The sequence below is a fragment of the Humulus lupulus genome, chromosome 7, assembly GCF_963169125.1.
Source record: "Humulus lupulus chromosome 7, drHumLupu1.1, whole genome shotgun sequence".
Classification (NCBI taxonomy): Eukaryota; Viridiplantae; Streptophyta; class Magnoliopsida; order Rosales; family Cannabaceae; genus Humulus; species Humulus lupulus.
Window position 1 is genome coordinate 7,705,243 of NC_084799.1, and position 144,179 is coordinate 7,849,421.

At 36.7% G+C, this 144,179-nt stretch overlaps 12 protein-coding genes across 13 annotated transcripts; 2 read left to right on the forward strand and 10 right to left on the reverse strand.

Moving 5' to 3' along the window:
• Positions 1 to 20,697: 20,697 nt before the first annotated feature.
• On the reverse strand, positions 20,698 to 21,944 carry LOC133790562 (uncharacterized). The gene is made up of 2 exons (XM_062228232.1): positions 21,165 to 21,944; positions 20,698 to 21,025 (listed from the first exon to the last, which is right to left on the reverse strand). Exons 1-2 carry the CDS (start codon positions 21,759 to 21,761, stop codon positions 20,849 to 20,851), a joined length of 774 nt encoding a protein of 257 aa, XP_062084216.1. The 5' UTR covers positions 21,762 to 21,944; the 3' UTR covers positions 20,698 to 20,848.
• A 13-nt stretch (positions 21,945 to 21,957) lies between these two features.
• LOC133790563 (F-box/FBD/LRR-repeat protein At3g26920-like) lies at positions 21,958 to 23,606 on the reverse strand. The gene is made up of 2 exons (XM_062228233.1): positions 23,468 to 23,606; positions 21,958 to 23,328 (listed from the first exon to the last, which is right to left on the reverse strand). The coding sequence occupies exon 2, from the start codon at positions 23,241 to 23,243 to the stop codon at positions 22,521 to 22,523; it is 723 nt and encodes a 240-aa protein (XP_062084217.1). The 5' UTR covers positions 23,244 to 23,328; positions 23,468 to 23,606; the 3' UTR covers positions 21,958 to 22,520.
• Positions 23,607 to 44,487: 20,881 nt separating this feature from the next.
• On the reverse strand, positions 44,488 to 45,255 carry LOC133791314 (uncharacterized). The gene has a single exon (XM_062229239.1). The coding sequence runs from the start codon at positions 45,253 to 45,255 to the stop codon at positions 44,488 to 44,490; it is 768 nt and encodes a 255-aa protein (XP_062085223.1).
• A 124-nt stretch (positions 45,256 to 45,379) lies between these two features.
• Positions 45,380 to 45,928, reverse strand: LOC133791315 (uncharacterized). The gene has a single exon (XM_062229240.1). The coding sequence runs from the start codon at positions 45,926 to 45,928 to the stop codon at positions 45,380 to 45,382; it is 549 nt and encodes a 182-aa protein (XP_062085224.1).
• A 1,500-nt stretch (positions 45,929 to 47,428) lies between these two features.
• On the reverse strand, positions 47,429 to 48,421 carry LOC133791317 (F-box/FBD/LRR-repeat protein At5g56420-like). The gene has a single exon (XM_062229241.1). It carries the CDS (start codon positions 48,419 to 48,421, stop codon positions 47,429 to 47,431), a length of 993 nt encoding a protein of 330 aa, XP_062085225.1.
• Positions 48,422 to 50,696: 2,275 nt separating this feature from the next.
• On the forward strand, positions 50,697 to 51,454 carry LOC133789407 (uncharacterized). Its single transcript, XM_062227248.1, has 2 exons — positions 50,697 to 50,983; positions 51,074 to 51,454. Exons 1-2 carry the CDS (start codon positions 50,873 to 50,875, stop codon positions 51,422 to 51,424), a joined length of 462 nt encoding a protein of 153 aa, XP_062083232.1. The 5' UTR covers positions 50,697 to 50,872; the 3' UTR covers positions 51,425 to 51,454.
• A 27,292-nt stretch (positions 51,455 to 78,746) lies between these two features.
• On the reverse strand, positions 78,747 to 80,191 carry LOC133790564 (probable carboxylesterase 12). Its single transcript, XM_062228234.1, has one exon. It carries the CDS (start codon positions 80,183 to 80,185, stop codon positions 78,953 to 78,955), a length of 1,233 nt encoding a protein of 410 aa, XP_062084218.1. The 5' UTR covers positions 80,186 to 80,191; the 3' UTR covers positions 78,747 to 78,952.
• A 2,856-nt stretch (positions 80,192 to 83,047) lies between these two features.
• Positions 83,048 to 85,091, reverse strand: LOC133790565 (F-box protein At5g03100-like). Its single transcript, XM_062228235.1, has 3 exons — positions 84,900 to 85,091; positions 83,506 to 84,798; positions 83,048 to 83,386 (listed from the first exon to the last, which is right to left on the reverse strand). The coding sequence occupies exons 2-3, from the start codon at positions 84,763 to 84,765 to the stop codon at positions 83,210 to 83,212; spliced, it is 1,437 nt and encodes a 478-aa protein (XP_062084219.1). The 5' UTR covers positions 84,766 to 84,798; positions 84,900 to 85,091; the 3' UTR covers positions 83,048 to 83,209.
• A 920-nt stretch (positions 85,092 to 86,011) lies between these two features.
• Positions 86,012 to 90,787, reverse strand: LOC133790567 (ALBINO3-like protein 2, chloroplastic). The gene is made up of 14 exons (XM_062228237.1): positions 90,300 to 90,787; positions 90,042 to 90,148; positions 89,738 to 89,865; positions 89,575 to 89,646; positions 89,083 to 89,184; positions 88,781 to 88,840; positions 88,475 to 88,540; positions 87,891 to 87,938; positions 87,489 to 87,719; positions 87,342 to 87,397; positions 87,112 to 87,229; positions 86,749 to 86,838; positions 86,512 to 86,621; positions 86,012 to 86,402 (listed from the first exon to the last, which is right to left on the reverse strand). Exons 1-14 carry the CDS (start codon positions 90,704 to 90,706, stop codon positions 86,246 to 86,248), a joined length of 1,752 nt encoding a protein of 583 aa, XP_062084221.1. The 5' UTR covers positions 90,707 to 90,787; the 3' UTR covers positions 86,012 to 86,245.
• Positions 90,788 to 102,776: 11,989 nt separating this feature from the next.
• On the reverse strand, positions 102,777 to 105,950 carry LOC133790568 (sugar transport protein 10-like). Its single transcript, XM_062228238.1, has 4 exons — positions 105,815 to 105,950; positions 105,179 to 105,504; positions 103,888 to 104,517; positions 102,777 to 103,367 (listed from the first exon to the last, which is right to left on the reverse strand). The coding sequence occupies exons 1-4, from the start codon at positions 105,948 to 105,950 to the stop codon at positions 102,876 to 102,878; spliced, it is 1,584 nt and encodes a 527-aa protein (XP_062084222.1). The 3' UTR covers positions 102,777 to 102,875.
• A 1,263-nt stretch (positions 105,951 to 107,213) lies between these two features.
• Positions 107,214 to 111,533, reverse strand: LOC133790569 (protein PELOTA 1). Its single transcript, XM_062228239.1, has 16 exons — positions 111,376 to 111,533; positions 111,200 to 111,282; positions 110,655 to 110,733; positions 110,307 to 110,381; positions 110,153 to 110,209; positions 109,924 to 109,969; positions 109,658 to 109,733; positions 109,414 to 109,489; positions 109,229 to 109,261; positions 109,058 to 109,126; positions 108,805 to 108,911; positions 108,499 to 108,571; positions 108,277 to 108,315; positions 107,935 to 108,029; positions 107,657 to 107,763; positions 107,214 to 107,554 (listed from the first exon to the last, which is right to left on the reverse strand). Exons 1-16 carry the CDS (start codon positions 111,424 to 111,426, stop codon positions 107,481 to 107,483), a joined length of 1,140 nt encoding a protein of 379 aa, XP_062084223.1. The 5' UTR covers positions 111,427 to 111,533; the 3' UTR covers positions 107,214 to 107,480.
• A 970-nt stretch (positions 111,534 to 112,503) lies between these two features.
• On the forward strand, positions 112,504 to 115,382 carry LOC133790570 (uncharacterized). 2 transcript variants are annotated; one of them, XM_062228241.1, is made up of 5 exons: positions 112,504 to 112,871; positions 113,008 to 113,708; positions 113,827 to 113,936; positions 114,039 to 114,098; positions 114,895 to 115,382. In XM_062228241.1, exons 2-5 carry the CDS (start codon positions 113,009 to 113,011, stop codon positions 115,111 to 115,113), a joined length of 1,089 nt encoding a protein of 362 aa, XP_062084225.1. In that variant the 5' UTR covers positions 112,504 to 112,871; position 113,008; the 3' UTR covers positions 115,114 to 115,382. The 2 variants fall into 2 exon arrangements, with proteins under 2 accessions (XP_062084225.1, XP_062084224.1); XM_062228240.1 differs by having other exon boundaries at positions 112,521 to 112,871; positions 113,809 to 113,936.
• Positions 115,383 to 144,179: the final 28,797 nt, after the last annotated feature.

Here is a 144,179-nt window from a genome sequence, read left to right on the forward strand (position 1 = left end):
TATGATATCTCTTTATATTGAAACCGTATAGATATTTTTGTGTTTAACTGTTTTTTTTTGGGTTAACTTTGAGTATATTATAAATATTTAACCGAATATATTTTTAATATTGATTAAAAATAAATATTTATTAATTATATTAAATTCAATTGCCAAAAAAAAAAGAGAAACTCAAATGGTTACCCAATTCTGATATTCTCTTTTCTTTTCCTTTTTTCCTCTTGGTTAAAATGAAAGAAAAAAATATGGGTTTCGGATAATGTATATATTTTTTTTTTATATATATGTATATATAATTAAGGGCAATAATATCATTTTTGGATCCCTAAAAAAATCAGTTTCGGATATATAATGTCTATATATCTATTTGGATATAATTTAAAGCTATAGAATATAACAGTCTCATTTAAATTCAAGCCTTTTTTTTCCTTTCATATATTGCACTAAAAAGAATATATACGATAAACCGAACCTTTAAGAAAATTAAAAATGATCAATATAGATCCTAATACGTAAATAATAGTGTATTTATATGAATATTTTTAGGTAGTAACATTTTCTACTTTTGGTATTGGAAATATTATAAGCCAATAATATATTTATTTGTGAAGTTGTAAATAGTTGAATTAAATATTTAGAAAAATATTAGTTTACAACTAAATTATCTTTTTACAAAATATCAATTTATTAAACAAAAAAAAATTGTCATAGAATGAGAGAAGTGACAAAATACATAATAATAATAATAATAATTTAAAATTCAATAAGTAACAAAGTCAATTCAATTTCTAAATCCAAAAGAAAAAAATTATTAATTATAAACTATTTGTTTATATTATTATTTATTTTCTTCACCTAAAAGAATTCAAAACAAAAATATATTTATTTTCCAATCAATTTTGTTTTGTGACAATAAGCAAAACACTCAAAAAAAAAAAAAAATAGAATAACAATATTAACGGATTGCTCATAGGCACCCGAACTAGTGTATATATATATATATTATAAGACAGTATAAAGACTACTTTTGAACTACAAAATACGAGATCGTGCAACACGCCATCAGCCATATAGACTTCTTAATATTCATCATAATGGTACCCACTAAAGCAAAAAACAATAAAGGTTTAAATATTTTGTAATACTAACTTTTAGAAAAACTAATTTTATGTTCGTCTATTTATATGTGTTTTTTTTTTTTACAAAATTTATATAAGTATATGGTTTGATAATAAAGAATTTATTTTTGTGACAATTTAGAATGTCCTTAAATCCAATGTTTTGTGTCATTATTATAATATCACTATTTATATATTTTTTTATCAAAATTAAATATCATCAAATTAATAACATTTTTGATAAAATGTCACTAAAATATTATTATTATAACTTACTTCCAACTTCATATTTTAATAATAAAGAATAAGTTTGAGACTCTTTTTTTCTTTTGGTGCTGTTAGGGTTAGGCATGTTTGGTTGACCGGGTTAAATCGGCTTATATAATTCTAACTCTTTTGATGCTTGATAGCTAACAACTTATTGGAACTTTAGTTGAGGTAGTTGTTAGGGTTTTTCTTCATTTTTATTATAGACTACTTTGGTAAGTCTATTATTATTGATCATGTTCTATGAGCCATATCTTCATATAATCGACCTATTAATAGAAATTTCCTCACCATTCAAAAAAAATTCTTATCGTCTACTGTTGGCAAGATCATTGACCAAAGAATCATTGTCGATTACATATTGACCAAGTATTCATAGAAAGCTGGATTATATGCTGCAGCTAATCCAAGATAATATGCAGCTTCTTCTCTGCGATCCACATGGTGATCATGGAACCAAATATCCAACAAGGACAATTTACTCCACTGGAGCACTATATATACTTTGAAACCTTTAATATTCCATCAAAATAGTAAGCTTTGTTTACTGTGTCTTCTGGTTCTTTTTCAACCTTATGATCCTTTGCAAGTGTACACAAATACAAAGAAACTAAAGCACATGGCTTTAAATGTCTACCATATTCATAATTTAATTTCATATACACACATGAATATCAGAACCTGTTGATGTTGTAATATACTAACATATCAAAATTGGTTTTCAATTAAGTTTTGTACAACTGGCATGTAGAAAGAATCCACCGATTGAGATGGGCAGAGTAAATGGCCGATATCCACCACTTCAGTAGGCTCGCTGCCAAGCAAGAACTGATGTGAAGAATAGATCAACGGGGTACAGAGTTCGAAAGAGTTGGTATGAGCCAAATCTCAATAGAAGAAATATAAGAGCAAGTGATGTTCCTAATAACTGTTCAAAAGCAAGTAATAGGTGTATACTTTATGACAGAAGGAATGAAGAATTGTTGTTATATTCCTTGAGAGGAAATGGTCAGTACAGTGCACATATAAGGCCCTATGTAGAGGGCACCAAATAACAGAATAAGGAGACCTGGGCAGCCAGAGAGACTACTCAGTCAAATTGTAAGCAAAGCAATTATTACTCACAAGATTAATCCATTCATACACAATGTGAAACAAGCTTAACTTGCGAAAATGATAAAAATGAATTCAGAGTTCCTTTCTACATTCTGACCCATGACATGAGAACCAAACATTGTGTGTACTCAGGATCCTTGGAAAGTGCCTCTCTGCAGTGAAAAGAATGTGTTTGCCATTGCAGCTAAAGATAAAATTGCTAAGAAGTTTGACTGAAAAATTAAAACTATCAAATTTTTGGCAGAGAAGATCCTCCAAAAATACTCAAGTTTTTCTGGTTTTGTTGGGAGAGATCATCCAAAAATACTTTCAGCAGTTTTTATAGTGAAATTCCGTTTTTTATGATTACCAACTTAATTATATAAATTAAATAATTAATTGTTAAACTGTTACAGAAATGTTTAAACAGATATCAAAACTGTTTGAACAGAAACCAGATATGTTTAAACAGTTTGTGACCAGAAGATAAAAATGAACATAAAGTAAAGAACACACGAATTTTTACGTGGTATCAGCAATCTTTGCAGATTGCTACTAGTCCACGAGGCCACGCCCAGAGAATTAAATTTATTAGAAGAATATCTAAATGATTACAAAACCAAATTGACTTATACAAATAAAGACTCCCTCTTGAATTTGTCGCAGCTGTTGTAATCTAAACTTCTAATCAAATTTCTGAAGTGCTAAGATCTTGAACTCCCTTCAAATCATAACACTTGCACTTTTCCTCCCGAAAAGTGACTCACGAACAAGACTTCTCCCGAAGCTTGATGACCAATGTCCAAGTGTGTTCAACCTACACAATTAACACAAAGAAAAACAATATAGAAGTACACTGTAATAAACCACTAAGAACTTGCTGGACTCAAGTTCTTCACATAATAAAAAGTCTCTCTAAAACTTGAAAAATATTTGGAAAATAATACACCAAGAGAGATAATCAAAAACCAATGACCTAAGGAAGAATATATACATTTTAGAATCCCTTTAGGTCGTGGAAAACAAATCAGAAATCAAACAGCCAATAAATGGAAAATCTTCCAAAACAGGAAAGTCAGAATCTGTTCAAACAGACTGGCAATCCGTTCAAACAGATTCATTGAACCTGGACAGTTTTTCATCCCAGTTTCCTTAAATAAATAAGGAAACAATATATCATTTATGATTGCAAGCTGTACACGATTTTTGGGCAACCAAATCAGATAAATAAAAAATAAATACTAATAATTTCCATTTCAAGAAAAGATATTCTTTTATAGGAAAATATATATATTTATTTTATTAACACATAAATAAAAAAATCTGAATATAGAAAGACATATTTCAACAAAACAAGAAACTACCCATTTTCGAAATTCACCACAAAATATTACAAAAGAGGAAACTACTAATTTCGAAAATATCATTTTAATTAATTTTGTCTTTATTATCAAAAATGACAATAAATTTTTTTACATATAGGTTCACTTGAGGATGTTATAGCAAGAATACTAATGCCTGCAGCTGAGCTAGAAGTAATCTAGTCTGGCAGCCCCAACTTTACTAGTACAGCAGGAGTTTTGAGAGATAATTGCTACAATGTCATCATGATAAGTAGTGGAATGTGAAGCTAGCCAATAACTAAGATTCTTTCGTTTTCTCATCAACCCAACAACAATAAAAAGTAATAATCAGTAGTGGAAAGAGAAAAAATTGCATAGCAAATGCCTGATAATAGGTAAATAATGTCACATGGTTCTTTGGGTTTTAGTGGTTATTATTTCTAATCTCAAGCATCAAAAAACTCGAAAATTAAATCCAACCATAAGCAAAAAGAAGAATAACAAAAACACATCATATTACAAAAAAAAAATGAAAATAATTAATAAGACAAGTGGTATACCTTATCTTGGCATATGCAGCCCAAAAAAAATCAGTTGTCCCAATTTACTATCTCCTTTTATCTCACCAATTATTTTGAGACAACTCAATTATTTATTGAACAGTTAATTACATCACTTGATAACGTTAAAAAAAATTAACAGAACTTTTAATTCTCTCTCCTAAATTAATATTAAATTTAACATTAACATCTGACTTTTCTTATTTCTATTAAGATTAAATAATCAATTTTTTTCCTTCTCCTTTTGTTTTTTGCAGAAGAAAACGTTCTTTCTTTTATTTGTTCCTATTTTATTGCAGAATAATACAAGTAAGTAGCATTTTTTTTTTTTTTTTTTTAAATTATTAAAGATATGCTACTGTTTACTTCTATATTTTTTCTTTTGTGATTCTAAGCAAATATATTTTAAGATCTAATCAAACTATTATTAGATATTTTGTGATTCAATTTTTTTTATTATTATTATATGATATATAAACAGAAGTTGGAATCGTTATATAATAGTAGATAAATTTACACAAAAAGAGTTCTTTTACTTGATTGCTTATTCTATGATATTTTTGCTTTTTGTTAGGCCTGTTGCAAAAATAATTATTGTCTACGGTTTCATCAACTTTTTTTTTTCATTATTTGTCATACATCTATAACATGAATCATGATTACTTGTCATATATCTATAACATGAATCATGATTACTGATATTGAATATTTTTGTTTGATGCAAAATTATGTTTTATTTATTTAGTTATTTATTTATTTCTCATATACTATGCTAGGTTAGTTGATATTTTCTTCAAGAAATATCTTCTTCAAAATGTTGTTTTATTCTTTTCTGTTTACTGTATAATAGCAAAAATAAATTCATTTTTTTTTCTACATATAAGATTGATTTTAGTGTATCTTCTATTTTAAACATATATAAATTAACATTTGTTTTTTTTTTTTTAAGATAATGAATATCAACACAGATGATATGAAAGAACAGTAAAAGTAGATAAAGCAAATACAATCTCAAAAGGACTAAAGTAGCAAATAGCAAAGAAAGCGAATAAAAGATCATTTATGCTCATAATTAGCAGTTACAACCCAAATATGACTTTCTCATCAATAAATAATGTTTCAAGTCTGATTTAGTGCAGCAGGAGTTTTAAGAGATAATTGCTTCAAAGTCAAATTCTCAAGGAATGGAAGAATCTGATACTTTATTGATGGGAGTCTTCAAGACAATAACTAAAACATAGTGTGAGATTTCTGATTGTCTCACATGCAGAAAACGAATCTTTAAAGATTAACCAATCTACTGTCAAAGTTTCAAGATTTATGGCTTCAACTTCAAAAGTTAATAGATCATGAATATTTCTAATTTTCAGGCACACCACTATGAAGATTTAAGTTAGAACATGAAATCCCATTGAACAATAAGTGTCCAAAACTAACCCATTCAACTTCAAAATAGTCGAATCTATTGCGTTGATTACTGATTTTGGTAAGCGGTAACAAGCGTCTGCATTATAATAATCATATAACCAACTACAACGACACATGTTCAATCATCAAAATATCAAGACAAATAATAATTGTTCTAATCTAACAACCTCAGTTTGAATATTACTAAAACCAACAATTCACATAAACCAGATTTTGAACATGCAGAGAAAGAAATAAACCAGAAAACAATAAAGGACACAAGTAAATTTAGAGGGGTTCGAACTTTCCTCTACAATGTGTAGAGAGCCTATTCCCCTTGAACTCCTTCCAAGGAATCCTCATTCACTATGATTAATGGCAGATTACAAGACTTTGTTCAAGGTAACTTGAACTGTTACAATGGTGATCTTCTCCCTTGGCAATATTCACAATGAAGCTTAGAACACTTAAGGAAACTCCCTTGAAGATCTCTGCTTCCCCTTTGGTTTCTCAGTTCTGTTATTCTCTCTTCATCTTCAACCTTCTTGCTTCAAGATACAATAAAACCTCACCATACATTCTATTCTCTCGGTTCTCTCTCTCTTTAATTTCTGTATTTAGTTTTAAAACATAAGACAAGGCATCCTTTTATATACCAAGGATCCAAGTTACAAAAAGAATTTAATAAACTTAACTAATAACAGAAAGAATAACTAATCTTCTAGAGTGACCAATTCGAGCTGGCTTGATCCATGCCATGTCATCATAGTCTTTCAGTGATTGGTTTATTTAGGACTGATATAACAACAATAATAAATGCCTTCAATTGATTTGCATTTCAATGTTATTAGATAGTTTTTCTTTTTTTTTAAAAATTTATAGTATTCCAAGAGAAACAAATGTATATATATATACACGTATACATACAATCATAAAGTGAAAGCGATGTGGGTTTCTTATGAAAAATGAGTCACTATAGAGGGTGGCTCTACAGTTTAAATTCATGCTAATATATATAAATTAAATTTCACTTAAAAATTAAGTGTTTCTTATAAAGTGAAATTTACCTCACATATCTTTTCTATAATCGTATTTTTGTATGGAAAAAAATCTTTCAAAATATGTAAAAAAAAAAAATAAAAAAAATAGGCCTTTTTGAATAAATTTCTTTAAAAAATAGTTTTTCTTTTGTCTTAAATAATAGTTCAAAGAAAATTATTTTGAAATTTATTAACAACTAATTTTTTTTAAGCAATTGTCATGATCTTGTCCTCTACATTGCTCCAAGTTGGATTATATGCATCTTCTTCTCTGCTACTCAAATTGTATAAAGCACACTCATCATCAACTTCAGGATGAACAATAATTATGGTGATGTTGATGGAACCCCTTATCAAATAAGGACATATTATTCCACTGCAGCTCCACACATACCTTGAAAGCTTTAACACAAGAACAAAGAGTTGATGAGAAGAGTAAATCAATGGGGTAGGGTACAGAGATTGAAAGAGTTGGTATGAGCCAAATCTCAGAAGAAGAAATATCAGAGCAAAGTTATGTTCCTATTTATTTTTCAAAAGCAAGTAATAGGTGGTGTATAGTTTACATGGTAGATAGGATATTCTGAACTCTCTCAGTCACATATTGCAAGAAAAGCAATTATTACTCCAACCGGATTCGGTTTCACTTTTCTCAAGCATGGCTAAGGATTTTTCTACATTCAACTTTGAATTTTATGTTGTTGTGCGTCATGGAAATTACATGCAATGTGAACCAAACATGTCTATTTCCAACTGGTCCTCCTTAAACTTTAGTGAGGTCAGAATAACAAAAAAAAAACAGAGTGAATGAATTGAAAAACTTCATTTCTGATCAGAAAATAACCAAATACATAAATGTCTGAAATAAACATAAAGCAAATTAAATACAAACTCCCACTAAATCATGATATCCTCAAACAATACCACACCCATATGAGCAATGTGCACATGAAAGACCTTGGGTGGTAATCCTTTTGTGAGCGGATCCGCTATCATGGAGTGTGTCCCAATGTGCTCTATGGATATTTGTCCACTCTGCACTCTTTCTTTCACAACTAGGAGCTTTATGTCAGTATGCTTTGACTTGGATGAGCTCTTGTTGTTGTTGGAATACAATGCTGCTGAATTATTGTCACAAAATAACTTGAGTGGTCTTTCTACATTCTCCAAAATGTGCAGCCCAGTGACAAAGTTTCGCAGCCATATTCCATGATTCGATGTCTCATAGCATGCTACAAATTCTGCTGCCATAGTGGAAGAAGCTACAAGTGTCTGTTTGACACTTTTCCAAGAAATAGCTCCTCCAGCTAACATGTAAATATAGCCTTATGTAGACTTTCTGCTATCTTGGCACCCATCGAAATCAAAATCAGAATACCCTACGACCTCCAAACGATCTGATTTCTTATATGTGAGCATGTAACCTTTTGTTCTTTGAAGATACCTCATAACCCTCTTGGCTGCTATCCAATGGTCCATACCAGGGTTGCTTAAATATCTGCCTAACATTCCAACAATTTTACGCAATATCTGGACGCGTACAAACTTGGGCATACATCAGACTCCCAACAGCTGATGCATAGGGAATCTTTTGCATTTCCTGAATTTCAAGGTTACTTTTAGGGCACTGACTAAGACTGAATTTGTCTCCTTTAGCAACAGGGGTATCACCTGGTCTACAATCTTGCATGCCAAATCTTTTGAGTACTTTATCGATATAGCTCTTTTGTGATAATCCAAGAATACCTCGAGAACGATCTCGATGTATCTGAATTCCTAATACAAAAGAGGCGTCCCCAAGATCTTTCATCTCAAAATGCTTAGATAGAAATCTCTTGGTTTCGTGCAATAAGCCTATATCATTAGTGGCAAGCAATATTTTATCGACATATAGAACCAGGAAAATATACTTACTCCCACTGAACTTATGATATACACAATCATCAACAACATTCACCTCAAAACTGAATGAGATAATTACTTGGTGAAATTTGTGATACCATTGACGAGAAGCTTGCTTGAGTCCATAGATGAATTTTGTCAATTTGCAAACCATATTATTCGGGTCTCCCGACACAAAGTTTTCTGGTTGCACCATATAAATTGTCTCGTCAATGTCTCCATTGAGAAACGCGATTTTAACATCAATGTAGTTCAAGATCAAGGTGAACAACAAGTGCCATTGTTATTCTGAAAGAGTCTTTCGATGAAACTGGAGAGAAAGTCTCTGTATAATCAATGCCTTCTTTCTGAGTATAGCCTTTAGCTACAAGACGCGCTTTATACCTCTCCGCATTACCATTTGCATCCCTCTTGGTTTTAAATATCCATTTACAACCAATTGGTTTTGCACCGTTTGGTAATGGGACAAGTTCCCAAACTTTATTGTCTTGCATAGACTTATACTCTTCTTTCATGGCATCAATCCACTTTTGAGAGTTAGAACTTTTGATGGCCTGATGAAAATTAATTGGATCATCTTCCATCATTCCATTGTCATCCTCATGTTCTTGAAGAAATACAACATAATCATTTGAAATGGCATTTCTTCTTTCTCTTGTGGATCTTCTTAATGGCTCTGGTTCTTGAGGTTGTTGAGTTTGTTCTTCTGGAACAACTACCTCATCTTGATTTGGGGGTTGTTCAACATTGTCTTGTTGAGGTTCTGGATTCATTTCTTGAACAATGACAGGTGTAGAAGCCTGAACATTGTCAAAAATGATAGTAGGAACTGAGTTTGAACTCAATTCCTCCTCAAAAGCAATGTCTCTAACCTTATTTCTCCCCCCAAACTCAACATCCTCAAAAAATGTTGCAGTTCCCGTCTCAAAAATATTTTTAATTGTGGGATCATAAAATTTATAGCCCCTAGATCGCTCAGAATAGCCAATAAAGTAGCTGCTCACTGTTTTGGAGTCCAATTTTTGTTCATGTGGCTTATAAGGCCTTGCCTCAGCTGGACATCCCCAAATGTGAAAATGTTTTAGACTAGGCTTTCGACCTGTCCAAAGCTCATAAGGTGTTTTTGCAACTGCTTTAGTTGGTACTCTATTCAAAATGTAAGCTGATGTGTTTAATGCTTCTCCCCAGAGGGACTCAGGTAAGGTAGAATGAGCAATCATACTTCTTACCATATCCTTAAGAGTCCTATTGCGTCTTTCAACAACACCATTCATGCTAGGTGATCCTGGCATGGTGTACTGTGGGACAATACCACATTCCTCTAGGAATTTAGCAAATGGTCCTGGACGTTGTTCACCTGAGCCATCATATCTACCGTAGTACTCACCACCACGATCAGATCTGACATTTTTAATCCTTTTGTTGAGTTGATTCTCAACTTCAGCTTTATAAGCTTTGAACACATCCAGAGACTGGGACTTTTCATGAATGAGATATAGGTACCCATAACGTGAGTAATTGTCTATGAATGATATGAAATATTGTTGACCATTCCATGATGCTGTAGGGAATGGTCCACAAATATCTGTATGAATCAATTCTAAGACATCTGAAGATCTGTTGGCACCTAATCTCTTAGTTTTGGTCTGTTTTCCCTTGATACAATTGACACAAACATCAAAGTATGTGAAGTCAAGAGATTCTAAAATGCCATCAGACACAAGGCGCTCAACTCTACCTTTTGAGATATGACCTAAGCGCTTATGCCATAATGACGCTGAATTTTCCTTATTTAATTTGCGTTTAGTACCACGTGATTCCACATGCAAGGTTTCATTATTGGATGCAATTGTTTCTAGCAAATAAAGGTTGTCATAAGCATTCAAGTAACCAGTTCCAATAACATTTGAATATAAAGACAAATTAAACTGATTGTTTCCAAAAGAACAAGAATATCCAAATTTGTCCAACAAAGAAACAGAAATTAAATTCCGTCTAAAAGACGGTACAACAAAAGTGTCTTTCAAATCCAAATAAAAACCAGTTCCTAACAACAACCTAAAATGCCCAATTGCCTCCACTTCCACCGATTTTCCATCGCCCACGAAGATGTGTCTTTCACCATCACTTGGCTTTCGGAAGCTCAGGCAACCCTGCATAGAAACACTTATGTGAGTAGTAGTACCAGAATCTATCCACCAAGTGTTCCTAGGTACTGAAGCTAAATTAACCTCAGAACAAACCAAAGTAAGAATCATACCTTTCTTTGCACGCCATGCATGATACTTGGCACAATCTTTCTTCACATGTCCAGGCTTGGTGCAAAAGTAACAACCTTCTGAATCCTTCTGTTGTTTCTTTTGGGTTGGACCCTTAGCAGCTTCATTCTCATATTTCCTTTTCTTGCCCTTATCCTTAGAGGCAGTGGCCAAGTGATCAATTTCAATTTTGTCCTTTTTTAACCTTTCTTCCTCTTACACACAGTGAGAAATGAGTTCATTGAGAGTCCATTTCTCCTTTTGACAGTTATAACTAATTTTAAATTGGTTACACTGTGCAGGAAGTGTTAACAAAACCATAAACACAAGCACATCATCAGAAAGCTCGATCTTAAGTGTCTTAAGTCTTGAGACAATATGATGCATTTCCATAATGTACTCCCTTACACTTCCTTGACCCTTATACTTCATGGTCATCAAAGAACCTAGAAGTGTTGTCATTTCAACCTTATCGTTTTTAGCAAAACGCTCCTCAATTTATTCAAGGAAATTCTTGGCCTTATTAATCCCTCCGGATTCTGTGCCCCAAAAGGCTTCTGGAATGCTGTGTTTCATAATCATTAAACTCATGCGATTTGAACGATCCCACCTCTCAAAATTTGTTTTCTCATCACGGGTACTTTCCTTAGTGAAAGGTGCAGGTTGTTCATCCCTTAATGCATGGTCTAAATCCATACATCCCAGAACTATAAGTAAGTTTCTTTTCCAATCCTTGAAATTGGTCCCATTAAGCATAGGAATATAATTAATATTAGCAGATATTGAGGCAGCAGAAGATGAACTAGCTGAATATAGAACAAAACAAACAAAACAAGCTCACATCAATATGCATAATCAAACAATAAATTCAAAATTTTGGTTAATCCCATCTCAAGATACCAAGCACAACATTAATATTAAGTCTTTGGACAATAATATTAACTATAAGCGATACTCTTGTTGTAGCAATCAAACATTGACAATAAATTATGTCAAACAATAAGTCAATCTTTGGACTAACATATTGCTCACACAAAATACCTTATAATTGTCACACATTTATTACCACGGGTGTGAATGAAATTCAACGAAATATTCACTTACCTTTGGGTTAGTTAATATATGCATAAATTACAAACACACAAGCATCTTGATATTTTAAATAAATTAATTTACACAAAAGAGGTCACTTTGGCAACATATTGTTTCAATTAATCTATTCAAAATATTAGACATCCTTAAGAAATTTCCAAAACCAAAATTTAAATTTAATCGTTCCTTAAAAAATTATCAATCATTAACCTTTTATCTTTCAATTAAATATATACCAAATTGAAAATCTGTACAAAATTATTTAAATGAAACTGTATATGAATATATATACATATATTTAGTAGCTATTTCATATATATAATATACCAAAAAAAAAATACCAACGCCTGAGTATAAATTTATATCTTCTTTATTATATACAACTTTGAGATATTTTATTATATTCAATAAAATAATAATAATGATAATAAAACAAAATCTAAAGTGATGAAGTTATCATCGTATATGCATCAAATAAAGCAAAAGAAAAAAAAATAACAGCTATGTACAATAGATATGGACTCAAAAGATTGATTTGATTCATGAAGCTTGAAGCCTATGTACATAGATAACCAGAATTTTAAATAGCACATAACAGCCACAAAATTATTCGATCAATTTATATATGCATATATTACATATACCGAAACATAATAATATGCACTTAAATGCAATCAAGAAATAACAGAGGCGGTAATATTATCTTATAATCAAAACCCTAATTTTATAAAATTCCCAAATTTCTTACGAACAAAATCATCAAATCTTCAATAAATTCAGCAAAGGTGGCTCTGATACCACTTGTTAGAATTTCTAATACACTCAAATAACATGAACAAACAATAATCTCCAACACATAATCCAAAAATCATGTCATTATATATGCATATATAAGAAATCCTAAATCATAGTTCTATATATCATTTTGCTAAATTAAAGAAGAAGATTAACACAAGAGCGGAAGCACAAACCTAATGCCATTGTTGGAGATTGCATAGAGGGTTTAGATCTTCCTATTTAATATGTATCTCTATGAGAGAAGAATCTCTCTTTTCTTTTCTGTTAATGGGATGACAGACTGAAGGAATGTAATCCCGTAAGTCTTTTCATTGAACTTTGTCAATATATACAAAATACAAGCTATTAGTTAGGCAACTATTTTGCTAACCATATGTTTGACTATAGCTACTGATTGCTATGAATTAGGAGATTAGTTGTACAAAGATTGATATGAATCGCTTACAATAAGGAGCCTAAATATATACTAGCTATAAATACAAAGATACAGTATAATATAGAATATATTCAAAATATATCATTAAAGGTATAATATATTTTAACATATTCTAACACACCCCCTCAGTCGAAGCGGGAGGTTCACGTATGCTTAGACTGTCCCGGAAATCATTGAATAAAATGCGCGGAAGCCCTTTTGTAAAAATATCAGCAATTTGGTAACGGGACGGCACATGTTGCACACGTACTTCGCCACGAGCCACTTTCTCACGGACGAAGTGAATATCCATCTCAATGTGTTTAGTGCGTTGATGTTGAACTGGGTTGCTGGATAGGTATATCGCACTCACATTGTCACAGTAAACTAGGGTAGCCTTTTGAATAGGACAATGCAACTCTAGTAGCAGGTTTCGGATCCAGCATGAATCAGAAACAACATTAGCAACACCCCTGTACTCCGCCTCTGCACTACTGCGGGAGAGAGTAGGCTGCCGTTTGGAAGACCAAGAGACCAGATTATCCCCAAGAAAAACACAATACCCAGAAGTGGATCGACGGGTGTCAGGACACCCACCCCAATCAGCATCTGTATAAGAGATAAGTCGATCAACTGAGGAGTTGTACAAATGCAAACCGTGGGTTAAAGTACCTTGAAGATAGCGTATAATACGCTTGAGAGCACTCATATGCTCATTAGTTGGAGCATGCATATGAAGACAGATCTGCTGCACGGCATATGAAATGTCTGGCCGAGTGAATGTGAGATACTGGAGTGCACCTGCAAGACTACGATACTTAGTCAGATCACTATACGGAGTATCTGCGGTTGCACTAAGTTTGGACTTAGTGTCAACAGGAGTAGGACAGGGACTGCAGTTAGACATTCTAGCACGTTCAATAATTTTTGCAGCATATTGTGTCTGAGATAAGAAGAGACCATGGGTATTACGGGTGACAGCAACACCCAAGAAGAAACTCAGAGGACCAAGATCTTTCATAGCAAATTCAGAAGACAAGAGAGTCATAATATGCTTACGAAGACGGTCAGAGGAAGCTGTAAGAATGATGTCATCCACATACAACAAAATATAAACAATATCAGAACCATTCTTGTAGATGAATAAAGAGTGATCTGACTTACTGTGAGAGAACCCAATGGTAGCCACAAAATCAGCAAATCTTTGGTACCAAGCCCGAGGAGCCTGTTTTAACCCGTACAAAGACTTCTTCAGAAGGCAAACATAATCTGGATATTGTTTACTACGGAAACCCATGGGTTGATGCATATAAACTGTTTCATTGAGGTGACCATGTAAGAAAGCATTCTTGACATCCATTTGATGAATGGGCCAAGAATTAGAGAGAGCAATGCTTAGAACTGCTCTAATGGTGGCAGGTTTAACCACGGGGCTAAATGTTTCATCACAATCAACGCCCTGCTGTTGAGTTTGTCTGTCACCTACAAGACGAGCTTTGTAACGCTCAAAAGAACCGTCAGAATGATGTTTATGACGAAAAATCCACATAGACCGAATAACATTCACATTAGGTGGTCTAGGCACTAATTCCCAAGTCTTATTTTCAATTAAAGCATTAAATTCATCCAACATTGCACTTTTCCAATTATGGTCACTAAGCGCACTAACAGGATTTTTTGGAACAGGAGAAATATCAGTAGTGGTCGTAGTGTGATAGTGGGAAGAGTATTTGGGGTTGGGTTTAAAAATGCCCTGAGAAGCACGAGTGGTCATGCGGTTTGAAGTGGGGTTAGTAGGCCTAGAAGTAGGGGGGTCAAAACGGCTGGGCTGTTTGTATGAGATGATGGGCCAAGTACATCACCACTTGATGGAGTGGCGCCCAAGAGAGGAAGAGAAGGAGTGGGCTGCTGCACCTGTTGGGTCAAAGGAGAAACAGCACGGGAAGAATTTTGATCTGGGCCCGTGTGAGACTGCGGCCCAGATTGAGGAAGAGAGGAAGCAACTGATATGGGCTGCACAGTTGGGTCTGGATGTTCATGTGGTGTGGGTTGCACAGAGGGTTGAGTGGATTTTTGTGACAAGTGATGTATTAAATGTGGATTAATATTATTGTCACTAAAAATATCATAATCCGAATGTTGTGTTTTGTGAAGTTTGGAAAATGGAAATTCAGTTTCAACAAAACGAACATGACGACAAATTATGATTTTACCACTAGTCATGTCATAGCATTTTGAACCACGATGATTTGGAGCCGGACCTAAATAAGCACAAGGAGTTGACCTTTCCTGTAGTTTGTGAATGGTAGAAGATGGGAATAATGGGAAACATAAGCAACCAAAAACACGCAAACCCGAATAATCCGGATCACTTTGATAGAGGATTTGAGCGGGTGATTGGTAATTCAATACCTTAGTAGGAAGAATGTTAAGAAGATATGTGGCCATGGAGAGTGCATGATGCCAAAAAGAGAGAGGCATAGATGCATGAGCAAGAAGAGTTCGGATGGTATTATTGATGGATTTTATGTGTCTTTCGGCCTTACCGTTTTGAGGAGATGTATGAGGGCATGAGAGACGGAAAATCATGCCATTTTTCTCAAAAAAATCCTTAAAGGTGCCATTTATGTATTCCGTACCATTGTCACACTGAAAGGTCTTAATATTACGTTCGAATTGTGTTTTGACTAAAGCATGAAAAACTAAGAAAAGATGTTTGACCTGAGATTTCTTAGCAATAGGAAATGTCCACAAAAACTTACTATAGTCATCTAGAAAAAGAACATAATAACAGTGGCCGGAAGTACTAACAATGGGAGACGTCCAAAGATCACTATGAATAATATCAAACGGAAGAAAAGTATATGAAACCGAATCATGAAAAGGTAGCTTAGAATGTTTCCCAAGAGGACAAGAAGAACAAAAAGTTTGACAAGCCTTATTACAATCAATAAACTTTTTATTACAAAGAGACTGAAGAATAGCATCGCCAGGGTGACCTAGACGATTGTGCCAAATAGCTGAAGGCAAAGCAGTAAAAGCAGATTGATTTGTGGAAGAAACGGCAGTAGAGTTGGAGAAAAGTGGATATAAGTCCCCGGTGCTATTACATCTCATTAGTCTGTTCCCCGTCTGTAAGTCATTAACAGAGAAACCAAAAGGGTCAAATGATATAGAAACCATATTATCTGTGGTAAACTTACGAACCGAGACTAAATTTTTAATGAGTTTTGGAGCATGTAACACATTGTTTAGGGTAAATGGTGGATAAGGTGGGGGCAAAATAGTGCGACCGTGACCAATAATTGGAATTAAATGACCACTACCAACAACAATGTTATGATGCTTATTGCTTGAATTGAAATAAGAAGAGAGAATACCTGCATCCGCCGTCATGTGAGATGTAGCACCGGTATCCATGTAGTAGTTCCCATCGGGTTGAGAGAACGAAAGGGCTTGCATAGCGGCCTCAATGTCCGTTGGAGTGTAGCTAGGAGCAGAAAGAGGAGCCACTGCATTGTATGCTTGGGGTCTGGGCCCAAGTACACCCGGCCCAGCAGGCCTTGGGGCCGTGTAGTTTGGCCTAGGTTGCCAAGAGTAGGCTGGCATTGGGCATGGGGGTATGGTCCACCCACCCCAAGTAGGCTGCCACTGTGGCCACTGTGGAGGGCCTTGCTGACGTGGCAGCGGATTAGGTCCGGGTCCACTGGAATTATTTGGGGCCTTTTTCTTCCCATTATTCTTTCCAGTGTTTTTACTCTTATAGTTGTTGTTCCTTTTGTTGCTTGAAGACGAATCAGCCGCATGAGACGAGTCAGAAGCAATCAAGGCTGAACTGCTGGCACGACTCCCAGACCCGCCACTTTCACGAGCATTACGGGCTTTAATAGTACGCTCCGCCATCTTCAACCTCGAACGAAAACTTTCAAAAGAAGGCAAAGGGTCTTGATTTTGTATAAAATCAACCGTACCACTATACGCCTCTGGTAGAGAGCCGGTGAGACGTAAAACCAGACGACCATTGGTCACCGGAGCATCAACATCTGCTAACCTGTCGGCAATGGATTGTAGGTAATTACAGTAATTATCAATCGAGTTATGTTCTTCGAAAACAGCATTTGTAAAATCCTCCTCGAGATGGGTAGCCCGAGAGGCTTTGTTATCTTGAAAGAGGGCTTCAAGACGTTTCCATGCTTTCTCTGCCGTATCATTACGCTTGAGAATAGCAGGAAGAAGATCCTTGGAAACGGTGCCGTAAATCCATTGTAAGACAACAACATCCAATCGCTTCCTAAAGGCCGGATCATCTGATTTAGCCTTCTCGAAGTCAGCTTTAGCCTTCTCCTCCGTTGGTGGAACCAAATGATCATAAAGATCATGCACCCTAGCAAGATTGGTAAACAAAGTAGCCCAAGAATGATACATGCTTTGCTCATTGTCTAATGTCACGGGAACAAGAGACTTGATGTTTGTGATGGTGAGAGCGGGATGAAATTTGGGTGAGTCTGCCATGGAGAAGAAAAGATGAAAGAAGAGGAAGATAAGAGAAGATGAAAGTGCAGCTAGGGGTAGGAGAAAAGGATCGTTGACGAGTCTGATACCATGAAGGAATGTAATCCCGTAAGTCTTTTCATTGAACTTTGTCAATATATACAAAATACAAGCTATTAGTTAGGCAACTATTTTGCTAACCATATGTTTGACTATAGCTACTGATTGCTATGAATTAGGAGATTAGCTGTACAAAGATTGATATGAATCGCTTACAATAAGGAGCCTAAATATATACTAGCTATAAATACAAAGATACAGTATAATATAGAATATATTCAAAATATATCATTAAAGGTATAATATATTTTAACATATTCTAACACAGACAGAATAGAATAATACATATATATAGGGGACCACAACCCTAATTTATAATTAGTGTTTTCCAATTTTTCCCATTATAAAATTAAAAATTCACTTTCATGTTTCTACACATTAAATCCATGACACTTTAATACCTAATGATATTCATAACATAATTGGTCACTTAATTTTATATCACACTTTATAATAGCATTATACATTATATATATGTGTCCATAAAATAGGATTTTAATCCAACAACTATTTCTATTTGTGGTTGATTACTTGAAAAACAAGTAACAAAAAAAAAGAACTTTATGATATCTCTTTATATTGAAACCGTATAGATATTTTGTGTTTAACTGTTTTTTTTTTTTTTTGGTTAACTTTGAGTATATTATAAATATTTAACCGAATATATTTTTAATATTGATTAAAAATAAATATTTATTAATTATATTAATATAAATTAAAATATAATTATTATAATAATATTTAATAAAAAACTACATATTTAATAATTATATTAATATAAATTCAAATATTATAAAATATAATTATTATAGTAATATATAATACAAGACTAGATATTTTATAATTATATTAATATAAATTTAAATTTTATAAAATATTATTATGATAATAATATATAATTCTATTTTTTTATTTCAATCGATATGGTCCAAATGAAATATAGCATAATTGTAATGTAAAATATAACAAAATTGTAAAAAAACAAAAATTTAAATCGTGAACATTACATTTAGAAAATACTTAAAATGAAAAAGTAATTTTTTTATTAAAAAAAAACTAAATTGTGAATTTCATATATATATATATTTATATTTACTTGGGTTCGTTGGTTTGAGTTTAAATCAAGGCCGGTGGTGTTGGGAGGGTTAGTTTGGTGTGAAGGGGTTAATGGTTTTTTTATTTCATATGCTTTGTTGTTTATTTTTTTTATTTTCTCTGTGTTAAATTTAATTAATAATGGTGTTGTTCATCCCTAATCGGTCTATTGTTCTTTTAGGAGGATCCATGGTGCTTATGATGAAACTTACTTTGTTTGGTGCATGTTTATTTTCAACATTTGGAAGAATGGTTGTGTGAATTTTTGGGTGGTTGGTGTTTTGTCGCGCTACTCAATTTGCTTATGCAGGACCTTGTGCTTCGTGATCTACCGTTCTCCTGTGATGAGTTTCATGAGTATAGTTGGTCATTGTTATGTTGCCCTTATTTCTTGCTTGAATAATGAGTTTGTTTTTTCTCAATTTTTATTGAAAGACTTTTGGATGATTGTCATTAGTGGAATAAATCTATTATATGCTCATTTGATTTGAAAACCTAATCTACTTCACACTCTTATGATGCTGGATAGCTAGCAACTTATTGGACTTTTAGTTGGGGGTAGCTATTAGGGTTTTCTTCATTTTTATTGTAAATGACTTGGTAAGACTATTATTGTTCATCATGCTCTACGAGCAATATCTTCATGTAATGGATTGGAAAACCCACAGATTGAGATGCCCAGATTAAATGGTCAATGTCCTTCACTTCAGTAGGCTTGCCGCCAAATAAGATTGAGATGCCCAGAATTTGTAAGAGACAAATCTCCAAAAAAGAAAGATTAGAGCCAAAGTGATGTTCTTGATAACTGCTCAAAAGCAATAGGTGTATAGTTTACATGAAGCAGCCAGAGAGACTAACTCTCTCAGTCACATATTGCAAGCAGAGAAATTATTACTCACAAGAGTAGTCCATTCATACACAACATAAGGCAAGCTAAACTTGTGAAAATGATAAAAAATGATTTCAGAGTCCCAGATCTTAGAAATAGCACTCTCCAGCCAGATACTCAATCGCCTCTGTAAGCATTGAAGTATTTTGGGTTCCCTTGCAGGTGTTATAGCAGGATTGTTAATGCCTGAGTCTGCAGCTGAGCTAGAAGTAATTCTTGTCTGATAGCCCAACTTTACAAGTGCAGCCAGATATTTGAGTGATTATTGCTACAATGTCAACATGAAACACTTGATATCAAGGAACTATCACACAGGTCATTGATTGGGATGCATTTACAGCAATGTAAAACTAGACAATAATCATGATTCTTTTATTAAAAAGTTCATTTCCCCAACAATAACAATAATAAAAAAAAAATAGTGGTGCAAAGAGTATAATCGCATAACAAATAGAAGATAATAGGTCAATACTATAAATTGGTTTTTTGGGGTTTTACTGGCATTACTAAGCGTCTCATCATCAGAAACATAAAAGTTAAACTACCAGAAGAAAGAAGGAAAAAGAACAAAAACATATCTAAGATATAATAAATAAGTGAAAACAATTAATAAGACAACTAAATGACATACCTTACCTGAGCAAACAAATATGCAGCCCTCGCTAAATTATAAACCTTCTCAACAGTTGTACTAGTGTGAGTTCAAGATTGCATTGCAGATTAAAAAAATTGCAACAAAATAGAAAAATAAATCGATAATGCTAATAAATAATATCAATATACTCAAACACAAGCAAATATAAGAAATTCTTATGCAAAGTAGTAAAATCCATTCATATTAAACTAAGCTGCTGATAAAGTAATAATTACAATCTCAAAAGAACTAAAGTAACAATTAGCAAAATAGAAAGAAAAAAAAAAAAAGACCATCATTCCGGCTCATAATTACCCTTAACAACTAAAATAGTTCCTTTTCATTAATACATAATGTTTCTAAAGTGGGTGAAATCCACATTAAGGATTCTTTCAACTTTGATTCACTCTCTGGCTTCCTATCAGTTTTAACTCTGAGATGCTTCCAATTAAGCGAAGAAAAAGGACACATCCTCTTCAAATTTTCTGGCACAATGAGAACCTTCATGTATAAACAAATTTCAAAAGACGAACAAACGTATCAAGATGACATATAGATTAATAATATGAACTTGAAATAAAGTCATCAAATCAAACAACATAAATAATTAATTGAAAAGGAAAACATCTAATGAACATACCTTATCTGAGAGAACATGTAGGGTTATTATACTCCAAGAGCAATTGAGATTTAGAAGAAAATTCATCATACTGATAAACTCATTTGCATCACAATTCTCGCGCAGATTATGAATGACGAATTTTCCATCCAACGAATTAAATGACTCCATTGATATGCCAAATTTGATATTACCTTCATAAGAAAAGGATGCTAATTTTGGAGCTGATTCAACTATAACTGTCATTCCATAATCACGATCAGCATACATATTCTTCAAATTTAAACTTTTCAACTGCTGATTCGAGATTTTATTCTGCTTCAAATTCACTCTAGCGCATTCTTCTAGAGTCAGACTCTCAAGGAGTGGGAGGTTTGAAATGACATCTTCTAATGGCAAAGACGGGTCTTCCAATTTTCTAATACTCCAATCAAAAGTTAGCGAGAGATTTCTAATTGCCTTGCATGCAGAAAGATTTGTGCCTTCGAAGATATATCTATGCACTACCAAAGATTCAAGATTTGTGGCTTCAAGTTGAAGCGGTGATGCAAAGTCATCTGTTATCCAGATTTCCGGATAGCGTTTAGATGGATAGCCTCGGGGAAGGAGAATCATCATATCCTTCACGAAGGGTGACCAGGGGTCGCGGATGAATAGAAAGGCTTCGCCTCTTCCGGTTAGTGTCTGGCACACTCTTTACAACAACCGCGACCCGGAAGTTCGTCAGTTCTCCCGCATGGATGCCCTTCGGGGAAGGTCCTTCCAGGAGAAGCACTTCAGGTTATCTTCGCGGATACAGTTCCGTGCCTCGCACGGAAAAAGATCAGGCGGTCGAGTCACGGAGGAGGTATAGTTGGAATGATACCCATCTGACACAGGATCCCGCCTGACAGGTCGAGGCCGCACACATCCCAGCGCGCCTAAAAGTGCCTTTTCGCCCACTGTTCCGCTGACAGCCTGGAAAATACAGCTACCTTTTGACATTCCCCATATTTTCATGTAATTATACCTACGTAGAGTCTGGTAGCCATGCTGCTAGAGTAATTGTATCCCCTATTTACGGCTAGTGTAATTAAGACTCACAAGGGTAGAGTAAAACCCTAATAAAAAACCCTAGCTATAAAAACCTCCTCATTTTACGATAGGGGGGATAGAACAAGAACTCTGTGAAAAAATCTCTTTAGCTTCATCTTCCTCAAGAGAACCCGAGAGAAACATTGTGAGTTTGTGAGGTTCTTGTACACCAGCCATTTTACTGTAACTCTCTACAAGTATAATAACATCGACTCGTGGACTAGGGCTCATTAACGCCTGAACCACGTAAAAAACCTGTTTGTCTATTTATATTTCTACACTTCTACAGTTCTTATCTTTCTATTATTTTGTTTGTGTTCGTTTCCGAAAAACTAGGTAAACATCATCATATTCAACTTCCAAGACCTTGAGGCTTAAACTTTGTAAACGAAATGGCCCATTCATTATATCACACGAATGTAACAACAATTTCTCGAGGGAAGGGCAACCCAACGAAAGCTTGAATAGCACATCATCATTTGTAAATAAAACTGTGTTAACTAACAGAGTTTTCAATGCTGGAAGTCGAATTGAATAAGAACCAGTGCTTAAATCTAAGTTTCCCAACTCCAAAATAGTCAAATGTCTTGAATTGAATACTGATTTAGGTAAGGGGTAAAAGTAAAAATTATCACCATCACAGTCATCATTCAACCAAACATTTAATTTCTTGACTTTATTCTTAACTGCAAAATCTAACCATTTATCTATGCGAGTGGGTTTGTTTGTTTCATAGTAAGACCGCATCTGAAGCTTAAAACTAGTAAGGGCTGAATCGACTGTAAAATTCATACCTCTCTTGCGGTGTTTCAAATAATTGTCAACATAATTGTAGAACTTTTCTTTGTTCGATGGCCATCGAAATCCAGTGTCGGAGAAATAAAGTGTGGGGACTGAGTGCCACATGAGTTTCCAGCGCTTTGAAAGGAGGCATGTCCGAACAACATCCACAGTGGGAAGAAAAGACAGAATGTGTAGGATTACTGCATCAGGTAGTTTCGAAAATCCATCTTCTTCCACATTCATTGATGATGTAGTTTTAGCTGTTTTATCTCTTTTTTTGGCAGGACGACCACTATTTCTTTTCAAGCCATTTTTAGCGATAAGAGTACTGTACCCAAAAAAAAATAAAATTAGAAAGGCTGATTGGTTCGTCCTTAGTTGTGGCTGCAGAAATTGTCTTTCTTGAACCAGAATGTATACGAAACAATCAAAGGATTAGGATCTGAGTGTTGAAGAACAATACATACCTAATCTGTTGCTGCGTAGAAAGCTCGGAAAACCAACTTTTCTTTTTCTTTGAGAAAGAAGTCACTGTAGGCGGTGGTGACGGTGGCTTGGCTTATACAGCGGAACCGAAAGACCATTCGTTCTAAAACTTCTGCTTTGTTTAGCAACTGATTTAATAACGCTAATAAAAATTACATCTTAATTTTTTTTTAAATGGTATTCCTTATTTCAAAAAAAAAAATCTAGAAAAATATGTTTTGAAATTTATTAACACGTGAAATTAAAATGGTAAACAATTAAATTGTTCGTAATTAGTTGCTAAAATTAAAATGAAATGCATATTAATATGATATTTAATACATAATTTCATAATTTATATCTATATGTTATATAAAGGAGAGCATCTCCATAATGTGACACTCTAAAATTGTTAAAAAAAAAATTTAATTTTAAATTTTTTTTACATTTTTTAATTCTTCTCTAAAATTACTCCAAAGTACCTTTTGTATTTTTTAATTTTTTTACTTTTTTAATTCAAAAGGGAAGATTGTGTTGCTGATCTAATTCATTCTCTTAATAATATTCTGCTACAGAAAATAATCACGAGTTAGAAAAAATGAAGGAAAAAGTTATTTAAATTCCAGTGCGTAACGTAAGTTTTACTTTATTCTGTATTTATATTAATTTTATGGGAGTATATTCTAAAAATTTACATATTTGTTTGATAATATGAACTTGAAATAAAAAATAATAATGAAATGGAAAAGAAAACAAGTAATGAATTACCTTTTCTGAGAGAACATGTAGGGTTACCATATTTCAAGAGTAATTCATCTTCATAAAAAAATTCAGCATTTTGATAAACTCATTTTCGTGACAGTTCTCATGTAGATAATGAATCACGAATTTTCCATTCAATAAATTAGACGGTTCCATTAATATGCTAAAGTTAATATTACATTCATAACAAAAAAGATTCTAATTTTGGAGCAAATTCAATTACAACATTCATTCTATTTGAAGCATATTCATTCTTCAAACTGAAACTTTTCCATTGTTGATTTGAGATTTCAATGTACTCAAACTCCGTATAACATAAATCCTTCAAAGTCAAATTCTCAAGCAGTGGAAGGCTTGAAATCTGATATTCTATTGATGATGAGTCTTCAACACAACAACTAAAACATAGTGTGAGATTTCTGATTGTCTCACATGTAGAAAAAGAATCCTTAAAGATTAACCAATTTACTGTCAAAGTTTCAAGATTTATGACTTCAACTTCAAAAGGCAATAGATCATGAACATTTCTAGATCATGAACATTTCTAATTTTCAGGCACTTGAGACTTTGTGAATAGAGCACACCACTATGAAGATTTAAGTTAGAACATGAAATCAAAATAGTCAAATCTATTGCGTTGAGTTAGAACATGAAATACAATAAGTGTTCAAAACTAATCCATTCAACTTCAAAATAGTCAAATCTATTGCGTTGACTACTGATTTTGGTAAGCGGTTGCTACGACGGCAAACGTTCAAGCATCAAAATATCAAGACAAATAATAATAAATGCCTTCAATTGATTTGCATTTCAATGCTATTAGATGCTTCTTCTTTTTTTAAAAATTTACAGTATTTCAAGAGAAACAACTGTATATATATATACATATACATACAATCATAAAGTGAAAGCGATGTGGGTTTCTTGTGAAAAATGAGTCACTATAGAGGGTGGCTCTTCAGTTTAAATTCATGCTAATATATAAATTAAATTTCACTTAAAAATTAAGTGCTTCTTATAAAGTAAAATTTACCTCACATATCTTTTCTATAATCGTATTTTTGTATGGAAAAAAAATCTTTCAAAATATGTAAAAAAAAAAAAAACAAAATAGGCCTTTTTGAATAAATTTCTTAAAAAAATAGTTTTTCTTTTGTCTTAAAAAATAGTTCTAATAAGAAAATTATTTTGAAATTTATTAACAACTAATTTTTTTTTAAGCAATTGTCATGATCTTGTCCTCTACATTGCTCCAAATTGGATTATATGCATCTTCTCTGCTACTCAAATTGTATAAAGCACACTCATCATCAACTTCAGGATCAACAATAATTATGGTGATGTTGATGGAACCACTTATCAAATAAGGACATATTATTCCACTGCAGCACCATATATACCTTGAAAGCTTTAACACAAGAACAAAGCAATTTGTGTACACGACCTTGAATGTCTACCATATTCATTCATATACACATGATACCAAACTGTGTTGATGCTGCAATATATAGAATTGATGAGAAGAGTAAATCAATGGGGTAGGGTACAGAGATTGAAAGAGTTGGTATGAGCCAAATCTCAAAAGAAGAAATATCATAGCCAAAGTTATGTTCCTATTTATTTTTCAAAAGCAAGTAATAGGTGGTGTATAGTGTAATGTTGAAGCGTAAAATAATAGACAGGGTTAAAAAGGGAATTGTGCAATAATGAGAATGTCCATGATACATAGCTTTTATTACAAGAATGCCGTGAAGGAAGCTTGCAGAAATAGACAAGCTTTGGTAGATAACACGTGTAGCATTTTAACCTTTTATTGCAAGCTACGTGTTGCATTCTAGCATTTTCCTGCAAGTTACATTTTAGCTTCTCTAGCAAGCAGCCTTGGCCTATAAAAGGACGGCTAACAGAAGCAATGGGACAGACAGAAGGGAAGATAGCATCCATACTCATCATTAGTGTGCCTCTCCATAAACTAGCTCTTCTTAGCCTAAGCCAGCTTTTCTCAAGCAGACTAGGTTGTTCATCATAACCTACACCACGCCTTCTCACCCTTACACATATAGATATATTTCCAACCCTTGCTCAAGCCTGACTGCAAACTCGATTACCAATATATTTCCAACCTTGCATAACCTAGCTTGCTACAAATTCATATGTGTTTCCAACCTTGCATAATCCAACTTGCTTATATTTCCAACCTTGCATAGCCTAGCTTACTATAAGATCGTATATATTTCTAACCTTGCATAATCTAGCTAGCAAAATAAATATATATATATATATGCATCCTCCAACCTTGCATAACCTAGCTTGTTACAAATTTACTACAGGCTTGCTACATCCAGTAAAATAAACGTCCTAAGATACGAAAAGCAATCTAGACCACAAATCTCTCTAAGCTCTTTAAGCGATAAAGATGATGGGCTATGCTCCCTTGTTGTAATCTACTATTAATAATAAGAAGACAATTCTTGCTACCGTGGATGTAGGCAATAATCACATATATATTGCTGAACCACGTAAATGTGTGTTGTTTTATTTTATTTTTATTTTTATTTATTCATCATGAGAACATATAATCAATAGTTTATTATATTGTTTGCATTATTATTAAATGTTCAGTTAGAACCCCTGAACATTTTGGCGACTCCACTGGGGATATTATTAATCTACTTACATCTAAATCAAGGTAGGGTATTCAAGTTTGTTCTCTTGTTTGAATTCAAATGTCTTCCTCTATGGACATCCGTGAGCAGGAAACTCGAAATCAATTAGAGAACTTACGAAATGACAACAACACCAACAATACTAATGCAACGAATGCAGACAACGTTGTGCTAGCAAGACTCGAAAAACTTCAGAGGGCTCAAGATGGCATGATGCAATTACTAAGTACCCTTTTACCACAAGCACACCAAGAAGCTATTGCCGACAGAATTGGCCTACCAGATGAGCGCGGGACAAATGGCTCTCCAGTGAGGCATATAAACGTTACTGAACAACGTATCCAAACAACACCCGACAATGCAAGAGGCAATAGAACATCTGAAATTGCTGAAAGAATTGGTGAAGAGACACAATCTGTCTCTGAATTTGTTACAAAGGATGAACTAATCGGCCTTCTTAAGGCTGAAAGAGGTAAGTCATCATTGATAGTAACTTCCATTGATTTTCATCCACCATACCCTATGGAAGTAGCGGTGAAACCATATCCACGGGGCTACATGAGCCCAACATTTTGAAAATATAATGGAAAATTTGGCAATGCCAAAGAACATGTTATTCAATTCATTGATGATCTAGGGCTCTATGCACATGATTTTGAGCTAAGGATCCGCGAATTATCAAAGTCTCTCACTGATCGGGCTTATTCCTAGTATGCGAGCCTACCACCAGGAAGTATATGGAGTTGGGATGATTTAGTCTCTCAATTTTGTGCCAAATTCTTTATGATAGAAGATAAGTGGAGTATAGCTGATCTCTCAGGAGAAAGACAAAACATAGGAGAAAGACTTATTGAATACGTGCAAAAATTCCGAGAAAAGGCCCTCGACTGTGCCGAAACCATGCCCGAAAAAGATCTAGTTAAGATGTGCATCAAAGGAATGCTTGATGAGTATCGTTTGCATATTGAGAATCATGCTATCTATAATTTTGCAGAACTTATTGCCAAGTCAAGGAATAGTGAAGCCACAGTATCTCGCCTTGCCAAACCAACAAACACCAACGATCAAGCACACCGTCCATGGAAGGGAGCAAAACGCGGTGTTGACATAGCACTAGCTCAAGGAAGGCAAGATTTTGAGGCACGCAAAAGAACCAGGCAAAATAATAAACCGCCAGAATTTCCTTGCAGCAAAGAAAGAGTTTGTAGTTTGTTAGAATTATGGATTCGAGATGGGGAAGTAACCTTGCCGTTTGTTGCAAATTTTCCTACACCAGAAGAAAAACAACATGACTTATATTGTCATTATCATCGAAAAATTAATCATCCAACAATGAGATGTTACACTCTTAGAAAGATCTTCCATGAGCGACTAGAAAAAGGGGAAATCATCATAGATCCAAATACAGTGGAACAAAGACCATTTCCCCAACACCAAAATGGAGGAACTGTTATGACATGCACAGAGGAATCTCCTCTCATCCTCACAGGAATATCTCAAGACATACTTATCGAAGAAGTCGAAGAAGAGCCTCCTAACATAAGTGAGTACAAAAACATGGTTGAACCATTACTACGAACTAAGTTATTTCAAAATTTCTTTGATTGCTTAGAGTTTGGGCAAGATGCGAAAAAAGAGGCCACAGAAGCATTAGTTCGAATCGCTCAACATCATGGTCCTTCATGTTATGTAGTAGGATACCCGATACAAAATATTGCTAAAAAGTCTGAAGGAGCAATCATTTTTACTAGTGCTGACATACAAACATCTCCATTTCTTCACAATCGTCCACTATATGTTGAGGCCAAGGTTAATGGACTAAAACTCAAACGCGCCTTGGTAGATAATGGGGCTTCAGTGAATCTTATGCCAATAAGGATCTACTCTGCCATGAAAATAGTGAAAGGATGGCTTGTTCCACAAACAATCACACTGACTGGCTTTGCTGCAAAGCCAGTAAAAACAATGGGATATGTTACTGTCGAGCTAGAGGTGGGACCAATAAGAAGTCCCACTCGGTTTCATGTGATAGAAGAAGATACATCATATATCTCTTACTCGGGAGGCAATGGATTCACACACACAATTGTGTGCCATCAACGTTGCACCAATGTATCAAGGCACATATTCGTGGAAAGGACATTCATATCACGGCTACCAAAGCACCATTCGCTAGGGAGGAAGCTTACATGGCCGAAGCAATGTTCTTTGATGAACTCTTAGAAAATAACATGGAAATGGTAACAAGACCACGAGGGGTGCGCTTACCAAAATGGGAAGAATATGATATGATAAGTGAGCCTCCAACTGTTAAACCCAAGAAAGAAAGAAAGGTAGAAAAGGTCATGTTACCCAACGGAAAAAAGGCGTATCGATTATGACGGTGTATGGGGTCAGCATCAATACCTGACCCCACCATTGCTGTAGTAGATAAAATTGAGGGTGGCTTGGCCCCATTACATCTTCAAAATGGCATAAGAATGAAGGACGAGTCAACATTACACAAAGAGCCAAAGTATAAGATCAATAAATTGGAAGAGATTAACTTGGCAGAAAACCCCGAAGAAAAGAAACCTGTGTTCATTTCGACTGACTTACCTGTGGCAATGCGAGGTGAGTTGATAGAGTTATTATACAGATATCGAGATGTTTTTGCATGGACTTATGAAGATATGCTTGGATTAGATCCTAAATTGGTTACACATAATTTAAGTACCCTACCAGAGACTAGGCCAATAAAACAGACCCCAAGGATTTATAGGCCTGAAATTCAGCTTCAGATCAAGACAGAAATTGAAAAATTACTAAAAGCAGGATTCATTCGTACATACAAGCATCCAATATGGTTGGCTAACATTGTCCTAGTAAAGAAGAAGAATGGGAAGATAAGAATTTGTGTCGACTATCGGGATCTTAACAGAGCTTGTCCAAAGGATGACTTTCCTTTGCTGAACCTTGATACTCTAATTGACGCTACATCAAACTGTGAGATGTTCTCTTTTATGGATGGGTTTAGTGGGTACAATCAAATTCAAATGGCTCAAGGAGATGCAGAAAAAACAGCCTTTCGAACACCATTTGGAAACTTTTACTACACTATTATGCCATTTGGCTTGAAAAATGCTGGCGCCACCTATCAAAGAGCAATGACAGCAATATTCCATGATATGATACATGAAAGTATTGAGGTATATGTTGATGACATTGTCGTCAAATCACAGAGCAAGTTCAACCATATTCATGACCTTGAGAAAGCATTCCAAAGATGTAGAAAGTACAAACTCAAGATGAATCCCCTCAAATGTGCCTTTGGCGTAAATGCAGGGAAATTTTTGGGATTCTTCGTACATAAGAATGGTATAAGCATTAACGAAGACAAGACCAAAGCTATATTAGCCATAAGGGTACCACAATCATCCAAAGAATTGAAAAGTTTTCTTGGGAAAGTATCATACCTACGACGTTTCATACCAGCTTTATCTGAACTCACAAGCCCGCTCCAAACATTAATGCAAAAGGGAGTGCCCTTTGGCTGGGGAGAAAAACAGCAAAGCTCATTTGACAAGATAAAAACTGTATTATCGTCCCCTCAGGTTATGATAGCGCCCCTACCAAAAATTCCACTACTATTATATTTGACCGTTACTGAAACATCTATTGGGACGCTATTAGCACAGGAGGTTGATGGGAAAGAGAAACCTGTGTATTACCTCAGCAAGAGAATGAAAGGGGCCGAGATAAATTATCCGTATGTTGAAAAATAGTGTTTGGCCTTGGTGTACACAGCTCAACGATTGCGACACTACCTGGTAGCACATAAAGTAGTGATAATGACTAAAGCAGACCCCATAAAGTTCATGCTGAATAAACCCATACCTTCTAGTAGAATAGCTCGCTGGATACTAATGCTCAGCGAGTTCGATATCAACGTCATGTACCCAAGAGCACAAAAAAGTCAAGCCTTGTCTGATTTGCTAACATGTTCATCCAATAATGACGAAGATTGGACCCCAAAAGAAATCCCAGGAGGGTTACCCGAAGCTATGGTTTGCGATGACGAAATACAAGAGAAATGGGTAATAACATTTGATGGATCATCAACCTCCAATGGGGGAGGTGCAGGAATAGTATTGACCAACCCAGAAGGTAAGAATCATACTCAGGCATACAAATTGTCTTTTGATTGTACTAATAACGAGGCTGAATATGAGGCACTTATTTTGGGTATGACGGCTGCACTAAACATGGAAGTAAAAAGAGTTGTAATTAAAGGAGACTCTAAGCTCGTCATCCAGCAAGTCAAAGGAGAATTTTCTGTGAAGGAACCATCACTGGCGATATATTGAGCAATGGTCCAAGAATTAGCAAAGAATTTTCAGGAATGTCAGTTTGAACACATGCCTCGAATGCAAAACAGATATGTTGATGCTTTAGCTACCATGGCTTCTAAGGTCGAGGTGTCTGAAACTCAAAATTTGGTATGCAAAATAATCAATCAAAAGTGTTCAGTTATCTTGGCATACAAAAGAGGGTTTGAACTCGAGGAATGGCAGCAACAAATAGTGAATAAACTTACCGAACCAAAAATGACCAGTTTCAAAGAAAGACGACATTTCATTATGATTAAAGATACACTTTATCACCGATCCTCGGATGGAGTATTGGCAAGATGTTTAAAGCAAGAAGAAGCTATTGCACGAATGGAGGAAATTCATGATATTACTTGTGGGATGGAGGGCCCTAAATTATCAAGAAGGTTGCAAAGAGCGGGGTACTATTGGGAAAATATGGAGGAAGATGCTGCAAGTTTGCAAAAAGATTGCCCGAACTGTCAACTCATATTTAATAGCACTGAGGCGATCTTAATCACCGAAATCGATGACTGGAGGAGGCCATACCAAGAGTATTTTTGAGATAAAGTGACTCCTTGTGATAAGAAAGAAAAGGAAAAGTTGCTAAGACATATAAGCAAGTATTGTTTAAAAGACAACAATGACCTTTATCGTAAAGGATTCAACGGGAAGTTGTTGCGTTGCATTAGCAATGAAGAAGCAGAGGAAGTTATGAAAGAAATCCACCATGGGGATTGTGGTGAACATCAAGGAGGACGAAATCTGTATGAAGAAGTGGTGCGCATAGGGTACTATTGGCCAACCATGGAGATGGATGCCATGAAGTTTGCAAGAGAATGCCAAAAATGTCAGATTTTCGGGAACAAGATACATGCTCCAGCAATCTCTCTACAATCTGTGACTACTCCTTGGCCATTCCACACTTGGGCCATGGATCTCATAGGACCGATTTCACCACCTTCTCAAGGAAGAATTTGGATCTTAGCAGCAACAGAATGTTTTACAAAATGGGCGGAAGCAATCCCATTGAAAAAGGCCTCTACAGAAACTGTGGCAACTTTTATTCTAGAACACATTATTTGTCAATTTGGAATACCAAAAAGAATTTTGTCAGATAATGGTACACCTTTTACGGGAAAAGCGACGAAGAAGTTATTGGAAGATTATCAAATTTCCCATGGAAAGTCAACTAGGTACTACCCACAAGGGAATGGTATTGCTGAAGCTTTTAACAAGTTACTATTACGAGTTTTGAGTCGTATGGTACATGATAGTCCCGCAATCTGGCATGAATTTGTCCCTCTTGCTCTATAGGCTTATCGCACTTCAAAACGGGGATCGATAGGATTTACACCATTCTCCTTGGTATATGGGTCAGAAGCAGTATTACCTGCAGAGATAGCTGTACCTTCCGCCAAGTTAGCCATGGCAGCAGGAATGGATGTGCATCAAGCAAGGCTAGAAGAATTGGAATTGGTGGATGAACGAAGGGAAAAAGCCAAAGATAATCTGCTACAATATCAACGACGTGTGGCTCGAGCCTATGATAAACTATTGCACCCAAGGATATTTCAAAAGGGAGAGCTAGTCCTAAAAGCTACAGATCATGTGATGAGAGGTATGCACGCAACAAAGTTTGTGCCAAATTGGGAAGGGCCCTATGTTATTGAAGAAATTAAAAATAGTGGCTACTACATTCTCCTAAATCCTAACAGTGGATCGACACTTCCTCCTACAAATATCAAGTATGTGAAAAAAATACTTTTCTTAGTACGATACAAAATCTTAACTACAAGCAATAAAATGGGTGATTCACATAAACTTTGTTTTTTTTATATATCACGAACATGTGAAACAAGATTGTCTTTTTACCAAGTATCCAAATACAAGGTGATTATAAATTGCCAAAAAAAACATACATTCACACTTGTAAAAAGTGTACATACAAAACAAGTAAAGTACAAACATCTATATATATATAGATGCATGTACGCATAAATATATGCATAAGAACAATTTTATTTTTTTTATTTTGCTAGCACATATGTATGCATACAAACATGAAACAAAAAAAAACTATCAATGGCATTAAAATATATATATAGGTATATATAAAGAGCTATCGATAATTAGTGTGCTTAAAATGAACCAATTGACAAATAAGAGTATAAAAAAAAAAAAAAACTAGCATGACATCAAACAGCATATGACCAAATGCTCGAAGAAGGTCCATGTTCTTGGTATTGTTGCGATAAAATTGCTACTTTGCCATCTAGTTCTTCTACCTCTTTAGACAACTGCTCAATCTTCTTGAGCTTGGCATCACGTGCTTCTCGTGCGCTAGCAAGTTCCTCAACTATATGGCGACGGTCGATGGAAGAATGGACGGCCTCACTATAGGACTCCACTAGCTTGCTCAATATAAGAGGTTTAAAAGGGAGAGATAAGCACGCTACCTCCCATTGCTCTAACATTTGAAAATAGTAGACTTCGGAAATTTCATGTTTCATTTGGAGTAACGGCAGTGTAATCAAGGCTAAGGAAATAAAGTGCAATTTTTTAAAGGAAGAGATGTCTTTGAAACAACGCACGAAATCTGTGTCGAAAGCTGAATAAAGTGAATAAAATTGTGATGCTTGAGGTTCAAGATGGCGTAAGCGAAGCGCATCTGCGCCCATCAGTTCCGTTAAAATAAAACTCTGCCCCGATTCTTCTTCGGTAAGGTCTGCAGTGAGGAGGTTGGTGAAAGAAACTGATGAACATGTCTCTTGAATATTTCGGCAAGCATCAGTCCTTGGTGCTATGTTACTTGAAGTAATGGTCTGGAGTTGAGATAAAGGACCAAAAGCTCTAGTAAAATCCGGGAACTCCGTTGACTGCGAAAGAGAACAAAGTAGGGAATTTATAGGCATTTTAGATATAAATATGTGCAACATGGGTATAAAAAGATTCGTACCATCGATGAAGTATGAAAAAAAGCTGAAAAAAAAAAGAGTGGTAAATTGTTAGCAAACTTCAAAGGGATAACGTGAATACTTTTCTCATTTGTAAGAAGGAAAAGTCGACATACCAGGCGCCATAACAGTCCCAACTACGTTGATGTCCTCACTGGAGCTACAATGAAGGGTCGGAGTAATACAGGTCATAGTGGCCTGCAAGAAAATGGAGAGCAAATAAATATATATATGTCATGACTCAAAAACTGATAGGTCAAGAGCACGCACCTGGGTTGTGATGTTATCATTGTCACCACTAATGTGCAGGGGAAGAAGGATCTGTGGTTCATTAAGATTCGATTGAACTCTAGTACTTCTCTCAGTACTTCGACGATCACCCTGAAGTGCGTCATTTAAATTCCCTGCCAAGGCTCTTACGACATCAGTCCGTAAAGACCCATTGGCAAAGCCAGAAGAGACATAATAATAGCGAGCATCAAGTCCTGAAGACAATGCTTCCTGAATAGGGACACGTACATCTGTTGCGCCCATAATATCTCCCTCATCTGGAAGATCTGTCAAACAAAGCAAATTTATATATGAACTGAAGAGCAAACATATATATACATATATTGGCGACATCAAGTTAATGAACATGTACCAGATCTAATAGCTCCTTGAACTTCAGAAGGCCTAACGTCATAAGGGAAAACAGTATTGGATCGATTGATCTCATCTTCACCAGTTGCCTCCTCCAAGTTGTCACGACCTGAAATATTGTGAGCATGTGAGCCAATGCACAAAACAGTGATTAAAATCAATAATGTTGCATTATTCAACCAATATACCAAGATCAATGGACACTGAAGGCACTACTTCTTGAGGGTCCATGGATAATAGAACAATATTCTCGCCAGGAGTAAGCCCTACAGATTGGGTAGGGACATTAGCATGAACTGAGACATGTTCCGACAAACGATTCTCGAGTTCCTTCAGCCATAAATCAACAAATTTTGAAGATACTCCACCATGCCTTGTTTTACAAGGAAGGCAGAACAAGGTACGAGAGCGTTTCGAAGACTTAAGGTAGTTTAACAGGCATGAATTATTAGCTTTTTCTAAGTCCCCCAATTTTCGATGATGAGGGACATGTTGATCAAAACCAAATTGTCTAGCCACACGATCAGGACGATATACAGTAAATGACCAAGATGCTGATTTAGCATTATCAAGGAGATATAATATGTGACGAGGTAGACATATAGCAAACCAGAAGCCTATACCTCCAGGGGAAATATCTAAAGATAAACGAACATCTTTCGTCAATGATACCACACCTCCAGGGTACATGTCCAAAGTGAAATAAATGTCTGTGTTGGTAAGGTATGGACGAAAGGTAAATTCTGAAACATTGTCAATAATGTCACACAATCTTACTGACTTCTTCAGACGAGAACGAGCCCATGACCAAGGACGAGGGTTATCACTATTCAAACACTTACGCGGTGGGGAGAGCTTTGCAAAACGCTCCCAAATAAACATTTGAAGGAAGCATGCATCGACCGTACTAACCATATTTGTACCCTTTGAATTTATTTCAAGAACTAGGGAGTCTAAGTTGTGGTATAATATTCCTAGGTAGAGAGCACCTAAAGGGATTTGTTGCCCACATGCAAGTTTACAAGCTAGAGGGAGTACATCACTGTGAACTGTCCTAGAATTTTTTGGATGAAAAACATACCTACTTAGCCACAAAGCAATGCCTGTTGCCAACTCTACAAGATCCCTACCATCCTCTTTATGAAAGTGTCTTACCCAGTCAGGAAGGTCAAACTGCTTCTTATTCTTTTTTAGAGATTCAACAGACGCCTTCAAAGACGACATCAGAGATTTCTCTTCATCTGATGATGGGGCAATGGTAGAAGCAGTACCACAAATGGGCAAGAAAAGAAGTGCGTAAACATCTTCCAACGTTATAGAAAACTCTCCCCAGTTCGTTAAAAAAGTATGGGTCGCGGGGCACCAGCGCGATACCAATTGATTTAAGCTAGGAATATCGCGATACACTTCGAGGCCAGAAGATAACCACATGGAAGATAAAATCTTAACTGATTTCAAAACAACATAAAAGCGTGTGGAAATAGAAGCATTCCACTCCTTCCACTTAACAAATAACCTTGTACGGGCTCGATATTCAACGTCTAATTCATCCCTCAAGAAACGACGGTGTAATGGAGTATCATTATTAGGCATTATGCGATCATTTGTAGAATCTGGATAAAGGTAAACTCCATTTCCTTCGCAGATATGAGGAAACACTTTATTCCGAAGAGATTCGCATGAGGATTCTGAAAGTAACATATTTTCCTCGCTATTATGATAAGAGGAAATTTTCCTTTTGCAACCCATGAAGCTGACAAACACACACAAGAGAAGGCAAATAGAGGAGGTCTTAGCAACAGGATGAAAATATCAAAGGAGCAACATGCATAAATTACACAAATTGAGACAATCTACATATTGTCCCAAAAAAATATATATATATAATGGAGAATATATAGGACATTCTCAAGCTTGGATACATACCCAGGTAATAATAATATAAGCAATATTTAAATCTTGCATAACACATGTACATACGAGATACATGACATACAATACTTACATATGGGCACCTATATATAAGTTAGATTTGCCCATACTCATCATGCCAACTATGAAAAATCTCATCATTTAGGTATTGATTGTGTTTCGTTAAATATACATATCGTGCTATTACACATCTAACTATATATATAAACATTATCATTGAAAGCATATATACCTATCACATATGTTGCATAAAATAAATGTGTGCACTTAAAATAATATAAGTGTATAGGTCATAAAAAAAATATTACAAAATTTCCACATACACAAATGCAACATGTATATATAATGTATATGCACATGAGAGTAAATGATACCTGAGTTTTTTATTTTCTTTAAAATAGAGTGTGGCCCTATGAAAGAAAAGTAAGAACAAGAAGCATGGTGCTTTTGTCGAAAAAAAAGGCTAAGAAAGTAGATTTATAATAGGGAGGCTATAATTTCTTTAGGAGCAAGAAAATGTGATATTTTTTTGCTTGTATATAAATATACAACTTATGTAGATATTAAAAAAAAATGCATTTTAGATTTTTTTTTCCATGTACACAACCATATGAAATCATATAAGTATATATATTATGAATATATATATTTTTTTTTTAAAAAAAAGAGTCACTGTACGTTTACACACAATTTATGAATATGTAGATTTTTTTTTTTTTTTTGTTATGTAACCTTTTTTTTTTTTCCCTATATATATGCATATATGAGCCAGTTGGTTAGATATGCATATATGAGCCAGTTGGTTAGATATGCATATATTTTTTAATATATATATATACATATATGATTTAGTTGCTTTAATATATATATATATCTCGAGAGAGAGAGAGGAGTCTGACACAGAGGAAAATGTGGAGTTTGATTATATTAAGAGAACTAAAATATCAAAACGTACGTAAGCATTTTTTTCTAATTTGAATACATATATGTTTCATCATATTAATATATATATAGAGGAGTCCGTTACTTTTTTATTGAGACGTAATTTTATTTTTTTTAGATATATTTATATATACATATATATATATTACGTTTATAAATATATATGTATGTATATATATATAGTTTGAATAATTTTTATTTAAGCTATGTAATTTATTTATTTATTTATTTCAAATTATATATGATAAAAGTTATATTTTGAAGATATTTCTTTGTTAGTATCACATATTTAAAATAAATAAATAAAAAGTATTAAAATATTCATATTTTGAAAATAATTCATATATATAGTCCACATACCTATATATATCTGTATACTAAATATATATACTTGCGTTGGAATATATTTAAAAAAAAAAAAAGAGTTGCAAGCTATATATACATATAGCATGCTCATATATATGCATATACTCACCCAACCTATGAATATATATATATATATAAAAAAAAGGGAGGCACCTTGTTTACACATTATATATTTCTAAAAAAAAAAACTATAAATAAAATGCAACCTACCAAATGCATTCCTAAATAAGAAGCAGGCTGCTTATATATGCATAAAAAAAAAACACAATACAGCCAGCCAAATGTCTTAGTTGTATGCTTATGCTACTGACAATATCAATTAATATGGTATTTCAAAATTATTATCAATTGAAAAAAAAAATGAGCGAATGAGAAACATAACAACATAGTTATATTATTTGGAAAAAAAAAAGGAACTACAGTCCTTGTTACAAGTAGCTAAACACCATTCATTTTGCCAAAACATAAATCCCATTCTTCAAAGCCAAATATACCAAGTCTATTTCAAAATATGGTACTAAGTAAGAGTGGGTTGGATCGATCTAAAAAAACAAAAAACAAAGCTAAGAAAAGCTAGGTTCTTCAAGTCTCTCTAACATGCTTGGAGAGAGTATCCTGAAGGTCTTCAAAAATACGAGTGCTTCTCCACTTCTCTGCATCTACAAACTTGTTGCGCCAGTTAGCAGCATCATTCTAATAGATGGTAACCAAGGAACATAAATACTCCACATGGCCTTTAAAAATAGCCATCTCTTTCTTGGTAGTCAAAAGTTCAGCCTGCATCTCATATTGAGATTTCATATTAGGGTCATGGCATGAACGTCTTTTTTTTGGAGGAATGGGAATAGTGGCCCCATTAGTCGGTTGATTTTTCTCTGGAGAAGAAGAAGAAGACATAATAAAAAAGAGAGACAAAAGAGGGAAAGAATTTGGAGAAGCACTGTTGTGGGAATGAAAAAAAAAAAGATACAAGGATACTGTTATGAGCGTACTACTATATGTAGGTATTTAAAGCATGGAAAAAGTATGCATGGCTGCTAAGTTATGATTACAAATCTATAATCGAGGCGAATAACCTAAGAAAATAGGTGGAGCATGCTTGGGGTACTAGTTTGTCTTTTGTTAAATATATATATAAATAAATGAACAAAGTCTCAGAGGCACACATTATTATTTTATTCATAAATATTAAAAGAGCATAGGCTCATTACAAAGGAGCTTGCTAAAAGCTTGTCAGAAGCTTATCATAAGCATAGTACCCATGCAAGGTTATAAACTACGTAGCCATGTGTGCCTCCAAGCAGAACAAAAACTTCAAGGGCGAGGAAGACCAACACCCTGAGAAGACGAAGGAAAATCTAATCCTGACATAGGGACTTCAAACATATTGTTAATAGGAGAATACTGAGAAGGGCTAGGAGTAACGAGTGAGACAGGATGCTTCACATCAAGGTAATGTCGGAACCATACTTGAACTTCATTCTTCAATAATTCTACATCCTTATCAAATTGAGAGCGAAGAAGCTCTATCTCCCTATCACGTTCTGCGTGAATGCATCTCAGTTCAGAATCTTTCCTAGAAAGTGTAGCATAAGCTTGGAGAAGCTTAGTTTTCAGAGAAACCATTCGAAAGGACATTTCTTCTAAGCGATCATTGAAATCATCAAGCTGTCGACAATGGTTACGACATTCAGACTCCCTAACACGAGTAGCATCATTAGTGTTTGCTAAAGAACGTTCTAAGGAATGAACACGCCTACGCAAGTCATTGGTGTAAGACAAGGCATTAGGAGGAAGATCCTTCAAGTCATGAGTGAATTCAAGGTTTGAAGGTTGAGAAGGACTACTTCCCGAAGACATGACCACAACAAGAATTGGGAAATGCTTGAAAGATGTGATTCAAGACTAATACAATGTCCTATTTATAGATAAAAAAATTTTAGGGACATCTAGCAAGGTATAACGTGGTGAGACACTCGGCAAACATGAGCTATCAAGAAGAGTCTTTGCATGTATAAAAATGCTACGAGTATTTTCACACATGCAAGGGGGCTAATGTTGAAGCGTAAAATAATAGACAGGGTTAAAAAGGGAATTGTGCAATAATGAGAATGTCCATGATACAAAGCCTTTATTACAAGAATGCCATGAAGGAAGCTTGCAGAAATAGACAAGCTTTGGTAGATAACACGTGTAGCATTTTAACCTTTTCTTGCAAGTTGCGTGTTGCATTCTAGCCTTTTCCTGCAAGTTACATTTTAGCTTCTCTAGCAAGCAGCCCTGGCCTATAAAAGGACGGCTAACAGAAGCAATGGGACAGACAGAAGGGAAGATAGCATCCATACTCATCATTAGCGTGCCTCTCCATAAACTAGCTCTTCTTAGCCTAAGCCAGCTTTTCTCAAGCAGACTAGGTTGATCATCATAACTTACACCACGCCTTCTCACCCTTACACATATAGATATATTTCCAACCCTTGCTCAAGCCTGACTGCAAACTCGATTACCAATATATTTCCAACCTTGCATAACCTAGCTTGCTACAAATTCATATGTGTTTCCAACCTTGCATAATCCAACTTGCTTATATTTCCAACCTTGCATAGCCTAGCTTACTATAAGATCGTATATATTTCTAACCTTGCATAATCTAGCTAGCAAAATAAATATATATATATATATGCATCCTCCAACCTTGCATAACCTAGCATGTTACAAATTTACTACAGGCTAGCTACATCCAGTAAAATAAACGTCCTAAGATACGAAAAGCAATCTATACCACAAATCTCTCTAAGCTCTTTAAGCGATAAAGATGATGGGCTATGCTCCCTTGTTGTAATCTTCTATTAATAATAAGAAGACAATTCTTGCTACCGTAGATGTAGGCAATAATCACATATATATTGCTGAACCACGTAAATGTGTGTTGTTTTATTTTATTTTTATTTTTATTTTATTTATTCATCATGAGCACATATAATCAATAGTTTATTATATTGTTTGCATTATTATTAAATGTTCAGTTAGAACCCCTGAACAGTTTACAACTCTCCCACTCACATATTGCAAGCAAAGCAATTATTACTCGAACCAGATTTGGTTTCACTTTTCTCCAGCATGGCTAAGGATCTTTCTACATTCAACTTTGAATTTTATGTTGTTGTACGCAGGCAGGTTGGCACTCCAAGAATTGGGCTATACATGGTCAAATTGTCCCTAATGATCATGGGCCTTTATAGTGGTCTGCCAGGTTCTTGGCTGAGTACTATTCAGGCAATAACAGGGATGTCAAAGCTGAACAGAAGATGGCATTGTCCCGATAATGGCTGCATTAAAATCAAAGTTGATGCTGGTGTAGATGGCAAGAATGGCTGAACCAGCTCTGGAGTTGCAGCTAGAAATGCTAATGGAGTTGTTCCCTGTATCGGTCTAAATGCATTGCTTCTCCTCTGACTCAATTGAGCTGAGTTGTTCCCTGAGAGTGAGAGTGAGAGAGAGTGGTGTGGGCTTACTCGTTCTGCTACTCCGTATGAAGTTATTTCTATTTGTGGTTGATTACTTGAAAAACAAGTAACAAAATAAAAAAAAAGGAACTTTATGATATCTCTTTATATTGAAACCGTATAGATATTTTTGGGTTTAACTGTTTTTTTTTTGGGTTAACTTTGAGTATATTATAAATTTTTAACCGAATGTATTTTTAATATTGATTAAAAATAAATATTTATTAATTATATTAATATAAATTAAAATATTATAAAAAATTATTATTATTATAATATTTAATAAAAAACTACATATTTAATAATTATATTAATATAAATTCAAATACTATAAAATATAATTATTATAGTTTTTTGGTAAATCAGCAACTTGTATTAAGCACAACAAAATTACAAACACCAATTAAACAGACTACTAAACAGCATTAATTACAATAAATCTTCCTCACCCAAGCCAAATCCTCCTTACCAAGGTTCCTATCAAGTAACCTCCTCAGTCTAATACAAATATCAGTCTTGATATTTTGAGAAACACAGGGCACTAACGGAACCGACCTATTCCAAAAGGTAGAGTTCCTTGCTTTCCAGATATGGTAAACACAAGCACTTAGAGCACACAAATATACACTTCTTTTACACGCCGACTGCCTACTTCGACGAATCCAATTCATCAAACCTATCATCTCGCAACAGTTGGAACCAATTCTAAGCCACTGCAATATAGAGAGAAGGCAGCTCTTACTAAAGTGGCAATCGAAGAAAAGATGTCTATGGCTTTCATCATGCAGGCCACAAATAACACACAGTGAATCTTGGGTTATTCCAAACTGAAAGAGCCTATCTTTAGAAGGAAGCTGTTGCTTTAACATCAACCAAGAGACAAATTTATGCTTAGGTATACCAAGTCTATTCCAGATAAAAGCATAATTCCATCTGGTTTGGGACTTGTTTATCAACAGCTTATACCAATTAGCTATACTATACTGATCCCTGCTGAGCAAGGATTCTTGAAAAGCAACCTTGAAATCCTCTTTGATCCTAACAATTCTTTTCCAATACCAACTACTAGAACTAGGCGCCTTATAGCTCCACCAGTCCTCTTGCTTTAAGTAAACGACATGGATCCATTTCACCCACAAGTTCTCTTCCTCTTTCGCAATAGCCCAGACATATTTACCAATAGCACACTTGTTCCACAAACCGAAATCTTTAAAACCCAGACCACCTCTCTGCTTAGGACAACTAACTTCAGGCCAGGAAACTCTCCCAGGCCCTTCCAAACGAACTCCACTATGCCATAAGAAGTTCCTGCAAACCTGGTTAATCTTGTTAATCACCGATTTAGGTAAAACAACTATTTGAGGCCAGTAGTTGTTTATGGAGAGCAGAACAGAGTTGATGAGTGTACACCGGCCAGCATAAGATATGTTCCTAGTACTCCAAATTCTTATTCTTTTCACCATCTTTTCCACCAAGCAATCACAATCAGCTATGGAGAGTCTTTTATTACTAATAGTCATCCCTAAGTAATTGAAAGGGAGCCTACCTTTCTGAAAACCAGTAGCCTCAGATAATTGAAACCAAACCTCCTCCTGCATACCAGCTCCAAAAATCGTAGATTTCTGCTTATTAGCCTGCAAACCAGAGGTTTCCGAAAATAATTGAAACCCTCTTAAGAGCATGTACATTGCCTTGAACTCACCCCGACTAAAAAGAAGTAAATCATCTGCAAAGCACAAATGAGTTAAATGCAAACAGTCACATCGAGGGTGATATTTAAAATCGGAATGCAGAGCAACTCTAGCAAGAATTCTGGACAAATATTCCATTCCAATCACAAAGAGAAGAGGGGACATGGGGTCCCCTTGCCTTAATCCTCTTCTAGAATGAATCAAATCTGAAGGGGCTCCATTAAGAATAATCGAGAATCTAGCTGATGTAACACAGACCATGACAAGCCGAATGAATTGAGCTGGAAATTTAAGTGCATACATCATTTCTTGCAAGAAATTCCAATCTAGGGAGTCATAGGCCTTTTGAAGATCAATCTTGATAAGGCAAGTTGCCTTAGCTGTTTTCCTTCCATACTCTCTAACCATGTCCTGACAGAGCATTATGTTATGAGCAATATTTCTACCTTTGATAAAACCACTCTGGTTTTCAGATATTATCAAAGGTAAAACCTCCCTTAATCTATTACAAATAAGCTTCGTAGCAACCTTGTAAACCACATTACAGCAAGCAATAGGTCTAAAGTCACTCACATGTTTAGGGAAATTAGTCTTAGGGATAAGAATTATATTAGTAGTGTTAATCTCTTTCAGGATCCTCCCCGAGTGAAGAAAAGAAAGAACTGCCTGAGTAAAGTCTGTACCAATAATGTTCCAAGATTTTTTAAAGAAAGCACTACTATAACCATCGGGACCAGGGGATTTGTCATTAGGAATTGAGTAAAGTGCTCGTTTGACCTCCTCTGATGTATAATTCCCACATAAAAACGCAGCTTGCTGAGATGAAACAGTTGCTCCCTGCTGCACCACTGAGTCTAAAACAGTCCTTCTCCTTTTCATTTCAGAGCCGAGTAAATCTGTATAGTAATTCTGGAAAGCTTGTTGCACATCTTCCTGCCTGTCTAGCCAATTACCCTTCATATCCCAAATAGAATAAATAGCATTTTGAGTGATCCTAGACCGAATGCTATTATGGAATAACTTGCAATTCTCATCTCCTTGTTTTAGCCAATCTTCTTTAACCTTCTGCCTAAGAAATTGGATCTTATTATTGTAGGCTAATTGAAACCTCTTCCTACAAGAAATCTCCTCATCAACCAAATAGGTGTTACCAGGATCAGCTTGGAGTTGCCCCTGAATATCAAGCAGCATCTTCAGTGTCTTCACCTCCTAAACAAACACATCAGCTTTCCCATCTCTATTAAGGTTTTTCAGTTCCATTCTCAGCCTTTTAAGCTTAGAGACTAGGCAAAACATTGGGGTCCCTTTAACCTCTCTAGTCCAGCTATTAAACACTATCCTCTGAAAACCATCAAGATTACACCAGAAATTAAAAAATTTAAAGGATCTTTTAGTCACAGGAGCAGTACCAAAGTTCACCATAAAAGGACAATGATCCATGAGTCCTTCAGGGAAAAAAATCACTTCAGCTTCCTTAAAATTCTCCAACCAGCTATTATTAGCTAACACTCTGTCAAGCTTAGCATAAACTCGGTCGTTCCCTCCTTGTTTATTATTCCAAGTGTAGTACGAGCCCGAAAACTTCACATCAACCAATCGACAAAACTCCACACAGCTTTGAAAGGGTATTAGTTCTGAACCGTTACCTCTATAAGGGAACCTATCAGATGGGGATAGAACAGCATTGAAATCACCCATGACAATCCAAGGACATCTGATCTCTTGAGCCAAATGATTTAAGTCAAGCCATAACTGCTCCCGACCCTTCATATCATTAAGAGCATAGACCACTGTTAACTCAAAGTTCCTTCCATTCCTGCCTTGCAAACGAAAATGCATCCATTGACTAGAGCCACCTCTAATATCCACCTCATAACTCTGAGGATTCCAAGCCACTACAATTCTACCATTAGGATGGTGCATTAAATTTGAAGAAAAGCACCAACCCTTAAACATGTTGAGGTATAAAGACCCCATTTTAGAAGCCTTTACCCTTGTTTCTAGGAGACTAACAAAACCTACTTTTTTATTTGAAATCATTCGCATGACCTCCTTCTGTTTGCTTGTTTTGTTCAGTCCCCTAACATTCCACCCAAACAGTCTATCCATTTGTGAATGGAGGTTCTCCCCCTCCATTCATATTGGACCTCATTTCCTGTAACACTACCCCAGCCTGAACTTCAGTATCTGAAAATTGACCAAGCAACGAGAAGGAGTTGCTCTCTGTTATCCCCTTATTCTTAGCCATTATGCCCTGCTGTCCTCTGTTCTGCTGCACTACCCCTGAAGTTATCACAGGATCACCCTTATCCGGTATCACCAACTTGCCACTCTGCCTCAAATCTGAATTTAGATCTTCCTTCTTCTTTTCCTGCCAGATTTTTGATGAAGCACCCTGGGGACCTTTCTTTTTACACAATTCCTGTCGATGCCCTATCCCTCTACAATGCATACAAACATCAGGTTTCCATTCATAATGCACTTCCACATAAACGTATTCCCCATTTTCATCCTCAAATTTGATCTGGTTAGGGAGCTCTTTTGTAAAACTGACTTCAATCAAGACCCTAGCATATTGCAACTTCTCCCTGGCCAAGGTTGCTCTGTCTTGCTTCACATATTTCCCAATAGAGCCCACTATCTTAGCCATTGATCTCTCCCCCTAGTATTTTAACTCTAAATTGCTCATTTGAGCCCAAACCGGCACTGTCAATATTGAATCCTTAGAGAATTTGGAGTTAGGATCCCATCTTTTCATGATAAGAGGTTTCCTATCAAAGAACTGATATCCACCATGCAAAATGCCATCTCTAGTTTCCAACGAATTGAATCTAAGTATAAAAACCCCTGGTGCGAGAAGACTAATTTTATCTATACCTTTATCCCTCCAGATTCTCCTAAAGAATCCTTCCATCACCGTTAATGGTGGGTTAGCTCCCAGGACGTAGCAGACAATAGCAGAATTCCAATACTGAACTTCATCTTCAATATCTTCTGCCTCTATTTTAACACAGTCCGACTCAATATGCAGTATAGGATTAGCATGAGAAGTACCTGCTTGCTCTCTTTTGTTAGATCCCCTTTTCAAAACTCCCAACCAGTCATTCAGAGTCTTCTTGATCAGAACTTGACTATCCCGTGCTTCATTCTCCATCTCGATTCGAACCGGGGATTGCTGAGACTGGCTCTTCAAGTCATCAACCTGCACTTCAGATTCAAATTGATTATCCAGCGGTATGTCCTGAGATCGAACTTCCTCATGAGATTTCTGTCGCAATTCGATCGATTCCTCCTCTTCGTCAAAAACCATAGCCTCCACCCCTAAGATACCAGCCATTGATTTCACTTTGAGGACTGGATCCGTAGACGAAGGCCCTTTCTTCTTCTTCCCTGGCGTTTTCTTCTTCAATCTCGGTCTCCCTGCCATGGCTCCAGCTCTAGCTGAAGAGAGAGCGGGAAAAAATTCGAAAACCTTAATTCATCTAATAGTATAATTATTATAGTTATATATAATAGAAAATTAAATATTTTATAATTATATTAATATAAATTCAAATATTATAAAACATTATTATGATAATAATATATAATTCTACTTTTTTATTTCAATCAGATTTGGTCGAAATGAAATGTAGCATAATTGTAATGTAAAATATAACAAAATTGTAAAAAAAAAAAAAATCGTGAACATTACATTTAGAAAATACTTAAAATGCAAAAGTAATTCTTTTATTTAAAAAAAAATGTTCTTTATTTTATTTGCTCCTATTTTATTGCAGAATAATATAACTAAGTAGCAATTTTTTTTTCTGAACTATTATTAGATATTTTGTGTTTATTTGATTGCTTTTTGCTTATTTTAAATTATTGTCTACGGTTTCATCTGATTACTTGTCATATATCTATGCTAGGTTTGATGCAAAATTATGTTTTATTTATTTAGTTATTTATTTCTCATATACTATGCTAGGTTAGTTGATATTTTCTTCAAGAAAATCTTCTTCAAAATGTTGTTTTTCATTCATACTAAGCAGGTGTTAAAGTAAATACAATCTCAAAAAGACTAAAGTAGCAAATAGCAAAGAAAACGAATAAAAAACCATCATTTATGCTCATAATTAGCAGTTACAACCCAAATATGACTTTCTCATCAATAAATAATGTTTCTAAAGAAAGAGAAATCCACATCTTTCAAGTCTGATTCTCTTACTGGCAGCCCCAACTTTACTAGTGCAGCAGGAGTTTTTAGAGATAATTGCTTCAAAGTCCAATTCTCGAGGAGTGAAAGAATCTGATACTTTATTGATGATGACGAGTCTTCATCACAACAACTAAAACATAGTGTCAGATTTCTGATTGTCTTGCATGCAGAAAAGGAATTTTTAAAGATTAGCCAATCTACTATCAAAGTTTCAAGATTTGTGGCTTCAACTTCAAAAGATAATAGATCAACATTTCTAATTTTCAGACACTTGAGACTTTGTGAACAGAGCACACCAAGATTTAAGTTAGAACATGATCTTAGACACAATTTCTCAAGGGATGAGCACCTAGACAAAAGCTTAAATAGTGTATGATCATCCTTATTATGATTTGCATTGCTTACATCTTTCAACGACAATGTTTTCAGTGCAGGAAATCCCATTGAACAAGAAATATCCAAAGCTAACCCATTCAACTTCAAAATAGTCAAATCTCTTGCGTTGACTATTGATTTTGGTAAGCGGTAACGAACGTAGTATGTATAATGACCATATAACCTATTACGAAGACGACAGTTGTTCAAGCAAACACTTATTTCCTTAACTTTACTCTCAACTGCAAAAGCTAACCATTTATCTATGCAAGTATCTTTGTATATTTGATAGCAACTCATCATCTGAAGCTTAAAGCTAGTTATGGTTGAATCGACCATAAAATTCTTACTTGTCTTGCGGTGTTTCAAATAATTGTCAACATACTTGTACAACTTTTCTATGTCCTCCTCCTCCTCAGCATCAGAGAAAGAGAGAGGGACAGAGTACCACATGAGTTTCCACTGCTTTGATAGGAGGCATGTCCGAAAGACATCCTTAGTGGGTAGAAACGACACAATGTGTAGGATGACTTCATCAGGTAGTTTCGAAAGTCTATCCTCCTCCATTGATGATGTCGTATGCTATAGATTCTGAGTTTTTCAGTGTATCATCAGAAACAAAAATAAAAACAAGACAGATTGGTTGATCATCCTACTGCAAAAAAATTCTCCTTCTTGAACCAAACCAGAATGGATGCGAAAAAATATGAAAGGATTGAGGGCTTTGCTTGTAAAGAGAGAATTGGGTTTACGAGGTGAGTATTGAGAGTGAGAGTGAATGGTGTGGGCTTAACTCGAAGAGGAATACTCGTTCTGCTGCTCCGTATGAAGCTATTTATATTTGTGGTTGATTACTTGAAAAACAAGTAACACTTTATGATATCTCTTTATATTGAAACCCTATAGATATTTTTGTGTTTAACTGTTTTTTTTTGTTAACTTTGAGTATATTATAAATATTAAAAATAAATATTTATTAATTATATTAAATTCAATTGCCAAAAAAAAAGGAGAGACTCAAATGGTTCCCCAATTCTGATATTCTCTTTTCTTTTCTTTTTTTCCTCTTGAAATTCTCCTATATTTCTTTACAATAAATTTCAAATTTGTCACGTTGTAATAAACATTCCTACTTTTTGGTTAAAAAGAGAAAAAAATATGGGTTTCGGATAATGTATATATTTTTATATATATATATATGTATGTATGTATAATTAAGGGCAATAATATCATTTTTGGATCCCTAAAAAAAATCAGTTTCGAATATATAATGTCTATATATAACTAAGAGTGATAAATATATGTGTATATTTCTATTTGGATATAATTTACCAACTATAGAATATAACAGTCTCATTTAAATTTAAGTCTTTTTTTTTTTCCTTTCATATATTAATCGCACTAAAAAGAATATATACAATAAACAGTTTAAAAAAATCAAATAACCGAACCTTTAAGAAAATTAAAAATGTCAATATAGATCCTAATAAGTAAGTAATAGTGTATTTATATGAATATTTTTAGGTAGTAACATTTTCTATTTTTGGTATTTGGAAATATTATAAGCCAATAATATTAATAAACTATTTGTGAAGTTGTAAATAGTTGAATTAAATATTTAGAAAAATATTAGTTTACAACAAGTTATATTTTCACAAAATATCAATTTAATAAAAAAAAAATTATCATAGAATAAAAGGAGTGACAAAATATATAATAATAATAATTTTAAATTCAATAAGTACCAGAATCAATTCAATTTCTAAGTTTAAAAAAAAATTATTAATTATGAAACTATTTGTTTATATTATTATTTATTTTTTTCACTTATATGAATTCAAAACAAAAATATACTTATTTATTTATTTATTTTTAAATCAATTTTAATCTTACGACAATAAACAAAATGCTAGAAAAAAAAAACAATATGAAGGGATAGATGATCGTACATTAGGCTAAAGACATTAACTAGTATATATATATATATATATATATATGACCGTATGAAGACTACTTTTGAACTACAAAATACGAGATCGTGCCACACGTCATCACCCATATAGACTTCTTAATATTCATTATAATGGTCCCACTAAAGCAAAAAACAATAAAGGTTTAAATATTTTGTAATACTAACCTTTAGAAAAAACTAATTTTATGTTCGTCTATTTATATCTGTTTTTTTTTTTTTACAAAATTTATATAAGTATATGGTTTGATAATAAAGAATTTATTTCTGTGACAATTTAGAATGTCCATAAATCCAATGTTTTGTGTCATTATTATAATATCACTATTTATAATTTTTTTTATCAAAATTAAATATCACCAAATCAATAACATTTTCGATAAAAATGTCCCTAAAATATTATTATTATTATAACTTACTTCCAACTTTGTATTTTAATAATAAAGGATAAGTTTGAGAATCTTTTTTTCTTTTGGTGCTGCTAGGGTTGGACATAGGTTGAGTTGACCGGGTTGAGGGTGTTTGACCTAGATAATTCTAACTCTTTTAATATTTGATAGTTAGCAACTTATTGAAACTTGGGATATTTGCGGCAATAATGTCTATGTAGTTCAGTTTATTACACTTAAATGCTTATGTAAATTTTTTGGCGGCAATAATACCTACCGTTACGATTTTAAAGCAGCCGTTGGTCCCTGGGCCGTTAGGGGTGTATTTGATACACGTGTCACGACCCGATTGGATTAAATTATTAAAATTTAAAAACAAAAACAATTAATGGTTATGATTTTTAATTAAAAACAAAAAAAGAAAACTAACTGTGATTAATTAATATAACCAAAAAAATTGTTTGTCTAAAACCAGGTTCTAAAACTAATCTAAAACAAAAAAAAACTCAAAACTCCATACCCAGAAAAACGATGAAGATGAAGCTTTCCCCCCGACCACACCCAGACGATCCACCCCCGACAGTATAGCACGTGAACCCAGTAGAAGAAAACTTGTAATTCCTTCGAATTGGGGGTTAGGGCATCTTTTGCATCGGGTTAATGGAGAACGGAAAAAATTGCCATTGTCGACCACCAAGGCCAGTGGTAGAAAGAACGGCTTGGACAAACAAAAATCCTGGGCGAAGATTCAGAACATGCAACAAGTATCGGGTAAGATCTCCATTTGTTTTTGTAATCTGATTCATTGAATAAATGGTTATGGGTGTTCACTAGAAATTTTGTATGTTTTGGTCAACTCAGATTCATGGTGGGTGTAATTTCTTTGAATGGATAGACCCTCCAATGTGCCATCGAGCAAAGGTGGTCATCCCTGGACTACTAAGAAAAATTGGTGACCTTGAAACTGAAATCACATCCCTAAGTACGACAACTGACATTGGAAGTCATCGACAATGCAGTGGTTCTTCAAATGGATTTGAGACACAATCTCACAACCTTCAAAATGTTGGAAGAGAAAGCTGTGAAAGTTGTGTTGAAAGCAGGGGTAGAGTAAATGATGGAGGTCGAATGCAGTGTTACTACTTTTTGAATACTATGTATTTTGCTGTAATTCTATTGGTTGTGGTTATTTGGGCTACAAAATCAAAGTAGAAGTTGTTGGTATTGTTAGTTTATTTTTGGGTAATCTTCATGGGCAGTATTGACAATGACAAAGCTATTGCACCCTAGGCATTGATTTGTAATGAATTTTGTTGTAAAATGAAACCCCAAATCAATGTAATCTATCTTGGTCTATTTTGAATTCAGTGTTCTAGTTTATGTATTTTGTGAAATAAATATGATCAACAACTAGTTACATTCATTACCATAAGAGATAGGTACAAAAATATAAGCCTAAAAAGCCAAATGTATCTGATCTGTACATGACCAATATCATGACCAGCATGACCCTGTCATGACTCAAAAAACAGACACCAAAATACATGACTCTAAAATGGTCAACATAACAGACACCAAAATACAAGATTCGACCACTAGTTCAAAATAAAATCAAAAGATGAAACTCCTTCCAGTCAGACAGTATCGGGTTGAGCATTGGTTGCACCACTAGTTCCTCCTTTAGCATGCTATTTCAGTCTTCTTTCCTTCCTTAAAAGTGTGGATTCAGTTGGGTTCTGCAGTGGTGGACGACCTCGCTTTTTAACCACACGATTCTAAAATAGGTTGAACAAACAAATATTTAGCTCCAAATTCACAAAACAATGATAAAGCAACTAATCAATGATAAAAATTATCTGGACTGAGAAGAAAGCATAAAGTTTATACCTCAACCACCTTAGCAGATTTGCATGTTTCTCTCCTGTGGCCTGTTTTCAGACAATTGCTGCATGTTTTAACTTGTCCAGTTCTTCGAGCTTTCTTTAAAGCAGGTGGAGGTTCATATGTCTCCCTTCTCCTAGCTTTCTTAGGTCTTCTAGGCAGCTTTGTCTCAGGTGGTGGATCAATTGGGTTGAGTCCTGTCTGAGGCCACATATCTGGACTAGGCATAGGATGCACACTCTATTCATATGCTTTTTGCAATGATTCTTTTTTATAGAATCCGTGGACATAATCAAAGACATTACCTCCCATGAACCAGATAGTAGCTAGTGCATGGCCACAAGGAAGCCCAGATAGTTGAAACCTCCTACATGTACAAGTTCTGAATTCCAAATCGACAACCAAGGCACTACCATTGCTGCATTGAACCTGAAACTGAAACTTGTCATACCTAGTAACCAGACAATGCTTTGCAACCTCTTTTTGCTTCTCAATTATCTTCAAAATTCTCTTCCCCACAGGTTGAGTCATCTTCTCCAACTCAGCTTTTTTGTTATAAAACCGAGACATCAACCAAAATCTAATTTTCTCTAGTAAGGTTATAATTGGCTTGTCGCGAGCATCAAGTATGGCTGCATTGAAACTCTCACACAAATTATTCACCAAAATGTCACATTTTGGGTACTCTGAAATATGTGACTTAGTCCATTCTGTGGGGTTCTTCCCTGCCAGCCAATAATAAGCACCATCCGAGACATTCTTGACTTCTTGCATTGCTCGAGCAAACTCAGCTTGTGTTGTAGTATTAGCTGCTGCCCACAAAAGTTGTTTAAGTAAAAGTCCAGGATATTCCTTTTTAAAGTTAGCATGAAGATGTCTAACACAAAACCTCACCTCACACCCACTGAAGATGGCTCCCACTGCATTTTCTAATCCTTTTTGACGATCACTCATCATTGTCACCTTGGTGGGACTCAAACTCCCAATAGCAGCCTTCAATAGCTCCAAGAACCAAGTCCAAACCTCAGTGTTTTCCTTTTCAGCAACACAGTAGGCAATGGGAAACATGGAGTTATTACCGTCAATGCCTACTGCAGCCAATAAAATGCCCTTACAATATCATTTTAAAAAGTAGCCATCAAGACCAATTAGAGGTCTACAACCCCCCAACCATCCATCTCTACATGTCTTAAGACAAATATAAATACGCTGAAATTGCCTTCTCCCATTAACCAAATCAGTTTTCAACTTCACAGTAGAGCCAGGATTGGTAGCCAGCAACCTTTTATAGTAGTCATCAAGAATGGCGTATTGTTCCTTGACAGACCCATCCAACATCTTCCTTGCTTTTGTCTTGGCCCTGTAAAATGTCCAGCTAGACACACGTGAGTACTTGGTCTTTGCAGTTATCTCCCTAAATACATTGTATTCCATACTCGGATTTAGCCTAAATTGCTCCAAAAAGTGATTTGCAAGCCAAGTTGAGGTCAGCTTTTTATTGTCCAAAACAATGCCACAACTATGCTTGTCAACAAGTGTTTTGACCCTCATTGTTTTGCCCCTCATTGTTTTGCCATCTATCTTGTTAACTATTGAAGCAAACAACATCCACTCACAGTTTGCACCCTTGCACTTAACTCTAACTCTATTTGAATCATTGGCAATAAATACATATTCTCGATCACCTTCAATAAAGTACCTTATTGCATTCCTTAAAATTGTAACAGTGGCAAATTCCATGCCAAGAACAAATTGGAAGTTTTGCATTTTGGTTTTCGGGTTGAATTCTTTGGAATTTTTACCAGCATCAAACTCATCATCTGACTTCAATTCGTGTAACTCCTCCTCAGAACATATACCATCTGAGTCTCCTTCATCAAGATTTTGAGTACAAAAATCTGAAACTGATCGCCACCACTTCCTAGGGTCAGATTGTGTACCCATCTCTATCTTAGCTTCAACATCTTGCTCAAACTCTTCCTCCTCCAATATGAAATCTTCATCACTTTGCTTTGCTTTCCCTTTTCTGTCACGCTGAACTTTGTCTTGGCTCTTCTCAGCTGTATTTTCCCTCACATCAGCTTGAACTTTGTCTTGGCTATCCTCAGATGTATTTTCCCTCACATAAGCTTGCTTTCCTTTCCTATTTCTGTCACTTTGAATCGGGTCTTCGTTCTCCTCAATTGTATCCTCCCTCACATCACCAATACCAGCTGTAATTGCAAATTCGTAGAAATTACAACAAAATAGAAAAATAAATCTACAATATTAATAAATAGTATCCAATCTACTCATTCACAAGCATATACATAAGAAAGGAAATATTTCTTATGCAAAGTAGTACAATTTGTTCATACTAAACTAACAATTAGCAACGAAAATAAAGTATCATCATTCCTGCTCATAATCAACATTTACAGCTAAAAATATGTTCTTTTCATTAATCGATAATGTTTTTAAAGATGGTGAAATCTACATCAAGGCATCTTTCAAGTCACTCTCTGCTTTCTTTTAGTAATTATTCTGTGAAACTTCCAATTAAGCAAAGAAGAATAACATATCCATCCTCCTCCACACCCATTAACGATGTCGTTTTAGCTCTTTTCTTTGTCGAAATACCACTATTTCTTTTCTTTTTAGCCATACAAGAGTTAAAATCAAAATGATTCAATTGATTTGCATTTCAATGCTACTAAATGCTTCTTCTTTTTTCAAGGATTTACAGTATATCAAGAAAAACAAATATATACATTTATACATAAAAAAGGCAGAGGTTTTTCCTTACCTTAGTTGTAAGCAGAGAATGTATGCGAAACAATGAAGGGGTTTTTTACGAAAGAGAGGATTGAGAGTGAGTGAGTGAGAACGATGTGGGTTTCTTATGAAAAAGGAGTAGTCAATATAGAGGGTAGCTCTACAGTTTAAATTCATGCTAATATATAAATTAAATTTCACTTAAAAAATAATTGCTTCTTTTAAGGTGAAATTTACCTCACATATTGTTTTCTATAACCGTATTTTTGTATGGAAAAAAACTTTCAAAATATGTAAAAAAAAAAAAATAGGACTTTCTGAATAAATTTCTTAAAAAAATAGTTTTTCTTTTGTCTTAAAAAATAGTTCTAAGAAAATTATTTTGAAATTTATTAACAACTAATTTTTTTAAGCAATTGTCATGATCTTGTCCTCTACATTGCTCCAAGTTGGATTATATGCATCTTCTTCTCTGCTACTCAAATTGTATAAAGCACACTCATCATCATCAACTTCAGGATCAACAATAATTATGGTGATGTTGATGGAACCCCTAATCAAATAAGGACATATTATTCCACTGCAGTACCATATATACCTTGAAAGCTTTAACACAAGAACAAAGCAACTTGTGTACATGACCTTGAATGTCTACCATATTCATTCATATACGCATGAATACCAAACTGTGTTGATGCTGCAATATATTAAATCAGCCGATTGAGACACACAGAATAAATGATCGATGTCCTCCACTTCTGTAAGCTCGTCGGCAAGCAATAGTTGATGAGAAGAGTAAATCAATGGGGTAGGCTACAGAGTTCGAAAGAGTTGGTATGAGCCAAATCTCAAAAGAAGAAATATAAGAGCCAAAGTGATGTTCCTAATAATTGTTCAAAAGAAAGTAATAGGTGCATACTTTATGACAGAAGGAATGAAGAATTGTTGTTATATTCCTTGAGAGGTAAAAGGTCAGTACAGTGCACATATAAGGCCCTATGTAGAGGGGACCAAATAACAGAATAAGGAGACCTGGGCAGCCAGAGAGACTACTCAGTCAAATTGCAAGCAAAGCAATTATTACTCACAAGATTAATCCATTCTTACACAATGTGAAACAAGCTTAACTTGTGAAAATGATAAAAATGAATTCAGAGTTCCTTTCTACGTTCTGACCCATGACATGAGAACCAAACATTGTGTGTACTCAGGATCCTTGGAAAGTGCCTCTCTGCAGTGAAAAGAATGTGTTTGACATTGCAGCTAAAGATAATATTGCTAAGAAGTTTGACTGAAAAATTAAAACAAATAATTTTTTGGCAGAGAAGATGAGCAATTACTGCATTATTGGAATTGCTCTTTCAATATGCTGTTTTGATCATAGCTGGACGAAAAGTTGCCAACAATTCTAGTGGCGAAGTTCAGCAAAAACTTCTACCAACATCTGATGTTTAACATAGTTTACAATATCAAAAATTGAGGTCACTTACGTTAAGCAGTTCCTTGGGAGAGAGGTCCTCCAAAAATACTCAAGTTTTTCTGGTTTTGTTGGAGAGATCATCCAAAAATACTTTCAGAAGTTTTTATACGTTCACTTGAGGATGTTATAGCAGGAATACTAATGCCTGAGTCTGCATCTGAGCTAGAAGTAATGTAGTCTGGCAGCCCCAACTTTACTAGTACAGCAGGAGTTTTGAGAGAGAATTGCTACAATGTCATCATGATAAGTAGTGGAATGTGAAGCAAGCTGTACGCCCTGGTTTTCCCACGGGCTGTTTAGCAGGACGAGCCTCGGACTAAACATGATTTAGCCCGAGGCTCCCACAGACCAGAGGCTCTATTTTCAGGACGGGCCCTTTCTAGCTCGAGGGGGTCCTGTTTCCAGCTCCCTCTTGTTGCACCAAGAGCTGGGAACAACATCCGGCGACCACTGACGGATCAGCTCGGGTTATGGATTGCTCCGGCAGCGAGCTTCTCAGGAAGCTCTGACCCTATGGGAAGTCAACACGCAAGATAAACGTGCATAATCCTGCCATCACGTATCCGATATCCCCCTGACTTCTCGGACACGCAGCAGGAACGTGCGTATTCAGACACCCACGGACGGGTTGGGCCGTGCGGCCCATTGTCTCCTTCCATACTGATTAGATCACACTTGTGTGTCAGGTTTAGGAATTAATCATGAATATCACAGACTTGATATGACAAATGAAAAGGTCACGGGATGACCTCCCTACCAATTTCCAGGTGCCTTCTCCTATAAATATGGAGACCCTGGGAATTGATAGGGGTTGGAAAAAATAGTCTTGGAAGAACTATATATTTTGTAAACCAATTACCCAGAAAAGATGAATAATATTGACTAGTGGAGTAGAAGGATTTTAACCTTCGAACCACTTAAAAACGTGTTTAGGGTCACCTAGTTCTTTCCACAAAGATTTCATATCTGCGACGGTTCTACTTTTAAGTACTAATCTCTTTCTCTTTTTCTCTTAATTATCTGTTGCCGAAGAACCGCGTCAACAGTTTGGTGCTTTCATTGAGAGCAAGTCCAATTAGTACTACCACAAACATACAACTATGGTGACCACTCGATCCAAACATGGCAACGAGACAGAACAGCATGATGGGCAGGAGGCCCGCCATGTTGCCCTCCCCGAGGAGCAAGTTCCTGAAGTCCAGCAAAGGCCAGGAAAGCAGCCGGCCGGCCAAGACGACACTGGTAGTTCGGCGCCCCGGCCGCCTAATCCGAATCCATGTTATTATACTGCGGTGGAGATGGAGAATGCTCAGCTGAGGAGCCAGCTAGCAGCAGCTGGTCAGCAAATCCAGGATATTCTGAGTCGACTACCCTCTCTCACAACCAACGGTAACGTTGGAGAGAGGCAAGGCGAGGCTCCTAAGTCTCGCCGGAGTAATCGATCCAGGCATAGCCGTTCGGGTAGACTCCCTGCAGCCAACTCCACCCCTTCATCACGCCATCAAGAGGCGAACTTCAGGGAAATGCCTCAGACCGAACAGCAGCAGTACAGCCGTTCGGTTAGGACATCAACCCCTAGCTCTCAGCCTTCCTCGAGGATGCCCAGAAGAGATAGGGGAAATTCCCAAAGGAGGGCCGAGGGGATCCGGAGACGTCAGCCCGTCCCCGAAGAACGTCCAGTTCCTCGTCCAGATCGCCCAGCGCGAAACCATCAAGCTGGCAGGGCCGAGAGGCCCCCACCAAATTTAGTCCGTCTGGACGGCACTAGGATCGCCTCTCCGATCAGGCATCCTCCTTCTCCCATCAGATATCCGTCTCCTCAGACCGTCCGAGACATCCCGACCTACGGAAATAGTAGGAGAGACCCGCCATCGGCCGGGCCTTCCCGGCGCAGCAGGGTGCCGGGGGAAGGAGCAGGTCGAAGCCGCCAAAGACGCACATCGAGCCTGTCCAGCAGGAGTCACTGGACCGGTAGTGCACGGAGTGATCTTTCGGGAGGAGACCTGCGACAGCGACTAAGTTCAGCACAAAGTCACCATAATTCCCATGGAGGCGACCTTCGAGATCGCCTCAACTCTCACAGAGAGGGTCCAGTTAGGGATGGTAGCCAGGCCCGCTCAGTTGGGGTCCGATCCGAAGTACGTAATGGCGGGAATGCCCCAAATGACCTATCTCCAGATAGGAGGGGCAATAACCCGCCTAATATGTACAACGGGTCCGGAGCTGTTGAACAGCCCCGGAATAACCCAGGATCTCAGGACAAAACCCTAGAGCGCTTAACTCAAATGGAGGAGCTGATGAAGAAGCTCCTGTCGGAGAAAGAAAAAGACGAATATGATTCAGGGGATGAGATGGAGCTCTTCGCCCCCAACATAGCAGCAACGGCATACCCTTCTGGCTTTCGTATGCCTCACTTGTCAAAGTTCAACGGGGATGGAGACCCATCTGACCACTTAGGGATGTTCAACACCCTAATGATGGCTCATAACATCGGGCCAGAGCTTCGTTGCTTGATCTTTCCTTCCACCCTAACTGGACCTGCCAGGCAGTGGTTCAAACAAAGTAAAAGGCAGTCAATCAGCTCCTGGAAGACCTTTTCGGCTGACTTCAAGAGGGCATTCCGCGCCTCTCAGGCCGCCAGGGTCTAGGCCGACTCCCTAGCTAACGTGAGACAGCAACCTGGAGAAACGCTAAAAGCCTACTTGAGCAGATTTGCAAATGTCGCTGCTCGATCCAGAGACGCCGACGACAGCTCCAAACTCATGGCTATGAGGACCGGGATCCTAGTAGGCGGAGATCTGTGGAAGGATATTCAAAGGAGGGGGGTCAGCTCAGTTAGTGAATTCCTTAACAGAGCCTAAGAGTGGATAAACTTGGAAGAAGCTGAAGCTTCAGCCGCGGGGACCAGCCAGGTCCTCGAGAAGCCCGCTGGGACGGGAACAGAGATCGTAGTAGCGACTCCCGACGTCACGCAGAGTAACCAGCCCGGTGGCGGCAAAAGAAAAGGGAATGGTGAAAACATCCAGCACGGTCAAAAGAAGAATAAGTCCGTGGATAAATTCAAGCCCGTGTTCACAACGTATACCGAGCTCACCCAAACCAGAGAGAATATTTTCCTGGCCAACGCTACGCGAGTCCCCTGGAAAAGACCGGAGCCAATAAAGCACCCTAAGGGAAAGAGAGACGCTTCCAAATTCTGCCGTTTTCATAACGACGTCGGGCACAATACCGACGACTGCAGGAACCTCAAAGATGAAATCAAGACTCTCATCCGAGCAGGTCCGTTGGCGCAATACTCGCGGAACAGGGTCCCGACAGGTCGACCCGCTCTGGAGATCCCAGCCAATCAACCTGGACCTCGAGTAGATCAGGACGTCCCTCCCCCCGTGGTCGAGGGAGAGATTTCCACCATCTCTGGAGGGTCACACATGGCTGGCACGAGCAGAGGCGCCCAGAAGAGGTACATAAATGAGTTGAAGGCCCACAATGGAGGGGAGTTCGTCCCGGAACAGCGTCAATCAAAACAACAAAGATTAGAGAAACAACTAGTCACTTTCACGGAGGAAGACGCGGGCCATGTCCAATTCCCTCATAACGATCCCTTGGTCGTAGCAGTCCAGCTCGCCAACCGGAGAGTAAGGAGGGTGTTAGTGGACAATGGGAGCTCAGTGAATCTCCTATTCCGTTCCACCTTAGAAAAAATGGGTCTGACCGTCTCCGAGCTGAAGGCAACCTCGATGATGCTATATGGTTTTTCAGGAGAAGGGTCAGCAGCGATCGGAACGATTGAGCTGGTGATCACCCTAGGTGACGAGTCCCGAACAGTGTCCAAACTGCTCGAATTCGTAGTCATTGACTGCTCCGCTGCCTACAATGCAATTTTGGGTCGACCAACGCTCGTTGCTTTCGAAGCTATCACGCCCGTCCGGCACCTCGCCATGAAGTTCCCTACTTCGACAGGGGTCTGCACTATCAAGGGCGATCAGCTCGCTGCCAGGGAGTGCTACAGCATTTCCATGAAGGGAAAATCTAAACCCGGGCAGGTGACGATGGCCATTCAGGATGAAGAGGAATCGCAGGGACCCAAGGCGGCCCCTGAGATTGAAAAACCCAGGGTCTCCAAAGACGAAAAGCTCGCCTTAAGCGAGGACATTGACCCCCGAGTAGGCGAGGACAGGTCCGAGCTCCAAGCTATTGAAGATCTCGAGGAGGTAGGCATCGATGAACAAAACCCGGCACGGACGGTTAAGCTCGGAAAGAACCTCTGCGATAGAAGAAAGGCGGAACTGACTGCGTTTCTGAAAAAGAACCTGGACGTATTCGCATGGTCGCACGAGGACATGATAGGGATCAGTCCGAGCGTAATCATGCACACGCTCCACCTAGACAAAAGCGTCCCTGCAAAGTCTCAAAAGCAGAGGTGTTTAGGGACAACCCGAGCCGAAGCCCTTGAAGAAGAAGTGGCCCGGCTCAAAAAATGTGGCTTTATCCGCGAAGCCAGATTTCCCATTTGGGTTGCCAATCCCGTGTTAGTTCCGAAGCCCAATGGGAAGTGGCGGACCTGTATCGACTTTTCCGACCTGAATAAAGCCTGCCCCAAGGATTGCTTTCCGTTGCCAAGGATCGATCAACTGGTGGATGCCACGGCGGGGCACGAGCTCATGTCCTTCATGGACGCGTACTCGGGCTACAATCAGATCGCGATGAATCCAGCAGACCAGGATCATACTAGCTTTATGACCCCGACTAATGTCTATTGCTATAAGGTCATGCCGTTCGGTCTTAAGAATGCCGGGGCTACCTACCAAAGGCTGGTAAATAGAATGTTCGCGGATCAGATCGGGAAAAACATGGAAGTGTACGTCGATGATATGCTTGTCAAGTCAAAGACTGCCACCAACCACGTTGCCGACCTGGAAGAATGTTTTAACATACTGCGAGAATATGGCATGAGGCTCAATCCTCATAAATGCACTTTCGGTGTTGCATCGGGGAAGTTCTTGGGTTTCATAGTCAATACCCGAGGAATCGAGGCAAATCCTGACAAGATCAGGTCACTGCTCGAGCTTCCATCCCCCAGGTCGCGGAAAGATGTCCAAGGCCTCACAGGAAGGGTGGCAGCACTGAACCGGTTCATTTCCAAATCGACCGACAAGTGCCTGCCTTTCTACAACCTGCTCCGCGGAAACAAGAAGTTCGAATGGACAGTAGAATGCGAAGGCGCATTCCTCGACCTAAAAACGCACCTAGCTGAGCCACCTGTGCTATCAAAGCCCAGGGTAGGAGAACCTCTTTTCCTCTACATGGCCGTAACTGAGGACGCAGCTAGTGCCGTTCTGGTGCGAGAAGAGGACCAGGCTCAGAAACCGGTTTATTACATCAGCAAGAGACTCCTCGGAGCTGAGTCAAGGTACCCGTTGATGGAAAAACTGGCGTTCTGCCTAATCACGGCCTCGCGAAAACTCAGGCCATACTTCCAATCCCACTCTGTACACGTCATGACCGGTCAGCCTCTAAGGCAGGTTTTGCAAAAGCCTGAAGCCTCGGGACGCTTGCTAAAGTGGGCGGTCGAACTCAGTCAGTTCGAGATTTTCTATACTCCCCGAACTACCATAAAAAGTCAAGCCTTGGCCGACTTCGTGGCAGAATGCGCGGGATTCCATGAGATCCCATCGGAAGACTCACATCAGCTCACCTCCTCAGGTTCATCGTGGAGGATCTTCGTTGATGGCTCATCTAACGAGAACGGCGCCGGGGCCGGAATCATTCTGATATCCCCAGAGGGGCATAGATTCCATTCGGCGCTGAGGTTCGGGTTCAAGGCGTCCAACAACGAGGCAGAGTACGAGGCCTTGTTAGCTGGACTTAGGATAGCTAGCAAGCTAAAGGCAAGCTCTGTCCAATGCTTCAGCGACTCCCAGCTCGTGGTTAATCAGGTCCTAGGCGAGTATCAGGCGCGGGGTCCCAAGATGGCCTCCTATTTGGCTAAGGTAAAATCCGAACTGTCTACGTTTGGGCAAGGGTCGATCGAGTAGATACCTCAGGAGCAGAACGCCAATGCAGATGCTCTCGCCAAGCTCACCACCTCGGGAGAGGCAGAAACCCTGGGGTTGGTGCCAATTGAGTTCTTGGACAATCCAAGCATAGACGGAGATCGAGCAGATATTGGGATGATTGACATCAGGCCGACCTGGATGACTCCCATTGTTGAGTACCTCGCCGAGGGCAAGTTACCCGAAGGGCGCAACGACGTACGGCGAGTCCTTTATCAAGCTCCGAGATATACGCTAGTCGAGGGGGTGTTGTACCGACGTGGGCATTCATTACCTCTCCTCCGGTGCGTTCTTCCAAGTGAAGCGAAGGCCATCCTGCAAGAAGTTCATGACGGATTCTGCGGAGATCACACTGGGGGGCAAAGCCTGGCCTTGAAGATCCTTCGGCAGGGTTTTTACTGGCCGACTCTGTCCAAAGACTCGATCTCATATGTAAAAAAGTGCGACAAATGTCAGCGGTTCGCCGCGGTTGCACGAGCGCCCCCGACCGAGCTAAAAATGATATTGTCTCCCTGGCCCTTCGCCATTTGGGGCATAGATCTAATAGGCGCCCTGCCCACCGGAAAGGGCGGGGTCCGTTACGCCGTGGTAGCCATTGACTACTTCACAAAGTGGGCCGAAGCAGAGCCGTTGGCGACAATAACATCGAAAAAGGTGCTAGACTTCGTGGTTAAAAGCATCGTTTGTCGATTTGGCCTACCCAAAAAGATCGTCTCCGACAATGGCACTCAATTTGACAGCGACCTGTTCACCGAATTTTGCGAAAAGCACGGAATTGTGAAAAGCTTCTCATCCATGGCCTATCCCCAGGCGAACGGCCAGGTCGAAGCTGTCAATAAAACTCTGAAGGCAAGCCTCAAGAAGAGGCTAGATGAGGCAAAGGGGATCTGGCTAGAACAGCTCCCCCAAGTTCTGTGGGCCTATAGGACCTCACATCGGACTCCCACGGGTCACACTCCTTTCTCCCTAACCTTTGGAAGTGAAGCGGTCCTCCCCGTGGAGGTGAAGGTCCTGTCGCACAGGGTCCGGTCCTACGAACAAGACAAGAACCACGAGCTCCTATGCCACTCCTTAGACTTGATGGATGAAAGGCGAGAGGATTCACAACTCCAGCTCGGCCATTATCAACAGAAAATCACTCGCTACTTCAACACTAAGGTCAAAAGACGTGCCTTTAGCGTCGGTGATTTGGTCTTGAGGAGAGTTTTCCTGGCCGGGAAAGATCCCAAAGATGGGGTTTTGGGACCAAGCTGGGAAGGACCATACCAGGTCATCGAAGTCATCAAAGAAGGAACTTATAAATTAGCTCGACTTGGTGGAGAGGCGGTCCCGCGGACTTGGAATGCAATCCACCTAAAGAAATATTATCAATAAACATTTGTAAGACCTAGAAGGTCACCTTCCATGTATAAATAAAAATCAAATGTTTCTCGTTATTTGCAAGTGTAATTTTAAAGTAACAACGAAAGGCCCTTTCCCAGTTACTTGGGGGGCATATGGTACCTGGATATATCCAGGTCTCCTTAACGACTTTGGTGTTAATTTTTATCTACGGATAAGAGTCATCACAAACTAAGTCCTATCCTGGTCTTAACAGGGTCATAAAACTTAGAAGTTAGCTAAAATTTGTTGACCGTGGTTCTTCTTTAAAGAGCCCGGGATACGGATAAAAGTTAACGCGATCTAAGTTTTTTCAAAATAAGTTCCTGGTCTTAACCGGGTCATAAAACTTAGAAGTTAACAAAAAAATTTTGACCGTGGTTCTTCTTTAAAAGAGCCCGGGATACGGATAAAAGTTGACGCGATCTGAGTTTTTTCAAAAAATGTTCCTGGTCTTAACCAGGTCGGAAAACTTAGAAGTTAGCTAAAATTTGTTAACCGTGGTTCTTCTTAAAAGAGCCCGGGATACGGATAAAAGTTGACGCGATCTGAGTTTTTTCAAAATAAGTTCCTGGTCTTAACCGGGTCATAAAACTTAGAAGTTAGCTAAAATTTGTTGACCGTGGTTCTTCTTTAAAGAGCCCGGGATACGGATAAAAGTTAACGCGATCTAAGATTTTTCAAAATAAGTTCCTGGTCTTAACCGGGTCATAAAACTTAGAAGTTAACAAAAATTTGTTGACCGTGGTTCTTCTTTAAAAGAGCCCGGGATACGGATAAAAGTTGACGCGATCTGAGTTTTTTCAAAATAAGTTCCTGGTCTTAACCAGGTCGGAAAACTTAGAAGTTAGCTAAAATTTGTTAACCGCGGGTCTTCTTCAAAGAGCCCGGGATACGGATAAAAGTTGACGCGATCTGAGTTTTTTCAAAATAAGTTCCTGGTCTTAACCAGGTCATAAAACTTAAAAGTTAACTAAAATTTGTTGAACGCGGATCTTCTTTAAAGAGCCCGGGCCACGAATAATGTTAACTTGAACTAAGTCATAAAAATAAAAAGATAAATTGTGACCAAATGCATACAAATATGTATATAAAACTGGCTGAGCAAAATGTCTCGAGGCGGAAACGCCCCACACAAAAAGAGAATTACAATAAAAAAGTGTTCAAAGTACGTAAACGAGGAGCATCCTAAGCCCCATCAGCTGGCCCTTTGGAGGTCGCGGTCTCGCCCTGTTCCGCCGCGGCAGAAGCCTCTCCAGTCTCCGAAGGAGGAGCCTCCTTATTCAGGCGGGCTTGAAGCCGCGGCAACAGGAATGCCCAGAGGTCCGGCGGCATGAAGGAGAAGTCCGCGTCCGGATTGTGGGACCAGCAGTGATAGAATAGGTCCTGTAAGGACTGCTCCGACACGACCCGCTCGTCTTTCAGGGCGGCCTGGGAGGCCTGGACTTCGGCCTTCGCCACCTCAAGGTCTGCCCGCGATGCGGCCAGGGAGTTTTTAAGCTCTAGGATCTCGGAGCGAAGCTTCTCTAGCTCAGATGCGGCCAGGGAGCGTTTAAGCTCTTGGTTCTCCGAGCGGACCTTCTCTAGCTCGGCTTTAGAGGCCGCCAGAGCGTCTCTCACCTCCTGAGACTCCTGGAGGGCGGTCTGGCGATCTGCTTCCAAACCCTCGAGCTGGGCCTTGGTCCTAACGATGCCTCTATAGGCGGCAGCCATGCCCTGCAAGAAAAGAATGATAAATTAGCAAACTGGAAGGAAAAAGGCGGCGTGTGAGTGTCAAAGCCTTAGAAGAAGGGGGCACTTTACCGTTAAAGTCATGTCCATAGCAGATTCTATAACTCGGACCGGGCTCGTTGTTTCGATGGCCCGGAGCTCCTTCTCCCTGATATTGTAATAGTGGCTGACGGTGTAGCTGGCCGACTCATACACCGTACCCCGGAATGCTTCGGGCATCTTCTCCAGAGCCCGGGGGTCGACCGGGATACGCACGTCCGGAGTTGCCGCGGCCAGATTCCCGACCTCTATTACCCCGTCCTAGGCGGCCAGTGGAGATCGTTGGTGTGGCGGATGCATGAGTCCTGTCCTGGCGACAGGGAGGTTCGCCCCCGCGACCTAGGATGGTGGGTCTCTCTCCTTCTCCGTAGCTGGGGATTTGGTGGAGGCCCCGGCCGAGCTCTTGGACTCGCGAAGCCTCTTTAACCTCGGCCCCGCTGGGGGATTCCCACCGAACACAACGCCCCGCAGACTATTCCTGGGCTGAGACATCTCTTCTGCCAAGAGCAAAAAACACGGTTATTAGCAATCATACAGAAATAAAGACAAAAGGTCCAAAGGCAATAAGAAAGCAAATACTAAGGGAGCCCTACCCCCCGAGCTAGAAGAGCCTAGGACGATTATCTCACGAACTGGCGAAGGTTCTAGGTCCGGTTCTGAATCGGGGCTGGACTCTTCTACGTACTGCCTAATCCCCGGAGCATAGATGCCCCTCTGGAGCGCAGGCCACGTGCGTAAATTGGTCCCGTACTCCTCAAAAATGGCCGACCTAAAGGCTAGGGTATTATCTACTACTACGGTACCCTTGGGCCGACTCTCTTGGTTGTCCAGCACGAGCTGGTCAACGCAGTGGAGCAGGAGCGTGTCCAGGTCCGGATTCCTTGGGTGATGATGGACGAGCTGCCTAGGGTTGAACCTAACCAGCCAGGGGTCTGCAGTGGCCCTATCTACGTTCTTAAATAAGTAAGGGTTACCTTGACCGGAAGGACCCGCGGCTGCTCCGGATTGGGCCCTCTCCTCGCTCATCCCCTGGGCGACCTCCAAGCTCCTCTTCCTGTTCCTCACCAGAGGAACTTCCTCACCTTCTTCCTCGCCTTCGTCATCTGCGACCTCCTCCGCGACGATCGGCCTGTTGTCGCGGGCTGGGGGAGGCCCCCGGGGCCTTTTCAAATTCAAAGTCTGATTTGGGAAAATCAGCTTGCAGAATACCATCGCCTCATCCGTCACGAGCACACGGTAGTCTTTCTCACTGGGGGGCAGGTTTGCCAGTGTATCGTATTGACCCCCGAGGGTCACAGACTTTTCGGTCCTCGAGTAGATGGCTGCAAGGTTGGTTGAAATCAGAATTGGAATAAGGGACGAGCTAAAATAAGATAACCGTTAAAAGGCGAGCTAAATTAAGGATTACTTACGAGGGCGGTTGAAATAGTGATGATCGCAGTTTCGGAACCCAGTAGACATAAAAAACTGGTCTTTGAAGTCGTTTGGATGGCTCGGCAGCTCGATCACTGCTGCTGTGTTAGGGAAGCGGGTTAAGTAATAGAACCCGTCGCCTCGCCCCCGCTGGTCCGGGCTGGCTTTGAGGCAGAAGAAATATAGAATATCAGCAGGAGTGGGGACCTCCCACTCATGCTTTTGGAACAAATACCTCAGTCCCGCCAGCAGACGGTATGAATTGGGGGGGAGCTGAAATGGGGCCAACCCCACATAGTTCAGAAAATCAGCAAAATACTGATCCAGGGGGAGGAAGGCCCCTGCCTTGAAGTGTTCCCCGCTCCAGGCCGCGAACGACTCGTCGAGCGGCGTGCAGCTCCTCTCCCCATCTGCAGCAGGTCGGGCGATCACGGAGGTCTTCCCCAGAGGAATGTTGTGGTTAAGGAAGATTTTGGTGATCTTTGCCTGGCTGGTTATCTTCGAGATGATTCTCTCCGCCTCAAAAAACGCGTCAGGAGCCACCTCGGCCTACTTCTCCACCGCCGGCCCAAAGTGAGGAATTGGCGAGCTGGTCACCACCGCCTTTCCTTTATCCTTCTAGGAGGCCGAACTTCCCACATTCTTCTGTGGCAGATTTCTCTTTGGAGCCATCTGGTCGCCTATCGAACAAAAGAAAACACTTTAGAAAAGGCGACCCAAGCAGGAGAGTGAAGCAAGTATTAAGTACACGAGCTGGGGTAAGCCCAGCCCGTGGAGAGTGGTGCCACGCGTTCCAAGGAACACGCGCCTATGCCCTCAACAGATCCCAGATTACTCGGAATTCGTGTGTCAGATGGCTCAGAGTAAAAAATTGCCTTGGGGGGAAAGTTTCAACAGGCAAGGCGTGGCAAAACCGCTTTTAAGGCGTATTCCCTAAGCTACCCGGTTTTTGCACCCAAAATTCCTAAGGATCCTACCCAGAAATTGTTCCTAAGAGAGAATCATGGAACCCATATTCTAAGGCGATGTCCCATGGCAAGTGTGCCCTAATCTAAGAAGGGCCATCACCCTCCATATCCGCGCGACCCAGAAAACCTCTGCATGTGGCTACAGTAAAAAAATTTTACCTAGGCTACAGTGGCATGCTTTCAAAAATAAACAGGGACAGAAGACTTACAGTATATGGTTGGATGGTGAGCGAGGTTGCTGCGCTGGTAGGAGCTTCGTTGGCACAGTGGTCTCCAAGGCTTTGAAGGAACTCGCACGCTTAAGCTTCGTGAACGGAGAAGATGAGAGCAATGGAAATGAGGGTTTTGTTCTTCGGAAGGTCAAAGAGAAAAGAAGGAAATTTGAGAGGTTCTGAATGGTAAGGTGGCCCGTGCGTGGGATGACCACCCCCTTTTTATACAAGGGAGGATCACGTGTAAAAGGCTCCTGGGAGACCCTCCACTCGAAATGTGAAACGACGGCTGGACAGTAGGCTAGGCCATTTAATGCGGTTCTCGTAGAGTGTACCGTCGCCATCCACGGCGTTCCACGTATCAGACGCATGCGAAAAGCATGGAATGCGAAGGGTTGTGGGAGAAGTCTAAAAGCCCCTACTGTGGTCTCCCATATCTGACATCATGGACCACGAGCAGGAGCTTGGGGGGCAGATGTACGCCCTGGTTTTCCCATGGGCTGTTTAGCAGGACGAGCCTCGGACTAAACATGATTTAGCCCGAGGCTCCCACAGACCAGAGGCTCTATTTTCAGGACGGGCCCTTTCTAGCTCGAGGGGGTCCTGTTTCCAGCTCCCTCTTGTTGCACCAGGAGCTGGGAACAACATCCGGCGACCACTGACGGATTAGCTCGGGTTATGGATTGCTCCGGCAGCGAGCTTCTCAGGAAGCTCTGACCCTATGGGAAGTCAACACGCAAGATAAACGTGCATAATCCTGCCATCACGTGTCCGATATCCCCCTGACTTCTCGGACACGCAGCAGGAACGTGCGTATTCAGACACCCACGGACGGGTTGGGCCGTGCGGCCCATTGTCTCCTTCCATACTGATTAGACCACACTTGTGTGTCAGGTTTAGGAATTAATCATGAATATCACAGACTTGATATGACAAATGAAAAGGTCACGGGATGACCTCCCTACCAATTTCCAGGTGCCTTCTCCTATAAATATGGAGACCCTGGGAATTGATAGGGGTTGGAAAAAATAGTCTTGGAAGAACTATATATTTTGTAAACCAATTACCCAGAAAAGATGAATAATATTGACTAGTGGAGTAGAAGGATTTTAACCTTCGAACCACTTAAAAACGTGTTTAGGGTCACCTAGTTCTTTCCACAAAGATTTCATATCTGCGACGGTTCTACTTTTAAGTACTAATCTCTTTCTCTTCTTCTCTTAATTATCTGTTGCCGAAGAACCGCGTCAACACAAGCCAATAACCAAGATTCTTTCATTTTCTCATCAACCCAACAATAATAAAAAGTAATAATCAGTAGTGGAAAGAGAAAAAATTCTATAGCAAATGCCTGATAATAGGTAAATAATGTCACATGGTTCTTTGGGTTTTAGTGGTTATTATTTCTAATCTCAAGCATCAAAAAACTCGAAAATTAAATCCAACCATAAGCAAAAGAAGAACAACAAAAACACATCATATTAAAAAAAAAAAGTGAAAATAATTAATAAGACAAGTGATATACCTTATCTTGGCATATGCAGTCCAAAAAAAATCAGTTGTCCCCAATTTACTATCTCCTCCCTGTCTCACCAATTATTTTAAGACAACTCAATTATTTACTGAACAATTAATTACATCACTTGATAATGTTAAAATAAATTAACAGAAATTTTAATTCTCTCTCCTAAATTAATATTAAATTTAACATTAACATCTGACTTTTCTTATTTCTATTAAGATTAAATAATCAATTTTTTTCCTTTTGCAGAAGAAAACGTTTTTTCTTTTATTTGCTTCTATTTTATTGCAGAATAATACAAGTAAGTAACATTTTTTATTTTTTTTTTAAATTATTAAAGATATGCTACTATTTAGTTCTATATTTTTTCTTTTGTGATTCTAAGCAAATATATTTTAAGATCTGATCAAACTATTATTAGATATTTTGTGATTCAAATTTTTTTTTTATTATTATTATATGATCAAAATATAAACAGAAGTTGGAATCGTTATATAATAGTAGATAAATTTACACAAAAAGAGTTCATTTACTTGATTGCTTATTCTATGATATTTTTGCTTTTTGTTAGGCCTGATGCAAAAAAATTTAATGTCAACGGTTTCATCAACGGTTTCATTATTTCATTATTGACACTTGAGACTTTGTGAACAGAGCACACCAAGATTTAAGTTAGAACATGATCTTAGACACAATTTATCAAGGGATGGGCACCCAGACAAAAGCTTAAATAGTGTACCATCATCCTTATTATGATTTTCAAAGCTTACATCTTTCAACGACATTGTTTTCAGTGCAGTAAATCTCATTGAACAAGAAATATCCAAAACTAACCCATTCAACTTCAAAATAGTCGAATCTCTAGAGTTGACTATTGAGTTTGGTAAGCGGTAACGAACGTAGTATGTATTATAATGACCATAAAACCTATTACGAAGACGACAGAGGTTCAAGCAAACACTTATTTCCTTGACTTTATTCTCAACTGCAAAAGCTAACCATTTATCTATGCAAGCATCTTTGTATATTTGATAGGAACTCGTCATCTGAAGCTTAAAACTAGATGGTTGAGACTTTGTGAATAGACCTTCAATTGATTTGCATTTCAATGCTATTAGATGCTTCTTCTTTTTTCAAAAATTTATAGTATTTCAAGAGAAACAAATGTATATATATATATATATACATATACATACAATCATAAAGTGAAAGCGATGTGGGTTTCTTGTGAAAAATGAGTCACTATAGAGGGTGGCTCTACAGTTTAAATTCATGCTAATATATAAATTAAATTTCACTTAAAAAATAATTGCTTCTTATAAAGTGAAATTTACCTCACATATTTTTTTCTATAATCGTATTTTTATATGGAAAAAAAATCTTTCAAAATAGGTAAAAAAAACAAAAAACAAAAAAGGCCTTTTTGAATAAACTTTTTAAATAAATTTCTTAAAAAAATAGTTTTTCTTTTGTCTTAAAAAATAGTTCTAAGAAAATTATTTTGAAATTTATTAACAACTAATTTTTTTAAAGCAATTGTCATGATCTTCTCCTCTACATTGCTCCAAGTTGGATTATATGCATCTTCTTCTCTGCTACTCAAATTGTATAAAGCACACTCATCATCAACTTAAGGATCAACAATAATTATGGTGATTATGATGGAACCCCTTATCATATAAGGACATATTATTCCACTGCAGCACCATATATACCTTGAAAGCTTTAACACAAGAACAAAGCAACTTGTGTACATGACCTTGAATGTCCACCATATTCAATCACACATGAATACCAAACTGTGTTGATGCTGCAATATATAGAATTGATGAGAGTAAATCAATGGGGTAGGGTACAGAGATTGAAAGAGTTGGTATGAACCAAATCTCAAAAGAAGAAATATCAGAACAAAGTTATGTTCCTATTTATTTTTCAAAAGCAAGGAATAGGTGGTGTATAGTTTTCATGGTAGATAGGATATTCTGAACTCTCTCAGTCACATATTGCATGAAAGGATTTGGTTTCACTTTTCTCAAGCATGGCTAAGGATCTTTCTACATTCAACTTTGAATTTTATGTTGTTGTACGCAGGCAGGTTGGCACTCCAGGAATTGGGCTATACATGGTCAAATTGTCCCTAATGATCATGGGCCTTTATAGTGGTTTCCCAGGTTCTTGGCTGAGTACTATTCAGCCAATAACAGGGATGTCAAAGCTTAACAGAAGCTGGCATTGTCCTGATAATGGCTGCATTAAAATCAAAGTTGATGCTGGTGTAGATGGCAAGAATGGCTGAACCAGCTCTGGAGTTACAGCTAGAAATGCTAATGGAGTTGTTCCCTGTATCGGTCTAAATGCATTGCTTCTCCTCTGACACAATTGAGCTGAGTTGTTCCCTGAGAGTGAGAGTGAGTGGTGTGGGCTTACTCGTTGTCCTGCTCTGTATGAAGCTATTTCTATTTGTGGTTGATTACTTGAAAAACAAGTAACAAAATAAAAAAAAAAGGAACTTTATGATATCTTTTTATATTGAAACCGTATAGATATTTTTGGGTTTAACTGTTTTTTTTTTTGTTAACTTTGAGTATATTATAAATTTTTAACCGAATGTATTTTTAATATTGATTAAAAATAAATATTTATTAATTATATTAATATAAATTAAAATATTATAAAAAATTATTATTATTATTATTATTATAATATTTAATAAAAAACTACATATTTAATAATTATATTAATATAAATTCAAATATTATAAAATATAATTATTATAGTTATATATAATAGAAAATTAAATATTTTATAATTATATTAATATAAATTCAAATATTATAAAATATTATTATGATAATAATATATAATTCTACTTTTTTATTTCAATCAGATTTGGTCGAAATGAAATGTAGCATAATTGTAATGTAAAATATAACAAAATTGTAAAAAAAAAAAATCGTGAACATTACATTTAGAAAATACTTAAAATGCAAAAGTAATTCTTTTATTTAAAAAAAACGTTCTTTATTTTATTTAAAAAAACGTTCTTTATTTTATTTGCTCCTATTTTATTGCAGAATAATATAACTAAGTAGCATTTTTTTATTTTTTTTTAAATTATTAAAGATATGCTACTATCTTTTAAGTGTATATACTTCTATGTTTTTTCTTTTGTGATTCTAAGCAAATATATTTTAAGATCTGAACTATTATTAGATATTTTGTGTTTATTTGATTGCTTATTTTATGATATTTTTGCTTTTTGTTAGGCCATATGCAAAAAAAATTATTGTCTACGGTTTCATCAACCTTTTTTTCTTCATTATTTGTCATATATCTATATCATGAATCATATGATTACTTGTCATATATTATGTTTATAATAGCAAAAATAAATTCATTTTTTTCTACATATTAGATTAATTTTAGTGTATCTTCTATTTTAAAGATATATAAATTAACATTTGACTTTTTTTTTTTTTACGAATATAGATACAATAGAAGGAGAGTCCAACAATCAAATAGTCAAATTCATTCATACTAGCAAGTGTTAAAGTAAATACAATCTCAAAAGGACTAAAGTAGCAAATAGCAAAGAAAACGAATAAAAGACCATCATGCTCATAATTAGCAGTTACAACCCAAATATGACTTTCTCATCAATAAATAATGTTTCTAAAGAAAGAGAAATCCACATCTTTCAAGTCTGATTCTCTCACTGGCAGCCCCAACTTTACTAGTGCAGCAGGAGTTTTAAGAGATAATTGCTTCAAAGTCCAATTCTCGAGGAGTGAAAGAATCTGATACTTTATTGATGATGACGAGTCTTCATCACAACAACTAAAACATAGTGTCAGATTTCTGATTGTCTTACATGCAGAAAATGAACTTTTAAAGATTAGCCAATCTACTATCAAAGTTTTAAGATTTGTGGCTTCAACTTCAAAAGATAATAGATCAACATTTCTAATTTTCAGACACTTGAGACTTTGTGAACAGAGCACACCAAGATTTAAGTTAGAACATGATGTTAGACACAATTTCTCAAGGGATGAGCACCCAGACAAAAGCTTAAATAGTGTATATGATCATCCTTATTATAATTTTCAATGCTTACATCTTTCAACGACAATGTTTTCAGTGCAGGAAATCCCATTGAACAAGAAATATCCAAAGCTAACCCATTCAACTTCAAAATAGTCAAATCTCTTGCGTTGACTATTGATTTTGGTAAGCGGTAACGAACGTAGTATGTATAATGACCATATAACCTATCACAAAGACGACAGCTGTTCAAGCAAACACTTATTTCCTTGACTTTATTCTCAACTGCAAAAGCTAACCATTTATCTATGCAAGTATCATTGTATATTTGATAGGAACTCATCATCTGAAGCTTAAAGCTAGTTATGATTGAATCTAACATAAAATTTTTACTTGTCTTGCGGTGTTTCAAATAATTGTCAACATACTTGTACAACTTTTCTATGTCCTCCTCCTCCTCCTGTGAGTCATCAGAGAAAGAGAGAGTGGGGACTGAGTACCACATGAGTTTCCAGTGCTTTGATAGGAGGCATGTCCGAACGACATCCTCAGTGGGTAGAAACGACAAAATGTGTAGGATCACTTCATCAGGTAGTTTCGAAAGTCTATCCTCCTCCACAGCCATTGCCATTGCCATTGATGATGTCGTATGCTATAAATTTTGAGTGTATCATTAGAAACAAAAATAAAAAAATATATAAAAACAAGGCAGATTGGTTGATCATCCTTACCTTACTTGTATTGGCTGCAAAAAAGTTCTCCTTGAACCAAATCAGAATGGATGCGAAAAAATATCAAAGGATTGAGGGCTTTGCTTGTAAAGAGAGAATTGGGTTTAGGAGGTGAGTATTGAGAGTGAGAGTGAGTGGTGTGGGCTTAACTCGAAGCGGAATACTGGTTCTGCTGCTCCGTATGAAGCTATTTATATTTGTGGTTGATTACTTGAAAAACAAGTAACACTTTATAATATCTCTTTATATTGAAACCGTATACATATTTTTGTGTTTAACTGAAAAAGGTAAGTTTATGATATCTCTTTATATTGAAACTGTATACATATTTTTGTGTTTAACTGAAAAAGGTAAGTTTATGATATCTCTTTATATTGAAATTGTATAGATATTTTTGTGTTTAACTATTTTTTTGGGTTAACTTTGAGTATATTATAAATATTTAACCGAATATATTTTTAATATTGATTAAAAATAAATATTTATTAATTATATTAAATTCAATTGCCAAAAAAAAAAAGAGACTCAAATGGTTCCCCAATTCTGATATTCTTTTTTCTTTTCCTTTTTTCCTCTTGAACTTCTCCTATATTTCTTTACAATAAATTTCAAATTTGTCACGTTGTAATAAACATTCCTACTTTTTGGTTAAAAAGAAAGAAAAAAATATGAGTTTCGGATAATGTATATATATATATATATGTATATATAATTAAGGGCAATAATATCATTTTTGGATCCCTAAAAAAAATCAGTTTCGGATATATAATGTCTATATATCTATTTGGATATAATTTAAAGCTATAGAATATAACAGTCTCATTTAAATTCAAGCCTTTTTTTTCCTTTCTATATTGCACTAAAAAGAATATATACGATAAACCGAACCTTTAAGAAAATTAAAAATGATCAATATAGATCCTAATAAGTAAATAATAGTGTATTTATATGAATATTTTTAGGTAGTAACATTTTCTACTTTTGGTATTGGAAATATTATAAGTCAATAATATCAATAAACTATTTGTGAAGTTGTAAATAGTTGAATTAAATATTTAGAAAAATATTAGTTTACAACTAAATTATCTTTTTACAAAATATCAATTTATTAAACAAAAAAAAATTGTCATAGAATGAGAGAAGTGACAAAATACATAATAATAATAATAATAATTTAAAATTCAATAAGTAACAAAGTCAATTCAATTTCTAAATCCAAAAGAAAAAAATTATTAATTATAAACTATTTGTTTATATTATTATTTATTTTCTTCACCTAAAAGAATTCAAAACAAAAATATATTTATTTTCCAATCAATTTTGTTTTGTGACAATAAGCAAAACACTCAAAAAAAAAAAAAATAGAATAACAATATTAACGGATTGCTCATAGGCACCCGAACTAGTGTATATATATATATATTATAAGACAGTATAAAGACTACTTTTGAACTACAAAATACGAGATCGTGCAACACGCCATCAGCCATATAGACTTCTTAATATTCATCATAATGGTACCCACTAAAGCAAAAAACAATAAAGGTTTAAATATTTTGTAATACTAACTTTTAGAAAAACTAATTTTATGTTCGTCTATTTATATGTGTTTTTTTTTTTTACAAAATTTATATAAGTATATGGTTTGATAATAAAGAATTTATTTTTGTGACAATTTAGAATGTCCTTAAATCCAATGTTTTGTGTCATTATTATAATATCACTATTTATATATTTTTTTATCAAAATTAAATATCATCAAATTAATAACATTTTTGATAAAATGTCACTAAAATATTATTATTATAACTTACTTCCAACTTCATATTTTAATAATAAAGAATAAGTTTGAGACTCTTTTTTTCTTTTGGTGCTGTTAGGGTTAGGCATGTTTGGTTGACCGGGTTAAATCGGCTTATATAATTCTAACTCTTTTGATGCTTGATAGCTAACAACTTATTGGAACTTTAGTTGAGGTAGTTGTTAGGGTTTTTCTTCATTTTTATTATAGACTACTTTGGTAAGTCTATTATTATTGATCATGTTCTATGAGCCATATCTTCATATAATCGACCTATTAATAGAAATTTCCTCACCATTCAAAAAAAATTCTTATCGTCTACTGTTGGCAAGATCATTGACCAAAGAATCATTGTCGATTACATATTGACCAAGTATTCATAGAAAGCTGGATTATATGCTGCAGCTAATCCAAGATAATATGCAGCTTCTTCTCTGCGATCCACATGGTGATCATGGAACCAAATATCCAACAAGGACAATTTACTCCACTGGAGCACTATATATACTTTGAAACCTTTAATATTCCATCAAAATAGTAAGCTTTGTTTACTGTGTCTTCTGGTTCTTTTTCAACCTTATGATCCTTTGCAAGTGTACACAAATACAAAGAAACTAAAGCACATGGCTTTAAATGTCTACCATATTCATAATTTAATTTCATATACACACATGAATATCAGAACCTGTTGATGTTGTAATATACTAACATATCAAAATTGGTTTTCAATTAAGTTTTGTACAACTGGCATGTAGAAAGAATCCACCGATTGAGATGGGCAGAGTAAATGGCCGATATCCACCACTTCAGTAGGCTCGCTGCCAAGCAAGAACTGATGTGAAGAATAGATCAACGGGGTACAGAGTTCGAAAGAGTTGGTATGAGCCAAATCTCAATAGAAGAAATATAAGAGCAAGTGATGTTCCTAATAACTGTTCAAAAGCAAGTAATAGGTGTATACTTTATGACAGAAGGAATGAAGAATTGTTGTTATATTCCTTGAGAGGAAATGGTCAGTACAGTGCACATATAAGGCCCTATGTAGAGGGCACCAAATAACAGAATAAGGAGACCTGGGCAGCCAGAGAGACTACTCAGTCAAATTGTAAGCAAAGCAATTATTACTCACAAGATTAATCCATTCATACACAATGTGAAACAAGCTTAACTTGCGAAAATGATAAAAATGAATTCAGAGTTCCTTTCTACATTCTGACCCATGACATGAGAACCAAACATTGTGTGTACTCAGGATCCTTGGAAAGTGCCTCTCTGCAGTGAAAAGAATGTGTTTGCCATTGCAAGATAAAATTGCTAAGAAGTTTGACTGAAAAATTAAAACTATCAAATTTTTGGCAGAGAAGATCCTCCAAAAATACTCAAGTTTTTCTGGTTTTGTTGGGAGAGATCATCCAAAAATACTTTCAGCAGTTTTTATAGGTTCACTTGAGGATGTTATAGCAGGAATACTAATGCTTGAGTCTGCATCTGAGCTAGATGTAATCTAGTCTGGCAGCCCCAACTTTACTGGTACAGCAGGAGTTTTGAGAGATAATTGCTACAATGTCATCATGATAAGTAGTTGAATGTAAAGCTAGCCAATAACCCAAGATTCTTTCATTTTCTCATCAACCCAACAATAATAAAAAGTAATAATCAGTAGTGGAAAGAGAAAAAATTGCATAGCAAATGCCTGATAATAGGTAAATAATGTCACATGGTTCTTTGGGTTTTAGTGGTTATTATTTCTAATCTCAAGCATCAAAAAACTCGAAAATTAAATCCAACCATAAGCAAAAAGAAGAACAACAAAAACACATCATATTAAAAAAAAGGTGAAAATAATTGATAAGACAAGTGACATACCTTATCTTGGCACATATCTTGGCACATATGCAGCAAGTGACAAGTGTCCTGGTCGCTTATGAAGTTTAAAGTCTACATTCAGCAAATTAGATAAGTACTGCACAATCATATACCTTTTTACTTTTACCAGTTCTACCACTGTGAGGACAAGATTGTACATTTGTAAAAATTGCAACAAGAAAAAAAAATAAATCTATAATAGTATGAGTCTCTTATCTATACATTCACAAGCAAATATAAGAAATCCAAAGATGATAATAATAATAACGTAAAAAATATTAGTGGTGGAAAGAGTATAGTTGCATAACAAATAGTCGATAATGGGTAAATACAATAAATTGGTTTTCTGGAGTTTTACTGGTACTATTAATCTTCTCACACATCAGAAATCTTAAAAGGAAGCAAAAGAACAAAAACATATACAAAAAATAATAAATAAATAAATAAGTGAAAATAATACTAATTAGTTTGCAAATTCGTAGTAATTACAACAAAATAGAAAAATAAATTTATAATATTAATAAATAGTATCCAATCTACTCATTCACAAGCATATACATAAGAAAGGAAATATTTCTTAAGCAAAGTAGTAAAATTAGTTCGTACTAAACTAACAATTAGCAAAGAAAATAAAGTATCATCATTCCTGCTCATAATCAACATTTACAGCTAAAAATATGTCATTTTCATTAATAGTGATAAAGATAACATGATGCATCCGTAACCATAAACTAAAGACACCCAATAAGCAATTGCATTATCAATAAAGTAAGAGAGAATTTCACTTTATTTTCTTGTACAAAATGAAAAGTGAAAATTATAATAAATAAAAAATAAAATTCTCTCCACTAATAATGTGTGGGCCTGCCTAGTCTTGTTTGATAAAGGAAGATATTTTCTTGAGCATGGCCACAGCATTGTCACAAGTTGGTTTTGACAGGTGGAATACATGGTCGTCGCCGGTGGCTTCCACCACCTCCACCGTCCCCCCCCAGCCACTCTTCTCCAAAATCTCCTTATAGTAAAATCCCCTATCCTTTAATAAATCATTCTCAGCCACACAAACCAGCACTCTGTCGCAACCCAACTTCTTCAAATTCGGATCCTTAGCCGGGTTTATGTACGGATCATCGACACCACTCGTAGTAGGACACGCGAAACGCCAAATCCCCTCCGCCGATTTCGCCTTCTCTGGATGTTTCGCCTCATCGCCGACGGGCTCCGCTCCCCAAAAGTATGGATGAATCAGAGCAACACCCACCAGCTTCGAATCATCGCTACTCCCCACTAGTCCACCCTCCAACCCGGCTCGCAGAGCCATGTGGTGGGCAATGTTAGCCCCGGCGCTGTCTCCTGCGAAGAAAACTTGCTTATGATCGGCAAGTGAGTTCAGCCACTCATCGGGACCGGTTCCTCCGGAGTGGGAAACGACCCACTTGACGGCAGCCCATGAATCGTCGTAAGCAATCGGGATCGGGTTCTCAGGAGCCAGTCGGTAGTCAACAGAGACAGCGACCACGTTGGCTTCGGCGACCAAGTTGTTGACGGCGTTGTGGTACTTGGCGCAGAAAGGCGTCTCGACGCAGAAACCTCCGCCGTGAAAGTAAACCACCAGTGGAAGCTTTTTCTGAGGTTGGCTAGCGGCTGAGTTCGGGACGTACAGCCTTGCCTTGACGCCGGTTTCTGGTGAGATCACGACATCTTTGGATTCGACGCCAGTTTTGGGGTCAAGCGAGGGGGGGACAACGTCGATACCGACGAGTCGCTCAATGTGGCCGTCTTTGTAAATTTTGAGAAAGGGGGAGAAGTCGTGAGCTACGTCGTCAGTGGGGAGAGCAGCCATGGCGTCAGTACTCGTATTAGTAGTAGTGGGGGAAGTAGAAATCGAAGTTGGAGTTGAAGTTGGAGTGGAAGATTCGAGAGTAGAAGAGAGACGGAAGAGTTTAGTTGTTGTAGGTTGTAATCTTATCTTATGGGAAGGAATGGAGGAGGAGAAGTGAAGACAGGTCAATGGGAATCTTTGTATTGAGCTTATTACTGAATTCATAATGAAAATGATACTTACTTCAGCCTTTTTCCTATCTTCATTCATTAATAGCATGTCATGCCAAACACATAGTTTAGTGAAATCCACGTCAAGGCATCTTTCAATAAATATGTAAAGACCGAATATGGGGAATATGTGGGATAGTATTCTGAAATCTTTTCTATAAATAGAGAGGTCATGCACCATTGTAAAGACCGAATTTTTGTGATCTTGAGAGAAAACTCTGAAGAATTCATCTTTGGAGAATTTTCAGAGATCATCTTGAGTTTAATAACAAAGACTTGTGGACTAGGCAGATTTAACTGCTGAACCACGTAAAAAATCGTGTTTTGTATTATCGTATTTTTATTAGCCATTACTGTTTATTGTTTACGTGCTCTTCTTTCACTGTTGACGAAAAACGGCGTCAACAATAACAATTAAACATAAAACAATGTCTGGTAACTCTATGTTTATTTATTATTTTTAAAATTTTTATTAAAATTCATTAAATTTGAAAATAGAATTTTTTTCACTTTCAAAATTTTTTTAAACCGCTTTCGAATTTTCATTTTTTTCTTCCCTTCTTCAAATCAATACCCCATTTTATATTATTAAACAAAAAATAAAAATAAAAGTTATCAAACACATTAATTATTTTTTGTTTTTAAAAACAAAAAACAAAAATAGTTACCAAACATATTTTTTATTTTTAAAAAATAAAGAAACAAAAATAAAAATAATATTTCTATTTTTATGTTTAAAAAATTCAAAAACAAAAATTTTACCAAACACAACCTATATTATCTCGATTATCTCGACTATCTTGATATTATCAATTTTTATTATGTTTATGTTTGTTTATTTCATACTTTTTTTTTAAACTTAATAGTGTACAGACAGTTATTTATATGCATTTATATATATATATATATGATTTGTTATAAGTTGCATTTTAGATAAAAATTACAAAATAAAAATAAATATGTACATGATAAATATTGATAATATCATGATAGTTTAGTTATTAATATTAATGAAAAATTAATTTAATTTGTAAAACTATTAAATATTTTTTTAAATATCATGAAAATAAAAATAAAAATCAATGTCATGTTTGATATTGTCAAAAATTAAGTGGTCCAATTTTTTTTAAGATTGATTCACATTTTTTATACTTTATTTATGTATTTTGAAATAAAAATAGTATTTAGTGACCTAAATGATATGATTTAAAAATGTTGGGGGCTTAACCGATACAAAATCAACTTTCGGGACATAAGTGTTACAAAATGTAAAAAATGATGACTGCAGCTGAAAAAAACATTTCTTTTTATTTATTTATTTCTCTTTCATCTTCTTTTATTTAAATAAATAATATCTAAAATTGTAATATTTAAATATAATAAAGAGAAATTACAGAGAAACTAATATATGGTGTTCTATAAAAAATTAAGGTAAAATAAAAAATGTGATATTTTAATAAGATATTTTGAAGAATGGACCAGAGAAGTTGTCGAGAGTGATCAAGGCCCTTAATAATTAGGTAGCTTACTACTCCCATTTATTATTTAAATTAAAAACAAAACTCAAAAACAAATTTTATTTCTTTTCCCATAATTTAATAAAAAAAACTGATTGTATGTAATTGTATCATTTTCCACCTTAAATTTGAAACTTTGGTTGGGTAAAAATAACATTTTCTGGCCCAACAACAATATTCGATTGCTGCCATTGACTGCTAAAATATAGAAGGGGCAAATTTTTTTTATATTAATATATAAAATATAAGCAACAATTACAATGTATTTTTTTTTTTTCAACACCGATACATCATTTTTTCTATTTCGGTACCTGAATAGATATAATCTTAAATTTTTTTATACGAGGATGTACATTGTAAGTATTTAGAATATCCTGCAAATTTTCAAGAAATTCTGAATAGTTTACGAAGCCGAGTCAAATTTTATAAGCGTACACAAAAAAATAGACACGAGTGCAACAAACAGTTTAGACCCTGTTTCGGTACCATAATTTATTCAGAATTTCTTAAAAATTTATAGGATGTACTAAATAGCTATAATATACACCATCATATAAATTTTTTTGGGATTATACCCGATATAGAAAAATGATACACCGGTATTGCAAAAAAAAAAAAAAAACTTTATAATCGCTCCCATAAAATATATATACAAATAAATAATTTTTTCTTCAAATTTATTTTTACATACATTTATATTAAGTTTTTTTCTTTAGGGGACGATCAAAATTTCATTCATGAAGGGAACCATGGACCTCGTCCTTTACAATGTTCATGGATAAGCCATAAAAAAGGCAATTATTACTCACAAGATTAATTCATTCATACACAATGTAAGGCAAGCTTGACTTGTGTTAATGATAGAATGAATTCAGAGTTCCATACCATAGAAATAGCATGGCTTCAGATACTCGATCGCCTGTGAAGAATGAGTTTGATGTTGCAGCTAAAGACAGTTGCTAAGAAGTATGACAGAAAAGTTTTTAAAAATTAAAATTTTACTGCATTGTTATAGGAATTGCTCTTTCTATTCTATATAGTGTTTTGATAGTTGGAGGGAAAGCTGCCATTAATCAACAAAAGCTTAAATATGCATCATCCTTATAGTTAACTTTAATGCCTGCATTTTTCAATGAAAAAGTTTCAATGCTGGAAATCTAAGCAGTTCAAAACTAACCCATCCAACTCAAAAATAGTCAAATTTCTTGCGTTGACTACGAATTTAGGTAAGGGGTACTTGTGATGTATCTTCAAAGACAACTAGTTAGCATACCTTATCTGAGCACATATGCAGCTCTGACCAAGGATGCTTATGAAGATTTAAGTTTTTATCAAGCAAATTAGATGAGTTTCTATCAGTGTGAGGAAAAGTTTGTAGATTTGTACAAATTGCAAGAGAGGAAATTAAATCAATAAGATTAATAAATATCATATCTACTCATTCACAAGCTCCCACTGATGAAGTAAATACAGTCTCAAAAGGACTAAAGTAACAATTAGCAAAAAAAAAAACCAAATAAAAGATCATTACTCCTGCTCATAATAAGTAGTTACAGTTAAAACATGTCCTTTTCATTAATACATAATGTTTCTAAAGATGGTGAAATCCGCAGCAAGGCATCTTTCAAGTTTGACACTATCTCTGACTTACAATCAATCATAACTCTTAGATGTTTCCATTTAAGCAAGGAAGGATGACAGATCCTCTTCAAATATTCAGGCATGATGAAAACCTTCATGTATATATAGATTTAAAAAATGAATAAATATATGATTGTCCAGTATATAAATAAAGCCATAGAATCAAAGAAGTGAAATAATGAAATGAAAATAAAGCAAGTAATGGACATACCTTATCTGTAGGAACATGCAGGGTTACAATATTCCAAGAGCAATTCAAATTCAGAAGAAAATTCATCATACAAAAAAACCCATTTGCGTCATAGTTCTCATGCACATTATGAATCACGAACTTTCCATTCAACAAATTAGAAGACTTCATTGATATGCTAAAGTTGGTATTGCCTTCATAACAAAAGGATGCTAATTTTGGAGCTGATTCGATTATAACATTCATTCCAAAATCATATTTAATACACCTATTCTTCAAAGTGAAACTTGTCAACTGTTGATTCGAGATTTTAATCTGCTCTAACTTCACTTTAAAACAGTCCTTCAAAGTCAAATTCTCAAGGTGTGGAAGGGTTGAAATGAGATACTCTAATGATATAGACGGGTATTCTTCATTACAGTGATCAAAAGTTAGTGAGAGACTTCTAATTGCCTTGCATGCAGAAAGATTTGTGTCTTCCAAGATAAATCCATTTACTACCAAATATTCAAGATTTATGGCTTCAACTTGGAGAGGTGGTACAAAGCCAAGATATTTAATTTTCAGCCACTTGAGGCTTAAACTTTGCAAACGGAGCGGATTACCAAGAGGAGTTAAGTTATCACACATACTCAACAACAATTTCTCAAGAGACGGGCAACCCAACAATAACTTAAATACTGCATCATCCTTTAAGTTATCTTCAAAGTAATCATTTTTCAATGACAAAGTTTTCAATGCTGGAAGTCTAATTGAATAAGCAGTGTTCAAATCTAACCTATCCAATTCCAAAACAGTCAAATCTCTTGCATTGAGTACTGATATAGGTAAGCGGTAACAGCTCAAAGCACGATCAAAGGCAAAACCCAATTGAATATTTATTTCCTTGACTCTATTCTCAACTAAAAAATCTAACCATTTATCTAGGCGAGTGGATTTGCTAGTATGATAGGAATTCTTCATCTGGAGCTTAAAACTAGTTATATCTGAATCCACCATAAAATCCATACCTCTCCTGCGGTGCCCCAAATAAGCGTCGACATACTTGTAGAAATTCTCTACATCCTGTAATGATTGAAAATCAGTAGTAGCATCGGAGAAAGAGAGTGTGGGGACTAAATACCACATGGGCTTCAAACGCTTTGAAAGGAGGCATATCCGAACGACATCCACAGTGGGGAGCAACGACAGTATGTATAGGATGATTGCATCAGGTAGTTTCGAAAATCCATCTTCCTCCTCAGCCATTGACGATGTCATTTTAACTCTTTTTTTCGCCATGAGAGTTAAAAACAACCCAAAATGGATTGTGGACTGTAATCAGACAAAGAAGAAGTGATCAGTTTATTATTTGCTTTGATTCCCAATACTAGACATTGAAAATAGTTTTCTGAAACAGATTGGTTGATCCTTACCTCACTTGTGGAAGCTGCAGAATTTTGTGTTTCTTCGACCAAACCAGAATTTTTGCGAAAAGAGGAAGTGATTTGGTGAGTAGAGTGGGATTTTACTCAGGAAAGATAGGATTAGAAGAATCTGGGAGAGAGTTCTGAGAGGGAAACAGGTTGAAGAAAAGGAAGAAGAAAAGTTAGACTTGTTCTGCTGCTAAGAAAAGTAAATCAACGAGCACGTGCTAATAATTTATCATATTTTAAAGGATAAAATAGTTAAATAATATCACATCTCAATAATTGATATAAAATAATGAAGAATGATTGATGTCAGTTCTTTTAAAATATTTGAATGTCAGTATTAAATTATTATAAAGATAGTTTAGAATCTTACTATTATGAACTTAATTGTTTTTTTTTATACGCGTCTGAAATAAACAATTTAAATTATGATTTCGATAACATAAATAATCTAAATTTTTTTTGATAAAATACATAAGGCAACCTATAGCTATAAAATGCATCATCATGAAAAAATAGAATCATAGTTAATTTATGTGCTTTAAACAGTATTATGTCGTCTTGATAAAATAAAGAAGCATGGCTTATTATAATATTTTCATTAAAATAGTCTTAAATAATATCAACATATTACTGCAACCAAGAAAGATAATGAAAAAAAAAAAAAAAAAAACATTTTCGTTCCATGCACATAATTATTTATTATTTATTAAAGTTGTTTTTTCTCTCCGTTAGTTTTTTTTTTTAATTATCCGATATTGATAATTAGTGTTCCTGATTTTATTTTTGTATTATCATAATTTTTTTTATTTAAAAAACCTTAGACTTTCTTTCCAAATTTAACAAGACACAGCTTTTAATACAAATTGCCACATTTAATCCTTTTTGCTCTAAAGTTTTGGTAACTCATAATGGTTTATCTCCAAGTAGTTAATTATGTGATAGAGCAATTTATATTTTAAAAAGTATTATGAGCAGCACAGCAGCCCATTTAAAAAACAATAACTAGTTAGGACTCGTATTAAGATTAATATTAGGATTTGACTTTCATCCAAAGATTTTGTCGATTGCGATAAATACACAGTACTTAACCTCATCATTTGGTCGAACCGAAATGTACTAATAATGAAAATTAAAATAGAAATGTAAATGTAAAATTGTGAATATTACATTTAGAAAATTATTAAAATAGATAAGTAATTTTTTTATTAATAAAAAAGCTAAATTGTGAAATTCACATATATATATTTATATTTACTTGAGTAACTAAGTTAAGCAAATCATGATTAATCTAATAAGTAATAGAATTGAATGAGAATAAGCAAGAAATAATGAAAAAAGGGTAACAGTCAATAATCTTGTCGTCTACTGCTGGCAAGATCACTGACCAAAGAGTCATCATCATTTTCACATTGCTCCAAGTATTCATTGAAAGCTGGATTATATGCAGCAGCTAATCGAAGATAATATGCTGCTTCTTCTCTGCGACCCACATTGTATAAAGCACTGAAAAAACCAAACTCATCATCAAATTCAGGATCAACATTCAACAATCATGGTGATAGAACCCATTATCATATAATGACATATTACTCCACTGCAGCACTATATATACCTTGAAAGCTTTAATATTCCATCAAAATAGTGAGCTTTGCTTACAGGGTCCTCTGGTTCTTTCAACCTTCCGATCCTTTCCAAGTGTACCAGACCTTCCTTAAATTTTCCCTGTCCCATACACAAGTACAAAGAAACTAAAGTACATGGCTTTGAATATATACCATATTCACATCAACATCAAACTGTGTTGATGCTGTGGTATCTCAAAATTTATTTTCAAGTGAGTTTTGTGCACCTGACAAATATAGAGAGAACCCGCCGATTGAGATGCGCAGATTAAATGATCGATGTCCTCCACTTCGGTAGGCTCACCACCAAGCAAGAGCTGATGCGAAGAATAGATCAATGCCGTACAGAGTTTGAATGGGTTGGGATGAGCCAAAAATCTCAAAATAAGAGATATAAGAGCCCAAGTGATAATATATGTAGTTTACATGAGGCAGCCAGAGAGACTAGATAGATAGGATATTCTGAACTATCTCAGTCATTGTATTGCAAGCAAAGAAATTATCAATCCAAAATTAATCCATTCATACACAATGTATGTAAGGCAAGCTTTACTTGTGAAAGTGATAAAAAATAATTCAGAGACCCAGACCTTATAAATAGCACGCTCCAGATACTTGATCGCCTCTGTAAGCATTCCTTTCTGCATTAGAGTCTGACCCATGAGAACCAAACATTGTGTGTACTCGGGATCCTTGGAAAGTGCCAGTCTGCAGTAAAAAAGAATGAGTTTGATGTTGCAGCTAAAGACCAATTGCTAAGAAGTTTGACAAAAAAAATTGAAAAAAAATTAAAATTTTGGAAGAGAAGAACAGCAATTACTGCATTATAGGAATTGCACTTTCAATGTGTTGTTTTGATAATAGTTGGACGGAAAGCTGCCAACAATTCCAGTGACTAAGTTTAGGATAAACTTCTACTAACATCTGATAAACATAGTTCACAAGATCAAAAATTAAGGTCACTTACGTTAAGCAGTTCCTTGGGGGAGAGGTCTTCCAAAAAGACTTCCTTAAGTTTTTCAGGTTTTGTTGAGGGAATAGGGGAGAGGTCTTCCAAAAATACTAGCTGATTTTTTTTAGGTTCACTTGAGGAAGTTATAGCAGGAATACTATTGCCCGAGTCTGCAGCTGAGCTAAAAGTAATCTTATCTGATAGCCCCAACTTTACAAGTACAGCAGGATTTTTGAGAGATAATTGCTACAATGTCAACAAGATAAACTTGATATCAAAGAATTATCACACAGAGATTTGACTGAGACACATTTACAGCAATGCGAAGCTAGATAATAATCAAGATTCTTTTATTGAAAGGTTCATTCTCTCATAATTTCTCTATTTAAAGGAGGATACAATAGAGCAATGGTTCACCTGTATAGCAGTAAGTGAACTATTTGTGACCCAATACACAAGGCTTCCCTGCAAAACAATGGATAAATGTACGGCGTAACTTTGCCAAAGCATGATAGTAGAGGAAACAAGAGCAGACATTTACTTCAGATATGCAAGCAATACCAACATACAAATACAACACATTGTGTACCCGTTTTAGAATATAATGATGTTAGTCTTTGGTATAATGACGTATGCTTAGACATCCTTTAGTGCACAACATATGATCTAAATTTGCTAGTTTTTCAAATTAAATATGGGAGGCTGAACTATGTCATAAAATGAGCAATGATAGAGAAAAATATAACATCTTAGAAGAATCCAAAGGTGGTTTGGTTGCTAGGGAAAGACTAACAGAGAAGATGAAGAAAGTTGAAGGTAGTGGCAAAAATTGGCTGATCTTCTGTCTCACTATTGAATTCTGTGTTTACGTGCCCTTAATTTATAAACAACTGCTACCTTATGTAATGCCTTAAAATGTGCAATAATGTAATCTGATATTATAAAGCCTAAGTTCAGTAATATTAAAAGTAAAGAAATCATAGCAACAAATATCAAGTTACCTGAGGAACAAAGTAACAACTTAAAAGTATAGGCAGTGTCAAGAAATCCAAGTAGTGCTTGTAGTACTGCACAAAGTTGATAGCTCAAATCATCTTCACAAACTAAAATACTTTTAACAGTTAAAAACAAGGACAATATGACAAAGGAAAAATATAGAAACTAATAAGTGGGAAAAGTAAGCTCAGTCGCAGGAGAAGGAGGCTTTTAGGCCGTTAACCTGATACATACTACTTCAGGAGAAAAAAAAGTAAAAGATAGTTGTCGCATAAAATGTATACAAGACTTGTATAGTTTTGATTACTTACTTTTACTAATAAGTCAAGCAGGCTAGTAACCTTTTTTACTGAAGATTTTCTGAAGGAAATCTGAAAAGTTGAATAACCAAATATCAGCTATGCTCTTTCAAATTAAGTTAGCTAATAGTAGTTTGATAAAGCATGTTGACAGATTCATAGTTAGAAAAATCTCTATCAACCAGCCATTAACATAATAATAATTAATTGAAAAAAATATATCATTTTCTTGTCTTACATCAACAAGCAATTGTTTCGTACACCAAGCATGAATACCTGTAGTTATCAGCTCTAATTAGTATCCAATTGAATACCTGAACATTGGCATAGTGCAAACCAGCAATTACTACAGGGAATATGGACCCTGAAATCCCATGAGAGAATTCAGTCAAATTCTGGAACCAAAATGCACCTCCCTGAAATGTACACGGTAGAAAATTTAATCTAATAAATCCATGAATGAATTATAATGGTTAAAAAAATTATTGCCATTATACACCCTTCCTTTATGACAGTGCACACAAGCAATGCATTCAACTGAAATTAGCCGAAGCCATTAAATTGAAAGAAAGAAAAGAAAAACAATGATCGCCGAGAAGATGAAATTAATGATTATACTCACCGTAATCAAATATGAAGAAATTATATAAGACAAAAATGCAATCAAAAGAAAGTTTTCACATAGCTCCATGCTTTTCATCTAAAATTATAAGTAAAATCCTTTGTGCTGGTTCTGGCTATACAAACTTTTGTATCAGTAATTGATCGAATTATGCTTGTATAGTAGTAAATCTTCAGAGACTTACACAATCAAACCCAGGGTGATGGTCCAGCGACATTCTTCGTACAGTAGTCATCCACAAGAAGAAGCATGGCACCTGCATACAATTTGAATAACAAGGAATTATAAATTTACAAATAGAACTTATCATAAACAAACCTCACTCCTACAGTTTAAGAAAATAATACCTGGACACAGACGTATGGAAGGAACCATAAAAATGAGGGACACCCAATGGCTTTCCTTTCCTTCATAAAGTGTGAAATATGATCAATATAACTTTTTTCTGATAAAGGCTCTGGAAATGGGGATGGCACTATGCAGATAAAAAGAACCAAAAGGAAGTTAATTTATGATGTACAAGATACCTATAGTAAGAAAAGCAAGGCATTCCTTTAAGAGATACAGAAAAATCCATGTACAGCTAAACTAATGGTGACCCAAATGAGTGATTAATGAACAAACTAAAGTGAAGATACTAAAAACACTTACATTTACTAAACAATTCTCCAATTCGTTTCAACTTATGAAGTTGAAATATAAGCAAAGGGAACAGAACAGCTCTCAGAGCCAATGTAGAGGAAGCAATAACTACCCACCTATAATTCAATACACATAAGAATAGCAACCAACATACATAAACACATACTCATAATCAAATTTATATGCAGACAAAGCAAAAGGATTTAGTTAAAAAAGAAAAAAAAAAGTTTCTCAGAGATGAAATTGTTTGGCCATAAGAATACTCACCAAGGTAAGCAACTAATCTCATGAAACCCATCAAGCATTGAGCTTACTACACGAATTGGAAGCATTGACTCTTCGCCGCTAATTGATAAAGCGGCATCCATAACATTGGACTCGGTAATCAACTCGGGCGACACAGTGATCGAGTGATCAATATCAACACCTCGAGCTTCTCCAAACACCGAATCATCTTCGGACTGAGTGGTAATAGCTCGAGAGTTGAGCAACAACGAGTACGGATTCTTTAACGGGAGGTTGGGTTTGCCGAGGTGGGGAGTAAACGGGAGAGGGTTAGTGACAGAGCTAGAATTAGGGTTAAGAATGGTGAGAAGGTGGTATCCACGCTTGTGAGAGAGATAAGCAGCTGGAATAGAACGGCGGAGGCGGTTAAGAATCTTGTAGCTCGCCATTAACGGCCAAGTACGGTCGAGCTTGCCAGAACTCCGACTAGTTTCACAGTTTAAATTATTAAAAAAAAAAAAAACTATTAAAGAAAAAGATGGAAAATACGACGTCGTATTCGTGAATAGATATGTTTGTTTGCATAACTATCCCCCAAATTTTATTGGTCTTCGAAGAGTCATCCCTCATCTTATGAAATTTTACAAAGTTTTCTGTTATTGTTGTTTTGTAGCAAATATACCTATTCTTCTAATTTAAATAAAATAAAAAGAGAAACTTAAATAAAATAAAACTGAAGATAAGTTTTCCTAATTTATAGTAATACTTACAGTTTAAGTCTTTTTTTTTTTTGGTAATAAAAGTCACCTTTTACGTAATAAATTAAAAAAATTATAATTTTTTAACACATTCAGATGATGACAATGAGGGACGTATTTTATGTGCCTAATGTATTTAACTTTTGTTATTATAAAGAATTTAATCACTAAAAATTTAAATAGTTAATTGCTCTAAATGAAAATTTGAAGATTCAATTCTAGAAACTAGGATAAGTTAGAGACTAGCTAATAATGCTAAATACCCTAAAATTAACCACCCAATTTTTTTAAAATTTTAAAATAAAAATCATGAGGATAAACACGTGCAAATAAATTTGTAAAATTCCACTAAAAATTATCTTTAGTGTTATTTTAAAAATGCTACTAAATTTGAAAGTTAGAAAAAATCTAATTATGATTAAATGTCACTAAAATTTTGTTTTTGTAACATTTTAGAGCAAATGTTAGTGTCCCTAGCTATATAATCATCCTTATATACTAAACAAATTCAAACAAGCTATGCCATTAATGACCAAAGAATCAAGCTATGCCATTAATTATTATAATATTTTCTATTAAAATTTTATTTTAAATAATATTTAAATTATTTTTATGATAAATTTTGAGAAAAATGATGATAACGTGACAAGTATTATCATTACGAGTCTTGCGAGTATTAAAGAAGATGATAGTTACATATGCAACAAAAACAAAATGCATTACAAGAAGAAAATATAAAAGTATATAAATGCATAAAATATTTATGTCGCAAATTTTATATTATTGCAATGACATCTCCATCCCATATAGTCACAACGTGTTTAAAGGGACAAATGATTTGATTTTTCATGTCTTTTAGCAAACAATAAATTTTTTTGGATTGAAAATTTCTTTCAATCATTATTGAGATACAATTTCTCTTAAAAAAAAAAGAAGAAGATAATAATTCCTAATTTATGCTAAAAAGTATAGTTTAGTTTTTAATTTTATGTCCCTAAATTAAATAAATCTATAAATATTAATAAATGGAAAATTATCCTATCTACTAATTACTCATTCACAAGAAAAGAAAAAACAGAAAAAATCATTTGTACTGAAAGTTAGTTAAATATTGATCCTCAATTACTCGGCCAATTACCCATTTAATTTATCAAATTAAAATCAGATTTGAATCAAGACTAAGTGCAAGATAATAAAAATGAGACAATTATTTTTATATGGTTCAGCCATGATTTCTCACAACCTACCCCATGGGACCTAGTCTAGAGGTAAAGCAAATCTACTAAAATAATCCGAGCTTTTACAAATACAAACAGTAGAAACACAAATTAAAACTCCCTTCTAATTTGGTTTACAAACAACAAACAACTCCCTATATTGTGAAAATCTTCAAGCAACCAACCTCCCACTAGTTTTGTACGTTGTTGGACTCCCTCCAATTGCTGAACTCCCTCCGGCTACTACTCAAGCTCCCCTTAAGATTCAGCTTGAAATCCTTCAAGCTTCACACCAGAAAATGTAAGATGAATGGTGAGAGATCACCAAAACACGGGCAATAAACAATGAAGCATCAAATACTTCATAGAATGTTTATTGGAAAAGACATTTTTTAGCAGCTCAAAAAGGTAGGGAAAACTTAGACAAAGAAAGTATAAATACTAGAGCACAAAAAAAAAAAGACAGCTCATCAAGTCATTTACTAAATTAAAATCACGTGTTCACTTTAAACAAAGTAATAAATAACAAAAAAAAGAAATAAGAAATAAAAGATCTTCATTCAGTTACAACTAAAATATGTTTTTTTTTTCATTAATAGATAATGTTTTTAAAGTAGGTGAAATCCACAACAAGGTATCTTTCAACTTTGATTCTTTCTTTAGTGTACAATCAGTCACAATTATGAGATTCTCCCAACTAAACAAGGAAGAACGACATATCCTCTTAAGATATTCAGGCAAGATGAGAACCTTCATATATATTTAAGAAAACAAATAAACACATCAATGTTTGGTATGTAATAATATGAACTTGAAATAAAGTCACAAATGAGAAGACTCCATTGATATGCTAAAGTTAGTATTGCCTTTATAACAAAATGATGCTAATTTTGGAGCCGATTCAATGATAACATCCATTCAATTATCATATCTGGTACACCTGTTCTTCACATTGAAGCTTTTCAACGGTTGATTTGAGAATTTAATGTGGTCTAACTTCAGTTTATGAAAGTCATATAAAGTCAAATTCTCAAGGAGTGGAAGGTTTGAAATAAGATTCTCTAATGATGATGAGTCTTCTTCGTAAAGTATACTATAACATCCATTAAAAGTTAATGAGAGATTTCTAATTGCCTTGCATGCAGAAAGATTTGTGTCTTGAAAGACAAACCAGTTTATTACCAAATATTCAAGATTTATGGCTTCAACTTGAAGGGATGGTGCAGACTCAACATATTTAATTTGCAGGAACTTGAGGCTTAAATGCAACGCACTAAACTTTAGGGACCGTTACGGTGCACATCATAAACAGTAATAAACTCGCTAATCGAGTCATTTGGCCATAAATATGTAATTAAGTATTATTAGCAGTTTAGGTATTAAAATTTTTGGTTAAGATATAACGTTTCATTAGAACGTTTACTATATACATTGGGATCCCAAAAATATAATTTAAAGGTCTATTACAAGAAAATATTTACAACCAGACGATCTAAGCGGCAAAACAGGGTTTAACCCTAGTTCCTCTTTCAACTCTCGGTCGTGGCAGTCAAGCAGCCTCATATGTACACATTGCCACCTAAGTTATCCAATTCAAGGATGATCTAGTGTTCTTTTGCCTTTACCTGCACCACATAGCACCCGTGAGCCGAAACTTAGCAAAAAAACTCAATATGCTCAAGAATAGTATTAACCTGTCATCAGATCTGATTAGAGGTAAAAACTGCAACTTTATTGATCTTAAATGTCAAAATAAATTAAGTTTAATTAACATTTTCATTGAATTAATATAATTTATTTTATAAATGAAAATGTTTGATTATGATTTAATTTATTGTTATTTTGTAGGTATTAAAAATGTATTTTGTCATAAAGAAAAGAAAGAAGAAAAAAATAAACAAAGTTGAAGAAAGGAGGAAAAATTGGCATTTTTGCAAAAACTGAAGCCCAGAAATTAGGCCCAACTCTCCCAAAGCCCAAAGCCAGCCTCTCCTCCTGCGTTGACCAGGTCAACGTAACACCCCTTCCAGCAGCTGCCCATTTAGCTTCTCCCGCCCACACTTATGCTTCTCCAGCATCTCACGCCCAAAGACCCAACGTAAGCCTCCAAGTCTCATACTCCATCAGCCAGGAGGCCCATCCGAAGCAACCAAAGCCCAACACCATCTGCCTTCTCTTCTCCCAGCCACGTGGCACGTTTTCATTGGCTGGGAATGGGTCAAAACCCTTTTCTGTCATCAGCCACTTTCAACCTATGTTTTGTGGGTATTGGGCCTTGCAAAATTATCATTTTGAGCTTTACAGTTTATCTTTTTTTGGTGCTTTAGAAAAAAGACATATTGACCATACACCAAAATAACTAGGTTAATATTTATAATAAAATTTGATTTTTCAAAATTATATTTTATTCTTAATATTTCAGATTTATTTTATAAATAACAAAAAAAAAATATTTAAACAAAAGAAATATTTTACCAACAAAACTAAACTAACCAAATATAAGCAACCAATAAACTAAGGAATCAATAATTAAAATAAAAAAAATAAATAAATTAAAACTAAACTAACAAATAGTCAAGCAACCAATTTATATATATATATATATATATTTTTCAAGTTTGTTTTTATTTATTATTTTTTTTACTACAATAAAAAAAAGAGAAAAATAGAATAAAATAAGATACCAAAAATAAAAAAATAAAAAAAGGCTTGTTGTGTGTTTATTTAGTTTTTTTTCTTGTAGCTTATTTTATTTTATTTAGTTTTTTTTTGTAACTTATTTTATTTTATTTTATTGTGTGTTTATTTAGTCATTTTCTCCATCTATAAATAGGGACTCTTCTTTCACATTTACCATATAATTTTGAGGTAGCAAAACTCTACCAAATTTTAGTCTCATTTTTCATATTTTCTCTCTAGAATTTCATGAGAATGTTTAGCATATTAGGCTAACATTCTTAGTTAGGTTAGGATGATCATATATGCATTATGACTTTGTTTGATATTTTTTATTCACCATGTGCTTAAAGTTATATGTTTTAGTGATTTAGTTTCTTTCATCTCTACTTCTTCATCTTATTATCTATATTTATGTTACTAATAGTATATAGATTTTGTCATGCGCTGTCTATGTATTATCAACTTAATGAAAATAAATATAGATAATATCTTTATTATTTTCTCCATCTCACTCATATATATGTACTTTTGCTAAAATCTATATAGAATTAGTCATGCTCTTTCTATTTATTTTATAAATAGTAAAAGTAATATTTGTGTTAGGTTTTACGTCCAATATTTTATTGCATTATTGCCAATGGTATAATGTCATTTTTACATTTATCTCATCTTTCCATGGTAAAGAATAATAATCACTTGAATACATTTTTGTAAAACATATTTGTGCTTCAATGTTAAATCTTCCAAATGAATAGTTGGGATGTGAACTTCTCATTTGTGTAACTTTTGTGAATCAAAGATCCAAATAAATAAATATGCATATTGGTGACTCTTGATCTTTCCTACTTGTTACCTATTGTTACATCACATTTTATTCTATCTTTATTTCTAATCTTTAAATTTAAAAAACAACAAAAATATCACTTGTTCTATTTTACTCACATTATTTATCTCTAACATTTATCTATTGATTAACTTTATTTCTTTGCCTTCTTGTGGAATCGACCGCTCGATCTATACTACGACAACCGCTAAGTGGAAGTCACGTTTGGGCGTTAAACAAGATCATAAAGTGCATCCCTAGCAATAACAGCCTTAATCACGCATGCAAATAAGTTCACGTAATGTTGAGCATAAAACATCAACCGATGATCATAATAATCATCCAGGGCTTTTAGCCCTAAATAGAGGAGTGACCGTTGTAAAAGTCACTAAGGTGGGTTCCGTTCCCATTAGCCATGTGACGATAGGGTCACTTGGGCTTTACAAATAAGTGATCATTTCACTAGCTTAAACGAGATAGATATCTGATGAATAGTCACCAACATAAACCTACCAAGTGACCATAGAGTCACAACTGTGGGATTCCGCTCCCTTAGCCATGTGACAAACAGTCACCTAGGCCTTTGGCCCTGGCTCTGAGTAGCTAGTCATAGACTAGACAAGCGCTTATAATTTTCATCGAACTTAGGGTCGGTCTAGCATTAATGCTCATTTGAGTCATTCAATGCCGATATCGATTAGATCTAATCTTTTATCGGCTCTGCGTTCATGACGCTTATGCTGTTTCTGGCTCTTAGGTCAATAACACTCGACCAATGCCAATCCTGAATAGTCAGGGCCACGCACAAGTAAGCAATGCTGCCAAGCCTATATCATATGTCAAATATACAAATACAGGGCATTCAACATGCTTACTTAATAATTGCTAGCATAATTAGGATCATGCATAAATACAGAGACTCAAGCTCTGATCAATCTCATTTTCAATATTCATGGCATGCCCTAATCACATGTTTCTCATGCATCACGTTTAAACACTCGACATGCCTCAATAATAACCATGCATGTCACATAGATAGGGTGCAGTTTTCTTACCTCGGGTTCGAGCAAGAATTAGTAAAAGAATGACTCTTGAGAACGATCAATCTTTTGAACATTTAGCAGTCACCTAGTCATAACCAAATATGGAATCCCAGCAATAAAATAAATCATAAAAATGTTTATAATCTAAAACCTCACTCATGTGACCAATCCCACACTCTCGGGACTCCCAAAATACCCAACCATGGTAAAGGAACCCATCCCCGAGCCTTAAAAGTCATCCCGAGCCCTAAAATAGGCTTGCTGGAAAATGGACCAGTGCTGGGGCGCTGCTAGATGGCGCTGCCCCAAAATAGAGAGAGTCCCACTCTTTGCCCTGCCTAGCGTTGGGGCACCAACTGCAAACCATAATTTTTTCCGGTTTCCTTCCTTGCGACTTCCTCTGAAAACTAAGCTCCCAAACCAATCCCAAACATCAAATTCAACCCCTGAACTTCATTCATACCTCAACCTCATCAAAACCCAAGCAAACTTCTCCCAAAAACCTCATTGAATTCTCCACCAATCACTTCAAAATTCTCAGCTGAAAACTAAATGAAAAACAGAGTATAACCAGAGTTCATGGTTGAATTCTTACCTCAAGCTTGAATTGAGTCCTCCTCAGGTTGAACTAAGGTTCTAAGCTCCAAACATTGATTTCCTAGCTTGGTTCTTCAAGTAGGGTTCAAAAAATTAGAAAAGAGAATGAGAGGTACGGGAGAGAGATGAGATAGGATGATGATGCTCTGTTTTTCTTATATTTTCTACAGCTTTCTGAATGATATATATCCTTTGCCCAAATGACCATATTGCCCCTAGGTTAATCAAAATCCTCTTAAGGCCTCCAAGGGTAAAACTGTCATTTTCTGCCTATCTCGTTAATCATAATTAACGACATCCAATTCCCATTATTCTCAATATTCTCAAATGCTAATAATTCATATCCCGTTACCCTTTAATTCCCGGCAAGGTTCTAATCATCAAATTACCTCGAGAGTCACCCCTAGCCCTGAAACTAATCCCGTTATGACTAGACTGATAACTTTCATTCCATGATCGTCTCATGTTGAATGGCTCAAAAAAATCCACATATAATGTGGTATTATTTATAATTTACCCACATGCATGAAAATACATAATCACGCCCTCAACGGCCAAATTACCAAAATGCCCTTATAATTAAAAATGAACACATATGCATGCATTTACCATTATATAACAATATAATTCACATAGACATCCATATAATCATTTAATAACATAATAAATCAATTATGGCTCTCCTGACCTCCTAATCAAGGTCCTAAACCTTATTAGGAAATTTGGGGCATTACATTAAACTCCGTAAACATAGCAGATCACCAAAGGGAAACCACTCACTTAACAACAATTTCTCAAGAAAAGGGCAACCCAACATTAACATAAATATATACCACATCATTATTTACAAAGCAAACATTTTTCAATAACAAAGTTTTCAATGCTGCAAGTCTAAATGAATAAGCACTGCTTAATTCCAACCTATCCAACTCCAAACTAGTCAAATCTCTTGAGTTGACTACTGATTCAAGTAAACGGTAAGAGTAAATTGTTATATTAAAAATTAATCTAGATACATAACAATCCTAATGCGGAATAAATAAATTGTTACATAAAATTAGTAGGATCGAATATTGTATACCTCCAGCCATTTCTATTGATAATCTCGATCTAGCTTTAGATCTACAAAAGAAAAGGAAGAGAAATTAGAATCAGTACACGAGTTTCCAAGCTCTCACTAACTCTTTGAAAGACAGAAAATGTGAACTGAGCTTGGGCACCGGTGCTCTATATTTATAGAGAGAGACATTCCATCACAATCTCTGCCACAGATTAAAATATGCTCTCAATGAGTTGGGATATACAAAATTGGGTAACAAATAATATTGACTATTAATTAGAATATTTATCAATAAATAAAATATTATCTTTGGTATATTAAATGAATTTAAATCAATTAGTTGTAACATAATTAATTTTATATATCATATAAATAAATATTCTAACATAAATATCATCATCGATAATATAGTCTAAATGCAAGTGAAGATTTATTTCCTTGATTTTATTCTTCACTACAAAAGCTAACCATTTATGGATGCGTATATTTTTGTTTGTTTGATAGAATTTAGTCATCTGAAGCTTAAAAATAGTTATGGCTAAATCGACCATAACTAGTTTGTCAACATACTTGTAGTAACCCTAGCTATACATTACAAGAAATGTGATTTTTCCCGGCAAGTTCCATTTTTTCATCAGCAAAAGTCTGATTTGTTCTTGGCATATTTTGTCGCCGGCAAAAGAATGTTTTACTGATGTTGTCCACCAAACGCGTTGACAAAGGGTTGGTGGAATTTGTTTAGGAATCTGAGTAGGCTTTTAGCAGCACGTTCTACAAGAAAGTAGGCTTTTACCAACTCAATACGAAATTGCACCGGTAAAACAAACATTTACCAATGCATTTAGCGAAAGTCGATAGAAAAAACTCCATCTTTTTCCGGCGTTAATTTGCGTCGGCATAGGTCATTTTTGCCAGCGCAAATCGGAATTGCGTCGGTAAAGGTTTCTTTTACCGACGCAATTCGGATTGTGTCGACAAAAATTCATAGACTTTTGAAGAGCCTTTATTACGAACTTTTGCATGCGCGTTTAACCTAACGCGTGGCAAAAGTCAATGTTTATATTACTGTCCGCCCACGTTTTAAATAAGGTTGGTGGGTAGACTTTTGCTGGCGTATTTCGTTGCACCGGCAAAAGTCTACACTGTGTTAGGAAAAGTGTAAGTTATTTAAACGGGGTCATTTTGGATTAGGGTTTTTGAGCTTGACTTTTGCCAACGCATTGTAGACTTTTGACGATGCAACGAAACGTGCCGGCAAAAGTCATAGCGATATTGCACAACCGTCGAGCCCTTCTTTCCCATTCTTCTAACTGTAACTTTCTAACTCTCTTTCTCTCTCCCTTTCTTCACCCTCCACCACCCTGATCCCCCATCTCCACCCCAATTCTCCATTTCCATCCTTGAGCCTCCTTCGCTACCCATCTTCAACCCACCCATCGGCAACCCCAAGCCTCCATCGCCACCCATCGGCAACCCACCCCTGAGGCTCCTTCGCCACCTACCCTGAAATCCACCACCACCTCGAGCCCGAGCTGCCTCCTCCTCCTCAAATCCGCCAGACTAAGGTAATTTTAATTTACTTTTGTATTTTATCTTTTTATTTTTTCTTATGAATTTCATTTAATTTTTTTTTGTTTCTTTGGAGTCCCCGAGCCTCTGTCGAGCCACTGGTGATCCCGACCCACTGTAATATATTTATTTTTATTTACTATTTTTAAGTTATTTTTATAATATATGATTTTAGTATTTATTAAAAATTTGTTTTTGTAAAATTAGAAAAACATATTTGAATATGTATTTTTTTTATTTTAATGCTTTATATGTATATTAAAAAAAATAGATTAAATTATTATATTATATTATATTTGTAGTAGACAAAATTTGTCTACAATTTTAAAGTCCAACTATTCAGCCAGACTAGTTTGTTAGGCCCAATAAGCTAGTAAGGCTCAAACCAATGTAAATGGGATCACACATATTGAATAAACTATCCAACGAGCTAGCTGATGCCCAGGCCCAAATCCGGATGCATTTAGTCAACCAGGGACATTGAAGCAGTCAAAGTACAAGCTCCTCTTCCTATAAAGATCGGAGAAGAATCACTGAGAACTGGTTAGACGGGCGAGATAGATGAAAGGAGAACGGAACGAAAAGAACAACTATAAATAAGACCCTCAGGGGTTGAGAACGGGACATCTGATAACCATTTTTACTTTACTTTACCCTCTTGCTGAAACGAAGTACTACTCTCTCCAAGCGATCCAGTCAAGCAAGTAGAATCAGTCAACCTGGTCTGACCTGACCGGACTTGACCTAATCGTTGAATTCCGTCGTCGTCTCTGTCATCACTCTGACCATCCTACTACTCATCCTTCCATCTTTATATCATTATTTTCGTCATAGTTTTGTTACTTTCAGTTAGCTTTCGTTACAATCTGACTAACTTGAGCGTCGGAGTCTCTTTGGCTGACACCCCATCGGTGCTCTCAATTGAACTCTCGTCTCTCTCTCTCTTTGTTCTTGACAGGTTGCTGGTGTTCGTCTAATCAATTGTAGGAAATCACATCTACAACATTTTATTTTTGTATTATACTTTATATTTTTAATATTAAATATTATTTTTTTATAAATATTTATTAAATAAATTGTTTTGATGTTATTAAAAAAAATATTTGTTATATGTTATTAACCTTGGTTTATGCCGTGCATGCTCTTGGAATATTGTGTATATTTTTGTGTGTAGTTTGCAGGTTTTATAAAATTTTGGGATAGTTTAAAATATAGCGCCCAAATTTTATTAAACTTAGGAAAATTAACATTAATTATAAAAAATAATAATTAAATTTTAAGTAAACTTTAATGTTCATTTTAAGTAATGTTGAAAACATAATTAATTTAGAATATTAATTAAAATCAAATATAATTCAGTAAAATACAAATATAATAAAATTGTTATTAAATAATAATATATAATTAAATAAATTTAAAATTATATTTTCATTAATTAATATTTAATTAATTAATGAATAAATAAATAAAAGCAACAAATAATTAAATGATTTAAAAAAAATTGTAATAATTAACTAAAAATTTAATTATAATATAATTTCTTGCTAATAAGGCAAAAAAAAAAAATTGCATAAGACATAATTTTATGATTCTTCCATAATACATCATAATTTATTGTTTTGAAAATAATACATCATAAGTATACGACTAAATTTGAGAGTCGTCAACGGCGTCAAGATGTATTGCTCAATGCTTTGTTGAAACAGATTGGTGTATTGGCTCCTGGTTTTACTGTCGACTTACCAAATGAAGATCCGGACGAGGACGATGGTCCAGGTGATGATGATACTCACAACAGGGGCGGGGATGATGAGGAGGACATTACACATTTGTTGAACTTTTTTATTTATTTTAAGTTTAATTAATTAAGATTTAATTTACTAAACTAGTTTTATATTTTCATGTTTAGTAGAGACAATAAATATTAATAGTTATAAAATCATTTTTATTTATTTATTTATTTATAACGGTTTAATTTTTATTTTATTTCTAATTAAATTAAATAATATTATTAAACAAATTAAATAATTATTAATATATTAAAATCGAAATTTATTAATTAATATTAATATATTTAAATTAAAATCAATAATATTATTTTTTTAATTTCAAAAATATTTTTATCGACGCAATTCAAAAAATAAAAAACTTTTGCCGATGCAATTTTACGTCGGTAAAAATCATCACCTTTATCGGTGCTAAAACGCGTTACTAAAATACCTAGCTTTTACTGGCGCAAAATTACGTCACTAAAGATGTCCACCTTTGCCAATACAATTTCGCGCTGCTAAAAGTGTTTTCCAAATAAAATTCGTGACAAAGTTTTTCGTCAGCGCAAACTTATTTTTCCCGACGCAGTTTTACGTCACTAAAGGTAACTTTTCCCAGCGAAGTACGTTTTGCGCTAGCAAAAGTTCTATTTCCAACAGATTTTCGACGTCGTCTTTTGTCGACGCAAAAACACGTCAGTAAAATCCAAAGAACCTTTGCCGGCACAAAACGTTACTGGGCAAAACTAACAATTTTTGTAGAGGTGTATATAGCCGAGAAAAGTCTTCACCATTCCAATGTCGGATCCTCACCCGAAAAAGTAATGTTATAAATATATATATTTATATATATATATAATCATCCTTATGTACTAAACATATTTAAACAAGTTATGCCATTAAAGACCAAAGAATCAACTTGATATGATTTGAAGATTCAGATTGAGTATATTATTATAAATCAGTGCAATATTTATTACATTTTTTCTTGGTAATCATTTTTTTTTCTTTTTTTTTTAAAAAAAAATTGCAATAAAATTTTGCTATGGATCATAACAAAACACCAAAATGAACATTTCACTACAAAATCTTGAGTAAGGTCTTCACACGGCATTGTTGGCTGGCTTATTATAATCATCATCTGTTGTTGTAGAATCATGGTGGCCTCCTATTACGGCCTCATCAGGTATGTACTTGCCCCAAAACCAGTGAGCTTTCCACACTCTGTTCATCTCTTCAATGGGGACATTTTTGGTCTCTGGTAAGAAGAAGTAGATGAACACAGTCATGATGATCACAAACCCAGCAAAGAAGAAGAAAAGGCCGAACTTCATGTGGCAAAGCATGGATAGGAAGACTTGAGCTATTATGAAGGTGAAAAACATGTTGACTGAGACGTTTATGGCTTGAGCTGCTGATCTAATCTCTAATGGACATATCTCACTTGGTACTAGCCAACCCAATGGACCCCATGACCATGCAAATGCTGCTACGTATCCACAAATCAACACCAGTAGAAGATCGGCTTCTGGTTTGGTCAGCACTCCTTCTCCAGATACCCCAAAGTTCAATCCTATCAGAATTGCTACAGCAATCTATACATATACAAAAACAAGAAGAAAAAATATATATTACTATTCATTAATTCATTAATGATGAAAAGCTCAAGAAAGTATTAGATATCTTCTTTAACTGATCAAAATGAATTTTAGTTTGAGCAGTAGCAAACCAAAAAATATTATTGGAGTAAAGAAAATATGTCTGTTAGTAAAAAATTTTTTAAGAATATATGTGAAAATGAGATAAAAAAAAATAAGAGGGACATGATAGTAACACTTTATATAAAACAGGACTATAATATAAAAATAAAATTGTGTTAATTTTTTTAAAAAAAATATCATATAGTGTGTTAAATTTATAAGATTCTAGCTAGCTCAAAAAGAATGGCTAAAGGACATTATTGGTGCAGATGTCATATTGTGTAAGTCTCAATTATTTGAATTTAATAAGAATTATGAGGTATGACTAACGATGCCACACCTCATGTTGAGTTTTACACCATTCAATTGATAATATCAAGAAGGAGGTATTAGTAATAATCTATGTATGTAATACCTGGCAAACAACCATTTGTGTGCCACCTTCAAGGAACAAAACTCTCCTTCCAAACCGGTCGACGGAAACAATGGAGACTATGGTGGCAAGGACATTAACAACGCCAGTAATGGCAGAAGATATGAGAGAAGCATTGTCACCAAACCCCAGAGTCTTGAAAAGCACCGGAGCATAGAACATGATGACATTGATGCCAGTGAGCTGCTGGAAGAAAGGGATCAAGATACAAATGGTGAGTTGGGGCCTGTACTGAGGCAACATGATGTTCTTCCATGGATTTTGGATCTTCTTCGAGGCTTCGCAGGCGTCGACGAGGTCTTGAAACTCGTCGTCGACGTTGGTGGCATCACGGACTCTTTGCAGCATTCTCTTGGCCTCTTCATGGTGGCCTCGTTCGAGGATGGAGTTGGGAGTGTCAGGCAAGAAGATAGCTCCGACCGTCAACATCACGGCCGGGACGGCGGCGAGTCCTAGCGAGACTCTCCATCCCCAACCACCCTTTATCTGAGCTGTGCCGTAGTTGACAAAGTTGGCTGCTAAGATACCAATGGTTATGGCCATTTGGAATCCTATGTTGAGAGCTCCTCTGATCTTTGCTGGTGCCATTTCTGATAGGTAGAGTGGGACTGACTGTACACATATACATATATTTATGTTATGATCAACATATATAAACATTATGGCCAAGGATTTTGATTCTGTGGACACAAATCCCGTTGTGTATTTTGTATTTATTGGTTTTATGTACTTATGTTTAGATTAATGTACTTTGTGTTGGTTTTCAATCAATCTAATCTTAAGCGAAACAAAATCCCAAGTTTCATTTAGGAACAAGTCTTGATATATATATATATATATGTGTGTGTGTATTTAGATTAAATTTAGCCTATGTTTGGTATGTTTGGCAAGGAGGAAAAGAGAGAGGAAGGAAAGAAAAGTGGAAAGAAAGATAGAAAAAAATTATGTTTGGCAAGTGAGAAAAGAGGTGGAAATGAAAAATGAATGAAAAAAAAAGGGTGAGTCACACACCTTCCTAATATATCATTTTACTCGTTTTAATTTTAAAATTACAATCAAAATAGTATAAATGTAATGGTAAAATAATTTAAATTTCTTTTCTTCTTTCCTACCAAACAATTACGGTGGAAACAAACTTTTTTTTCATCTTAAACATTATCTTTCCTTCTTATTTTTTTCCTACCTGCCTAATTTCTTTTTTCCTTACCAAACAAAGTGTTAATGTATTTTTTGATGATTAATCTAATCACTGATGGAAGGGTTGTTTATGTACCTGATTGGCGAAACCAACACCTATACCAAGCAATAGGCGACCAATAATGAGCATTTCAATGTTTGAAGCAGCACCATTTAGTATAGAGCCTAAAAAGAAGACCACTCCTCCAATAAGCATGGACACTTTTCTGCCAAAGGACCTGGTTATAACTGAAGCAACGAATGAGGCTGCCAATGCTGCTAGGTAGAGGGAAGAAGTGAACAATGTCAGTAACTCGCTATCGAATTTGCAGTACTCGTTTTGCTGAATCGTTTCGTCGTTCATTTTTCTGAATACAGATGGGAAAAACCTCTTGAGGAAAGATTCCATTGAAGTAACTCCTCCTGCCAACAAAAACAAAACATAACAATATATACCGGTCTTTTGACAAAATCACCTATGTTTTGAAGTCATTTTGCACTATGGTCTAGTTATGATAATTTTTTGCAAAATGGTCTCCGACATCTAGATTGGTCGAAATTTTTCAGACAGTTTATTGAAATTTTAAGCTGATGTCATTTGCAAAAGATTATCAAAACTATATCAGAATGCAAAATGATAAAAAAAAAAAAAAAAAAAGATCATTTTCACTCGTTATTCTATATATATTCATGCATATAATAATATGTATGTTATTATTTGAGATTGATTGACCTGAGATTCCAAGGTCATAGCCGAAGATGAGACCTCCCATTGCAGCAACCAAACAAGTGACCACCACAAAGGCATTGAGGCCACTGCCTTCATAGTTCCTTCCCACATGTGAAACCACCATTCCTCCTATCGCCATAATGAATACTTATATAGCTGTTTTTGCTTATAAACTAAACAAATGTATATACTAATAATACACACTTTTTCTTAGCTTTTACTATGTGTAATAAGCTATAAACTTATATTGTGTAGTATATGTATTCTCACTTAAGAACCTTGCTTAATGAATTAATGACTTTTTTTTCTTTGATTTATAAATGGCTTGCAATAAACCAAGAATAGTGAGAATGTGTTAACAACTTTTACGTGTTTGGCGTTTTGACCCGATTGATCATATTGACTATTACTTCATCTTTGTAACAAACCAAGTATACTACTAATAACTAGTGTTTTTTCATGGAGATTTGCTTTTGAGAGACGTGGAAATTTGAGGAATTGGTCTTAGTTTTCTTATCTCTCTTGGCCAAAGAAAAACAAGTAATTAGATAAATGAGTCATTTCCTTTCTAAGCTTTTGCCACATTGACAACCATGCTTAAAAGTTGGCTTAGCTTAATTAATCTAATCTTGCCCCGGATAGAGTCAATAAAGATTTCACACACAACATTTCGAGCAGTGATTGGATGACCAATGAAGTAGGCTAGTAATTTTTTGTCCAAGATCCATTTTTCTTGCTCCCCCAAGTTTCAATCTCTCTTTTTTTATTTTAAATATATAAATAAATAAAAGAGCCCCCTTGGCCTAATGGAGAAGAAGGTTGAAAATGTTTATAGTTTCATAACTGGTTTAATTAGGATTTTAGATTGGATATTTGCATTAGCCTATATTTGGCACTTCTATTTTAGAAGGGGTATAAACAAAAGTCCAACGAATTTACATTTATTTTTGTTAAATAAAATGCTTAATTTTGCTAAAAATTACATTTTTACAATTATTTTCTTTCAATTTTATGATTTTAAAGAAATTTTTATATTTTTTTTTTATAGTTTTGCATTTTTTTTTTTTTTGGCTGTTTTCATATTGTTTTTAGATTTATTTTAAGTTGAAATTTAATTATTCGGCACGAAAAAAAAGTAAAAAAATGGATGAGAATTTAATTTGAAGTAATTTTATAACATTTAAAACATTCACAAATATATTAAAAAAGACAATTTCCTTTTTTCTTTAACATTGTCCATTCCCTTAGAAAATTTCTTTTTTCCCAATAAAAAACCTCGCAAAATTGTCCAAAATCAAAGTTCTGAACAAAGCCCAAGTTATTCCATTGTTAACATAGCCATTAAACATTATGATAACCCTTAGAGAATTCTATATATTTAATAACACAGCGCACAATCTCATAACAGAAGTGGAAAAATAAAATTAAAATAAAAGGGCATATGAAGACTACATTTATATTCAGAGGCAGTACAGCCAAACAATTGAGTAATACATATGTAGTGCTTCACCTATTGAATAATTTAACCTAGCTTTTATGTTGACAATAAGACAAAGGAATTAATAAAATAAACCTATATATGGCAGTGAATATGAACCTTATTACAGGTTTCTATAAAAAATACAAATAGAATTTTCCAATAACAAGATCTCTCTCATGTGGTGCTTCATCACATCTCTATGTCTTCAAGGTCCGGTAGAGGGAAACGAAGAATTGCTGCAATGCCACTTATCTGTGCCAGTTCTGTTCATCGATATGGAAATTGGAAAAGATTATGATGAATCCAAAATGACATTAAAAAAATTGTAAGAAAGAAAGTAACAAGGGAAAAAAGATAATACTCACGTTCTCCTGAGACGTGCAAAGATGAAAATATATGAACAGTACCGCCCGAATCCTTCACTGACTCGACCAAATTGACATACCTTCGCCTGGCAACTAAATCGGCATTTCTGTCCACCAAGAAGAGATTTTGTTTAGTAAAAAGTGGGGTTTCATAAACAAAGGAAAAAAAAAACGTTTGGCCGTAGCACCAAACCAGCATAAAAGAAAATGTACAGAACTTTATTCAAGATTACAAACAGAACTATGCCATTTGGTCTGCCATGTCCAGCATTACTAACCTGAAGAGATCGTCTGTGATGAGCAACGTTTGAACAGCCATGCGCTCATGGGCTACCTCAACATGCTTGGGTCCATAGCATGCTCGAGCTGAATCCTGTCAAATCACAAATACTGATTTAGTGTACAATCTACACATGAATTTCTTTGCTAGAAATTCCTTTCATTAAAAATCTAACTGTACTTTACAGTTCTCAATAGTGAAAAGGAAAATTAAAACAACAGTGATGGATGACTTTGTTAACATATTTAACCATAACAAGTTCTCAATTGCTGTACACGGGTTACTACTAAAGCAAAGCAATTCTTAATTAAATAATAAATAAATAAAAAAAGAAACTGACATTTGAAAGCATGCTGAAGAATTCCTCAAGAGCTCGGACCTGAAGATAAGAAAGTAAAATGTTGTTCTGTAGTTAGCCAATAAACACAGGATAAAGACTTTTGTTTCTATTTGTTTTTAAAGTGCATACACTACACACTAGACAAGAATGGAAAAAGGTTTACTACTATCTGTTAATCAAAGGAAACAAGGCAACAATGTAAACCATACTAATTAAAAATACCTCTTGTGCTGCCTTGGTATCCTTGATCATATTCATGACATTTGGAGCTTCCAGAACCTCTTTCAGACTATGCCTGTGTATAAAAAGGTGATATCAAATTATTAGGAGCAAAGTGATGATAAGTAAACCATAATTACTAACAAATTCCCTAAAGCTGCTTTTATGGAATTGCCAAACAGAGAATATATAAGCATAGGTCTCAAATCTACTATCGCTTGGACAAGCAATTCACAAAATGAGCACCTAGAGAAGACAGATTACATGATCACAGAGCACAAAAAGAAATAAAATGCTAAATGAGCATACTTGTAGCCTGAGGTTGTATGCACGAGAATTATGCGAGACTTATTCTCAATAATAGTTCTCAGTAGCTTTCTTTCTGCCTCCAACAGTAAATGTCGATGGAACTGATCCTAAAACGCATTAAGAGAAACAAAAACACAAAAAATTCTGCATTCAGATCTCAAAATATAATTCCATAAGTTTTAAAGTTCAGATTACTGATAGAGAGATTAGTAACCAACACTGATACAGTGACTACGTTAGGCTTATCTCATACCTTAGTAAAACCAGGGCTAGCAATCACAGCACATCGAACAACATTGAAATCAACATTCTTCAGGAAAGCCTGAAAAAGAAAGCCAAATGTGAGAAGAAGATCCTTTGTAGTTTGTATAATACTATTCTAAAGAATAACAAAATATACTTTCACAATTCGAAATGAGCTGACCTGTAAAACATTCTCGAAGAATTTATTCAAGGCCTGCAAAATACAATATGATATTAGTGGATGTGAAATCTATACTTTCGGCTACAATAGAGTTCAGTTGTTCAAAAATATGTTCATCAAATATAATTTAATTATAAAATATTCTTAAAACAATAATGAAGAAGATGACAGGGACAGCGACGTACAGATTCATAACCAGCAATACCAGGTCCATGCTTGCGTGGAATTGAAGTTTCAATTCTTGCACGAGTTGTTGTCATACTGTATTCACAACACAACAGTTAGTGTAAATTGTAGTTACATCAGAGTAAGCAAATGATAAGAATGACCATGAACGATGAAAACAAATATTGATATTAAATTAGCGAACAAAATTTTCAACTATTACAATCATCAACTTGTATCATGCTAAAGAGATTTTAGATGTACCTTTTACCAATGAGCATAACATGTGCTAATCCTTCTTGCATTAAAACAACAGCTAGATCTGCGCTTGCAGTGGGATCTGATATTTATAGAGAACTTATTTAAGTTAATTTAGACTTTATAAAGGCATAATTAATTGTTCAAGCATCCATACAACAAAGGATAGCACCAGATTTCTTAATAAGAAACTGATAAAAAGAACTTAGTTGTTGTTGTTCTAATTTCCAAGATTTTGATAATAAAGTCTCTATAGGATCCAAACAGCATACCTGAGGCTTGTTGAAGTACGTGTAATGCCAATGAATCCCAAACGTCCTGAAATGTAGTGAGACAATACACCAGAAGGCAGTAACGAAAATCAGCGAATATCAATAATCATACAAAAGCCTATAGAAGATAAATTACAGGCATAGGAAATGTAACCAACACAATTCTGTAATTGACCAAAACAAAATTACAAGATAAAAGATAAAAGATACTTGAAAAAAAAGGAAATACCTTTCTTAATACAAAAGGCCGATTCAGCTCAAGTTCTAATGTATGGAAAGCTCCTATCTGCCAAGAGACAGTAAGTTAATGATAATTTTAAAGCGGCACAGCATTAGACCAAACAGATGAGGTTTAGTTCAGTTTGATACTATACTACAGTTACCTTTACATGTTCATTCTCCAAAATGTTCTTTCCACGTATCCGCAAGACCTCTCCAACCTTGTCATAATCCGCAACCTAAACGAATAAGAATATATATTAAAAAAAAGAGAATATAACACACTGAGTCACGATTGTATCTTGAGACACATTAATAACTACTCACATACAAAATAAGTTCCAACAAAAAAATTATCTAGTTTCGAATCATTTTCTCTCCATGTGCATCCTATGTAAATTTGATAACTTTATTGTTTACCAATACAAAATGACACCAAAAGATACAATATAGGTTAACAAAGATTCGGCTTAAAATCATAAACATAAACATCAAAGTAAAATTCTGAATACCTCTTCAACTTTAACTTCCAGATTCAGCTTCACACGCTCTGCATCTCTTCCACCAGAAGCAGCTTCTCTAAGTACTTTCCTATAGTATCAAATACACGAACTTGTCATGAAAACTGCCAATAAATACACTTACTACACCACAAAATTAATTTTCATAAACCCAGAACGAATTTTACTATAATGTTAAATTGAGTGACTTCTATGGACTCAAATTCTTTATTATTTGTTGACCTGACCAATACTTTCCATAATCACTTCCTTATTACCGTTACAAATAATCCGAGCAAACAAACATTATAGACCATGCCTTCATTCTCACCAATTAGTGACAAAAGGTTTTGTATACCAAAATTCACAACTTTCTATTAGGTAAGTGATTCAAGTGGAAACTACTTTCAATTCATGAGGCTAATAAAAACTGATCATGCTTTCACCAACTAGCATAGATAGAAGGGTTGTCTACACCAAAAATTCAGACTTCCTACAAGGAAAAATACTAAGGCGAATAAAAATTCCAGTTTAACAAGTCAAGAAGAAGAAAATACCTGACAGTTACAGCCATAACACTGTCCCCAGGAGCAATCAAGTTATAGGCATACCATAAATCGTCGGAATCAACAGCTACCATCTGCACCATCACCAATTTCAAGATTTACCCAAAATTTAACTCTTCAAAATACTTATATTCATAATAATAAATAAATAAATAAATAAAACGAACCTTGACGCTTCCGGGTCCGTTACGGACAAAGTCCTTGCGGACGATTTTCATGGTTGTTTCGAAAATTTGATGAAGAAGAACAGAGAGTGTTCGTGAAGTTTCTTATTTTTTTTGAGAGTAGTGTTTGTGGAGTTGAATCTAAAGATTAAATTTGATAGTTTTACTTTATTATTTTGTTTGTCACTTAAATATATAGTTATCGCAAAGTTAGATTATAATTAGGTTAAGTTACCATAATTATATTATACGTATGCTTCCTTCAAAAAAAAATATATATATCTTTTTTTTTTTAAAATCAAAAAGAAAAATATCTTATAATTAGGATATTTGTGCCTGATTTGAAGAGGGGTTAAGATTCATCTCCAATCTAATTTAAATTTAAATAAATTATTTATACTTATTAAAGTCGGACTTCAAACATTTCAAAAAAAAAATCGGAATTAAAAATATTTTTATTAATATAATATGACAAACGCGACAATTATAGGAGGCAGAACAGCAAAATAAATTTAAAACGACAATATAATTTATAACTACAACTATAGGAAAAACGACATTAGAAAAATAAAAACGGCAATATAAACAACATACGACCATTATTGATAAAACGACAACTATAAAAACGACAATAACTACAATTATAGGTAAAACGACGGTATAAAAAGCATACGACAATTATTGACAAAAAGGTCAATTATAGAAGAAAAACGACAATTTGAACAACATACGATAATATATAAGAAGAACGACAATATAACTGTAATACAGGGAAAACGACAGTATAAAAATCAGACGACAATTATTGAGAAAACGATAACTATAGAAGAAAAACGACAATTTAAACATCATACGACAACTTTCGAAAGAAAAACGACAATTATTTGAAAACGAAATTATACAAATGAAAACGACAACATAAACAACTATTTACAAAAACGACAATATAAATGAAAAGGGACAACTTTAGAATAAAACGATAATTTTGAAGAAAACGTCAAAAAACGACAATTTTTAAAGAAAACGGCAATTAAATGAAGTCATGGGATGGCATTAACAATACAAAGAAGAGCTGGGTGAGTGGGTGTCATCTTCACAGTGTACGTAGCAGAAGGTTCGCAACAGGTGGTGTTAAGTGTGGCAGCCACGTTGAAATGCGTGACTGATCAAAACAAAACAAAACAAAATCATATCCATTTCCATTTGCATTTGCATGCACAACAATCAACAATGTTTTTGTTTAAGAAAGAAAGAAAGAAAAAGAAAAAAATAAAATAAAAGCGCTGTCTTCTGCTTCTGCTGCTGCTGCTGCTGCAACTGTCCATGCCCTCTTCCCAACGCGTGTCAATTAAGATTGCTTCTTAATAATCTTCTCTTCTTCATCCTTTTGTTAGCTCAAACAAAACCCATGAAGGGTTTTACTTCATTTCGAGGGTTTGCTGTGGCTAGCTCTACTCCTCACACTAAGTAGACACTAGTACTAGACTAGTACATACAAGGTAAGTGCTTTTTTTAATTTGATTTTGATTATGCTTTCCTTTCACTAAAAATAGATTTAAAGACTCAATCTTTGTTGATTTGTTTGAAAATTATTATATAAAAAAGCGATCTTGAAATTGTTTATTATATTTATAGGATGGAGGATCCAAATGGGGAGTGGGAAATTGTGGATTATCCATCCAATGATGATGATTTTAGTGAAGGGAAAATGGGTTGGATTTTGAACAAGGGTCTGGGACTTGGAAAGAAAATTCTTATTACTGGGTTTGTAATGTCCTCTGCACCTTTGGTCATTCCACCGCTTGTGGTGATTTCTGCAATTGGGTTTGTTGCTTCAGTCCCATCTGGGATTTTCTTGGCTAGCTATGCTTGTACTGAAAAACTCATGAATAAGCTTCTCCCTATGCCTTATAGAGATGGAGAAGATTACTATATTGACATGGAAAAGGAGGAAGATGAGGAAAGAAAGGATATACAAAGAGAGGTAAAAACGAGAATTGAATTGGAAGATGAGAAGGCTAGTAAGGATGAAAATGAAGGGGCTGATTATGTGGAAGGAGTTAAAGGAAATGCAGTAGAAATTACTATAGAGGAAAATGGCCATGAGGAAGATGTGGAGAAGGAAAAACCAGAAGAAAACTCGGTGGTGGAAAGTAAAAATGACAAGAAGGAAGATCAGTCCATGGTAGATGAACGCCAAAGTAGGAAGGAAGAGCCAGTCAAGGCAGAGGAAGCTGTGGTTTTGATTGAAAGTGAGGCTGATAATGAGAGTAGAGTTACAACGGTTGAAGAAACCAGGGAAGAAGGAAAAGCTGATAACCAGAAAACTGCTCAAGGTAAAGTCTCAAAAAAAAGTGGTCATATGGGAAATTGACTCTTAATTTTTTACCACTTTGTTTCTGGTCATTTGATTACTTTTTTTATGTGAATTTAAAGAATCTTCAACCTCCAAAGGAGATCAAAGTGGATATAAAACTGGTGAGCTTCCTGTTTCAAGTGGGGCTGAGGTTAAAGATGCTGGAAGCACTTCTGAAAAAGGGGCCAAAAGTGCGCCCTCCGGTGAGGTCAGGACTTGATTTTTGCTTACTAAGATTCTAAGATGAACCTGCTTACATTAATTGAATGGTCACTACTTGACTACTACTTTCATCTCATATTATGTTTAGGCAAAGAAGAAGAAGAGTGTGAAAAAGAAGCCACAGCAACTGCAGGAGCAGCAGCAGAAGGTTCCCTCCTAGACGGACTTAACTGAGAAATTTATTATTATCCTAGTCTTTTTTATGATGCTAGCTTTTGTCTTAATAATCTTGTTGATGCACATTCATCACCTATATATATATAGTTATATATATAGCTAATAAGTATGTTCGTATGTGTGATATCTTATGGATTAAGTTCAGCTAGCAAGCTTGATGATCTACCAAAGATTACAAAATAATAAAGAGGTTGAAAATTTTATTGTTTGAGAGCAAGATATTCCTCTTTCCAGAGAAAACTGGATCTTATTGTATGAAACTATGTCCATCTGTGTTGACACAAATATAGACCAGTGTTCAGTTTACAAAACTGGAAGATAAATTCAACCATGGACTGTGCCATATTCTCCATAACTAAACCCAACATTGATGCTGCATTTTATACTTAGCATCTACACTTGGATAGATTCCCCTTATAATAGTACTGGAAATGGCTTTTTCTACTCCTATGAAGCTTAAAACTTCTCAAGTTAAAGCCTTTTCCGATCCAAATCATGAAGATTTTGATATGTGAACTCATTACCATGGCTGGACTGGACAACTTATGTATACTCTATATCATAAGCAACATGATCATAAAACTTTCCTGAAACATATGAGCTGTCTCAACACAACTTCTACATAAACCACTAAAATCTCTTGGCTATGACACCAAGTTTAAAACAATCAAACTTCACCAGAAAAAAACCATTTTTTTCAAATGGGGTCATCCAAATAAGTTCAAGGGTTGTACTTATTAGTTTGGTTACTGTGATTGGTGATGCAGGTTTCTGATATTGAGGAGGAGAAGATATGGGAACAGATTGACGCTGTAAGAGGTATAGTTGGATACAAAGCCACACCCCAAAAGACAAGTATAGAAGAAGTTAGAGCTCTCTACATCTTCACTGGTGTGGAGCCCCCAGCATCCCTTGAGGAACACTCCGATCTGGCTCAAGTTGACAGCAAACTCCAGTGTCTTATGTCCATAATAGGAGTTAAATAGGAATAATAGTTACTCTGCTTTTGTTTTGGTTTTAATACAAAGATATTGTTTTCACGTGTCTTGTTAATTTAGATTTTTTTTTTGGTCAATGATAGGACCAGTTTAATGGGATTTTTTTATAAATAATTTGCGTTGTCGTATGTGTTCTCTTATGACAAAAGTTCTTAATTTATATTTTATTAGTATTTATATCCTAATATTTTTCTCTTATAGATATATATTTTCTTACAAGTTCTCTTATAGATATTTGCAGCAATAATATTTGTACTTTGGAACTAAATTAATTTTTTTTACAGTAATAATACTAATTTTTTTATTAATAATTGATTTTACTTACTAAATCATTATGTTTTTTAATAGTTGTACTTTAAGTATTGAATTAATTTTTGTAGGACAACAAATGGTTAATTGTTAGTAAAAAATTGATTTGATACTTGGAGTTTTTTGTGCCTAAATAAAAATTAATAAGGAGTTTTTGGGCAAATTTCAAAGGGATATTGGAATGAGTAAAATAATAAAGATTTAGATAAATAAATGCATTAATAAATAAAAGAGAGAAATATTATTGAGACTGAAGCTCTAAATACATTTAAGTAAAATGCTTTGAAGAGGACGAACAATTTCTAATTGAAACAATTACATTGGAGTATTTATAGTAAAAAAGATGGGTGGAAATGACGGTCGAAAGTTGTTTTTCGATCCAGCCAATTCCCAAAAAATTTAGAAATGTTTCAGGTCTCTGTACCCACCAAATGGGGTAATGGGGTTTGTATGTGTTGTGATATGTTAAAATAGGTGAATACCAAAGTGTGCGAGAGTCCCTTTCAACTCTCTCATCTTGGGGACGTCCCTATCTGGTGAGTGTCTTGACTTGGCGATGACCCTATTTGGCAAAGCAGTGGTTTTCAGCGAGGATATTCATAGACTTGGTGAGGATTACTAAACACGAGAATGTCGAGGGCCATTCTTACGCAAAGTGGGCAGGGACCATTTTAAACAATAATTAGGTCCCCACTTCACGAAGTGGGCGAAGTACCCCTATTTCCCAAGTAGGTGATGGCCTCCTTCACTAGACGTGAGGGAATGATGTGTTTGATATATGTGGAGCGAAAGACTCGAGCTCCTCATCGAAGTCATCGACCTTGTCCTTGTTCATTTCGTCCTGAAGGAGCCTTAACGCTCTTTTGAGGTGATTAATTATCTCCTGAACCAAGTCCACTGGAGGCTGAGCATGTGCTTGGTGTAGCTGGTTATTGTTTATAAAAACTCCAACTCCCTGTCCCAGTATAAGGTTATAGAGGTTCCCATTTACTAGCTGCACAAGTTCCTTTCGGTTGTTCAGATGTTCACGTAAATCGGGGTTCGAGGGATTGGCTTGCCCCCAGTTCTGGTTCAGATGATCTCAAAGATCAAGATTATTGATGTAATTCCCAGTATTCCTGGTGTAATGCCCTGAAATCCCTAATGCGGTTTAGTGGCTGGATTAGTAGGCCGGGAGGGTAATAATTGTTTTATTATGCCATTAAATGATTATATGCATGTTTATGTGAATTATATTATAATATAATGTTAAATGCATGCATGTGGGTCCACATTTCATTATAAGGGCATTTTGGTAATTTGGCCCGTTGATAGCATATTTGTATATTTTGGTGCATGTGTTGTGATTTATGGATGAGATCCCATCATTATGTGGATATATTCGAGCTATTCGACATGAGACGATCTTAGGATGCAAGTTAGCGGTTTTGTCATAACGGAGTCAATTATTGGAATATTGGATAATGATAATGATTATTTGAGGATATATTGGGATTTAGTGAGATCAAGAAGAAATTCTGGGAGCTTTGACTATTTTGTCCCCGGGGGTGTTTTTGGGACCCCGAGCATTAGGTTTTATTTGAGGCTACTTAAGCTTGAAGTAACCTGTCAGAAAGAAAACCTACGTTCAAACACTTTGACTCTCTCTCCTGTTATCCTTTTTGACCGTTCGTCGCAATTTCGAAGGAAACTTGGGTTTTAGGAGTCGGAATCAAGCGAGGATCGAGGCATAGCGATCCTAGGAAAGATTAGAAGCTTCTTAACCGAAGGATTTAGCGAGAAACAACTTAATCAAAGGTAATCCAAGCTTTAAGTTTTGAGTTTTAGAGTTTCTAAGCTTTGATTTGGATTTTGTGTGTTGATGAGTTTTTTATTTGTTTGAGCCTCGGGATTTGATGATTTTGGATTATTGGGATGTTTGGGAACTTTGAATTTTGGATTTGGAGATGTTTAAGTAGGTTTTTGGAAGGATTAAAAGGTGGAAAATCGAGGTTATGACTGTTTTCCCTAGTGGGGTTGCGACCCTGTTCTTGGGCGCTGTGATGCCCCAAATTTCCTAATAAGGTTTATGACCTTGATTAGGAGGCCGGGAGGGCCATAATTGATTTATTATGCTATTTAATGATAATATGCATGTTTAGGTGTATTAAATATGCATGTGAACCCATTTGTGATTAATTGTGTGATTTTCATATTTTGGCCATTTCGGGTATTTTTTGTATATATGTGAAATGAGTGTGGTGTTTTGTTATTATCTGGTTATGCCAGGGCTACCCAGCACAAGATGATCCTAGGAGGTAAGCTAGTGGGAAAGTCACAACGGGATTTAAGCTTGACTCGAAGTAAGTCAAGGGGTATTTAGAGCATTACCGGGTTATTGGGTAATGGGAATTAATATTTGGTGATAAATTGGGAGTTAGTAAGATCAGGGGGAAATTCTGGAAGTTTTGACTATAATGTCCCCAGGGGTGTTTTCGGGACCCTGAGCATTAGGTTTTTATTAGAAGCTACTTAAGCTTGAAGTAACCTTTTAAGAAAATAAAAAGAACGTTCTGTACGTTCTCTCTCCCTAAAGTTCCCTTTTCGTTCCTGATCGCATTTTCGAAGGTATCTTGAGTTCTAGGACTCGGAATCAAGCGAGGATCGAGGCATAGCAATCCTAAGGAGAATTAGAAGCTTATTAGCCGGAGGATTTAGTTGGAAACAACTCAATCGGAGGTAATTCAAGTTTAAGTTTTAAGTTTTTGAAAGTTTTTAAGCTTGAATTGGACTTTGTGAATCGTTGAGATTTTAGTTTGTTTGAACCTCGGGTTTTGGTGGTTTTGGACCATTGGGGGGTTTGGGAACTTTGATTTGATGATTTGGGAATGTTTAGACATGTTTTTGGGAGGTTTTAAAAGGTTAAAACGAAGGAAAAATGGCTACCCCGAAGTTGGGCCGCGGCCCTGTTCTTGGGCGCCGCAGCCCTTGCTCGATGAAGCAGGTGCCTTCTCTGTCTTGCTGGGCGCCGCGGCCCTTGGGTTGGGCGCCGCGGCGCTTGCTTTTGGTGGTGCTGGGGGCCGTGGCTCAGGGTGCCAGGGCCGCGGCTCAGGCAGGCTTTTGAGCCCGTTTGGGTGTTTTGACCCCGGGAACATGGTTTTAGGCCTCGGGATCATTCCTACTACCCGGATTAGTGAGGATTGATGTCTTGGAGGCTAAGTTTTAGTTCAAGGGTTGGTTTTAGAACTTGAACTCATTGGATCATCATTTGTGGTTGTGACTAGGTTAACACTAGAGGCTTGGATCAGGATCGTGCTTGTGGCTCATTTGTTGGTAACCTGTGCTTGGACCAAAGGTAAGAAAACTGCACCCCATATGTGACATGCATGGCTATGATTGATGCATGTTGGATGTTGAATGTGAACATTGATAGCATAATGAATGCTTGGCAATCTTGCCCACTTGCATATGATTGTTATTGAGGCATGTTGGATGATTAAGTGTGATGCATGTGATGCACGAGAAACATGTGATTAGGGCATGCCACGAATGATGAATATGAGATTGGTCAGAGCTTGAGTCTCTGTGTTTGTGCATGATTATAATTATGCTAGCAACTGTTTAGTAAGCATGCTGAATGCCCTATTCTTGGATAATTGGTATATGATACACATTGGTAGCATTGCTTACTCATGCATGGCACTGACTAATTAGTTAGATTTGGCAAAGGTGCTAGTACCAACTGTGAAGTCGTGACTCACTAGTCAGGTTCGGCAGTGGTGCTGGGCACTGGTCACGCACTGACTAATTAGTCAGGTTTGGCAAAGGTGTTAGCATCAACTGTGAAGCCGTGACTCACTAGTCAGGTTCGGCAGTGGTGCTGGGCACTGGTCACATTGCGCTAACTCACTAGTCATGACAACCCTAGTGTGTAGTGCAAGCTTTGTCGATTGGACCTAATCGACCCTCTACATCGAATGACTCAAAGAGCATTAATGCAGGACCGACCTCAAGTTCGATGAATATAAACAAGCATTTATCTAGCCAAGGTTTAGCCATGTAGAGCCATTGCGGGAAATGGGCACTGGGCCCCTAGTGACTTGGTTGTCAGTCACTCAGTGTGGTTTACTAGAACCTCAAGTGATATGCACTCATCTGATCAGAGCTATGAGCTCTGCATGATCATTTTAATCATCATATGCATGGCTTGGGCACTGAGGCCCCAGTGACTTGCTTGTTGGTCACTCAGCATGGTTTATCGGAACCTATAGTGTTACGACACTCATCTGATTAGGATTGACTTGATAGTCCTCCAATCAGAAGGCCAGGACTTCTTGTCCTAGATACCCCAGCATCTGTTTGAATACATTTGTATGCTGAGTAGAGCGATGAATGCTAGGCATGCCAAATATGACTTGAAATCATGATATGACTGTTTATGAGCATATGAGTTTTCTTGCTGGGCTTCGGCTCACGGGTGCTGTGTGGTGCAGGTAAAGGCAAAAGAAAGCTGGACCATCCTTGAGTTGGAGAGCTTAGGTGATGACGTGTACATATGCAGCTGCTCGACCAATACCTGGGCGAGGTTTGAAAGTGGAACTAGGGCTGAACCCTGTTTTGCCGCTTAGAACGGCCTGTTGTAAACACTTTCTTGTAATAAACTCTAAAATTATATTCTTGGGATCCCAATGTATACAGTAAACGTTCTAGTGAAACGTTATATCTTAACCAAATTTTTTAACCCCTAAACCGCTAATCACACTTAGTTACACGTTTATGGCCAAACAACTCGATTAGCGAGTTTAGCACTGTTTGCAATGTGCACTGTAGCGGTCCCGTGAGTTGGGGCGTTACAGGCGCCACGGCCCGAGCAGGTTGTAGATGGGCGGTGGAGTTGTGAGGTCTGGGAGCCGCGGCACTGGGGAAGGTGGGCCGCGGCGCTTGCTTCAGGTGCCCCTGTCTTGGCTAGGGGCCGCGGCGCTTGAGGGTTTTGAGGCCGAAATAGTGTTTTGATCATGGGAACTCAAACCTTAGGCCTCAGGATCGTTCCTACTACCTGGTTTAGTAGGATTCGATGTCCCCGAAGGCTAGGTCTTGGTTCGGGAACCTTTGTTATTCACTTTATTGATGAAATCCCGTAATTGGTTATGACCAGGTAACTGCTAAGGAATTAAAAGACAGATCTTTCAAAAGGGTCGTTCTTTTACTAATTCTCGCTCGAATCAGAGGTAAGAAAACTACACCCTATATGTGACATGCATGGTTATTCATGAGGCATGTTGAACGTTTAAATGTGGACATTGATTGAATACCGAATGCTTAGCAAACCTTGCTCACTTGTGTATGGCACTGACTAAATAGTCAGAATTGGCAATGGTGTCTGTTATCCCCAAAAATTGGAGATCGATGACGTGGCAAAAGAGGTGTCAAGTGGCAGTACATGGTCCGTAAAAGACACATTAATAAGTCAATAAATATATTGGCTCCTCAGAGTTGTGATAAAGTGATCTAGCTTAGGAGTAGCCGAGTAGGCCATTGAAGAATTTTGACTAGCTAGAGATGTGCCATGTTAGACCAGAGATGTGCCATGTTAGACCAGAGATGTGTCATGTTAGACCAGCCAAGTGCATGTCCTACCAACCAAGTGCATGTCCTACCAGCTAAGTGCATGACTGCCCAGTCATAGAGTATACTAGCGTGCACATAAGGTATACTGGCGTGCACTTCAACAGTATGCTGGCGTGCACATAGAGTATGCTGGCGTGCACATAAGGTATACTGGCGTGCACTTCAACAGTATGCTGGCGTGCACATAGAGTATACTGACGTGCACATAAGGTATACTGGCGTGCACTTCAACACAGGCAATCTGCCCAGTGAAGGTGTGTTCGACCAGATTGAAGGTGATATGGATCAACTAGATAGAGCATGACGTCAAGATTCCCAGAAACGGCTTCAACAAGAATCGGTCTTGGCATACACGGGAATCTCTCATTCTTCCCACAATTTTGGTGTTCTGTTACATTTTGAATATTTTTGTAATTTAAATATAATAGGAATAATAAAATATCCCGAGTCTAGGGGATATCAGATGTATGATCCTAAGCCTATAAATATATGGCTTATTGGATCAGAAAGGGACTTTTTGGAAATTTTGGGTCTAAATTTTCTAGAGAGAGAAAGTACGTATATCTGAAAGAATTCTTGTATTCTTGTAATCGGTACTGAAGAAACTCAGTTAACTCAGTTCACTTGATCTTGACTACAGATCTATAATCACAACTCTAAGTGGATTATGCTATTACCAACATATTGGGGCTGAACCACTATAAAAATTGCGTGTGTTATTTACTTTCTTTTCAAAATCGTCTGTGTCGTTTATTTTCTCTTGAAGGTTTTATCGTTTTTGACATTCTCACGTCATTGGCCAAAAACGCGGTCAACAGTGTCAATATCAACTGTGAAGTTGTGACTCATTAGTCAAGTTCGGCAGTAGTACTGGGCACTGGTCACATGCTATTGACTCATAAGTCAAGAACGGTCTTAGCGTGTTAACGCAAGCTGACAAAGATTAGATATAATCGACATCTGCATTGAATGACTCAAATCAGCATTAATGCCGGACCGACCTCAAGTTCAATGAAAACTAAAAGCGCTTGACTAGCCAGGCTAGACATTTAGAGCCAGGGCCAGCGAGCCCCGGTGACTGTTTAGTCACATCACTATGGGTATCGAGCCCCGTTTTGATTACCCATCAGTCACTCATATGTTTAAGCTAGTGACTTACCCATCAGTCACTCATTTGTTTAAGCTAGTGACTTGCTCGTCAGTCACTCATTATGGTTTAACAGAACCTTAAGTGTTAAATCACTCATTTGATTAGAGCTATAAGCTCCTTCATGGTTAACGTAACCACAAAGTGATATTCGCTCATCTATGTAGAGCTATGAGCTCTGTATGATTATCATGATCATCATTTGATATTATATACACGCATTATTGAGTTTTCTTGCTGGGCTTTGGCTCATGGGTGTTATGTGGTGCAGGTAAAGGGAAAGAAAAGCTCACCCAGCCTTGAGTGGAGAGCTTAGGTGGTGATGTGTACATATGCGGCCGCTTGACCACCACGGCCAAGGAGTTCTCAGGGGAACTAGGGGGTTTACCCTATTTTTGTCGCTTAGATCGGCGGGTTGTAAATTTTATACTGTAATGACCATTTTGCATTGTAAATAACTTGTAAATGTTTTTATGGGCCCATGAATAGTTTTATGCTTTAATAAAATGTATCATTTCCTTTTGATTGGTTTTCCACCTTAACCTATTAATAACACTTAGAAGCACGTTTTTAACCAAAGAACTCGGTTAGTAAGTTAAATTCATGGTTCAAAGTTCACCGTAACGGTCCTAGAGTAACCAGGGCGTTTGTGACAGTCAGAATCCCGTGATCCGTAAGGGGAAAGACCGGGTAAGCTGTGCAATCCCACACCACCTGGGGAAGGTCAAGTGTGATGATTCTAAGACTGTGTAGGTATGGGACTACACAGTTGAAGAGGGCTTAAATGGATTGATGGGTACTACCTATATCAACAAGATGCATCTTCTTTTCGGTAGCCCATCACTTGAGAACTCCAAAGTTAAGTGTGCTTGACCTGGGGTAATCTAGGGATGGGTGACCTCCTGGGAAGTTTTCCCAGGAAGCATGCGAGTGAGGACAAAGCACGCTGGAAAGACTCGTGTTGGTTTGTAGGGCCAGTCGTCATTCCAGAAAGCAGCCATAGTGATGTGGGGCATCACAGCGTTACACATGGGTTCAGTATTATACACACTTACAGACCTAGTGAGGTCTAATCTCCCACTCATAAAACTAATGTTTCGTTCTGGTTAAGAGGCCCGATGGTTGCGAGGCAGATCTTCCACCGACCTTCTTGCTCCAGTTATTTGTGATCTCGACATGTGGCTTCCTGCTGGTTGGGCAGCCTTATGTCCTCGGGTTGCCTCTCGCTCGCCCCCGTGTCCGGGTCGAGTTCAACGGTTCCCGTCTTGGCTGCCACTTCGAGATGGCATTTGTGGTGCATGCTCCCCTGCCTGGTTCCTATTAGGAGCTTGAGTATTAGCTTGAGTATTCCTTCCAGGGCGATCGTCGTCAGTGTTTGCCCTAGGCCTTGGCTGGGTCTGCTGGGCCCCTTGTTCGGCCCTCCTGGCATTCGTGCTCCCACGGGGACACCCCTGGGCCTCTGGGGTAGCGCCTGGACCTCGGCTGCTACGTTGATGGAGTGAAGCGGTTGGTTACGTTGCGCGAGGTGGTTGGCTGAGAGGAGCTCGGCTGGGACGCGTGGCACGCTGGGGCGCGGACACCTGGCGCTAGGAGCTAGGCCAGACATGTGGTGGACTCCAGGCGGCTGGGCCGCTTCTTCAATTGGGCCAGCTGCTAAGAACAAAACAACTAAATACTCCTTAAAAATGCCATTTTTAACTTAATTCTTTTCTCTTTTCCTTTTTCTTTTCTTTTGTTTTTATTAATGTCACAATGCACCATACTTTATACAAATTAAATTAACATTAGTATTTTCCATTAAAGAAATATATCAAAATCATTTTAAGGAAATATTAATTAAAACTTAATTTATTTTACGCTTTAAGCTTAGTAAAATGTCATTTTTAAGTACTAATCACAACTATAATTAATGATGTAGAATTATAGTTGAGTAGAATGAATCTATTTTATTAAAATATATATATATATATGTTTGCATGAATGAAACTTGTGTCTTCCATATTTTCTTTTTGATTCTAATTCCTCAATTTTGTTTATTTAGTGTTTAAAAATTATTATTTTTCAAAGTTACATTATTTCTAATTTACTAATCTTTCTTTTTACTTGTATTTTACTTCTCTGTGGATACGAAATAGCTCGATTACTGTAATGTCTCGAATTCTACGATGTGGTTTAGTGGCGGTTTATTAGGCCGGGAGGGCCGTAATTGTTTAATTACGCCATTAAATGAATATATGCATGTTTATGTGAGCTATATTATAATATGATGAGATATGCATGCATGTGGGTCCACATTTGAAATATTATGCTGTTTTGATAATTTGGCCCATTGAGGGTAAATTTGTGGATTTGGGTGCATGATGTGATTTGTGAATGAGATTCCATCATTATGGAGATATATTCGAACTATTTGGCATGAGACGGTTTTATTTAGTGGATTAGCGGTTTTGTCATAACAAGGTCAATTTTAGGGTAATAGAAATTTTTATTTGATGATAAATTAGGAATATTTGAGATCATGGTGAAATTTTGGAAGTTTTGACTATAATGTCCCCAGGTGTAATGTCCCAAATTTCCTAATAAGGTTTAGGACCTTGATTAGGAGGCCGGGAAGGCCATAATTGATTTATTATGGTATTTAATGATTATATGCATGATTACGTAAATTATATTATTATATGATGGTGAATGCATGCATATGGGAGTATTTATTATTATAAGGGTATTTTGGTAATTTGGCCGCTGTTGGCGTAATTTTGTATTTTGGGTGCATGGTTGTGATTAATTAATATAGCCACATTATAAGGTGGATTGGTGCGAGCTATTCGGCATGAGACGATCATGAGATGTAAGTGTTCGGTCTAGTCATAACGAGTTTAAGTTCGGGGCTCGGGGTGAGTCTCGGGGTCATTTTGATGACTAGAACATTACCGGGAATTAAAGGGTAATGGGATATGATTTATTGGTATGTGAGAATATTGAGAATAGCGGGAATTGGAGAGCGTTAATTATAATTAACGAGATAGGCAGGAAATGGCGGTTTTACCCTCGGAAGCCTTTAGAGGGATTTATTTGGCCTAGGGGCATTATGGTCTTTTTACCTTAAGGATTTATATCAGCTCATTTAGTTTAGAAGGCTGCGGAAAGTGTAAAACAGAGCATCATCCTCATCTCTTTCTCTCCCTCCCGTACATGTTCTTCTCTCCATCTTCCTTTCAATTTTTGAGAGCCAACTTGAGGTAACATGCTAGGAGATCAAAGGTGGGGGCTTAGGACTTTGGTTCAATCATTGAAGGGGGTCTAAATCCAACTTGAGGTAAGGTTTCATCCAAGAACTTAAGCTATACCCTGTTTTTCTATTAAGTTTTCAGTTAATGATTTTGATGTGTTAGCTGAGAATTAATGGAAGTTCTTGAGTTTGGTTGCTTGGGTTTTGATGAGGGTGTGATGTAGATGAGGTTTGGGGGTTGAGTTTGATGTTTTGATGATGTTTGGGATTGATTTGGAGGTTTGTTTTTCAAGGGAAATCGCAGGGGAGAAGACCAGAAAAGTTTCTGGTCTGCTGATGGCGCCCCAGCGCCATTCCTGGCGCCCCAGCGCTAGGCAGGGCTGATTCTGGGGCTCTCTGACTTTGGGGCAGTGCCCCAGCGCTAGTGTATTTTCCAGCAAGCATATTTTAGGGCTCGGGAGGACTTTTAAGGCTCGGGGGTTGGTTCCTTTACCCCGTTTAGGTAGATTGAGAGTCCTGAGAGTGTGGGATGAACCCCGGGAGTGAGGTTTTAGATTATAAACCTTCTTATGATTTATTTTATTGATGGGATTCCATATTTGGTTATGATTAGGTGACCGCTAAAGGACTAAAAGTTGATCGTTCTCAAGGGTCGTTCTTTTAATCATTCTAGCTCGACTTTGAGGTAAGAAAACTGCACCCCATGTGTGACATGCATGGTTATGTTTTATGCATGTGGGATGTTTAAATGTAAACATTGATAGCATAATGAATGCTTGGCAATCTTGCCCATTTGCATATGATTGTCATTGAGGCATGCTGGGTGATTAAATGTGATGCATGTGATGCACGAGAAACATGTGATTAGGGCATGCCATGAACGATGAATATGAGATTGGACAGGGCTTAAGTTTCTGTCTTTGTGCATGATCATGATTATGCTAGCAACTGTTTAGTAAGCATGTTGAATGCCCTATTCTTGGATAACTGGCATATGATACATATTGATAGCATTGCTTACTTGTGCATGGTACTGACTAATTAGTTAGATTTGGCAAAGTTGCTAGTATCAACTGTGAAGCTGTGATTTATTAGTCAGGTTTGGCAGTGGTACTGGGCACTGGTCATGCTGCACTGACTTATTAGTCAGAACGGCCTTAGCGTGTATCACGCAAGCCAACAGAGATTAGATCTAATCAACTATCAGCATTGAATGACTCAAAGAGCATTAATGCCAGACCGACCCCGAGGGTTGATGAATGAAATAAGCACTTGGAGGCTAGTGGCTTACCTAGCAGCCACTCTCCCACTTGAAACAGTGACATGCTTGTCAGTCACTCAGTATGGTTTACCGGAACCTGTTGAAGGCTAGTGGCTTACCTAGCAGCCACTCTTCCATTTGAATTAGTGACTTGCTTGTCAGTCACTCAGTATGGTTTATCAGGACCTCGTGTGGTGTTCACTCATTGGTTTGAAAGCTTTATGCTTAGTGTGATTATAATGATAATCATTCGATAATGTTTATGTATAGTGTTATGTTTTCTTGCTGGGCTTCAGCTCACGGGTGCTATGTGGTGCAGGTAAAGGCAAAATAAAGCTGGACCATCCTTGAGTTGGAGAGCTTAGGTGATGATGTGTACATATGCAGCTGCTCGTCCTCCACAGCCGAGGTTTAAAGTGGAACTAGGGTTGAACCCTGTTTTGCCGCTTAAAACGACTTGTTGTAAATAGTTTTCTGTAATAAACTCTGAAATTATATTTTTGGGATCCCAATATATATATTAAACGTTCTAATGAAACGTTACATATTAACCAAAAATTTTAATCCCTAAACCGCTAATCATACTTAGTTCACGATTTTGGCCAAATGACTTGATTAGCGAGTTTAGCACTGTTTACAAGGCACACTGTAACGGTCCCTGGAGTTGGGGCGTTACACCGGGGTTATTTTCGGGACCCCGAGCATTAGGTTTTATTTGAGGTTACTTAAGCTTGAAGTAGCTGTCAGATAGAACATACAATTAGAAAACTTCTCGTTCTCCTTCGTTAGTTCATTTTTGCCACCCGAAGCATATTTGGAGAAATCTTGAGTTCTAGGAGTCAGAATCAAGTGAGGATCAAGGCATAGCGATCCTAGGAAAGATTAGAAGCTTCTTGACCGAAGGATTTGACAGAAAACAACCTAATCGAAGGTAATCTAAGTTTAAAGTTTTGAGTTTTTAGAGTTTCTAAGCTTTGAATTGGACTTTGTGAATTGTTGAGTTTTCGATTCGTTTGAACCTTGGGTTTTGAGGGTTTTTGTAATGCCCCAAATTTCCTAATAAGGTTTAGGACCTTGATTAGGAGGCCGGGAGGGCCATAATTGATTTATTATAGTATTTAATGATTATATGCATGTTTACGTGAGTTATATTATTATATGATGGAGAATGCATGCATATGGGCTCATATATTAATTATGAGGGTAATTTGGTAATTTGGCCACTGTGGGCGTAATGGTATATTTTGGGTGCATGATTGTGATTAATTAATATAGCCACATTATAAGGTGGATTGGTTAGATCTAATCGACATGAGACGATCATGAGATGTAAGTGTTCGGTCTAGTCATAACGGGTTTAAGTTCAAGGCTCGGGGTGAGACTCGGGGTGAATTTAATGATTAGAGAATTACCGGGAATTAAAGGGTAATGGGATATGATTTATTGGTATTTTGGAGTATTGAGAATAGCGGGAATTGGAGAGCGTTAATTATAATTAACGAGATAGGCGAGAAAGGACGGTTTTACCCTCGGAAGCTTTTAGAGGGGTTTATTTGGCCTAAGGGCATTATGGTCTTTTGACCTTAAGGATTTATATCACCCTAAGGATATATATGACTTAAAGGCTGTAGAAAATACAGAACCAAAACAGAGCTATCCTCATCCTCTCTTCCTTTCTCTCCCGTAAAAGCTTCTCCCTTCACTTTTCTTTGATTTTTGAGAGCCCAAATTGAGGAATTGAGCTAGGAGATCAAAGGTGGGAGCTAGGGAACTTGGTTCAGACATTTGAGGGGATTCAAAATCGTTTTTGAGGTGAGTTCTAGCCATTGAATTCAGGTTATGCTCTGTTTTCCTTTTGGTTTTCAGCTTGTGATTTTTGATGTAAAAGTGAGAATCAAAGGGAATTTTTGCGTTGGTTTGATTGGGATTTGATGAGGGTAAGCTATGGGTGTTGTCTAGAGGTTAAATTGAGTGTTTGGAGGAGGTTTGGGGTTGGTTCGAAGGGTTGGTTCCAAGGGAAAATGCAGGGGAGAGTTGGCTGGTGCGTGCTGGTTTCTTGGCTGTTTTGCGAAATGAGCCGCGGCCTGTCTATGGTGTGCCGCGGCCTGTGTTGTCTCTAAAGGTGAAAATGGCTCTGTCAGGAGGGTGAGTCGCGGCATGGCTGTGGTGAGCCGCGGCCCATCAGGGCAGATTTGACCAAAATTGTGTTTTTAGCCTAGGGATGTCTACCATAGGCCTCGGGGTTGGTCCTAGTACCCGGTTAAGTGGGGATTGATGTCCCGGAGGCTAGATATTGATTTGGGAACTTAAGTTGACCATTTTTATTGATGGTATCTTATATTTGGTTATGACTAGGTGACCGCTAAAGGACTAAAAGTTGATCGTTCTCAAGGGTCGTTCTTTTAATCGTTCTAGCTCGACTTTGAGGTAAGAAAACTGCACCATGTGTATATGTGACATGCATGGCTATTAATGATGCATGTTGGTTGATTATTGAGTATGACATGCATGGCTACTATGATGCATGTTGGTTGATTATTGAGTATGACATGCATGGCTATTCCTGATGCATGTTGGTTGATTATTGAGCGTGACATGCATGGCTGTTATTGATGCATGCTGGATTGCTGGATATTGCATATGATGCATGAGGAACATGTGATTAGGACATGCTTTATATACTGAGTATGATGTTGTTCAGAGCTTGAGCCTCTGTGGTTATACATGGTCCTAATAGTACGAATACATGTTTAGTAAGCATGCTGAATGCCTTGTTATGGATACGGAACATGTGATATATGATTGGTGGCATGACTTACTTGTGTATGACACTGACTAGTCAGGGACCGACTCTAAAGTCGAGAATTATGCATTGAATGGATCTATGGCATTAATGCTAGACCGACTCTAAGGTCGATGAATCATGCATTGGATGGCTCTATGGCATTAATGCTGGACCGACTCTAAAGTCGAGAATCATGCATTGATTGGCTCTATGGCACTAACGCTAGACCGACCCTAAGGTCAATGATCACGTATTGAATAGCTCCATGGCATTAATGCGGGACCGACCCTAAAGTCGAAGAGCTTATAAGCGCTTGCCTGGTCTATGACCAGATGTTTATAGCCAAGGTATATGACCCCGGTGACTGTTTGTCACATGGCTAGGGGACGCTGTCCATAGCACGACTCTAGGGTCGGGAGGAAGGTTGTGTTGGTGACCATTCACCATGCACCTGTCCTAATCAAATTTATGAAAGAATCACTTATCAATTAAGCCCTGGTGACCCTATCATCACATGGCTAGAGGGAGCGATGCTCATTATTGTGACTTTTGGCTATTGTCACCTATTTGCTTGGACTGATAGTCCTGAATGGTTATTATGATCGTTGTTGATATTATATCATGTTGTATTGTGTTTTCTTGCTGGGCTTTGGCTCACGGGTGCTACGTGATGCAGGTAAAGGCAAGAGGAAGCTGGATCATCCTTGAGTTGGAGAGCTTAGGTGATGACATGTACATATGTAGCTGCTCGTCCGCCACGGCCGAGGTTTAAAGTGGAACTAGGGTTGAACCCTGTTTTGCCGCTTAGAACGGCCTGTTGTAAATATTTTCTGTAATAAACTCTAAAATTATATTTTCAGGATCCCAATGTATATATATTAAACGTTCTAGTGAAACGTTACATCTTAACCAACATGTTTAATCCCTAAACTGCTAATCATACTTAGTTCACGATTTTGGCCAAATGACTCGGTTAGCGAGTTTACCACTGTTTACAAGGCACACCGTAACGGTCCCAGGAGTTGGGGCGTTACAGTTTTGATGCATTGGGAAGCTTGGGAACCTTGTTTTGATGATTGGGGAATGTTTAGGAATGATTTTGGAGGTTTTGAGAAGTCAAAAATGCATTTGGGAATGGCCTAGGGTTAGGGGCCGCGACCCTGTTCTTGGGTGCCGTGGCCCTAGGTCGAGGTTGAAGGAGGGGGTTCTGTTTGCGCTGGGCGCCGCGGCCCTTGGTGTTGGGGTCCGCGGCACTTGCCTCTGGATTTTCTGGGGGCCGCGGCACAAGGTGCCAGGGCCGCGGCTCTTGAGCAGGGTTGAGCCCATTTGCATGTTTTGACTCCGGGAACATGGTTTTAGGCCTCGGGATCACTCCTACTACTCGGATTAGTGGTGATTGATGTCTTAGAGGCTAAATCTTGGTTTGCGAACCCTTGATTATCATGTTATTGATGGTATCCTATAATGTGTTATGATTAGGTAACTGCTAAAGGACTAAAAGCTAAACCATTCTCAAGGGTCGTTCTTTTGTTCGTTCTAGCTCGAATCAGAGGTAAGAAAACTACACCCCAAATGTGACATGCATGGTTATTCATGAGGCATGTTGGTTTTATAAATGTGGACATGAATTGATTGTGGAACACTTAGCAAATCTTGCTCACTTGTGCATGGTACTGGCTCATTAGTCAGATTTGGCAAAGGTGCTAGTATCAACTGTGAAGCCGTGACTCATTAGTCAGGTTCGGCAGTGGTACTGGGCACTGGTCACATAGTGCTGACTCATTAGTCAGGATAGCCTTAGCGTGTTCAATGCAAGCCAATAAAGATTAGATCTAATCGACTTTCTGCATTGGATGACTCAAAGAGCATTAATGCCGGACCGACCTCAAGTTCGATGAATATTATAAGCGCTTGTGTGGCTTACCCATCAGTCATTCATTTGTTAAAGTAGAGACTTACCTATCAGTCTCTCATTTGTTGAAGGCTAGTGGCTTACCCAGCAGCCACTCTTCCATTTGAATTAGTGACCTGCTTGTCAGTCACTCAGTATGGTTTACCAGAACCTCAAGTGATATTCACTCATCTGTTTGAAAGCTACGAACTCTGTGTGATTATAATGATAATCATTTGATGATGTTTACATATAATGCTATGTTTTCTTACTGGGCTTTGGCTCATGGGTGCTATGTGGTGCAGGTAAAGGAAAAGAAAAGCTCACCCAGCCTTGAGTGGAGAGCTTAGGTGGTGATATGTACATATGCGGCCGCTTGACCACCACGGCCAAGGAGTTCTCAGAGGAACTAGGAGGTTTACCTTATTTTTGCCGCTTAGGTCGGCGGGGTTTGAAATTTTGGAACATTAATGACCTTTTTGAGTTGTAAATAACTTGTAAATGTTCTTGTGGGCCCATGAACAGTTTTATGTATCAAATAAAACATATCATTTCCTTTTTATTGGTTTTCACCTTAACCTGTTAATAACACTTAGATCACGTTTTTAACCAAAGGACTCAAGCAATGAGTCAAATTTCCGGTTCACCGATCACTGTAACTGTTCTAGGGTAACCAGGGCGTTACAATTACTACTGCGACCGCTTAGGAGTTTATTGGGCGATATTAGTTACTTAAATAGGTCTGAAGAAAAAAATATTAGATTTGAACAAACAAACATAAACACATCATGATGGTAACCAGTTACAGTTATATCTTGAAGAAAAAAAATTCAGATCTAAAGTACAAAATCATATTTAAAATGCAAAATTAGATGTGAAAAAGAAGAAGAACAATAAAAAAGAATAACATTAAAACAAGAAGAAGAACCAAATGGGGATGGAGCTGCATCATCGTCGTGGGGGTGAGGGGTTGCGTCACCGACGAAGGGCAGAGGTGGTGTCACAGGTGGAGGGCTGAGAAGAATGAACCAAGTGGGGGATGAGAGAGGGAGAAAGGAGAAAATGAAGAGAGGTTTCGTGAGGGAGTGAAGAGAGTGAGAAAGTTTTGTGTAAAAATATGGTAAGGTAATCCATTTTTTTTATTTTATGGAATTCCCATGTTATAATCTTTTTTTCTTTTGGCAAAAATCACCATATTTTGTGGCATTTCTTTTTTATTCATAAATATAGAAACCAAACTACTTTTCTCCATATTTATGTAAATTTCTCTTTTTTAAGCTATTTTTAGCTTCTAGAATTTAAAAAAACACTTTTGAGATTATTTGGATAAAAAATAAAAAAGTCATTTTTTTTTTTAATTTAAAAGTTTTTTTTTGAGAAGATAGGAATTGTAAACTTTTTTAAAAGACCTTTTTGAGAAGTTATTTTCTAAATTAGAATAATTATAAAAATAGTTTATACTTTTTTGGACCTGTGTTTTTCCCCATTACATGTTTGGAACCCGTGTTTTGTCTAATTATTTTTTGGACCTTGTGTTTTTTAAAATAGTAAAAATAAGCCCCTGAAATCAATTTTGGTAAACAAAATTTTAAATATCCCCAAAATACCCTCTTTTTTTTAGGTTTTAAAATATTAGAAAATATATTTAATGAATTTAAGATATTATAAAGAAAAACTAAAAATAAAAAGAATTAAATAAATGAAATAGAAGAGGTAAAAGGAAAGGAAAAATCATTTGACATTTTCGTCTTCCTCAAGCAACTGGAGAAAACCAGAGGAAGAAAGACGACGTCATCAAAGGAACTAACCTGCGATTTCGTGCTAAAGGAGTCGAGTGCATAGTGGAAACTCATACCCACAAGGTGAGTCCTGCATTTTGAGCAGTTCTTCCTTCTTCTTGTTCTGTTTTTTTTTTTTTTTTGGTTTTAAACTTCTGGCTAATGCACGTGGTGTGTTTTGCTTGTTTTTTTCTTCAAATAATTGGAAGTATATTTTTTTTTTGCATTAGTTTTTGTGGGCAAAATGGATGTTTGGACTAGGATTTTTTCTTTCTTTCTTTTATTTAGTTTTTAGTTGATGATCATTTTGGAAAGTTGACGAAAGTGAAAACTTCAAGTTAGAAATTTTTTAATAGAAAATGGTGCACTAGAAATTAAGTTTTGAAAAATAGAGTGTGCGTTTCAACATAGAAAGAGAGAGTCAAACATTTTTTCTCCACCTTTATGTAATCTTGTCACGAAAGCATTAAAAAAAATTAATAGGAGTTAATACTCTTGTTGACTTCTTTAAAGAATCACCATGTTATTATGTATGATGAACTATCTGCTACTTGCTATTATTCATTTATGTAAAACTTCTAATCCATGAGTATAGTATGTGTAATATTATGAATACATATGCAACTATGCCCTTGTCTTCTCTGTATAAGCAAAAAACACATACATAAACATGAATTAAGAAACTATCAATCAAGGAATATATATACATATGTAGAAATAATGGGACGTTCTCCAAAAGTTTGAATAGGGAATGAATATATATTCTCCTCAAAACATCTGTATAAAATGAGCACCTCCATATTTCCCAATTGTTATGTTAAAAAATACAAAAGATTGTCATTATTAAAACTATAATACACATGCAATCAGTTTGGCTTTGTTACTGTTTTGAGTTAGTTTATTTTGTTTGCTTTGTATTTGTAGTATGAATACCTCATTGACCAATTGACATTTCTAATGACAGCACCCCATTGGTGACCAATAATGTACCACAAAACCATGGTTCAAACCATTGCATTGCAAGAGTTACCATCTGATGTAGTTGTAGAGAATGATGAGGTGACTGAAGTCCCTGCACCAAGTGGCAATGCAGAAGGTGTATTTGTTGTTATAATAGACTCTGTATATGAAGTTGACCCAATTGAAAATGCAGCTGACCCAACTGAAATTACAAATCCCAATCCAAACTTGCCACGATCAAAGAGGATGAAACAAGTTGCAAGGAAGAGGGCATGTCCTTCCCTATCCAGGTTGAGAACTTCAATTACTGAGGAAACACAAGTTGCTGTAACTGAGAAGGCAACCACTGAAGCTGAAATGGAAAATGAAACTTTGTGTGCTATAGGTAATGAGTGAAATTGTTGTTATTGTTGTTGTATTTTGAAATTATGTATCTAATTTTTTTTTGGCAATGTTGTTACAATTTCAGTCACAACAAGATGTTCACCCCAGCTAGGTCCAATGTTTTTGACCTACCATTGTCCTAGCTCATCAAACGTGGTTGGTCCAAGTGAAAGGCATATGTATGAAACTCGAAAGGGCAGTCATATTGTCTATGAAAGTGAACAACTACAATCACTATCATCATCTATAGATGACAGTGACCTGGAATGGAAAGAAGGAAAGCACTACAGTGAAGAGGATGGTGAGAGTACAAATGCTGAGATGACATCATTAACAAGTAGTGATGTAGAACATGCAACTGGGCAATGTTATGATAGTGAAGAAGAGGACCACATAAATTGGAAAAGAATTAGAAGAGATGGAATTGACCTTAACTCTAACATTCATGTACCTAAAATTGAGCAAATTTATGTTGATGGAAGAATAGTGCTTCGACAATGGTTGAGATTCTGCGACTACCGACATTTTGGTGACATCCTGAAAGATTTTGCAGTGCAGGAAGGTTTTGAACTTAAAAAAAAATCAAGCATGAAAGAATTAGGCTAACATATGGTTGCAGAGGAATAGGCTGCCCATGGAGGGTGCACGCCTCAATCACCCTTGATCAAAGAAATTTTGTGATAAAAACACTCAACCCAAGCCATACATGTCAGTGTGTGCGAAGAAATAGGACAGGAAATAGTACTTGGCTAGGGATGAAACTGAGAAGGTTGTTCCAATCGAATCCATAAATGAATTTGAAGAATGAGTATGGGATTGAGGTCGACAACAGGAGGTTATGGAAGGCAAGGCGGAAGGCCAAAGGTGAAATTGAGGGTGACCATGTGCAGTCTTATGGCAAGATGAGAAGATATGCATCAATGATTATAGCCACCAACCCTGGTAGTACAGCTATTGTGCAATTTGAGCTAGTAGCTGTGGAAACAAAAATTGTAGAAGATGGCAATGAAGCTTCAGATTCTATTCCCCCAGTAATGAAGCCTTAATTTAAGAGGTGCTTTGTTTGTTATGAAGGTGTAAAAGCTGGATTTTTAACTGGATGCAGACCTTTTTTTGGCCTAGATGGTTGCCATCTAAAAAGCCCTTATAAGGGTATACTATTATCTGCTGTTGGACTCGATGCAAACATGCACTTTTATCCCATTGCTTATGCCATAGTGGAAGCTGAGAACAATGAAAGTTGGAAGTGGTTTCTATAGCTTTTAACTGAGGCAATTGGAGAAAAAGCCATCAATGGACAACCTTGGTGCATAATGAGTGATAGACAAAAGGTATAGCCTATTTTCTAATCTATTACATTTGATTGATTTGCTTCCTAGGTGATAAACTAAGGTGATTGATTTGTTTCCTAGATTGGAGAAAATTATTATATTATTATTATAGAATGACAATACACAAATTTCATATGATGCAGGGGTTAATAGAAGTCGTAAGCACTATACCAGATGTTAGCCATCGTTAATGTTGTTTCCATATTGAAAATAATATGGTGAAAGAGTTTGGCACTTCTTACTTGAAAAACTACTTTTGGGCAGCTGCTGAAATGGCAAACTTACAAAAATTTCAGAATATTATGAACCAAATCAAATCATTCAACAAGGAGGCATACACATGGTTGTCAAACATAGATCCTAAACATTGGACGATGAGTTGTTTCGACCCAAATGTCAAAGTTGAACACTTAACAAACAACCACGTCGAATCATTTAATGACTGGATAGAAGAGGTTCGCTTCAAGCCTCCAATAGATTTGCTAGAAGGCCTTTGAATCCAGAATTCAAATATGATGTATGCAAGGAAGGTCACGGCTGATAGGTGGCAAGAAAAATTAACTCCAAAAATACAACAAAAGTTACTGAAATTTTGAAGAAATCAAGATTTGCTCAAGTCACTAGAGTATGAGATTATGAGTTTCAAGTGGACTACAAGAACAACAGTTGCACTGTGAGATTAGATGAAGGTTATTATATTTGTGGTCAGTGGCAAATTCGAGGGTACCCTTGTGTTCATGCAGCTGCATGCATCAACAGTATAAGGGCAAACATCTATGACTACTGTTCTAATTACTTCACAACATAACAATGGAGAAAGACTTATGAAAAAGTCATACACCCATTACCAGATGGTCCATGTGGCCTCCTTTTGAGGATGAACTCCTTTTCCCCCACCAGTTAGAAGACAACCAGGGAGACCAAAAAAGCATCGTAGAAGGAAGGTTGCAGGGGAAGAGCGGACCTTGAAACCTATATCCAGCATAAAGACTTGCAAAAATTGTAAGGAAATTGGTCATATTAGACGTACATGCAAGGCACCTCCAGTTGTAGAACATCCAGCACCAACAACTCCAGTACAAAGAAGAGGCAGGGGACGAGGTAGAGGAATAGGTAGGGGCCAAAGCAAGGATAATGCAACTACGTCTGCTGCACCAAACACAAATTCTACTCAAGGAAACCGAGGAGAGGTAGAGGAAGACCCCGTGGCAAAGGTCGTGGTGGCATTCGTCGTGTAACAATCCAGGTTAAATTTTTTGATTGCTTATACATCACTCAACATGATCTCTTTTGTGTCTATTTGTAACTGCTTGCTTAATGTAGGATATGGAACAATCTGAGATTGAAGTTGAAGAACATGCTCAAGAAACTGAGGCTGAGGAGTTGACCACAGTTGAGCTACCACTAGATTTGCTCCAAACTCAACCAACACGATGAATGCAATAGATTAGTTAGTATAGGTCTGAGGTGGGTTTCTCTTTTGAAAAAAATGGTCTTTCTGAATGCCCACATAGTGACTGCATTTTGGCTTAAATTGACTCAACACTGTAAGTCTAATACCAAAAATGTATTTTGGTTACTGCATTTTGAACCTTATAAGCAACACAAATGTATTTTTGTTATTATCTGATTTACTTTACTAATTGAAGAGTGTAGTATTTTATCTATCTAATGAAAGCATGGTTGATGGACATTGGTGTATATATACTATTGCAATTAACAAATAATACTTTGCATACCAACTTTAGATTAATTTCTTATAAAATTGAAGTAAAGTACAATAAGATCTTCTAAAAAGGTACCATTACAATACATTATTATTAAATTATTATCATACACAAAAGAACAAGAATTTTGTTGCGAAAATTTTGAACAATTTCCCAGCATTGAGATTTACTTCGAAGCTTTGCAATGTATCATATTTGAAGCATATCACAATGAACTTTCTTCTTGCTCTTTTTATTCCTTCTGGATACCTTCATATCCAACGTCTTCATTCCCCACCATGAGAAATATTCATATCTCTCTCCCCAAATTGGCAGCAAAAATAAAGTGTGTTTGGATTATTTATTGAGTCAATAATTTTCACCAAACACTTTGTTGACGCGGTTCTTCGCCAACAGGTAATTAAGAAAAGAAAGAGGAAGGGATTAGTGCTTATGTTGAACCGAAATAGATGAATGATCTTGGAAATGGAATGGCGACACAAAATATGTTTTTTAGGTGGTTCAAAGATTAAAATCCTTCTACTCCACCAGTCAGTATTATTGCTATATACTGGGTATTCTTTTACAGGGTATTTCTTTACATAATAGAATCCAACCCCCTATAAATCCCAGAGTCTCCATATTTATAGGAGAAAGCACCTGAGAGTTGGTAAGAAGGTCATCTCGTGACCTTCTTACCTATCATGTCAACTCTGGGACATTCATGATTAACTCCTAAACCTGACACATAAGTGTGGTCAAATCAATAGGTAAGGGGATAATGGGCCGCACGGCCCAACCGAGTCGTGGGTGTCTGAATACGCACGTTCACGCTGCGTTTCCGAGAAGTCAGGGATATATCAGACACGTGATGTCTGATATATGCACGTTTACCTTGCGTGGTTGACTTTACAAAAGGTCACAGCTCCGACTCCAGCTCGTACCACGAGCTGGATGCTTACCTCGACCTACGGCCCTCAGAGTCCAGACTCAGTCCTTAAGCAATCTTGGTGAACCCTTGGGTTACCTCGAGCCAAGGAGGTAGGATCTTATGATGGCAGCTTCGGTCTTGGGGATGTCCACGTGGTAGTCATGATTAGGCCGTATCTCAGCTTGTTAATCAGCCCGTGGGAAAATCAGGGCGTACATCTGCCCCCCAAGCCTCTGCTCGTGGTACACGACGTTGTGTAGGGCCACAGTAGGGGCTTTTAGGCTTCCCCATGAACTCTTCACATTCCACATTCTCTACGCAGGCGCCGAATACGTGGAACATCGTGGTTGGTGACTGTACGTCTTCCGAGAACCGCATTTAATGGCCTAGCCTATGCCCAGCCGTCGTTTCGTCTTTCGAGTGGAGGGCCTTGGATCCCACATCATGGCAATCCAACGGTCCTCCCCACGCGGCCCTTTGTGTATATAAAAGGGATGGCCACCTTACGCATGGGCCACCCGTTCATTTGAAATTTTTCAGAAATTTTCCCTTCTTCTTGCTCTCAAAAATCCCCCCTTTTTTCTCTTTCCGGTTACCATCTTCAGCATTCCAGAAACTCAGGTGCAAGGGCTCCTTCGAAGCTTTGGAATCACCCACTCTGAAGAAGCCCTAACCCAGGCGATTCCTTCACCCTCTTCTCAACCAGAATATTTAGTAAGTCTTCTGACCGTGCATGTGTTGAAATTATTTTTCACTGTAGCTTAGGTAAACATTTACTGTAGCCGCATGCAAGGGTTTGCTGGTTTTTTGTGGGCATGAAGGGTGAAAGCCTTTTAGGTTAGGGTATAGTTTGTAGTAGAAAACCGTTTAGGAGCATGGTTTACAGGATGCATTTTTTGGGGAAAATTTCTGGGTAGGCCTTTTGGGATATTAGTTCAAACTATCCAGTATTTTGGGTGCAAAACCGGGTAGCTTAAGGGACACGCTTCACAGGCGATTTTGCCTTTCTTGCCTATTGGAACTTTCCCTCCAAGGCAAAATTCTAACCTGACCCTCCTGACACACGAATTCCGAGTAATCGGGGATCTGTTGGGAGCACAGGCGCGTGTTCATAGATCCGTGTGGTCTCACTCTCCATGGGCTGGGCTTACCTCAGCTCGTGTCAAGGAAACAGATTGTTCTCCATTTTTAAGTCGCCTTCTTCTAAAATTTCTTCTTTTTGTTCGCTAGGCGACCAGATGGGACCCAAGAAGAATGCTCCCAAGAAGCCTGTAGGCAGCTCGTCCTCCCACCAAGACCAAGGAAAGGAGGTGATGGCCGAATCCCCTATCCTCGACTTCGGGCCAGCAGTGGAACAGGAGCTCGAGGTTGCTCCCGACGCGTTCTTTGAGGCGGAGAGGATCGTCTCAAAGATTACTGACCAGGCAAGGGTAAACAGAATATTCCTCTCCCATAACATCAAGCTGGGGAGAGGATCTGTGATTGCCCGACCTCCTGCGGAAGGCGAGCGGAGCTACGCGCCGCTCGATGAGGCGTTCTCGGCCTGGAGCGACGAGCACTTCAAGGCGAGGGCCTTCCTCCCGCTGGATCAGTATTTCGCTGACTTCCTCAAATATGTGAGGTTGGCCCCATTCCAGCTCCCCCCCAACTCTTATCGTTTGTTGGCGGGGTTGAGATACTTGCTCCTGAAACAGGAGTGGGAGGTCCCCTCTCCTGTGGACATCCTGTACTTCTTCTGCCTCAAGGCCAGCCCGGAGCAGCAGGGGCGAGGTGACGGGTTTTATTACTTAACCTGGTTCCCCAACACGGCTGCGGTCATCGAGCTGCCCAGCCACCCCAACGACTTCAAAGATTAATTCTTTATGTCGACGGGGTTCCGAAACTGCGAGCTCCACTACTTCAATCGTCCTCGTAAGTGCTTTTCGACCTTAGCTCATAAGTTAAGTACCATTTAGCTCCTCTTGTATCCCTTTCTGACTTAGATTAATCCTGCAGATATCTTCGCGAGGACAGAGAAATCTGTGATCCTCGGGGCCCAGTACGAGCACTGGCGGGCTTGCCCCCCAGTGAAAAGGACTATCGTCAGCTCGTGACAGACGAGACGATGGTGGCCTGTAAGCTGATCTTCCCAGGTCAGACTCTGAACCTAAGGAGGATCCGGGCGCTTCCCCCAGCTCGCGATACCAGACCTATCATTGTGGAGGAGGTCACGGGGGATGAAGATGAGGAGGACGAGGAGGATGAAGTGCCACTCGTAAGGACGAGGAAACGGGCGCTGGAGGTCGCCCAAAGAACGGACGAGGAGAGGATCCGGTCCGGAGCAGCCGCAGGTCCTTCTGGCCAAGGTAACCCTTATATGTTTAGGAATTTAGATAGGGCTACCGCTGACCCCCGGCTAGCTAGGTATAATCCCAAACAGATCGTCCAACGCCACCGACGTGATCTGGACCTGGATACAACCCTGCTCCACTGTGTCGACCAGCTCGTGCTGGATTACCAAGATAGCCGAGCTAGGGGTACCGTAGTCGTAGATAACACCCTAGCCTTTAGGTCAATCCTTTTTTAGGAGTATGGGACCAACCTTCGGTCATGGCCATCACTCCGAAGGGGTGCCGTAGCTCCAGGACTTAGGCAATATGTAGAAGAGTCTAGTCCTGAGCCGGCCTCAGATCCAGAACCCGCGCCAGCTCGAGAAGTGATTGTCTTAGATTCCCCCAAAGAAGCTCCGGGGCCGATGGTCGTAACCGTAGACTCTTCCACTAGCTTGGGGGGTAGGATTCCCCTTTAGTACATAAATATACTTGAATTTTGCATTTTTTGTATGATTGCTAACTTCTGTACTAACCATATCTTTGTTTTGACAGAAGAAATGTCTCAGTCCGGGGGACAAAGTCTGCGGGCTGCGCTCATTGGGGAACTCCTCAGCTGGGGCCTCTGGGCCCAAAATGAAGAAGCTCCGGATGCTGAAGAAAAGCGCCGGGACCCCATCCAAGTCTTCTACTAAGGAGAAAGAGCAGCCCCCAGCCGCTCAGGTTGTAGGAACTATTCCTCCTGCTGCAGGGGGGAGCAGCATGCACCCACCTCCTCTGCGGGCTCCGGCCTTCGTCCGGGATACAGGGGCAGAGCTCGGGACTCCAGCAAGTTCAACCTCCGAGGTGCGTATCCCGGTTGACCCCCAAGACCTGGAGAAGATTCCAGAGGCCTTCCGGGGGACGGTGTACGAGACGGCGAACTACGCCGTCAGGCACATTTACAAGTTCAACGAGAAGGAGCTCAGGGCCATCGAAACAAGGAGCCCGATGGGCGTGCTGGAATCTTCACTGGGCATGGCCCTAACGGTAAGCTGACCTCACCCTTTATGGTTTTTAATTATCATGCCTTGCCCTGTTTTCCTTTCTCTCTTTTTTTTTTCTAAGGCGGTTGCCTCTCCGTTTTTGCAGAGCGCCGTTGCCCTCCATCGGAGCATAGCCAGGACCAAGGCCCAGCTCGAAGATATGCGGGGCGAGCATCAGGTGGTTAGGGACGACCTGGCGGCCACGCAAGCCGAGCTGGAAGAAGCCCGTCCCAAGCTTCATGAGGTCGAGGCAACCAAGGGCGCCCCTTGCCACCACGCGGGCGGAGCTAGACGCCGCGAAGGCTGGGGCCGAGGAGGCCAAGGCTGCCCTCACCGCTGCGCGGGCGGAGCTAGATACAGCGAAGGCTGGGGCCAAAACCACCCTGGAAGCCGAGCAGGCGGCCTCCGACACTGCCCTGGAGGACATGCTCTATAACTGTTGGGCCCACAACCCGAATGGTGACTTCTCCTTCTTGGCAACGGACGTTTGAGAGCCCTTGCTGGAGGGATTCAAAGCTCGCCTCGAGAAAGAGGCACCTTCAGAGGCCGGGGAAGTCTCCGGCGCAGCTGAGCAGGAGGGCGAAACGGCAACCTCCACGGGGCAGCCTGGCGGAGCTTAGGGCCTTCCTTTTTGCTCCCACTCATTTATTCTTATTATATATTTTTTGTGTAACTTCTGCATGAGGTGTTTTCACCTTGAGACAATCCAATTATCAATTTTATTTTAATTGACTTATTTCCTTGTCTTTGCGCACTTTAGTTACTATTTTGAAGAAAAAAAACTTAGTTCGCGTTAATTTTTATCAATATCTCGTGCTCTTTAGTAAGAACAACTATCAATCGACTTAAATTAACTTCCAAGTTTTATGACCTGGTTATATCCAGGAACTTAATTTGAAAACTTAGTTCGTGCTAACTTTTATCAATATCTCACGCTCTTTAAGAAAAGCAACAATCAATCGATTTAAGTTAACTTCTAAGTTTTATGACCTGGTTATATCCAGGAACTTAATTTGAAAACTTAGTTCGTGCTAACTTTTATCAATATCTCGCGCTCTTTAAGAAAAGAAACAATCAATCGATTTAAGTTAACTTCTAAGTTTTATGACCTGGTTATATCCAGGAACTTAATTTGAAAACTTAGTTCGTGTTAACTTTTAACAATATCTTGTGCTTTTTAGGAAGAACAACGATCAATCGATTTAAGCTAACCTCTAAGTTTTATGACCTGGTTATATCCAGGAACTTAATTTGAAAACTTAGTTCGTGTTAACTTTTATCAATATCTCGTGCTCTTTAAGAAAAGCAACATTCAATCGATTTAAGTCAACTTCTAAGTTTTATGACCTGGTTGTATCCAGGGTATAGCTTAGTTCGCGTTAATTTTCATCAATATCTCGTGCTCACTAAGAAGAACAACAATCAATCGATTTGAATTAACTTCTAAGCCTTTTAAGGTGACCTGGTTATATCCAGGCACCATATGCCCCCCAAGTAACTGGGAAAGGGTCTTTCATGGTTACTTAAGATTACACTCGTAAATATGTACAATCATAAATGAAAAAGTTAATTCTCATTGCGCAATACATATAAAATGACCTTTTTAGCCTTACAAGGGAATCATTGATAATATCTCTTCAAATGGATGGCGTTCCAAGTTCGTGGGACTTCCCCTCCATCAAGCCGAGCTAATTTATAAGTTCCCTCTTTAATGACCTCGATGACTTGATATGGTCCTTCCCAGTTCGGTCCCAATACTCCATCCTTGGGATCCTTCCCGGCCAAGAAAACTCTTCTGAGGACCAGGTCGCCAATGCTAAGGGCGCGCTTTTTGACTTTTGAGTTGAAATAACGAGTGATTTTTTTGCTGATAATGTGTGAGCTGGAGCTGCGAACCTTCTCGTCTTTCATCCATCAAGTCTAAGGAAGTGCAAAGTAGCTCGTGGTTGCGATCCTGGTCGTATGACTGGACCCTATGTGAGAGTACCTTAATCTCTACGGGGAGGACTGCCTCACTCCCAAAGGTCAAGGAAAAAGGATTATGACCCGTAGGAGTCCGATGCGAGGTCCGGTATGCCCAAAGAACCTGGGGGAGCTGTTCTAGCCAGACCCCCTTCACTTTGTCTAGTCTTTTCTTGAGGCTCGCCTTCAGAGTCTTGTTGACGGCCTCGACCTGGCCATTCGCCTGAGGATAGGCCACAGAGGAGAAACTTTTCACAATTCCGTACCTTTCGCAAAACTCTGTGAACAGGTTGCTGTCGAACTGAGTCCCATTGTCGGAAATGATTTTCTTGGGCAGCCCGAATCGGCAGATAATGCTCTTAACCACGAAGTCGAGGACTTTTTTGGAAGTTATCGTTGCCAAAGGTTCTGCCTCAGCCCACTTCGTAAAGTAGTCGAT

Bases quoted from the DNA above. Each gene is read 5' to 3' on its own strand.
- LOC133790562 (XM_062228232.1), bottom strand. From the start codon at position 21,761: ATGATGATTCTCCTTCCCCGAGGCTATCCATCTAAACGCTATCCGGAA. The intron at 21,026-21,164 runs GTATGTTCATTA...TTATACATGAAG, and splicing joins TACATGTTCTCTCAGATAAG to GTTCTCATTGTGCCAGAAAA.
- LOC133790563 (XM_062228233.1), bottom strand. From the start codon at position 23,243: ATGAATGTGGAAGAAGATGGATTTTCGAAACTACCTGATGCAGTAATC.
- LOC133791314 (XM_062229239.1), bottom strand. From the start codon at position 45,255: ATGGGGTCTTTATACCTCAACATGTTTAAGGGTTGGTGCTTTTCTTCA.
- LOC133791315 (XM_062229240.1), bottom strand. From the start codon at position 45,928: ATGGCTAAGATAGTGGGCTCTATTGGGAAATATGTGAAGCAAGACAGA.
- LOC133791317 (XM_062229241.1), bottom strand. From the start codon at position 48,421: ATGGAGGAGGATAGACTTTCGAAACTACCTGATGAAGTCATCCTACAC.
- LOC133789407 (XM_062227248.1), top strand. From the start codon at position 50,873: ATGGAGAACGGAAAAAATTGCCATTGTCGACCACCAAGGCCAGTGGTA. The intron at 50,984-51,073 runs GTAAGATCTCCA...TGGTCAACTCAG, and splicing joins GAACATGCAACAAGTATCGG to ATTCATGGTGGGTGTAATTT.
- LOC133790564 (XM_062228234.1), bottom strand. From the start codon at position 80,185: ATGCTATTAATGAATGAAGATAGGAAAAAGGCTGAAGTAAGTATCATT.
- LOC133790565 (XM_062228235.1), bottom strand. From the start codon at position 84,765: ATGGCGAAAAAAAGAGTTAAAATGACATCGTCAATGGCTGAGGAGGAA. The intron at 83,387-83,505 runs GTATGTCCATTA...ATATACATGAAG, and splicing joins TGCATGTTCCTACAGATAAG to GTTTTCATCATGCCTGAATA.
- LOC133790567 (XM_062228237.1), bottom strand. From the start codon at position 90,706: ATGGCGAGCTACAAGATTCTTAACCGCCTCCGCCGTTCTATTCCAGCT. The intron at 86,839-87,111 runs GTCTGGGTCTCT...TCTTCGCATCAG, and splicing joins TGGAGCGTGCTATTTATAAG to CTCTTGCTTGGTGGTGAGCC. The intron at 86,403-86,511 runs GTATATATAGTG...TGGTTTTTTCAG, and splicing joins GGAATATTAAAGCTTTCAAG to TGCTTTATACAATGTGGGTC.
- LOC133790568 (XM_062228238.1), bottom strand. From the start codon at position 105,950: ATGGCGATAGGAGGAATGGTGGTTTCACATGTGGGAAGGAACTATGAA. The intron at 104,518-105,178 runs GTACATAAACAA...ATATGTGTACAG, and splicing joins GTGTTGGTTTCGCCAATCAG to TCAGTCCCACTCTACCTATC. The intron at 103,368-103,887 runs GTATTACATACA...GTATATGTATAG, and splicing joins CACAAATGGTTGTTTGCCAG to ATTGCTGTAGCAATTCTGAT.
- LOC133790569 (XM_062228239.1), bottom strand. From the start codon at position 111,426: ATGAAAATCGTCCGCAAGGACTTTGTCCGTAACGGACCCGGAAGCGTC. The intron at 109,127-109,228 runs GTCAGCTCATTT...TTTCTTTTTCAG, and splicing joins TCTTCGAGAATGTTTTACAG to GCTTTCCTGAAGAATGTTGA. The intron at 107,764-107,934 runs GTTAGTAATGCT...CTTGGTGGACAG, and splicing joins ATCACAGACGATCTCTTCAG to AAATGCCGATTTAGTTGCCA.
- LOC133790570 (XM_062228240.1), top strand. From the start codon at position 113,009: ATGGAGGATCCAAATGGGGAGTGGGAAATTGTGGATTATCCATCCAAT. The intron at 113,709-113,808 runs GTAAAGTCTCAA...GTGAATTTAAAG, and splicing joins TAACCAGAAAACTGCTCAAG to AATCTTCAACCTCCAAAGGA. The intron at 114,099-114,894 runs GTTCCCTCCTAG...TTGGTGATGCAG, and splicing joins TGCAGGAGCAGCAGCAGAAG to GTTTCTGATATTGAGGAGGA.